The following is a 144,179-nucleotide window of genomic DNA, read 5'->3' as shown; positions in this document are numbered from 1 at the left end:
CTGCATTTATGCCCGTGGTTCTGGCTAAGAAGAAAAAACACATTCACAGCACCAAATGCCCTCTCAGCATTATGTGTTTACCACTGTTAAGAAAATGTTATTTCTTTCTCTTCAGTTAATTTGCTTGAGATGCTAAACAAAGATGCACACTGGCAATCAAGAAAGCTATAGTAGTAATTCAAAGAGAAACAAAAAGTTAGGCTGAGAGTAAGACCAGTACCATGGGGATAGTTGCATTTGGAGAATTATTAGCAGAGAAAGTGAGTCAAAGATGTTCCTCCTGCTTTTTCCTCTGATATTTACATGATGGTCTTAGAAATGCTCATCAGATTTTAGTCACTAAAACACCTTTTTTTATTTGTATACACCCGAGAGAATGCATGTCTCTTCATTTAGAATAAAATGGTCTTTCTGCTCATTTGTGTAGCATTTTTGACTTTTAACCTTTAAATCTTTTTTGGGAAAAAATGCTTGTGGTAATAAAGTGCTTCCAATTATTTTACAATTAATAAAGAAATGCATATAGTGATTTCAGTGTAGATACTATTCAGAAACTAACCCAAAAAAGTTCTCATTACAAAGTAGTTGAAAGCATTTATTCCTTGCTAATTTGGAGGTTTATTTATTTCTTTTCTTTATGTCCACTTGAATATATAGAATAGATGGCTGTGTACTTCTGCAGAATCTTTCTGTCTTTACAGTGTTCTAATTACAAAAAAACCCAAACCAACCAAAAAACCAAACCAAAACAACAACAAAAAACCCTCAAAAAAACAACAAAAAAACCCCAAGCCAAACAAGTTTGAAATTTTAATAAAATAGAAAAGATATAAAGTATTATCTTGGTGATATGAACCAAAAATACAATAATGAATATCCATGGGATGTGAGATTATTCCCACTTGTAAAAAACACCTCCATAACTCATTTGTGACTAAGGCAGTTTTGAATTATGGGATTTGCAGTTCACTCATGGGATAAATTACATACTCCTCAGATAACCATTATGTATCTGGCAATGTCTGTATCATTCACAGCTCTGGGTAACAGCAAGAGACTGTGCTTCCCTATTGCTTTAGTGAGTGTACTCTTCAAACATTTATTGTACAACGGTTATTGCAGGGGATAAATAATGCATACGAGAGAAGAAAATTTACATTATAAGTTGATTAAACTGCTTAACAGTTTTTAGCCACTCTCTAAATAAGGATTTTTAACCAGATTTAATATATGCAGTGTTTCATGTCCAAAGAACTAGCATTTAATCTCTGTTTAACTGAAATTTAGTTAGCAATGTTGACACCTCTGCATTTTAACACTGGGATTTCTTTGTGAGACACAATCCCTTTCACTCAACTTAATATCCCATCTTGGTCTCTAAGGGAAAATAATTGAGTTTAGGCTAGTTCTAAATAGCGATAAGGACAGGGAACACAGATGGGTATTTCATTGATTAACACTAACACTGGCCTAAGGCCTTGGTGTCAGGCATTAGATTAGGACATTACTAAGAGAATGACAGAGTTTTGGCACTTTATTCCTTCTCAATAACATTCTTTCACATATTAAGTTTATCCCACCCTAGGTAGCTACTTTATCATGCAGAAGGCCTTAATCCACTGATGTGACTCTATCTGCTTTCACTTTGATGCTGCCTCTGTTTACAAGAGTAATGCAGCCTGTGTAAGACAAAGTACTCGTGACAAGAACAACTGAATAAGGCTTTTAGATGCACAGAGCTCTGACCTAAAAAAAAAAGGAAAAAAAACTTCAATAAACTTCAAAATACTCCAAAGCAAAAGAAAAGGGAAAAAATCAACAAAAAACAGAGGTTTTTTGAAATGAAGTTATGTTGTTTGCATCATGAAGAAGCAGACATGAGTTTTCCATCAAGAAGATTCAACTTTACTGATCTTCTTGTACTGCACTTTATCTTTTCTTCACCTTTGACCTTCCTTTCAGTGTCTCCTCAAGGCATCATGAACGTAAGCCTTGTGGTGTTCTTTTAGAAGTAGGATTGCTGCTATCCCCTCTGGTGAATTTAAGCAGCTGTTGGAGTCAGTGACAAGGTTGGCTACAGATTTGGTGTACTGGCTGGGAAAGAGATTATGGGTCAGTCCCCAGTGCTGGGAGACAAAAGATTCAAGTAGTTCAGGATTTTTTGGATATCCGAAAAAGATTTCATGAAATTTGTAAAGATCTAACAATGTATTGCAGGTTTCATGTGGTCTAAACAGCTTATAGCAAGTAAAACTCTAGGTAGCCAGTAAGTGGTGTTTTCACAGCAATGCTGTTTTGCAGAGGTGTATGAGGTCTCGTGTAATATAATTCCATAAAATTGCATTGCTGAAGACAGAAACTACTGATTCTTAGCACTTTCAGGAACCGTGACTTTTTTATTAGGTGGACTGCCAATTTTATGAAACTCAAACTAGATTACTGATGTATTTATTACAGGAAAATGAGTTGCTGCTGAGGCTTTTTCTCTCTAGTTAATAGAAGATTTAATGTACTGGCTACTGAGGCTGGCATTTTGGATTTTTTAAAAGCTCATTTAAAGAGATGCTAGCAAATTTATCTCCTTTTTCTTCTAAATAATGGGAAAATTTTTGAAACTCCTGGAAGACAATAGAGTTATGGGCAGTGAGACAAAGGGGTTTTGACCATATTGGTCTGAATCTAATGACCATTTTCCTCCTACAAACACAGACTTATTTAATTTTTTTGGAGTGTCACTGTACCTGGATTCTGACTGAAGGTAGGAAAGGAAATTGCCTTCTTTCAGTTTCAGATGGCTTACAAGAATTGTTATTTTATAAGCACTGTAAGTCTGCTGTAAATGTTGTCAACAAGGAAATGTTACATTGCATTTTTATATTTGCATATGAAATAGTCTATTTTAACAATCTGTTAAGATTATCCACATGACACGGGGGCTACCTTAAATTGTTCTTGTTTACATAGAGTGAAAACCTGGCCTTCAGTGTTCAGACAGAAACATGTGTTTTCTTTTCTTTTCACTTAAACTGGTGCAGAATAGAAATAACTCCATGTAAGTCAGTCGAGCTGAATAAGAACCAGAGAAAAAAAATCCTATCTGATGGGTGGCATTTTTTTGCATGCATTGAGATATCACACTGGGATATTTTCCCTTTAGAAGGAAGAGTGAAAGCTTATCACGTGACTTTTCCAGACCTTTACTTTTACATGGTTACTCTCTCCTATTTTATAGTTTATAGTACACTGTATGGATGGTTTGTTGTTCATTTTTCTCCACAAATTATATTGATTTTTCCTGAATTCCCCAGCTACAATTCTTTCTGGAATTATCTCTTTAGAATACTATGATTATTTTTATAACAAAAAATACTCTTAAGTGACCTGTGTTACACAGAATGCAAAAGTGGCTTCCAATTCTACTTTTCAAATCATTAGTTAATTTTTGCACAGCAGCTTCAAAATATAAAAAATTAGTTTGTTCTCCTACTTTTTTCAGTGACAGCTTCATGGCAGCTGAGTCTGTGGTAACAGTTTTCAGTGCAGTTCCTTTTTCCTAAATTTCTTTGTAAATGAGATGTTATTGGTAGAGCTTATGAAAAAGAAGGGGCTCATAGGACTAAGCTGGGGCCTGACCAAGTGTGACTAGATGCTGGAAAACTTCTTCACCTTTGCTTTCTCCTGGTAGCCTTGGCCTGGTTTTCTAAAGGCTCTTTCTTGGCAGGCTCTCTAAGCAAAAGAAGATATAATAGCAAATTATAGTTTGACTTTTTAGGTATGGACAGGGCTTGCCACGTAGTGCAGGATTTTGGCTCAGGTTTCCCAAGAAGAAAGGTGAGTACAAACATCCTATGACCTGTACTCTTCATCAAGAATTTGCATTGATTTTGACAACTCTTGAAAACATAAAAGTTCCTAACAGTTTGAAGGGTGGTATTTTGCGAAAATAATAAGCTGTATTTGTTAGTTCTGAACACCAAAGTGATGTGAATGTAACTGCTTCTGCCCACCTGTAAGATTTTAAAAATGCTCTCTTTCAAGCACTGCTTTGCATTCTTTTTCTTGGTATGGTAGATAGAAACTTTGGATTGTTTGGAAGAGAGCTGGGTGCAGTTGTGAGGCTTTTGAGTTCTTTATGTGCAGCAATGAACAGGCTAGTTTCAGATTTAAGAACATGATGTTACTTAGGATCAGGAACACGAGATTCTCTATTTACCCTTTGGTGCAGGACATCCTGACAGCTAGGGTTTAAAATCTCCATGGTTTTTTTGTTTGTTTATTTGTTTGGGGTTTTTTGCTTGAAAAGGGATTATGCCTGTGCAGAAAAATGTAGAACATTTCCTTGAGACTTCCTGTCAGTGTATGAGTTTAATGCACATCTGAGACATTGGCAGCACTATAATAAGCCACAGTGGTAGTTACCATCTGTCATGTTGCCAAACTATCTCAAGGCACATTTGTCTTTCTCAGGGAGGGGAGAATATGTCAATGCACTTGGAAATGGAAAGAAAAGCTGTGCTTTTAGCCCACCCCTACAACATTATCACATCTGGTGCTTCTGCACATACATAGAGGAGATTAGCTCCATCTACCCAGTGCCATGCCCAGAAAGGCGAGGCAGAAACCTTCTCACTCTCTACAGCTTAGTCCACTTCCAAGGCAGCTTCAACTGCAATATCATGCCACCAAAAATATCACTGTTGTTTGTTGTTCATTGGATCACTGGTAGCCTTCCTGCAAAGCCAAAAGTGGCAGGAGATAAAGATGAGGTAATGGAGCCTCAGTGGGTCTGGGAATTGCAGGGGTGGGCAAAAGCCCCTGCAGATCTTTGCCCTGCTTGTAGGTGTAGCTGCTGTGCCACTATTAAGGCTCCTGGGCAGGGGCAGAGCAGGTGGGGAGCATTGCAATCATGTGCTGCTCTTGCTCTTTCTGCCTTCAGAAGAAATGGGGTGTCTGTGTCCAGAAGCCAGGGCACCAGCATGACAAGGTCTGGTGGGAAAACAGACAAGGGAAAAAAATGTATCTGGGAAAAAAAAAACAACTTGAAAACCCCACTCTTAATTAGATAAAATATGCTTAAGGGAAAGTTGGTGAAAGTAAGTACTAATGCTGAAACACCACAATAATTTGTTGTTTTTACTTTTTAAGTGTTCCACTGTTTCAGGAAATAAGGAAGAAAAGTGTCTGATTGCAAGTGTCAGATTGAGTCTGTATTTTCAGGGGCAATTCCTGTGTCACTGATGGGATGAAATTCCCACTGTCACTGGTATGAAATACACTCTCAAGCACCTGATTTTACTGTCAAAAGTGGGATGATTCCTGAGGGGCAAAATTGCAGCTTCAGTGTTAATTGTGTTCACATCAACCAAAAATCTAACATGTCACACTTCTTTGATAAAATTGGACTATATTAGAATGAATTTTACCTTAAATGCAGACTTTGATCTAATTCCAGCCACCTCCTAAGCTGACTGTACATATGAACATAATCTAGACAATAATGCAATGGCAGTTTAAATAAAACTGAAAGTCTTTAGGCCCCAACTCAGAATTAAAACTCTTAGAAATCTTGTCTAATGTGTTGTTTATGCTGCCTGCCCCCATTCTTTGAAAAATGCAGGCTAGCCAAAAGTTTTTGATCCTTCTGCTATTAACAGATGGTATATGTAGCTAAGGATAAGCTGAGACTATCACTTAGGCCGCAAGCAAAGGGGTGAGGGATGCTCCCCTGTGGGTGCCCTTAAAAGGCCATAAGCTTGAGTAGCAAAAATGAAAAGGTCTAGTGCTGGTGTTAATTACGCAGAAACCACACAGAAAGTGCTCGCTGTCACAGAGTTGAGAGGTTGTGCATCCCTTCCAAAGATAAAAGGCATGGTATGAAAACATTTTGCAGAGGACAATGAAGTGAAGATTAGCATAATCTTTTGCAGTATCCTCAGTAAGCTATCCATGAGTGAGCTGCTTTTTTTCTCATTCCTTTTGCTCTAATGTCTGGATTTAAGGAATGGCAATGTAAGAATAGGCTTTGTCCTTGAAGCCTGACAGTTGTGTTTTCCCGCCTTCATGTGATCATCCTGGTTGCTAGTGTACTGCTCTTCTGGTAATCAGACAATGGAAGGAAAAATGAAGTGTCAGTTCATTGACAGAACCTTATCCTGGCTATGTTTTTGTCTTAATCCAAACTCATCAATGCACTCACACTCTTTCATATTTTCTCATTTCTTCTGAATCAAAAAAGTAAAATCTCATCTATAATGTTTGGGATTAAAGTGAAAGCAAATAATGCTGGAAAAATCCTGAAAATAGCTCCATGAAGCCTAAAAGCAATGTCATAGTATAATTCCTCTTTGCTTGGGAGGAGAGTGTCTGTGGTGGATGACTGTTTAGCATGTTAAATTGAGCATGTTTTCTTACCTACCTCAGTGAAAATGGCTCTTTAGATGCACGTCCTCTGGAGCAAAATGTTTAGTTTTAGCATGGAGACTTAGCCATATACATGTTTTGGTTTTACATGACTGTCTCTAGGGCTGACACAGTGGCTAATACTCAAGTTTGTTAGCCACTTTGATCCTGAGTGCCCTGTTTTAAGTCTTGCTACTACTGGTTAAGCTAGCACTTTGTTACCGCAGGGATAACTGGAGGATTCTGAGTGTTGGGAGGCACTATCCCCAAGATCAAAATATAAAAATAGGTCTGAGGTCAGGGAACTGTACAGACCCCCAGAAGCTTTTCAGTTTTACAGCTGGAGATAGTCTCTTAAGTATATATAAATCGTCATTAGGATTCTGACAAAGAAGTGCACGATGGGATTGCTGCAGGGCAGGCTCTTTGAATCTTATTCCTGATAAAAACCACTTCTGGCTGGCTGACAGGAGACAAGGCAAGTTCAAGGAAGGCATTAAAAACATCTTAAATCTATTGATGGCAGCAGAATTGTTGGGATGAATTGTTTGGGATTAGGATGAAAATTTCTGAGTGTAGTCAGGGCAGAGAATTTGGCTCCAGCTGGCAATTCTGGGGAGAAATATGTTTCTGAATATGGTCAGATTCAAATAATAATGCACAGGATCACTGTGAAACTTTCTGAGAGGGAATAGTTGATTTCCCCCCTTCCTTTCCCTCCCCCACCCCCCCATTTTCCCCAAGGAAAACCTCTGTCTGATTGAAATATCATTCTAGCAGAAAGCAGGCTCCCTATCAAAGAGCTCCCTAGCAAAGGCACCAGTGAAGCAGCAGGAGTGGATTTCAGGGCATGGATGGGCACCTCTGCCCTGCTAGGAGCAGCTGCAGTGAGACATGGCACCAGGAGTCCCCATGGCTGCTTCTCTTTAGCAGAGCAGAGGAGCAGTGTCTTTCGACTGCTTCACATGCCCTAGGCAGCCTGGGATGACAGAGGGCAAGGCACCTTTGGCTACCTGGGGCCAAAATTCCCTTGCTGAACAAGGAAAGCATCACTACTCATCTCTGCAAATCAACAAGAAATGCAGCTCCTTCCACACAAAGGTTGAGGCAGACATGGTGTTTTTAGCCTTTTCCAGGCTGTGGCTCTAACACAAAGGCTTTGGGTGGCATGTGTTTTTGTCACCATATTAGTGGCTGCCCAGTCGGCAATGACATTCAGTTTCCCAAATTCTTCATCCCCCACAATAATGTGAATGTTAAGGATCTTTGCACCAGAAGACCAGTAATGTCTAGTCCCTGAGCAAGTATTTTCAGTGTACCTATAGACCTGCTGCTCTCAGTCAAGCAAGCATCTGTTGCTCATTTTCATTTGGATTTTGCATTGATGTAGGAGCACTGCATTGATTAGAGTATCATGGTTGCCCCAGGTCTTCATGTGTAAAGCTCTATTGCCTTTGGCCCTCCTGGAATTACCTCTGTGAAACTGAAGGGAGCATCCATGTCTGCCCACAGATGCATGCACTGTAACTGTGGAGACTATAGGCTGTGGTAGCCCCTTCTGCAGGCACAAGAAAATTCTAGTGGGAAGACTTTCCCTAATAGTGCAATAGAAATTGTGTTAATTTTCTTCCTAACTGATGGTCAGTGGAGCAATGACTGAAAGACACATGCTTTGTTTGAAATATTAGAGAAACTGGTAACTGAGCATACGTGCAATGGACCATCAGCTTGCACGCCCCAGCACTGTCCAGAGCCATGTGATTTGAAACTCCAGTAGGTTATTCCTTCTTGAGACCTTAGAGGTAATATTTTTTTCCTACGATACATGGACAGTGCATCAATGAGATTGAAATCTAGCCTGGCATTTGCTGAGCACAAATGAGAGTGTCTCTGTTAAAAGAGCAGTTCAGTGAGAGGGTAACAAAAGGACCTGGTGGTCAGAGTTATCCTAAGTTCTGTACTAGCAGTGAGAGTGGTTATCAGCGTTTTGTTAAAGAAAAAAAATAAATTGCAGCTTTTCTATCCAACCTAGAAATCTGCCCCAACCTAATGCAAGCAGACAGGTTCAGTGCTACCTAAAATTATTTTGCCTCGTCAGTGAACTGTGGTGTTTGCCTGTTCATAAATACTGTGGACACCTTATGGTCTGCTCCACTGCCATCTGACACACAAAATTTAATCAAATACTCACAATATCCAACTTGTTGTCAGATATCAGATACTAAAATAAGCCTGCTTCCTTTTGTGTTTTAGCTATCATATTTTGTTATGTCAGACTCTGGGATCATGTTATGTTTGACTGGGTCCCCCTGAAAAAGAACCAAAGTGATCTGTGATTCACGCTGATTTGAGTGAGACAGTAGCTGGTGTGCAGCAGATAATTGAAAGTTTGCAAGGCATTATACCTAGCTGTTAGCACAGCTCTGGATTTGCATAGTTGTTCAAAACATCAATGAGAATTGTTACGTTTAATTACATCTTATTTACAGGGGACTTGCTCCAATATTTGATTTATTGTCAAGCAATAGAACAGACTGCCCAGGGAAATAGTTGAGTTGCTATCACTGGAGGTATTTTAAAAATATGTAGGTGTGGCACTTATGGACATTGTTTAGTGGTGTGCTTATCAGTGTTGTGTTAATGGTCGGACTCAAAGATATTAAAGGTCTTTTCAAACCTAAACAGATTCTGTGTTTGAAAGAATGTTAACTGAGGTACAAAACCCCTGAACCTATAGCTAAACAGGAAGCAGCACATGAGAAAGCTCATTATAAATTTGCTAATAGTTATTTTCTTATTTCAGAAGTATTTCATAATAAGATATCCTTAAAGCACTAGCTGTGATAACCATTTAAGTTTCCCGCAAGTGCATGGCAGCAGGAGTCACGAATTATGAAGAGAACATAGGCATGGCAGCAAATATCTTGCAGCTTTCTTCACTACAGAAGAAGCCAGGTGAGATTTTATTTCTGTTGAAGTTCCCTGGAAGTGTGAGGGCTTCTGTGCAGAGCTAGCACAAGGACTTGTATATTTAGGATGGCAAAATTTAAAATATACACATAGGCCAGGAAGCTAAATTACACAACAGATTTCTTATAATGACTATCATCTTTAAAAATGCAGTCCACAGTGCTTTCCAATCCATGGCATTTGTACTATCACATTTTTTGGGAACATTATTCTTCATAAAGTATTATAGCCAAACACAGAACCCTTCATTCCCGTGGTCTGTATTCATATAGGGTATATCCTGATTTATTCACTATTATGAATATTCACATCAGTATTTGGATTTGTTCACACAAATGTTTGTGAAAGTGCTGCTTTATTCACATAAAACCTCTTTGTGTGAAAAAAAAATAAAAGGACTTTAACAAGAACATTAATCTTTTGCTATTCAGCATTCAGTTTTCTCTTGGGGAGCTGTCATTCATTAGGTGCAGACATAATATTGTGTGACTCAAGCAAATGATTATTGCTTAAAAAACTACCCAGAGAAGCAAGCTGTTCACCAACTCTCCATAGGCTCACCTGCAGCTCACTGAGAAAACTGGCGGAGTTCAATGGGATTATGGAGAATATGAAAAGCTAAATGTGTGTCTAAGTGTTGTCAGGATCAGGGCTGATGCACACATCCACCAGTATCAGGAGCAGTTTTTGAATTATTAATGATAAGAAAAATTGCCTAAATTAATTGGATATTTATTTGTAATGAATAATTCGAGTAGCTCTATTCCTGAATGTCTTCCTGCCCTTGAATAAAGCAGTTTGGAGGTGCTGCCTGCCTCTTGTTTCGAATGTAGTTAAAGCTTCAATTAGGCTTGCCTACATTGAAACTTGACATACCAGTTTCTTTCACGTATTTGTACAGACAGAGAAGCAAGTCTGTGTTTGGGTTGTATTTTTTCAGGGTTTGAAGTCTTGTTCAAAGATCTTGAAAGATTGAATGACTGAGGACATAGACTGGAATTCTGCCCTTCAGTTTATGTGCAAAATCAAAAACATGCAAAGTTTGGTAGTATCTGAGTTTCATCTGATAAGGCATACATTAAAGTATAAAAAGAAAGCCCAGAAATAGGAGACTTGTCAGTTTGAATGTTAGTTAAATAAGTACATAAGATAAACAGTTCAGTGAGGGTTATGTAGCTGAATTTTCAATCAGGATGCACAAAAGGCTGTTGCAACAGCATCTTCCATTACCAAAAACATGTAGAATTTGTTGCACAAAGTAGTAGACATAATTTACAAAGGAAAATCTACCGGTTTTAACAAATCTTTCTTTTCAAATTAAATATTATTAACCAACTCAGAGCACCAAAAATGCCCTTAACCATGAGCTCTTTTAAAAATCCAATATGCAGCAGGTTTTGATTGTTCATTTATCACTTAATTAGCAATGAAAACTCTTTCTTTCAAAACTGTTTATTTCATACCTGCAAAGAGGTAGTGCATGCTACTAAATTTAGTAAAATGCATCCCTCTTTTTAGTTTTAATCTTAAAATAAATTACTGTTGCCATTCTGTTGAATATAATTGGATGAATAGCTGCAAGTTTGTGATACTACCACTTAATTTCAACATGGTACAATACGCTGTTAAACTATCTTGCTTCATTATAGTATTAAATTTGAAATAATTGGCCCAGAAATTCCAGGCAAACTAAGCTTTTGAAAAAAGGAAATAAACAATTGATGTTTAGGTGGACCAAAGTGCTCAGTGCCTGTATCTCTACTGAAGAGAGCTGCTCCCACTGCTGGGAACAGGTGTATCAGGGACACAGGAGACAGACAATAGGGCAGGAGCCAAATGCAGTAGCTTCTAGTGCCACTGTCTGAGGACAAACCAGTCACTGCCTGGAAAAATTATTCTGGAGAGCGAGACAGGGTAAAGGTGGAGTTCTGACCAAATCAGGGAATAGGTTTCAAAGGTATCTGGGAGGGAAGAGTTGCAAGAGAGAAGCAGAAAAGAAGGAATAGCTTTTAATGTCACTTGGGGGGTGTGTGTGTGTATGCATGTGTATACATATTATACATACAGGTATGTGTATGTATACATATCAGTATATATGTATGGCAGTGAATTTGAACATTCTGGTGTTTGTAAGGCACAGCACTGCAAGGCATAGACATTTTGTCCTTTCCTTGCACAATCTTTGCTTTTGTTTCTTGAGTGTGGCGTTAGAAAGAGCTGACAAAGCAGGACAAGTGATCCAGACAGTGTGGTACCTACATGCAGTTTGAGAGCTGTGTGTAAATCCTGGCTTAGCCACCTGCTAAAGCTCTGTTCCTTTCTATGGTGACATGGACAGGCTGCTTTGCTCACTATATTGTCACACAAAATGAAAAGGGAGGACATGGCATACATGCTTTCTCTTCCAAAAAATGGCATGTTTTACAAATCAGTGACCAGGAACAACAGTGAACTCAAGAGATGTGGAGCTCTGAGAGGCCACAACTTAGAGGTGGGTGCACGTGCACCTCCATGGAGAGCATCAGTGAAGAAACCTCTGTGGTTATAGCCCTATTCTGTGGAACTTTAAGAGCTCTTTAAAATGTGGTGCATAATCTTACCTACAAACAAATTGTCACAAATTAAAGTTTCCTCTTAAGGTTTTCAAGGCCTTCCCCAGAATTCAGGTTTTGGTCATGAGAGAAGAGTCTCCTTTCATATCTACAGATATTGTATATGAAATTTAAGCACTACTGTTTATTGTGTTTTTTCACATGTGTAGTTTATCTGGATTCTGCAGGTATACGGTTTTTTTTACATTTGTCCTTTGGTGTTAATGTATTTTTTTTAGAATATGTGTAAATAGATATGAGCAAACTGTGTAAAAGTTATTCAGCTACCCAGTGAACCATGTAATCTGTTGATTCATAGAGACAACAGATAATAGAGTGAGATATTTGCTTTACACTGTCTGTATAGTATCTAGGCACAGAGTCAATTTGTGTCCTGTCGGGGCATGTTGTACCACACTATATTATCACTTTGAGGATAGGCAATTTGGGTAATGAATATGTGAGCTGGTGGGGGTGGAGAAGGATCTCTGATATTATCTATAAAGTGGAAATGTTGAACCAAGGTTTTGGCTTCCTCCTGGTTAATACAAAGCACTAACATCACAGACAAGCTCTTTTGCTATCTTGGAAACAGTATTGTTAATTAGCTTCTACCTTCACCTCTATCATATCATAAAAATGAAAACAATGCACCAAATACTGACATTTTCTTTGTATAGTAGGTATGAGTAAAAATACCATCCCTGTGGGAAAACACAAAAATTAAATGGAAGTAAATTAACATCTTGGGAGCAGTTGAAAGAAAATAGTTACTATTTGTTATGCTTGATCCAAGGATCTGTTTGACCAAGTTGCAGTAGCTGAGCATAACCACAACTGCCCATCACTGTACCTCTGTTCCACCCACTCCCAACAGCCCTGGGGTAGACAGCTGTGCAAATGAGCAGGAGGGGCAGAGTAATGACAAATAGGCCACCCTCTGTCCACTGTCCGGAATATGTGTCACAACATCAGATTTTTGTTTTCTGGTTAATCCTTCTCTTAATATGTTAATATGTTGATCTTGCAAGCTGTTGACATTTGCATGACTTTTCCAGGAAAGTATCCCCATATTCCTGATAGGTATTTACAAAAGAGAATTTGTGAAAGAGAGATGTTCCAGGGCTGAACTTCTTCCTCTTCTTCAAACATCTTCCCTGATATGCTGACAGTATGTTGTGCAATGTGGCAAATCCATACCTAGGTTCTATGTCAAGTGTCAGAATCGGTTTAACTGTGTTACTCCAGACCTCTGCCCTGAATAATTTGCCCTTTTAGTATAGAAATATGGGTTTATAGACTTAAATTGCTTCTCTCTGGTACCAGTACAACTGAGCTGGGTTGAAGATGGCTCCAGTATTGCTATGCAGTCAGGGTAACAGGTGAGTCTCACAGTCAAATATAAAGGTGATCCAAAAAAACCCACTAAACTGTATCCTATGTAATGGGAGTAGCTAGACTCTATCAAGCTGAAATTAGCTCCATCCACTTAGCTTTTCCCCATTTTCTGATCCTGCCATCATTGCTGAGGTTTGAAGCCTGTAGAGGGGAGTGGGAACGAGCTATCCACCCACACTGTGGGTGACTGTCACATCAAGGAAATCTCCATACATCAGATATGAAGCCAAACAGCAAAAAAACCTTAAAAATGGAAAAGCTGAGTGAATCATATTAAAATCTTTTTTCTTTCCTCAGTAATGGTTGGTGATTTGTCCATAAGCAATCATTTCTCTCACATCTCACTCAGGCTTCCTGATAAGGTCTGCTTCTGACAACTTAGTAGGCTTCAATTTGACAAAATTCGTCTAGACTTAAATACAAATTTTACTTGGATAAATAAAGACTGCAGGTAGTCCTAGAACCTCTCCTTCCTTCATCCCCACACCTACCACATGCACCCAGGCTACTTTAGCACCTTACTTTTCAGGTAAGGCTGGCCAGCCTGCCCCTGTGTGCCATCCAGAGAGCTACCCCACTGAAGGTAGCTGGGCTGACCCAAGCAAGGGTCTCCTTGCTTGACTCCTTTCCTTCTACATATCTGCCAAGTGCCACAGCCACCTGAACCACCATGGGCAGTCACAGAAAAAAGAACCCATGTGGTAAAAGCAATGCTTAGTCATGATTCCTGCAGAGGTACAGAAGTGGGGTTTTTTCCTCTACGTAATGCCATTTATTGTCTGTGCTGAGAAGCTCTGGTGAAGGAAAAGGTCAGCATTTTGATATGCATTGTACAAACACAACAAAAAACCAGGCTGTATCTGTGTAGGGGCCAGTTAGTGTTTGTGACACTCAGTAGGAATTTTTCCCAAGACATCTCTCAGCAACGGTGCCAGGTGAGTTCAGCTTCTTTTGTGCCTTAGAGTAGAATACACCTTGGAATAGAGCGTGCAAGAAGGAAGCTTTTGATTGCATTAGAAATGTTAATTCTCAATTTTTAGCTGCTTATAAAGCACATTTCTTCAGCAATACCTCATACTGTTAGTTATTGCTAAAACATCTCTGGGAATGGCTTGGAGATATGCTTATTTTCAGATCCTGGTAATCTGTTGCAATTTGATAATGTACCTCCAGCTCCAATCACAATGAGGCAATTTGATTCTCATTCATCAGCCACACGGCTTAATGCAAGTAGGGTCAAGGTGAGCTTTTAACAAGACTGGATCACTTCCTTGGTGGGAACCAGTCTTTTGCTACTCAACTGCTGCTCCCTGCCTCCAACAATCTCAGCATCCACCATCCAGTGGATGCTTTGAGCCAAATTGGAGTAGTTCTGTCAAGGCTTTAATTTAGGCCAGGAAACACCCCCTACGTTTTGCTTGGATTGAGGCCAACATGTTCAAGCATTGTGCATGGAATAAATAAAATGTACTAGAGAAAATTTATTCCTCTTACTTAGGCTCATCCCTCTTTCTTGAAAGCAAAAGATGAAGGAGATGAAGAACTGTGTATCTCATTTTTAATTGCACAAATTTTACTATTGGGGTGACTGCCCTGACTATGGAATACCTTCTCCTGATGGGGATTGGAACAGAACCCACTATACTCTCTGTTTCCTATCTGGGAAGTTGGTGCTGCTTTACTTGGCTTAGCTATTCCAGAAAAACCTAACAGAATGGTGAATTCCCCTGCCATCCCAGTACACAGATCTTGTGTGTATGGTATACATAAGAACACTCTGAAAGAGAAGTTACAAAATGTCATGTGTACTGTGTACTATAAAAATTTCAGTTTATCTTGCATGTATTTTTAATGGCAGCCACTTTCCAGCTTTCTTTTGTTCGATACAAACAGCAGACTTGTTCTTGAAGTAAACACTGTTTTAGTCTTCTGTTTTTTTCCTTTTATTTCATTTCAGTTTAGTTTAGTTTAGAGCTTCTGCCTGAGCAGCCAGGGAATATATATAATAGGGCATGAATACATTCTTATAAGTATTAGAACAAGTATGGAAACACAGAGCCCTTAGTGACCTTGCTAGTCCTCTGCTGATCACTTGTGTTTGTTGTTGTAGGAAGGCAAACATAAGTATAGAAGTGTTATTGAACAGAAAACCCTTCAAAAATTTCACCAGTCTTTTGTATTCAAGTCGCAGAGCAATAGGGGGCCGCCCTGCTCAGAAAGCATACTTATGTGAGTATTAAGAACTGGCTGAGATAAGAAGTAAAGCTTAAGAGACCTTCATCATTAGCTGCTAGTGGTGGAGATTAGTGATCCTACTACAGGATTACAGATGGAAAGAGTGCTAGTGTTGGTTAATTGTTCATTAATGCTTGTAAAATAAGATAGCACTAGTAAAACTTGCTATTGTCTGCTCTCTTAAAGTAAAGCAAAATTGGATCTGCTTGTCAATAGCTGTATTGATGTTAACAGGAACATATTCAACAGATCATTTTACAGTGTAAACTACTATCTAGCTCTTTCAACATTTAATTAAACACTATTATCTTAATAAGAAATAATATTTTAAATAATCTGTTCTCTATGCATGCACATTTTATCCTTTTAATTAGCAATGCCTTCACCAGGGTGCTTTTAATATTTCAGAGTTTGCATATGAATCTCAGGTGGAACATCACCTCCCTCTAGCCTCATGGATTTATTTTATTTACAGTATCTTTAGACTTGCCACACTTTCCCACCTGTGCTTCTCTGTACTATTAGGGAATGGCAGCCACAGTCCAGGTAGCAGAATCCCTCTCTCAGGTGCAGCCCAGGATTATGCAAACTTCTACCAGCAAAAACCTGTGAGCAGGATGAGCATGAAGGAGGATGAACCACGGCTTTGATTCTGTGTCTCCTTAGGGGCCTGCCCTGCCACGTGCAGCAAGGCTGTGTTTGCTGCTAAGGGCTTACACTTGTCCTCTGTCTTGGCGGGATGCTTAGTCCAGGCTGCAAACTGGAGCTCCTTAGGCTTGTACCCGAGGTGAAGCAGTGCTGTGGTTGCTGTGTCTCATTGCAGACATGCCTGGACTGCTGCCAGCCAGCCAGTGCTGGGCCCTGACACTTCCAGCAGGGAAGGAGTGCAGGCAGCCCCTCTGTCCCAGCAGCTCCCTCCTGCTCCTCCCACGCTGCCCCAAGCACTGCTCCTGTGCAGAAGCACAGCCACCTGCAGGACACACGTGTGTGCTGGACTGGCCAGAGTGGGACTGCTGCTCCTGGGAGCCAGGATATCTTCCTCCCACAGACAAGTGAGTCCACAAAGTTTCTGTACAGTGCACTGTGACAAGAAATGGTCTTTTGGCAGGGATGTGCTTGAAAAGAAAAATGAAGCCCTCCCTTTCTATTAATACAAAATAAGCTTCAAATTAAATACTAATCCTGGAAACAAGGTAAAATATTTTCTATGAGATGCATGTGAAGCATTTGTATTTTCACAAAAAAAAAAATTCACAGGAAGAAATCTCAGTTGTTCAGGAAATAAAAATGTATGTTTTGAAGGCATGTCTTTTAAAGGTAGAAGAAAACTCCTCACCTTACAGGTTACTTTCCTGTAGTTGCTTGAGCAACTACAATGAAAATAGAAGTGTCTGCATCTTCACAGCAGACACACCCTGGGGTATTCATCACACCCTCACCAGATTTTCCTGTGTATCTTTAGTTGAAGATAATGGTTAAAACCATTGTTGAAGATGATTTGCTCTGCCCTGATCTTGGCTGCTTTATTGGTCCTTTGGCAGCAGTCAGAGGAGCCTGAAGGGTGGCTTTAGCCTGTGCCAGATGCCACTGGCCCCGAGGGACTGATGCAGCACTGACAGGGCGCTGAGAAGTCCTGGCTGGGTCCCTTGCATACAGCAGGAGAGGTACTTAGCGGTGTGAAAAGCTGCCATGCTCTGATAACTGGTCTGAGAGGGGCTGCATGTGTGGCAGAACAAATGCAAACACTTCTGCTGAGTGCCAGTAACCTATCTGCCCCAAAATGTCATCAGCTGATGTCAGAGAGCACATAAACCATCATAGCAGGGCTCCGTGCAGGGGTCACTCATGGCTTCTCATTGCCGGTCCCCTGCAAGCCCCAAACAGGGGCTGAACTCCAGGCCGGTGTCCTGCCCCCTGGAGAAATTTGAATGCAACAATGTCTCTGTCGGTGGATAAGAAGTGATGCCTCTGGTTAATTGCCTCTAAAGTGTTAACCAACAGCTCATTAGTCTAAAAGAGACAAACTTGATAACCCTTTTTATGTGGCATGTGGAATGAGACGTGCATAAATAATTGCATGCTGAGACCTGCCACTGAGAGACATAAGATGTTGGTTTAAGACAAAGAAAAACAAAACCTGACTGAAATATTTGGGAAGATGAGAAAGATAGAAGTCACAACCTCAGTTTGTAACATAAACCCAAGTCCAGCCTTTCTGTAACGACTGTTTTCGTAGGAGTAACAAATAATAGCTACCTGGTCTGTGCGGAGACTTAACCCAGTACAGAAAACCACCCTGCTCCGAATTTAGTGCCTGAAGAGAGTGATTGTAACAAATGCTGGAGCTTTCCTTGCTGTTCATTGAGTGTTCCTCTAGTACAGTTTTAGGGTGCTTCTTCAATCACTGCAGCTGTTAATTACCTTCTTAGCAAACTGCCTTAGATAAGATTTGGGCAGAACCTCTGGGTCTGACAGTAAATTCAGTTCAGACCATTCAGCAGGCAAAGAAAATTAAACAAATCATTACTGTGGCTTTGTTGTATTAATGGAAAGTTATGGATTTGGAGCACATCCCTCCTGCTGTATTAAGGGATGGACAAATAGGATACACGACTGCATGGTAGCTATGGCTTAAAATCAAAGCATAAACAGCAGGACAAATGTTCATTGTAGCCAGATAATCTAAGGAGAGGAGAGTGCTACCTGAACATGTCCAACTTGGTAACATGGCAAGGTACTTCTATTTGAATTTCATTATATGCAAGCACTGGGACCACAGCCCTTATATGGAAGCACTGGGATTGCAAATTATTAGAAGGGGGGGGGGAAATTAATTCCTGGTAGAAATTTTCCAAACAGCTGTAGCTAACATAAAAAATAGATGCTAGAGTAACTGTGTGATGCTGCTAGAGACCTTTAGGAAGAAACTCTTTGTCTGTACCAAAAATAAGTGAACAACGAAGCCCCTCTGTGGCTAGATGAGAGAAAGCGTCTGAAGAGGGGTCTTGCCATTCATTCTACCTCATTACAGGTATCTGACTGATAGCAAAGCTGCATCTCAGTGCAGCAGCTCATTAGTAAGAGAAGACTGTGACATTAGTTCAGATGTTGATCGATGTGACTGGTAGTGTGAAGTCAGGATTTTGTTGTCAGATGGAGCTTCATCATCTGCATTGCAGCCTGGTGGTTTTTAGTGGAGAATCAGTACAGGAAGACTGTGTTAAACTGTTTGGGGGTTTAATACCCGCCCAGCCATTTTCTTATGTTGCAGCTTCTTTCACCTACTATGTCATAAGAGGCCAGGTGAAAAGATCATGAAAGAGCAAGGCACATTTTCAGAGCTGCCTCCTAGAGCCCAGGGTCTGCTCAGTGCCCTGTGTTGTGTGACATGAGAGAGACAAAAAGTTAGATCATGGCGCTGCCTGAGGTGCCAAAAATGTGCCCACGTGTCCATGCAGCCTGTGCCAGCCCAGCTCGCTGATGGGACTAATATTGCTGTTATTATCCAGTCTTTTGACCTAATGCCTCATGACAGAAGGGAAAAGTCTTGTGTATTTTTGTTCTATTGAAGCATTAATGGCAATTTGCAATTGTTTAACACTAAAAGCCTATCAAGCATGATGTAGCCTTCCGGAGGGCTTTGTCCTTAGTGCTCTGGATCTCCCTGCCCCGAGCAGCTCTGCTCCCCCCTACTCACAGTGCTCTCCATGGCTGCCCTGGGGGAGCATTCCAGCTGACTTCATGCAAGGTTTTCCTTGGCAAGACTTTTTGCCAGCTCGCCATTCTAAAGACTTGATGGTTTCTGCAACCTTTTGGACCTACACTTCAGTGTCCTGTACACTACGATCGAGCTCCCTCTTTACTTGTTATGAGCCAGGACACGATGGGTGAGCCCCCAGCATGCCTTGAGGTATATCAAGAGCAGTGGAGAAGTGAAGACAGCACATCTACTTCAGCAAATTAGCAGCAAAAGCAGGTTGTGTTGAGGAAGTTCTTCTGAATGCCATCATTTTAACTCTTCTTAAATTTATATTTAAATCACTTCATAATCTTACTCCAGCCATGTGAAGAGATACTACGAGTTTATCAGCTCAGGCACAAAATCTGTTCACTCATCCTTTTCCAAGGTGATGATAATGGACCCCCTCCCTTTTCCTCCTTCTTCCTTCAAATTATTATATTTTACCTGCCTATCAAAACAGGTCGGGTAAATAAAATTTTGTAAGGTTGCAGTAGGCAGAATGACACAGTTATTGTTTTGGGATTTTTATACATTTTCTTGCCATTATTATCTGCAGAAGATTTCATGCTCCTTGCTTAATTTTTGTATGGTAACTATTTTACTGAATTTTGACACATTGACACTTTCATGCAACTCTGTCAATGCAACATTGCTTTTCTTCAATGGAGAATTTTAACATTATTTTCTGATTTTTTTTTAAATGAAATAAAAAAGGGAAACAAAAGGTATGCTTCAGATCAAAGTTTTATTTTTGTGCCCCTAGTTTCAAGGCTCTTCCTCAGGTTTCTGCACTCTGGAAATTTTAAGCAAATAAAACTGCTCCAAATAGCATTTCATGATGGTGTACACAGACCAGCATGTCGGTACTGATGGGGGCGTGGGTTAAAAGGACCAAACTCTGTCTGAGAGAAAAGACCAATGGCAGCTAGACAGGATACATCCTGTTCCTGGCCTCATCAGACCTTTAGGTACCTCAGGATGAACAAGAAGTATTTAACCATTTAACCATTTTCCACTTGTGCTGCAGCATGTGGAGGGCTCTCTTTCACTGATATGTTGCAAAGGGAGCAGAATGAAATTTTATTTACTGCCAGCATTGCTGGGTGTCCTATGAGCCACCCACCTTTCAGCTTTTCCTGCAGGAGGAATTTTTCTCCCCTTTGAGAAAGAGCTTACTGCAATAGACCTTATTCCAGCATTTGCCCCAAAGCAAGGACTCAGTTGTGCATTTTGCAAATGTGTTATTTTGGGCATCTTACCTGTTTCTTTTCTATTAAAAAATCAATATGACCCTTGCAAAGGAGCCCCTTTCCCCACCTCCTTGCCACCTGTGTTATCAAAGATGCTGAAAATCAAAAATAAAGTAATCAGTTATTTTAAGCCAAAGCTTAAAAGGGTATTAATTCAATGGGATAAACAGCAGTTAAGTAACTTTTATCAAGCAAGCTGGGTTAGGTGGTTAAAAGAAAGAAAAAACCTCTAGAAAACATACAGTAGGTAGCAGTTTATGTGTCAAGAAAACTGAGAGAAATTTTGACACTCTGATGTCTAGCAGATAGCACTTAAATCATTTTTCTCCAAACTTCAGTCATAAAACTTCAAAGAGTTTTAGCCATAATACAAATTTTTAGACTAAGAAGCGGTGTTTGAAGTTATTTTATAGGATTTTGCTGTAAGGGCTCCAATTGATTTGTAGTAAGATAAAAGAAGAAAACTTTATTTTCGAAGCTTTGTCGGAAAAAGCTTAGCTTCCATTGGCCGTTTTGCCAATATGCCTTGAGGGGATGATGATGTCGACACGGATATTATATGCCTATACGAACTGAACTGAGTTTACACCTCCTGCTGTTTGTGTTATGGTTAAAATCTGTCACAAAACTGGCAGTGATTTATTAAATGTTTAATGAAGTAAGACAAAAACTTCAAGAACTACAAACAGAAAAGTAGAACATCACATTAAAGTATAATAATATAGGTTACACTTCTGATTTTTTCATATTTCTTTTGCTAAAAATGTGAAAAACACAATTAGAAATCAAGGCAGTATCAAAAGATTATGGGGTGTCACAGATCAGTCTACCAAAGGTTGTGCTTCGCTTGTTCACTTTTTTCTTTCTAAACAGAGGAATGAAAAAAAAGAATATGAAATAACAGTATGCTCACAAAAAAAAAAAAAAAAAACCACAAAAAAAAAACAACAAACCAACACAAAGCAAAACTCAAGCTGGCATTATAGAGTATCAAGTCTCAGCCACAGAAAATTTTCACTGTTTTCAGAAGAGCAATAATAAATGTGATTCAGTGCTATTTCACTATTGCTTCATGTCCCAGTTAGAAGAATATTCTGTGCTACACCACATATTTTAATGATGTTTTTCTCATAAACGACTTTTAGTTCTAACTAATGAGCTTAATTAAAATTATAATTTATAATTTCAATTATATTAAAATTAAATTAAAATTAAATTTTTAAAAGTAATTGTTGAATTCAGGAATTTATGTTATTTTCCAGTAGCTTTCAGAAATTATAATTATGCCAAATACAGCTGTCTGTAGGTTTTCCACATTATAATAAAAGATATACCATAATAAAAAAATACAATATTTGTATAAGCCTCCTGTCCATCAGTGTGTATGACAGTTAAAGCTTTCTAAGTGTACTCCTGCACTTTTTGGCAGAGGTTATTTACATTTCTTTGTATAACAGAAACTAAGTCTATACTTTAGGTTTAATTATTTTTCATTGTAAAATGTAATTCCTGTTATTTGACTTGCCTGATTATTTATGTACATCCTGAACTAAAAATTCATTAAACACAGCAGGAGGGGGTTTAAGAGTACAAATTCATGTTTATTCTGTTACTTAACTCAAAGAACATCAGCCATCAATGCATCTATACCAACATGGTAATTCACGGAGAGATTTATGGTGAACCTTGTGGGGCTGTTACACCCCAGGAGCCCCTCTAGCCCAGGGGGTTTGAGTAGCTCCATAGGCTTCTTCCTCCTGGTTCTCCCTATTCCTCAGCAACATTTTCAAATCCAGCATTTTCTGTCTCTAGGAAAGCCAGCAGAGCAGCAGAAAGCAGAGCTGCTTCTTTCCAAGCCCACTTTGGTTGGCTTTCCAGAAGGGTTTGTCCTGGTCTGTTCCAGTTTCACGCTTTTGGGGTATGAGGGTGACCCCTGGCCCTGACAGCCAAGCAGCTCTCAGCCACTTTCTTTACATTGCTGTGCACCACAGAGAGGAACATTAATTTCTTAAATAAAGAAGGTTTTCACACAGTGTAGATAAGCACAACAACCAATGTCATTGGCAGACCCCTCCTATCATGAATGACTTGAGATTTTTCCCCTTCTCACCCTTTGCAGCAGCCGAGGATTCAGTTCTGTTTGCAGGAGTTTTGGCTCTGCTGCTGTATTGAAGGCCCCACGTTTTAAACGGAATTTTTGGTCTCCTTTGGGATATTGGTAAACCAAATTAATAGCAACAAACCCACAAATTTCAACAACAACAACAATAACAATAATAATAATAATAATAGTAGTAGTAGTAGTAGTAATAATAATAATAATAATAATAATAATAATAATAATAATAATGATATAAATATAATAATAATAATAATAATCCTCCCCCAAAATAAATTTCAGTAGGCAATCCTTTAATTCTTCTACTGCTGCTGCTTGTTCTCTGCTTGTTGGGTGAAGGGCTGGGTGGCATTTTGCCTACAAGTGCTCAGCAGCCTGAGGGTGGTCACAGAGGAGAACCATGTTTTGAGCTACTTATCAGGTAAATTTAGACGTGGGGGAAAAAAAAGGTTGTGGTTGTTAATTTTTGCCCTCGCTACTGGATGTCACTGCCCAAAGCTAGGGCAGAAACATTCAAGGTTGTCATAATGCAGCACACCAAAAAAAGGTGAATGACATTGGAGATATCCTTAATCCCTTATATAAATTCATATAGACCTTATATAAACTAATCTGCTTGGATTTTTTAACAGGTATATTCTTCCAGCTAGTTTTTAATCAAGTGAGTCTCATATTCTCTGTAATAGATAAATGATCACAAAATAACTCATACTTCATTTTTTTATCAACTTTTGCTTAAGGAGCAGGACATAAATACTAGCTGCATATTTTTTGGTATCAAGTCTGATTTTTTTCAGCCAGCTATGTATTGTCAGAGGTTTGTCAGCATATGAAATAGGTCCATGGCAATTTGCTCTAGGTGACTATTCTTTCTATTTTTTTTCCCCCACATGTGTTTGTGTTATATCAACTTGCTAATTTCCCCAATTCCAGTCCCATATTTCTGGCAAGCAAGCTACATCTGTCTCTCTGGGACTCTCCTTAAGGGGCCCTGGAAAGAAATGCACTGTTTCAGATTTTATTTCCATAATTTAAATGGATTTTTAAAAATATTCTTAAATGCTTCCTTTGCTTCCCCTGGTCTAAACATTTGAAAAAATACATGTGTTTGTGGAAGCTAAGGAACATCACTATGAAAGAGGATTTCTGGACCCCTCATGGGCAGCAGGGATTAGCAGAAGGTAGCGCCAGCTTCATGTTTCTGAGCTTTTGGGCTGTCCATTTTATAACCCTGCAACAGAAAATAAAAATTATCTTCAATTTGTCTTCAGAAAAAAAAATCAACATAGAGAGTCTTATATTCCACTTGTAAAAGAAAAATGTGACACCTGCTTCTATTACAAATGTATATTAAAAAAAAATAAATTAAAGGACATGCTTGAGCCCGGGGCAGGCAGATCTATGTGCTGAGAGGTGGTGGAAACCTTAACCTCAGCCTCGTGTGACAGCAGGATGGCTGTGTGTATGGCCATGCCTTAAAATATGGGTTTGAAATCAGACCGGGCAGGCTGCTTAGAGCTGTTATTTGCGAAACGAAGGGAGCGGTGAGTTCTGTGCTGCCGGCACAGCTCGGTGATGCTCCAGCCGCTCCCAGCCCAGCCCCGCCGCCCTCGGCGCTGGACGCAAACCCTCCCGGCCGGGCTGGCCCAGCGCAGCGCTGCCTCCGCTCCATCCCTGGGATATCTGGCGGGGATTGATCTCCGAACAGCGCTCCCGGGGTGTGCGGGATGGCCCCGGGATGCGGCACGGCTCGGGCACGGCTCCGGCCACGGGAATCAAACCTCAGCATCTGCCCGGCTGCACTCCTCGGCACTGCTCTCCTCCTCCTCGCACACAAGTGCGGTGCGAGCTGGGATGCACAGGTGAGCCACCAAAAATGCAAACAAGCGTCTCTTCTGCCCGGGCACTCATACAGCCTCCAAAATTATGGGGGTGAAGGCACGAGATATGTTGGGGATCTCGCAAGGTGAAAAATAACATCAGGAACACTTGAAAGAATATTTAAAATATATGTGATGTTTAAAAAAAAGAAAAATTAGGAGATTTGGACTTTAACCTGAGCATTTTCTTTAGGAGGATTTGTTTGGAGAGCAGTTATTTTACTAGGCTCTTTATGGAAAGCAAGTTCCACACTAATGTACGTGGGGAGTCACAGACACTTTGATAGTATCCTACCTGGCCTATTAATAACTTCAGTCCTCCTTTTATAGTCTATACTTCAGGTATTCATTTTTAAGGAACATAAAATTATAATGGGACAGGAAATATCATAGCTTTCCTATCCTTGTAACCCTGTAGAAATTTCAAATAGGAGTACTTACCTAATCAAGGGGGACCTCCACTGCTCTAGCCTACATTTCTTGTGTATCTCCAGCTCCTAGTCACTCTGAGGTTTAGATGTTCAAGGTCCTCAGTCCCAGCCTATATTTATAAAATAACAGCAAACTTATCCCTTGGCATTCAGCTTTGCTCAAAATTCAGTTCCTGAAAAGAGCTCCTGTTTCTTAGAAATGGATTTACAAAATCTACAGAATCACACTTCTTCCCTTGATTTTTGTGTAACTATGGACAGAAGAGCCCTCTTGGTGCCAATAATGCCAAGGGCACAGGTTTCATACCCATATGGGCCGTTCACAAGGGTTGGACTTGATGGTCCTTCTGAGTTCCTTCCAACTCAGATTATTCCGTGATTCCATGTCCATTAGCAGGTTAATGAGGTAGCAACAATTAAAATTCCAAAGGTTGTAATAAATTTGTTTCAGCATGAAATGAAACTGAGTGTTAAAATCTCGTCTCATCTCATCTCTCTATGCCAGGATACCCGAGTGCACCATGCTAATTATTGCTAAAAGAGCTGGCCTGTGTCTCCTGATTAACAAACAGACAATTCCTCCAACAGAACAGCTTTCCTCTGAGAGTTGTTGGGGCATGTTGGTCACATGCAGCCCCAAAAACTGAGCTCAGCAGAGGCAGACCCAGAAGTAAAAAGATTCAGAGTATTCTTTCCTTCAGGAAAACTGTAGGACATTTGCTGCCATGCCTGGTAAGGAGTGTAGCTACATTATTTTACTTTTTAAGAGATTTTCATAGAAATTGCCCTTTTGGCCTGGTAAAGAGTTATACCTCTGTGTGGTATTATGCCACTACCTCAAGAGGGAACTACTGAAGAGCGTTACTGACAAGAAGAAGAGGATGGGCTTGGAAAAGACACAATGTGACTTCCCACGCACTAGCACTCCTGTGCAGAGGCTGTCATCTGCAGGATTTGCTTGTGTACCTCTGTCTGTTGCTCCCAGGCTGTCACTGCACCCTGCTCTTCACTTCTGCACAGGTACCTGCACCTCCTGTGCTGGCATCACCCTCGAGGACCTTCACTGATGGCTATGGGTTGAAGGGCTTCATAGTGCTCTTTGCCTGAGCCACAGGTTGAAAGCTGCACCCTTTTTCCCCACATCAGTACTGGCAAGCTGTTTGCACCCAGAAAGACTTAGACTGGCACAAGAAAATAGGATTTTTATAAAAATTAGCATCCTCTATGAAAAAGATTTGCCCCACACCAAATGTTTTTACTGTGTATGTATACCATAAATTACTGTTATACTGTGAATATAAATACTTACATTCATATCCTTCTTTCCACCCCTGCTGAAAAAATCCCTAAACCTTCCATGAGCTAAGGGAGCACTGACAAAGGCAGAAACCAGTTCCAAAACTATGCAAAAACGCTTTGTGATCCTCCTACCATCACCCAGCTGGCACTCAGAGCCTACTCAGCACATGCTGGACCACAGCACTGCTCCACTTCTGGCAAGGCACATACATCCAGCCCAAAATGTGTAAGCACATCTCCATCAGTTTCATTAAACTTCAGTTAATGCAATTAACACAGAAGGGGTCATTCCTCTGCAGTTACAGATATTGATAACAAATTCTGAAACGTCAAATGCTTTCACAGTACATAACTGTCCATTTCCAGCCAGCTGTAGTTACAATCCTGGTAACAATGTCAGACCCACAGGCATAAAACATTGACTGATGATTTAAGCCAATATACATGACATTAATGAAGGTATTGGATAGATTTTCTAAGGGAAGCACTGAGTTTTTCACTTTTTTTTCTGGGTTCTGGTTAATCTTATATTTACCCTGAATTCAGGGGCATCAGTTTGAAATGCCATAACTTGTAATAAACATATTCTACAGTGCCTCAAAAACTTACACAAGATGCATGTTTCTATGAGAAGTATTTTGTTCCTCCTGTAGGCTTTTATCTGGTCAAATCTGTTCAATATATTAATTAAATATAAACTTCAAAGCTGATCTTGCAGTGTTCATCGACCAACAATAGCTGATGCTCAAGCATCCTCTCTTAAATGCATTGTTCTTGTTCCTTTGTAGCACAATACACAACCAAAAGGGATTCGCAACTAATCTTCTTAATATTATCTCTAATATATTTGTGTTTAATTAATTTATCTAGTTACCATTTGTCTATTTTAAACAATTCCTGTTTAAAGTCACAACTTGTGCACAACTTTCCTCTAGCTGGAAACATTGTCCTTTGGGGAGTTACAGAGTCCAAGACTCCATTCTCCCTTTTTATTGGGTAGATCACTGCTCACTGTCTCCATAAGCTGTTGGACCTGCACTGTTTCAGAGGTAAAGTTAATCTCCTATCCACAGCTCGTTCAAATCAGCCCAGAGCACCCATGCAGCCAGCCTTTGTTCCCACCTTTGTGATGGAGCTGCCTCATCCAGTCATGATTGTCTCAATAGGAAGAGAGAACTGCCTGAAGGCAGTTCCTTCAGGAACTGGACACGGGTTGCTGGGAAGAGGACAGCAGTGCACAGCAGGTTCAGTGCTGCATCTCCCAGGTAGGCTGCAGGTTAACCACAGAGCTGGGTACTGCACAGCCACCTCTGTGAAGGACTGGGCATGTGATGGAGCATGGCAGCAACTTCCTAAAGACCTGTGATCAGAAGGGATGAAAATTCCATCAGGACAGGTGGGAGGAACTTGACAGGATCTCTCGGTCTCCATTGACTACTAAAAGGAACTTTAATTACCATTTTAGACCAAGTGGTGCAAGTGAGATGATTTCCCCCCATGCCATGAGCATGTGAACTCATTACAAGGGTGGGAGCTAGCAGAGAGCCAGCTCTGCTGCAGTAATTGCCTGCACCCATGCTCAAACCCTCAGTATATGCAAAGTAAATGCAAACCTTACTCCTCAGAGGAATTTCACCTTGCATGTACCATAGTAAGAACTTGTACACACGCAATTACTGCCACTGCACTGTAAAATTATCCCCTAGCTGTCTCTTGGTATCTTATTCAAGTGCCCAAAACTTTAATCTTGGTGTCTCCTGGCTCCCAGTTTTGCTAATACACCGCTTCTTTTGCCTGCCACAGTTCACTGAGGCTGTGTACAGGTGTTAGATCCACCTTCATGAACAGCCTGAGGCTTGAGTCTTATCAAGTACAGAAAAACCTGATCCCTGCCTGTGCAATCCTCCACTCTAAATTCCTGCTGACAGTCACCTGGTCTCTTAACTTCCAGTTACAGGTTGGAACTAAAGCCTTCTGATGCTGTGGGAGTCCTTCCATTGATTTCCACGAGCTCTGGATCACTGTTTCCTGCCAGCCACATATGTAGACAAATATCTGAACACCTTTCACCTAAGTAGTTCAGACAATCAGGGTACTATTGTATTTATAGATGCATTAAAAAGAGGGACATTTGGAGAGATTATTTGTTCTAATTCATGATTAAAAACAAATCAATGTCTTGTATGCAATTGGAGAGGGCTCACAAGACATCTGTTTACCAATTTTCTCCTGGTAACATCACCTCCACAGAAATAACTAAATCACCTTCACATTCCTCTCGGTGAAGCCATTAAGCCTAGAAACATGCTGGTTTGGGCAATACAGAAATCAAAGTGGTAGCACAGCAGAGAAGATCTGTGTTAAAGAACAAAAATCCACAGGCTGCTTCAAATATCAACAAGGAACCCTGAAATTTTCTATCAATTTCTTTTCATGGCCTTGTGACATTTTCAACTAAAAACTATATTGCTTAACATCAAGGCACTTTGAGAGAGCTTCAGTTGGAAAAGGTAATTTTTGAGTGAGACTCAGCAGAAAAAGGTAATTTTTCAGAGAGGTTCACTGGAAAAAGGTAATTTCAGAACCAATTGCTGCATTCTTTTGCTGTTATTTTGTCTCTTTTCTAAGTAGCCCTAATGTCATTCATGGGCACACTATGTCAATACATCAGTACTGGCTAAGTCGTTTGTGCAAAGTAAGTTTACAGAAACTGTAGCTTTAGGCTATGTTATTCCAGGACTGTGAAGATCAAACAATGCAATTTCACTTGGAAGTTTCATCAATTTTGCATCAATGTTGATGCCAGAGCAGGAGACCTGCTCACAGAATCATAATTTCATCCTGCTAAAACTTTTGTTTTTGATAGAGAATCTAATTTCATATGATGGGTTATGCAGTAATACCATGTATTCATAATACCAGTCTACCAAAGCCATATTGCTTTGCTATAAATTGAGGCAAAGGTAGAGAGGAATTTTTAATAGCTGATCTGAACCACATCAATTTATACTGTTTTGGGATATGAAGGGCAAACCCCCCAGTTTTTGATTGCAGGTGTTATTATGTGTTATTTGTACAAGTGGAAGAACAAGAACAACAGAAAGCCCAGAGCTTTCATCTGCTTATTTTCTGAAAGCTTTGGAAAGGGAGTAATGTATTTCAGCTTTAATGGCTTGAAATAAAAATCTCTGAAAATTATTAGGCCCCTCATACATGTATCCTTTGATTGTAGCTCTACAGAGAAATGAAGCAAGTCTTGCAGTGAAAGACACAAAAGTTGATGTGCACATGAAGAAATAATAAAAAGCCTCACATTTTAAGTAAAATAGCAAGAAAGACAGTCAAAGAGTTAATTTCACCCTATCTGTTATGCCTGCATATATGCCGAATATCAGATTTTCTTTAATTTCCTCTTTGGTACCTACTCAGAAGAGAGTATCCAGTGTTCAGCACGTGGACTGGGCATCGTGCTGGGATCCTGCACACAGCATCCACCTTTGGGACCTCTGTGGGGAGATTTGGTGTGGCAGGAACATGCTACCCCAAAGGACAGGAACTTTCTTCAGCTTTAGACTGATACCTTTCCAAACCTCTGTGTTGGCTTTCTACAGAAACAGCCTCAGGTACATCCCTCAGCTCAGCAGCCCCACACAAGGCAGTAAACCACTCACTCCTTGGTGAGGAGCCTTTCAGAACCAGGCTGAGAGGGATAAATCCACTCCAAAGCCTCACCCTTCATTTAGAAATTATTGGTTCTATATCTGCTGCTATTAGGTTCATATACAGTTGTGACAGTGGTTTCCTAGAAGCACACAAACACACAGGCTTCATCACACAGGAAGCTATCAGGATACAGTATTGTAGTAGTTCAAACCCATTTTTGGAAGGTCAGCCTAGCTAAAGGCTATATTCATTAAAAAGTTATGCAGCATTTATAGATTTCCTTTTTTTTCTTTTTTTTTTTTTTTTTTAACTACCCAGAAACATGTGGATGAACTTTTCAAAGTAAAGTATACACTTTTCCAATCCATTACACTTCTTTTTTTCCCCTGAGCACCAGCAGCTACCTTTCTGCCACACTCCCAAGGATACACAGGGCAAAAAGGGGGCAGGAGTAATCTCAAAATCTATTCCCTCCTTCAAACACATGAGCTGTTGTACAATTATTAAAAGCAAACCTGAAAAGACAAGCCCGTAGTGTAGCTGGCACAGGTGCCCTGCAGGTCATGCTCTCCAGTACCTGAGCATGGAGCCACTCTTCCCCTCTGCTGTTCTGGGAAAAGAAACATCCACCAGCGTGCCCTGTATTGTCCTGCCAGCAAACACACGGCAAAACTCGGCCAGAAAGGGAAACAAGGGCCTGAAACTCTGGCTGCTTCTTAGGCAGAGGCCTCTTCCATGAACATGAATATAGGCTGTAGCTAAACAGTTTTGGGCAGCATTTTCTGTCATAGGGCTTGTTCCTTTCTGTACAAACATCCAGCTGTGACGCTGGGGTTCTCAGCACACACTCTCTTCCTTCTACCCTCACTTCTACTGCCCTTGCATCAGAGTTCTGAGGGAAAGATTGGGATTGCTTACCTCTTCCCAGACTGTTGATATGTCAAAATAAGCTGCACTCCAAGCTGTTGGCTGATTTAGATTCCATACCTTTCTAAATTTATTTGTAATCTGAAGGATGAACATTTCTAACAGATCAGAGGGAAAAAATGAAAACAAAAAAATCATTCCAAGGTAGAATTGAAAAATTCCTATTTTCAAGAGAGGTGGTAATTTCACTTAAAATTTTCACTTATGACACAGTTTATGGGATAGAATATTTGACCTTAAAATGTAAGAATGTCCTGTGACTTGTTGCTGTAATACTGATGAGCATGGTGGGTGACAACCCCGCCCAAGGTCCACTCTGAATAAATCCCTCAGTGATATGGGTTAATCAACAGAGCCCAATGCAGCAGTGCCACCAAAGATGTGAAGCACCCCCATGGCTCCTGCTGCTCCGCATCTACACTCCCCTTGCTAAGGACAGCTTTCGCAGAGTAACATTTAACTGTAAAACAAAAATTATATTGAGTGAAAGGGAACAAGGTTCTCGAGGTTTCTCAGAGCTAAGGAAGATGAGTCCTGTGCTCTGTGGAAGCAGCACTTATTTGGTCTTTGCATGGCAGAGCTGCAGGGTGCCTCAGTGCTGCTCCCACCCACACGGGTCAGGGCTGTGCTGTGTGTTTGGGTGATTGCTGGTCTGTGCACAGCCCACCCCACATGCCACTCACTTGGTGCACAGAACCAGCACCAGGACGACAATTGATTACTGAGGGAGGGCAAAAGTCTGCTGCACAGACTTAAGGCATTTTATTTTTGCTTTCTGGTTTCTTTTTATCTCCTCTTTCTCATGTGGCTGGCTGGGCTCCCTTTATTCTGCAGCTGTGGTGCTGAATGCTGATGACAGTATGGCATTCATTTTAGGGGCAGTACATGCAGGCTGCGAATGTCTGACCTTTAGGAGGGAAAATGAGTGGAGACTGTGGTTTTATGGCTGAGAGATAATAATGCTTTACCTCTTGACACTTATTTGGGTGAGGGATGTCGATATACACCCAGTCCTTATGTGTATATTCCAGCAGCACAAAGCAAGTGTCCAAAGGAGCAGTAGCACATGTAATTGATAGCTCCTTTGTGTTTTAATGTTGTCCTATTTTTATGGGTTTTTCTTCAAATACTGTTGCTAGTTCTAGGCTGCTGATGACTTTGATACTACTCAGTCTCAGATGTGATATTATAAATATGATCCAAAGATGGAGTTGATCACGGGACCAAACTTAAGATATTAGTAGAAAATACCTACCAAGAGTCTGTGCTGAAAGGTCCCCCAAAGTGCCCAGCACTGGAGAGCCTCATCTCTTGGGTCCCAGGCTTGGTTTCTCCCACAGACATGCCATGTTGAATGACACAACAGGTTCCATTTCCTCTCAGCATAAAAGCAGCCTCCAGGGATGCCAGCTAGTGATTCCTAATCAACATGCATGCAAAAATGCAGAGCAAGACTTTCCAGAGTGGCAGTGCTAGGCCTGCCTAGGTCACTATCCAGTATTTGAGAGCCATTAACAGAGAGAATTTAAAGGAAGCCAACATGCCAATGCAGCCAAAAAGGCTGATTTTGCAGAAGTGGTAAGCATGGAGATGTGGAACACCCAAACGTGCCACTTGCTTTTGAAACCTTAAAGAGCAAAAGGTTGTGGTTTAGATCAAATTTGGAAGAAAATAACCACTTAATGGTATTTGAAATCTTATGGTATTATATGCAAGTACCTTTACTATAAATAATAGACAAGTGCGTATATCTGTATACATGTGTACCCACAGATTTACATGTGTGTGTGTATGAATGTGTGTACATATACACATGTACATACATATACACATGTGCTTACATATTACATATATATTCATATATACAAACACCATTTCAATAAGTCACACCAATTGCAGGGGTTTATTAATAGAGCTTAAAGCAAAGCAGGGAAGATGCCTACAATATGCATCTATAACATATGTATGTAAGGTGCCTATAATTTTAAGATATATATTTTTTTATATGCATATAAAAACCATATATATATATATATAGTGAGCGTGGGAGCAGGAGAGAGAGAAAGAATGAAAGAGAGTGATATTGGAAATGCAAACAGACCACCAGCCCAGGGGGTGAGAGATGTTCCCATTACTTACCCGGAATATGCTGATGGCCTCAGTCCAAGTCCTGACAGACATGTCTGCCACGTCACTTCAGTGGCAAGGCTTGTCACAAATTGAGGGCACATTTGATTGCAGACAGCAAATAAAGCCAAAGATTGAATGGCTATGGAAGCATTCTTATCCTGGCTATTAATTTAGGGTTTCTGGTATGTCCCAAGTCTACTGGCAGCGAGGACTATCGAACTAGCATCTGTCAAACCACACACACTAATTGCACTGAGACAAATGGAAAAATATAATTTGCAGGTTTTGACACGTGGCAAAGTACAGTACGACGACCTGGCTGAGAAATACTTGCCTTTGGTCTCTGCTTCCCATGGAAAGCACATTCTATTAACATTTATGTTTATAATTATCCTGCAATTTTATTTAGGTTCAGTTGAACAGAGGCAAAACATGGCACTTTTCTCACAGATCCAAGCAGCTGATGGGCAAAGGTTAATTTGTCAGTACATGGACACATTAGCTTGTCACATCTGTTATTAATTGCAAACAGATATATTAGTCTAATTAAACATTGCAAAGGACTGACCTAAATTGTTCAATGGTCTGTAGCTACATATATTCTGCTATTAACACACTTCATGTTTCATGTTTAGCTTTTGCATACTGATGAGAAGTAGCACTCTTAATTGTAAAGCTAGTTATGTGTCTCGCAGTCACCACTTACTGCTGGTACAGTTAATGTGCTCCAAATGTAAAAATAAAACACATGTGACACAGCCATGTGAATTTTCTGTCAAATAGCAGCCATTCCTCCTCTGCCGTCTCCATTGCTCGCTTTCCTAAATGATTATTTTCCTTGGCAGCTGTCTAAGTGGCTTGTCGCAGTCTAATTTCAAACCTCATTATTAGGACAAACAGTTGGGGCGCATCAATAGCCCATCAGGATTAATTAAACTGGGAATCAGCAGCTGACTGTTAATCAGATCATTTGCAGTTGATCAGTGTGGGGACTATCATCAAGATATTACTGTAGTCATTTTTTATTATGTGTCCACAGCTCGTAACAAACCCAGTGATGGCTTGATACAAAATATTTGCCTTGCAAACAGCAGCTTCTTAGCAAGTGTTGGGTAGTGCAATTACTGCTTCAAACATGATAACCTCCAAACTGTACATTTATGACCTGATTCACTTTGTCCTGCTGGCTTTAGATGCTCCACTGCATGGGAATAAGCTAACCTCTCCTTTGGAGGAGTCTCATCTGTCTTAAGGCACAGGATGCCCAGCACATCACATCCTCTACTCATCCTCACCTTTCTAAAGCACGATTTCTTTAAAATACACACAAATACTCCTCTTTCTATGGTAATTCTCTAGAAGAAAATATATTTAAATTGCTAAATGACTGTATCTGCACATATCATTTGTGGTCAATACAATCTGTTACAATGACATGCAAGGGATGTCCTAGGGAGTCTGAAAATCACTACTGAAAAAAAAGGAAACAGAGAGAAAGATAGTTCAATTCATAGCACAGAATCTTGCCTCAAAAATTAAATTAGAAGATATGTTCCTAAGGACATACCTTGCCTAAACACTTCCCAGACAAGTAACTTATTTTTAACTACCTATGGCAACAAATAAAAAAAGTTAATTGTTATATAAAAATACTACAATCTGGCACAATTCAAAAACTACCTTTAGCTTGTAGAGAAGATTTCACAAAGAGAGCTTGTGCTTCTGGGAACGGCTCCCTATTTACTCTTTGAAGCAAACTCAACACAAGTGGGAAGTTAGAAAAGGGCAGGCATACAGGGAAGTTTATTCCTGATGGAAATGTCAAAGTAGAAGGTTTCTGTATTGTACTTTTCTGTTGTGTGGACAGACAGAGAGGTGACCACAGCAGCTGTTGAAAGATCATCTGAAGGAGTAAAGAAAGAAAGAACATAATTCAAAGCATGTCCCTATCTCAGAGAGTATAAAACAGAAGGATAGAAACTCTCCACTTCATTATCACATAAACAGAGTCAGAGTGGAAGTGATATATTCACTCCTCTTTGCACTCAGGGAAGGCAAAAAACAACTATATATTTATCTAATATACGTATGGTGATGTATAGCAAACAGTAACAAAATGGTAGTCTATGGGATGGGTGTGAGCCCATAGCAAAAGAAACCCAATCAAGCTGAATTTCCTGAGAAAAGACAGTACCCAAGATATGGCAGGAGGAGGTATCATTTTTGATGCATGTCTACATGAAGACAGACAAGGAGGTAGGAAAAGCTGCACATCTGTGCACTATTCTCAAATGATTTTCAAATAAGCTGTGTATCAACCAGTAAGTTTTCTCGTTCTTATCTCTGCAGTCCTCGTGGAATTGATGAGATATGAAAATTCCCCTGCATATTATTTTCAGTGATCAGTGGCTACTTTGAGGTGAGGCCCTTCTGCCCTATAAATTCTTGAGGGCTCTAAAAAGTGACCTAGACTTTGCTTTGAGCCATGCTCACACTAAGGTTGGTTGCCCAAGAATAAGAACAAAGCTCTGCCAGTAGCAAGCTTGCTAAAACTGAACACAGTGTGATAGGACCCTCAGACCTCTTCTTCCTGCCAGCTGGTGGCTCACTATGTTTCCAGGGTTCCAGTGGTCCTTCCCAGTCTGTGCCTCATTGAGGTGGCCATGGGCAGCACCTCATTGCATTTCATTCCTTGTAGTAGCCAAGATGAGAGAACAGCTAAAAAACAACAGTCAAGGTTTCCCCCAAGGCCTTGAGGAGAAAGGCAATGTGTGCTTTCCCTAGAAAATGGTACAATGTGAGCATGCTGTAATGGCCATTTCCCATAATCTGCATTTCTGCACTTTAATGAGCATTTGTCCAAACAAAGCCAAGGGAGAAGGCTACCCAGAACCCTGTCTACTTGGGGTAGTAACGCTAATTTTAATATGTGCCTGGTGGCTTCATTATCTGAGATTACAAAGATGGTTAAGTAAAATGACATACTCTGTGTTGTTTAGCCAACAGAAAATACCCCTTGGTGTGAGGAGTGTAAGGAATGTGTCATTCCTCAGTACATTATGGCAGAAAAAAGAAGCTGGTATTAGAAGAGGAAAAATCCGAGTTCTGCTGTTTCTTGCCACCCTATCAGGCTCGCTGCCCTAGGCAGGAGCTGTGTTTGCTCGCACTGGAGGGCTGCCCCCAGACAAAGTACACACACGTGGCTGATAACACATATGCCCCAGGCACTTCGGTTTAGGTGACAATGAGGTCAACTCTTTACACTACAGATTTATATAAGGCTCAATTTCTGACTTATCCTGTCATCCTAGAGGTGTTTGCTATGAGGAAATACACTGGGAAATGTGTATCTGCCTTTAAAGTATTCAACATGCCTCTTCTCCTTGATGATAATTGCTGGAAGAGCTGTGGAGGCTATGGTGACTAATGCTATGCCCATATGTTCTGGATGCAGCCAGTAGCACAATAACTTTTTTGTGAGCAATCTTTGATCAGCTTCTGACACTGATGAGATGGAAATTAAATTTTACATGCTCTAATGGCACTGTCTGGAGAGAGCATAGTGAAATTACAAAAACAGACCCAGTGCAAGGAAACATACAGAATCTGCCTTTCTGCAGCCAGTTAGAGCTCACTGGCTGGTAAAATGCTTGTAGGGTGGAAAGGACAAACTTATGCCCCTATTTTAGTCAAGTACTCCAAATGCATTCTAGACACTGACATATGAGAGAAATTCACAATAAAAAAGATGGCCATATGGTTTACCTTTAATGATTGGCCATGTAAGTAATGTCCATCTGGATATAGAATGCCATCAAATGCATGATGGTTTATGTTGTTTTAGAAATAGCTATGCATTTTAGACTACTTCTGGATCTGGGGGTATGCTTCAGCAATCTGTGTGCCTCATACTGCTGCTAGACAAACATCCACATACAGCAACTCTTTTCCATGGAAAATTGCTTGGCACTGCCTTTCTTTGAGACAGAGTAAGGTATCTGTAAGGTGTCTCATGGTCTACAGACAGCCAATTGTGGTCTGCTCTGAAAAGAATATTCTCATCTACACTCAGGCTACAAGACTATTTGCACTGTTTCTTCTGGATCTTACAGGTCCTTTTCCACTTGAGGCCTCAAGGGGACAGGAGTCAGAAGACAGTACCTTCATATTGCCATTGTAGTGGTGCTGCTGCTGACAAAACACCTGGCTAGCAGCTACCAGAAACCCATCTGCTCATCAGCTGTATGGCAGCCCTCCTTCTCACTCAGAAACAGCCTGACTTGGTTTTGTGATGAAGAGAAAATTATACTGAATCCTAAAAAATGTAAGGAAAACAAAAATAGTAAAGAAATGTTAGATAAGAAAATATAAAGGAAAGAAAAGTAGACCATATTCTCTGACTTCTTGCATTAAGACAATATCTGGTATAGTTGATGATGTCTCAAGGATATCTTTTTGTTTGATGGCTCTATTTAAGATATGGTTTGCCTTTAGTGAACAACTTCATTTTGGGGAACAGTCAAGGACAGCCAGACCATCTTCACCCCCAAAACAGAAAGCAAAACCTGCCACACTCTGCTGTCAGGTCTCATCATGATGGAGAATCCTTTTAGCCAAGTAATTAAATTGGTGGGTCTGAAAAATGGAGTTGGCTCCATGGCTACAAAATCTTTTATCAGCTTTAGGAATAAAATCTACTTGTCTAAGACAGGCACACCAGTATTAACAATGACACCTTGCTGAAATCCAAAAGGGAGCTACCCAGCCGAATCTGAGGGAGATTATCAGTGAGCTTATCACCTACCTCCCAGCCCAGCAGAACTAACCCACCATTGGCAGTGTCCTGTGGAACAGAGCATCCTGCTTGGAGTGTGGGACACCTGGACCTGGTCTTCTCTGTGCTGGAAGCAGATCAACTTGCCACCCTGCAAATGCTCCTCCACGCCACCCCCTCTCCCTTTCACCCCCTTTTCCCAGAGGAGATCCTTGTTCCTACTGTGCAGAACAAGATTTTTGTAATCCCACTGAATTATATAGTATAGGGAAACCTTTCTCCCTACTCATCCAGCTTATCTCCAACAAGCAGCTATTAAAGATACTTTAATTATGTTTACTTGTAAGAAATATAAGCTCTATAATTGTGATCATTTCTGAAAAGCGCTTTCTGAGAACTTCACTAAAGAGATGCAGGTTTTTAGGAGAAAATGCTTATGAGCAAATAGTTGCAACCCAACAGGCTCTTGAGTAAAATCTCCTCTCTGGGGACTGGCAGCACCTTGCCAATATCCTGCAATTACCTGGTTTTCATGCTCCTTGGGAGTCTCCACCTGATATCACACTCATAAGGCCTTGTGCAGTTACAGGACCCTAGCTGGATCCTCAGCAGTAACACGCCACAGCAAAACCTTGAAAGCCACGCCAGATGTCCTGGGTGAAGACTTTCACACAATGCCTAGCATCAAATGAAAGCTTTAGGTGTCTCTAACACAGAAAAAATAAATTTAGTAAAAGTAATCAAACTGCAAAATGATGGCACTGGCCAAGGGAAAGCTCAGGGAGGTGATGCCAACCCAGATAAATGTTTTGCCTTGCCTGGGTGGAGGTAATTGAAGTAAAAGTGTAAAACCTGGTCTATTACTGACCTTTTAAAATGTCTTCTTTCTTCCACCACAGCAGGCTGGTACCCCTCATTGCAGAAGCCATATTTTTGTGACAGCATTATGGTGTGGCTATGATCAGGCAAACGACCGGAAATTTTGAAAAAAGCAGTACCTATTTACCTGTTCATGTCCAACTCCTATGTACCTGAAATTCATTGTTAATTGCAAGTGCTTAAGGAGAGGTGATGGAGGGTTTAATGCTAAGATGTGTACTGTGAGCCTATACAGCAAAGCAGCACAGTTGTGTTTTGCCTCATGCAGTGTTGATACAGGACTGGGATGTTTCTGATTCTGAATATTCATAGCTGTTAACGAATAGTGTGCAAAGCTGAAAGAGCAGAGCGTGATTTGCAGTTAACAGGGTGAGTTAGGTGTTGCTGGCACTCAGAAAAAACAAAGGTGAGACTTGCACACTGGACCAACATCCTAGGGAAGGCAGAGATGAGCACCAATTAGAGGAGCAGATAAAGCCATTTCTACAGAGGGTCTTCCCTAATTACACCTATGCATTATGCCTCAATAGCCCTGCCGAAATGCAAATACGGTCATCACATTGTCCTGACAGAGTTTTGGACTAGGTCACATTTTTAAAGAGGGAGAGAAATCTTTCTGTCATCACACATAAGGGACTTATATTTGTGAACAGATTAAACTCTTGACTGTGAGTCCAAAAATACGCAAGATACAGTCCCTCTTTTATGCCCTCTCAAATGAAACGTGCTAATAACAGACATTAACAACTGAAGCCTTTTAAGATGAAAAGGACTCTGTATTTGTTCTCTTCATGCTTGTTAAATGTTTTATGGTGACGCTTATTTACTGTCAAGAAAATATTTCCAGTGGAGGCAACGTACATAATGATAAAAATAAGCAAGCACTAAAACTACTTTTTTACTCACCAGAGCACCTTCCAGCACTTCCCCCTGGATTCTTTCACACAAAGAACATATTGTCATTGGGGCCATTATAGGGCTGTGCTGCTTTGCCAGACTCGGCAGGACTCAGGGGAAACGGCTATAGATTGCAGCAAAAAAGTCCATCAGACAGATCGCATCTGACCCCACTGTTTCTAGGGAAGAATGCACCAGAACACTCTGGCTGAATAGACAGATTTTCCAAATGTTTTAAATCAGTTTTGAGACAAAAAGGGAAGATGCTAAGGAATGGATTTGGCCTATAAACATTAAGTGATGTGATGCCCATTTCTCTAGGAAGCTGACATTAGGGGCTTTCTTGTTGATGGTGGACCTGAAGGAAAAAACCCACAACAATTAAGCAGCAATTGAAGAAAAGCAGGCAAGAAAAGATGGTTATGTATTAGTACAATAGCTCAGAGGCTTTTCATTTTAGGATACAAAGAGGGAGTAGAGAATGCTGTTTTCTTTTTAAAAACCTTTTAAAAATGGTAACTGCATCCTGCTCTTGTAGATGTATTACTTATGACATCCCAGTTTTCATCCGTTCATGATTTTACATTAGAGTTAAATCTCTGCAGCTTGAATCTCACGGCTGAGTTAGCCAGAGCCCATAAAATATTGAAACCTTTAGAGCAGCAGCCAGCCAGGTTGAGAGAAGTTCATGTCCAAAGCTGAGCTTTAGATTCTGAGACATCCCAATTGGAGTGTAGTACAGAAAAAAGCACTGATAAAATTTTCATAAAAATGAGCTAAGGATATTGCTAGCATGCTTCCCAGCATCTATATGAAAACTTAATCTGAGCTAATGGAAAGGATATGAAAGCCTTTCTCAATTCAAACACAGTCAGTGCATAATTCATAAATTATTGTCAGAGAAGTGATTCTGCTCTGAGATTTATTCTCTTTTGGATAGAAGCAACTGGAGGAAAAACTGGGTCTTTTTGACCTTTAATGCCAGCAAATTTTACAGTAGAGCTGTCAATATAACCAAGTAAACCAGTCATTTCTCCAAACAGCAACAAAGTGCCAGTATGTGCTCACTGCAGGCTAATATTAACACAGCCCTTTAGGTTACTTGCAAACCATTCAAAGCAACTGAACCTAAAACATTTAAGTGAAGATAGTTACAGAGAAGAGAATGAAATTTCCATGTTTTCCATGACAGACACAAAAAGGTTCATTATGTTAAGAAGAAAAATCATGCAAAAATATGCTTCACTTCCTAACTCTAGTCTTCAGCTATGATTACCTTTAAAAGCCTATTTTCCAATTAAAAACCTATGCAACAATCCAATAGAAAATGCATACTGACAGATTTTTTGTTCCTTATATATGCCTCACTTCTAAACAAGATAGCATAAAGTATGAAAACATTTATCCACGGCTAGTGATTAAATATTTCAGCTCTGAGTGAGGTTGTTGCACAGTCAATGCACACAGTTTGTAGTGAGTTAAAAGCAAATCTGACAGAAATAGTTGGAAATCTGAGGAAATTGTAAATGCAATTAAGTGCTATCAGTAGAAAAGGCAGCAGCTGGCTGATAACATGGCAAGATTTCTCTTTCCTTCAGTTCTGGAATTGCTATTACCTTTTCTCCAATGTAGCAGGCACTTGAAAGACATCAAGAATCAGAGACATTTACAAGTTATGAATCCTGGAGTGTTTTGAAGCTGTAAAAATGCATTACTGATTGGAGGCAAAAGCACCTCTAAAAATTACCAGCATAATCCCCCCCAAGAAAAACAAAAGCAACAATCCAATAAATCAGTCTGAGGAACATTTCACCAGAACAAAGTGCATTGGAGTCTGAAAATAATATTCGAGAAAACAGCCTGATACAATGTCATGATCTGTTTCTTTTAAATTCTGTTTAAAAGTTATTACCTTGTATATGGATGGGGGGAATTAATTGCTTACAAGTGGGATTTAAACATAGAGGTGCCAACAAAGACTGACAGAAAAAAGAGTTGATTTGGGGCATTTATTTTGTGAGATAATGGCATCAGAAAGCAAAAAGGCAGAGAGATATATGCAAAAGTTGCTATCTGTACAGGGTAAAAGGTAAAAAAAGAGAAGAGAGCTGTGAGTCCTTTAAGACAAATTCCTAGGACATCTACCATGAATTCTCCCCATGATTGATGCCATTCCCATGTGCAGTATCAGGTAAGATGTGATCATACCCCTCTCACTTCTTCCTCCTTAGAGTCTCCAGACAGGCTCATTAATTAATCAATAGTCATTAATCAATAGTCATCAATCAATAATCATTAATCTAATGCAAGAGCACTAATAAACCCAAACCCTACTGTAACAGGGAGGTGCTCAGATTAAGGGGCTGATCTCGTTTCCTTTCTCAAGCAAAGCTCATACAGGGACATGGACTCACCAGCAGAGCTCATCCTGCACCTGTGGAGTGATAGATTGTATTGCCCTGCACCCAGAGTTACTCTGTCCCTTGCATTCCTCCTTTACCTGTTGGGGAAGGACGCTTCTGTGCCTGTTGCCAAAGAATTTAGCTGCAGTTACATGTCTTGCCTTCAGCCTAAGTGAACACTGAATTCCCGTCCTTCAGCAGCTTCCTCCAACCCCTCACACTGCAGTGCTGCACATTGGTAATAAAGCCTATTTTTAAAACACCTGTCTTGTCCTTCCCCAGCCAAATTTTACTGAAATGTGGAAGGTATGATGCTGGTACATGAACCTTGCAACTGATTTCCAGGCCACAATATTAGGTTTATAGCACTAATAATTTTGAGCAAGTCATCTTCTTTGAGTGCTTTAGCTCACACTTGCAAGAAGATTCAATGATCCACAATGCTGGAGAACATGGAAACAGAAAATGTTTCCTTTTCTCGTATCTGACTGGTATTATTTATGGTAGTCGAGTAAAAATGTGACTGACTGTAAAGAACATTTTCCATGGGCCCATCCACACCAGAGAAGAAAGTCAGAATAACACCTTCCAAACAGAGTAGTCTACAGATGCTGCTCCTGTATACCTATTATCAGAATACTACCTTCTGCAATACTCACCACCATCTTTACCAATATCCCTCTTTTCACTCTATAGAAGGCTTTTTTATTTCTGAAAGAGAGATAAATGCTACATATGTGTTGTACATAAAAAATATAAAAGGTAATAATTATAGTTTCTTCAAAGTGATTTTGGAACTCAAGAACCACTGTTAATCAAAATGATTACCGATAGATTGCAGACAAATAGGAGGAAAGAGGTCACATTTTTAAATGGACTTTTTTTTAGTAAGAATGAACATCCAGAAGAGTCCAAAGTAATTAAGTACCATAACGCAGCAATTCCTCCAGTGTTTCAGCATAAACCTCAGGTATGATGTGAGCAGGCTGATAACACCCACACAGACACTGGTGGCTGTTTTGACAGATTTAGGTCCTGTTAATTCCCCAGCATAACACAGTGTATTGGGTCCTTCATGCTGAGCAAAGCCTCTGGAGCAGGGCTGATTCCTCAGTGCACAAACCCCCTTCCCACTCAAATATATACAGCACATGTGTTTGTTCATACACTAAAATATTTTCATTACTAAGACATGAGATTGACACTGTAATTTTGCCTGTAAACCCTATATTCAAATTCTATTTGATTGATGAATACACATTACATGATCTCATAAATTGAATAAACAAATGAAACTGCCTAAAAATAGAGCTTTCTTTTCTTCCAGAGGGTTTGACAGTGTTCAGCCCCAGCCTGTATTAGTCACTGAGAATTACAAAGCACAGCTGTAGTCAGATATCTTTGGAAGGCAAACTGATTTTCTTCTTTCCCCTACCAGTTTATAGAAACAGACATATCTAAAGAACATATATTGGGTAACAGAGCTTTTTTAAGCTTCTTGCTCTTGCCTGTTGTTATTTAGCTTTCGTGCAGCTGTAGCCCTGAGAACAATTCAAGTTTGATTTTATAAAACCTGATCTTCACCTCTTTCTTTGACTGCATTTAACTGTTGTGGAAATAAGGAGAGAAGGATTCCTATTGCAGCTGGAGAAGTTAACATACCTAAATGGCACTTCTTTTATAGAAGGAAGGTTGTAATAAGTCATGTGATTTAGAGTAAAGGCAGCAGTGTGCAATGGGAGCAATTTTCTGCCCCTCAAACAGCACTTCAGGTGATGTTGTTCATCTTTCTGTGACTCGCTGTGTCAAAGCATGCCCAGAGCAGAGGTGTTCAGGGACCCGACAAGCTGTAAGTGTCCAGCTGAAAAACCTGGGAGATATCCCAGGGCTCAAAGAATTCACTTTTTCAGTTGCTCTGATTTACTTCAGAATGCACCTTTAGGGAATTTATGTCTTCCATGCCTTTAGTTTCCCATTTCCTTTCTTGTCATCTTTAAAAATCCATTAAAGATCACAGAGACAGTTTCTCTGAGCTTCCATTTCTGAGGGGCTGTGGAGCTCCACAAAGCGTGCACTTCCAGAGGTGAACTGACTCTTTTACTCTCTGCACCTTGATGTTGTTAGGACGACATTTTAATTATAGGTGATGGTTACAGGCTGAGAAAACATGCTGAAATCTACAGGGGAACAGTTTTCACTCTTAAGGTCTTAATGACAACTAGCTAACCAGTCTCCTTCTGTCTGACTAGAACAACATTAAAATGCAAGATAAAATGGGGAGGTTGATTTCTCAAGGTGCTGGTTTGAGAGATTTAAAATTATAGTAGTCCTATGTTTGCCAAAAGCAATCACTAAGCTTTTCAGGTGTTGCTAAACTAAAAATTTTTAAAAGTTAGCTCTCTTAAAAATAGGCAGCAGCAGTAGTCCAGCTTGCATTTGTATTTTCTAGAAAAAACATTTTGTAAGCCACATACCATGACTGGTATTTCACCTATTTTACAATATTATTACAAGTTCCTGTACAGTAGAGTAAGTTTACATTAAAATGCCACACCACCTTTGCTATGATTAATTTAGATTTGTCTATCACTGTACGTGCTTGCTGATTTGCCCTGGGTATTATAATAACTATAGCCTGCTTGTCATTTCCCGCTAACATTGCCTCACCTGTGAAACTGCAGTAGATCTATTTCAGCTTCCCCAGTTTCTGCCATCACCTTACCTATTACAGTAGAATAAAAGGACATTTCTCGGGTGCATGCATAGATATTTTCATCATATTTCAAATGCATTCGGAAAATTGCTGCATATTGGCACCAAAACAAATGAAATAATTCCCCATATCTCTTCACGTATGAAATGTTTCCTACTCTGTTTGAACGATGGCCAGCCTCTATTTATCCAGAGCTGGAAGGCAATGTTGCCACATACATGCAGAGCTATTTGGTTTGTTGATTTATGCATCAAATCATATGCCTATGCCTTAATATGTCTGTGTTCATACATGTTAGTCTTTTTGTCTTTTTAAAAATATGAAACACCTAATGAGAAAACCTATAGTTTAAAGTGCAAAATTTAAAAATAAATTACAGGTCATTCGGATATTTTATGATTATTTTAACGTAGGTGAAAAAGCATGTCATTAACACAAGACCTTAACTAAACACTGCGACTGCACCAATTAACTGGGCAAGAGTAGCCAGACAATGTGACCACCAGTGAAAGCAGCTGCATGAAGGGACCTGCTGTGGGGCACCATCTCTGCATGTTTTGGGGCTGTCAAACTCTGCTGTTCTGTTGTTTTGGAAGGAAGAAAATCCTTCTGAAACATTCTTCTCTTTCTAGAAACCTGCAAGAACAGATGCTGCAGTCAGAGCAATTTTACTCCCATAAAACATGCCTGCTCCTAATAAATGTATCAGGGCTCTGAGAGGGTTCACATCCTTCCCTGGCACTGAGCAGAGCCTCGCCAGTGGCTGTCATGACTGCTCCTACCAGAGAGACTTTGGCTCCCCTACTGCACTTGCAATCCAATCTAGAAGAAGATGCAATAAGTGAATTTATTAACCCACAGGGGGTGGGGAACCAGCAATGCAAACAATAAAAAGACTATGTGTTAACCTGTGTGCATACCTCGATGGCTCCAGGTTTAGTCATATGTGCTAAATTAGACCATTAAACACTGTAAAGCCAACGGTGTACTGAAATGCTCCCACAGCCTTGTAATCTATACTATGTTACACAGGCTAGAGTGAGTCGCTCATAGTAAATAGGGTCTCATTGGATGACTTGTCTCTAACAGTACATTTTCACATAATTAAAATGGACACAGCTTAGAAAAATTAAAAGGCTAGAATATAAAGCTCAGCTGCAAACAATATTAAATGGCATTATCAATAACAGAGATCCCAGGGTTTGCATATTAATTGTAAGAAGGTGCTAATTTGAGTGTTTTAAGCTTGCATTCACAAGCTTGTTTACATGCTTTGTTCCACCTGGACCTGTTTGGAGGTTTGTCAAAAACCTAACAAGCAGAAAAAGATTGCATTTGAAAATACACATACATGTTTAATTAAGCCAGGGCCACCGAACATTCCTCAATATATTTAGCTGTTGAGATTTAAGCACCACCAGAGCATCAGGCATTATCACCTTTTGAAGTACTGCAGAATCTTTAATATTTAAAGCACAAAGCAGACTTTAATATAAAATTCTAGCAGACCACAGAAGATTAAAGACGCATTATAAATGTGACAGTTTGTAAATGGAACACCAGTATTAAAGGGAACCCCCCTGATATTTTATAGCATATTTTTCAGGTGTATACTAAATTATAAATACAATTAAATAGCAGTAATTATTCTCTGGAAGGGGATGGCAGTTTAACTGTTCTAGAAAATAGTGATTAACAATAATGTAGGAAAGTGGTAATATGTGTTTTACCACACTGTTCTTGCAGTCAAACTTCATGCAGGCATCTTCAGCTAATTTAAAACCACCCTGGGGCCCTACATCCATGGGCACAATGTCTTTCCTTCCATGAGGCAGGGAGTGGGAAGGGCTGTTTTCTTGGTGTCCAAAACTCCTGGCTTTTGCTTAGACTACAAAGCTGATCTCCATTCCTGCAGATTCTGCTGCTTTGAGTTGCAAGGCAGGGAGGGCAGCAGGGACACCCCAAAAGAGTTAAACCAGTACCTCTTGAAGGATTTTAATCCTGAATTAAGATGGGCCAATGCTGTCTCTTCATGGTCATGCAGGGAATTTGAAAGAAGCTAACCTTATTGTATACTAAATTAATTTGGCAATCACGTGTCTGTAGACCAACAAGACTAGTTTAATAGATTGTACCAATCCTTTAATTTAGTAAATAAAACCCATGGGACCAGCATTTCTCCACTCCTTTTACTCAGCTCCGTTTCTCTAGAGGGGTAAATACCTGTGAAAGCAATAGCAACTATTAGAAGAGGGGAGGGTCTCTGAAGGAAAAGATTTGGGACAGACTTTCTGCTTGCCCTCTCTTGTGGGGAATTGAGACTGGCCCCCCAAAATCAGAGCAAATCTCTCCTGAAGGATGCAGGCTGATGGCAGTGGGCAGCACAGGGACCTGTCTCCTCCATGGCAGCCAGGATTTTAGCACAGGCTGGCAGGAGGAATACATCTGTCACAACTGAGACTTGGGTGACATTTTTCTGTCCTTGTCTTTCTGCCTTAACCCTTGACCTCCTGCCCTTTAAGAAAGGAAACTGACGAAGGCAGGTCTTCTTATTTTTTCCCCAAAATACGCTGGGGTTTTTTTAGGAGACTCTCGGACTATGATTAATAATAATTAGCAATTTGCATCTTTGAAGAGGAGTTTTTGGTATGAAGGCCATACACATCCAGACTCTTTCAACCTCACTGCGGAGAAAATCCCTGAACATTGAACATTTTGGGAAGCTCTCCACAGCTTGAGAGAGAGGCTCAACACTATGAAGGAACACTCCTGCAGAAGCCATGGTTTCTGGATCACATTTCTCTGGCCAGAAAAATCTTACTCACCACTTCCCTACATGGGATTTTGCCTACTCCAGGTTGCAGCATTAAGGCCCATGCCCAGTCCTCATTTAAACTGTTGGCAAAAAAGTGATTTTGATGTTGACAACAACAGTTTTAAGGGAGGTAAAATCTGAGTGGGATCGAAGAGGAGAAGAAATTTAAAGCAAGATTTTAAAAGCAGAAAAATCCAACAATTTAGCATGAATATTCAGGTCGTTGGTGCTGGGCCACACAACTCCAAGTTCTCAGTGCACAGATAAAGCAGTTCTCAAATCTCTGGAGTGCCAGGCACATCACTGCATTAAGGGCATTTTAATATGCATTGCAGTACAAAAGCTTAGCATATTATTTTCAGTTTTATTATCAAAAAAAGGAAAATATAGTGAATGTTATCCAACAGAGTGCTTTAAAACAGAATTTTCAAATAAAAAGTATAAAGAGATCTTAGTTATATTATTCATTGCAGAAATAAAAAATAAATTATACATATTCTCCTAATAGAGATTAAAATGGATAAATAATGAAAAGATTACAATAGCTATATTTCTCAGGGTCTAGTTTATATTGTTAACCTAAGTACTGTATACTGTACATGATTAGGCACACTGCTCATATGAAAAATGCAGTGCATCTGCTATTCACAAAAGCAATACCCAGGCCATGTTTTCCACAAGACTTTGTAGGAGCTGGATTGCTCACATTCTGTGTTGGCATAGGCACACCAGACTGTGCCTCATATCTGCATATAGGATTTTTTTTAGTGCAAGAATAGCAAAGAAATTTTGGTTTTGCTAAATTACTTGTTTTTCCATCTACCATACACTCTAAATACATCTCCCTTTCACTGCAGGTTGCAGCTTCTCTGAAAACAAGGATGCCTCTACCTGCTTCCAGATTTTAAAAATTAAAATAAACTAAATATTTTCACTTGGAATAAATACAACATTTTATAAACTTAACAAAATAAAGAAACCCACAAGGCAAAAACCCAACTGCACAACAACCAGCAGCTCACAGGCACACTGTCTACCAGGGATGCTGAGGATCCCAGCGGAATTCTCTCCCCTGGCATTTCTGCCATCTTTCACTTCTGCTCAGGAACTGCAACCTGGAAAAAAAGGCAGCTTCCCTCAAACCTGACATTCATTCCAAAGAGCAATTAGCTTAAGAAAATGGCTGTTTTGTAAAGCAAACTGGCTTAGTTTTAGATCATATTAAAATTCTCCATGTGTCCGGCTTTGCCTCCTGTTGTGCCAGGGCTAGGTGGGTGAGGAGCAGCCCTGTACCCCAAGCCAGGGCAAGATTCCTGACTAGACCAGCTGAGGGGCTCCCCTATCTGTCTCCAGACCCTCAAATCTGTGGAATCCCAGGGCAATTTTGCTTATCTGAGCAACCAGCCCAGCCTTCCACTGACCTCACGTACCAACCTCACTGTGCCCCTCCACAAGCTTGTGCAGGGTTTTGAAACCACTGAACAAAACCAGCATCAGAGTAGATGCTACTGAGCGTGCTCATAAAGAAAAGATTTTCCCAGTGAACATTTTAGTGATGGAAATGATGATCTTAATCTGCTTGCTAAACCTGTGTTTAAATGGCTCAAAAGTGTTTCATATTCTCCAGTGCAAGGGCCCAAATCTGTTGATATTACAAGTGTCGTCAACATTCAGCAGCATGGCAGCTGTCACCAGGCAGTTCAGAAAGGCTGATTTAATTGATACTTTCCATTTCAAATACAATTTGCAGTCGGCATGTGGTGAGAAATGCATCTCACCACGCAGATTTTCATGATGCTGGCACACACACACACAAAAAAAGGGTGCTGCTTTTCTTTTGAGAAGCTTGAAATGTAGTCTAGGAAGGAAATATTAAACTCTATATGTAAAATTTGCTTTCATTTAAATGAACTAAATCATAGTAAATCCCAGATTATTTATTTCTGTATATGAAACAGCATACGTGGCAAAATGTAGAAAGTAGCATACTATTTTTGGGAATGAGAAAGGAGGCCCTGTTTAGCTATGGGGTTTAAACTAAGGTCTGCAATTCAAGCTTGAGCCAGGAATCTAATTCAGGTTAGATGGCTTCAAAATTCTCCAAGCCTTTCTAAGGAGTTTTTTTCTTTTTTTTTTTCTAAAATAACACAAATCTCACAAGAATAGCTGATCTTACCATTGAAGGTCAAGACATTTTAGCAAACTCAACTCCTATGACTTTTTCTATGTAGTTTAATTAATAGAACCTAAGGGTAGGCAGAACCATTTGACCATCTGAACTGACATCTGCATCTCAGCCCATTGCACTGTACCCAACTGGCCTGCACCAAGCCAAACAACTGGTGTCTGGCTAAGCCACAACACTTATTTTCTTTCCTTCAAGAGACCTTTTCTCTGAACTGCACCTTTTTGTTTCTAAGGACCGTGGCTGCCTGCAGGGGTAAGTGCCACAGTGCAAGACAGGGCTTTGAATACAAACACGGAGGCACAAACACACACTGCTCATCTTACTGCTGTGACTTTTTGTTGTTTTGCTCTCCTTTGTAATTTATGCTAAAGGAAAAAAGCCTTTCAGATTTTAAAATATGAAGCTATTTTTTTGCCTGAGGAAGCATTATAGCCAGAGTTGGACCTTCTCAGGACTATTTCCCACAAGAAAGGCTCAGGGATGCCAGCAGTGCAGCCTTAGCTGTGGAGATCCCAAGCTGCACACAGCCTCCTCAGCCTCTGCTCAGATCTGCTCCGAGAGGGAACTCCTCTCCAGCCTGGCTCCAGCCTGCTCAGCCCACCAAGGGCACGATCCACCATGGTCTGTGCCCATGGCACAGGGCTGTGCTCCCCAGGGGAGTCAGTGGGACTGCACACCCTTGAGCCTGGCTGTGAATCCATCCCTGCTTTACATCTCCTTTTCAGGGAGGAGATTAGAACAGGAGCTTAGACTGGAAACTCCTTTGACATCTTTTAATGCATCTCATACAGAACCCCTCCATCCAGCTGTTCCCATCCCTGTTTTAGCAGACAAAGCAGTGGCTGAAATCCTTTTAAATTCAAACATTGCTGAATGTTCTTCTCAAGACACGACAGAGTGCTCCTGGCCCCCTCCCCCTTCCCTGTATCTTGGGTGAGCACATACTTAGATCCCCCAAGCACAGTGATAATTTCTCCTTACCAGCAGAGCCAGTCATTATTTATTATATCACTCTCTCACTTCTTCAGTCTCTCCTAGTGGGAACATTGCAGTGGCTGCTGGCTAGAAAATTAGCCAAGGGAACTTCTTCTGTTGGTCTCTTTCCTCATTATACTAGTAAAAAAAATTTAACTGTGACATTCTCCCTCTCTCTGTATATATATATCAACGCAGGTTGGAAGCACACTGTAGGGGCTAATAGTGAGTAATTTAACTGTGGCTCTCTCACACGTTTTACTCTCATTCTTTCTCCAGAGTAGCAGCAGAAGAACAGTATGTTCATGTATTGTTGCTCCATATTACAAGCAGAGCTTGCAAGTTTATGTCTAATCTCACTCTTTCCACTAGGTTTTTTTTTTTTCATGGGGACGTGATGCAATTTCTTCCAGTGTCAAAGTGCTGCCATAAATTAGACAGATTCCGGCAGCCCTTAAAGAAGAGTTTACATTTTTCCACCTTAAAAAGTACCTTTAAAAACAAAACAAAACAAAACAGAACAACAGGAACATCTGACTGGAACAAAGTCCTGCATATGCACATATGCTGTGCAGGGCCATCACATTGATATGTGCCCAGAGAGGTTGTTCTCTTAAGACAGGAACAGACTCATCTACAGAGTCTGGACAGACCTGATGTTGTTCTCTGGTCAAGCAGGAGCCACATGAAAAATAAAGCAGAGGAACACTTTTCCTGGCTCCACTCAGGTGTTGCACAGCACGGCTTAGGCCAGTGATGGGATCTGGTTTCAGTTCAAGAAATTAGTAGGTGTGCTCAGCTGTTCCAAAGAGCTCTGTGCAGGCCCAGGTCACTGTTTTTATGTGCTGGGATATGTCTGTGCCAAGTGCACGCATGCAGCTCCGTGGGGAGAACATCCACACTATCTGGTGAATAAAGAAAAAGTCCTGAGTAATTTTGAGGAACAATTATATATTTGGGAATGGTCACAATATATCATATGACTCACTTCAGAATCCCTTCTTGAAAGAAACACAAAGGAGAGCAATTAATGACAGCATCACAAATGCCCAAATGTCTTGAAGACTCAGGATTTTGATGTTCCTGATTTTGACCCAGATCCATTACACAAAAATATACGTCCTACTAGGTATATAGATAAACTACAATTTTGTGACTTGTGGTAAGATTTATAAAAAGACAATCCTGCTTAAATATTTTGTAGAAAGTGCAAAACCTGAGGTTGGGGGTGAAAAAGTCATGGAAACACTTTCACATTCTCCTTTCACCCCACTAGCTTTTGGTAGCTGAGCACTGCTGATCACAGGTATGCAACTCTTTGTCTAGAACAGGTGTCTTCAAATCTTTATTTCTTAAATCAGCCCACAGATACAGAGGAGAGCCCACCAGCAGAAGAAAGCAGTCCCTGCACCCTGGCCAGTGATGCTGTGTGTCCCCAGACAGCAGCTGGGGCCCCCGTTCTGCCTGGCCCTGTCCTGTGTGTCCCCCTGCTCGTCCCCAGCACAGCAGTGTGTGTAATTGGCTGTAACTCCATGTACCTAGCAACGCAGATGTCACACGCTGGCTCTTGCCCAAAGGGAAGGAGGACGAGGACAGTAAACAAAGACCTCGGTGTCCTCCATTTTGGAGCGCCTGCTGCAAGTTTGACTCTCTTCACTTTGAATTATAGTGGCAGTGCTTTGAGCAACTACATCTGAAGTACTCCAGAAGCATCACACTCTTGTTCCACCACCACTCTGATGACCACCAGTATAATTCAAAGAGAAAGAGTAAAAACTCACCTCTAGGTATAAAAATGAGAGAGAGTTTATTCCCTGCCAGAAGAAACAATACGACCAGAATTATAGCAGTTTCTACCCTGAACTGTAAAAGTAATGCTTTCTGTTAGCCAATGAATAAAACTGTCCTTTCTCAGGAAAACTGTCTTTCACACTTATAATATTATCTTTCCAATAGATGTGAATACACTGGTTTATTATATCTGGCTTGCCTTTTTTTTTTTTTTTATGATGGAAAAGGTACCAGAGAACAAAAAGTAATTTTTTTTCCCCTGCTGATGAAAAAGGAGGAAAGGAGAAGAAATCTTTCTATATTTGCATTGCTAATTAGCAGAACGCACACAGATAATACAGTGATCAGTACTGTACACACGTTTTGAGAGATGAACAAACATTGCACTGTATTTGAATATGCAAGCATATCATTTGTGTAGTTTATGTTGCATCCAGGCTTTTCCACAGGGCTCCACAAAGGACACACTGGAAACTCCCGATGGCAGACTGGGGAGGATGTTGGGGTATGATTTGTTTACCCTGGAAAGGGCAATGCAGGGGCACAGCTTGCTTTTCAATGTCATTTTGGTGTTTCTTCACCCCCAAACAAATTCGCCAGCTGGGTTGACTGAGGAAAAGGATTTTAAGAGACTTGTCCAAGGTCACCCTAAGGAATGAGCAAGTCAAGCCACTTACTCAAGGGCACTGAGTGCTTCTGTGACCCAACCTACCTCCCTCTTGCTTCAGGTTGTTTGTGCCAACCTCTGCCCCCCTCACCACACAGCCTTCCCCACACAAGCACCACAGTGTAAAGTTCACAGCAAATCCAGTGAAGTGCCCTGCACCATCCATCATCTTCTTCATGAGATAAGAATAGCTCCTTAAACCTTTGTTCATGGCAGATGTTTTCCTGATTTGATGGTGTTTTTCCAAGTGTCAGTGTCTATCCACAAACTATATCCTGATGTACATCCCCGTGCCTAGATACATGAATAGCTTTACAAGATGAACACAGCTTGAAAAACTGAGGTCAAACCTGAAGAAGGTTGAAAAAACTGGGGTAGTGCAAGACATTATATAGCTTGAAATAAACACTGCCTCATCTCATAGAGGTCATTTCATTAGGAGAATGCAGTAACTCTTGGAAAACACCAGCCACATTATCAGGCTTGACATAAGCTTTAGCTTCTGCTCATTCACATATGTGGTCTCAACAAAAGCAAATACCTCAGATGCAGGTATTCCTTCCCTAAGGCTCAGTCCATAAAATAAACTGAACAGTCATCCAGTTTCTCTCTAATTCGCTTAGTTTCTCTTACCTGAACACAAAGAGTACACAATCAGCAGTATTTTTTTTAGAATTTAAACTAACAAACCCATTGTTTTTGCCTTAAACACCACTTCATTTGCCTGGCAAGTGATATATTGAGTATCTACATGAGAATAGAGTATCCATTAACATGGCATCATCTACAGGGGTTTGATCTCCAGACTGACAAGTTAGGGGCTCCCTCTCCACTCCTCCTTTCCCTGGCTAGGCAGGATGTTATTCTGTAGGTCAAACCAACCCAAAATAATTTTCATGCAGGCAAAGCTCTTTGAGTACATGACACCAGCTCTGCTGCCATCCAGGTTTAGCTTGATCTTTCACTGAGCTGGCTCTGGTCTTCTGCTCAGCTGGACTCACTCATCAGCATGGCAAGAGCTACACACATACATGGGAGAAAGCTCCCCAGCCCTTGCCTGGATCCATTTGGAAAGTCGTGTCCCTAAGCATCCCCCTCAATCCTCAGCTACCGACTTCAGGGAGAATAACTTGTACATGATTTACCCATCAGAAGATGATTTTTATCTACTGCTCTTCTTCTCCCTGAGTGTGGCTGTAGAGCTGTCTTTAAATCTGGACTTTGACACTTCACTGCATAAAAGTTACTGACACTGGAGAGAAAACAACTGAGCTCTGCTGCTGACAGGTCTGCTCTGACCCACACGTGCAGTGTTTGAGGGCAGCTCACTGTACTCTGTAAGGTCCCAGCCACCTCTGTGCAAGCAAAGCACACAGTGACAAAACTCCTGCAGCAACTCCTGCACCTGTGTGCAGATCTTACCTGTATCCCAAGAGTTCAGTTTACAGCCCTGAGCCCTCTGCTGAGAGCTGGGGATGCTGCACATGTCCTTGCAGGTCTAGTGGTCAGCTTCAGTCAGCTATCATACTCTCCTCCCAGTTACATTAATGGCAGGTGATGAGAAAGCTATTTATGAGCAGTAGAGTAATTTACAGACCTAAATAATGTATTTTTAGAAAAGTGAGGGTATTATTAAATACTGTCAGATCGCAGTATGAAAAGACAGTTTCAATATTTTCTTTTATAAATCTATTTTCTAATTCTAATCAGATTCTTCTCACCAAGGCTCCCTCAGCTATCTGCTGAGGACAACAGAGGACAACCTGTCATCTGAAACCATTTCAAATACAGTCACAAACAAATACTTGTATTAATATTAAACATGTAGCAGTTTCAAGAGCATGGGTTTTTTTTGTATAGAGATCACACTATTCTTTTGAAGAGCCAATAGGGCTTTTGTTCCTAGCTCCTTTTAAACAATCTGGATATTAACTTTTCTACTACTGCAAGCCTCTGAGCAACTTCCCACAATATTCTCCAGACAGGTGTTTGCATAAACTGTGTCTTACAAAGACCTTGGGCAGACAGCTAAGGAGTTTTACCTTGTGCATATTAGCAGCCCAAGTGCTTGAAAGCCACACAGGGCCCTAGAGATCCTATGACCAGCTCCCTGGTGCTGCAGAGCCTGTTACTTTATTGGTAGTATGAAGCAGAGGAATGTTATGTGTTGTTCAGAGAAAGAGTTATGTGCTTTGTGTGAGTGAACGTGAGAGGAATGGGGAACAGCAAACCAGCCCATCCCAGCTCCCCGCTTTCCTCTTGGTGGCTCTGGTTGCAGGCCCCCCTCTTGTACAAGTTTCTTCTGGTCCCCATGAGAATGGAGAGACAGTCTTTAGCAATTAGCCCAGGGAGGGAGAGGCTAATTGTACCAATTAGCACTGGAGCACCAGGTGGGGAAACTTAGAGGCCAGTCGAGAGGGGACTAATAAAATGACTGTCAGGGTCAGGGAGGCAGCACCATTTGGGGAGAGGAAGGAGACAAGGCGCTGCTGATTGCATCTAATTAGGCCTTTTGTTTCCACTTTGAAACAGTCTTTTCAATGCACTTGGAGGATGGGAGCATCAGTCAGTTGTGTGGCTTGTGCTGTCCCAGCAGGGGAAGGAAAAGCCCAGGTACAGCCATCAACACCAGCCTCACCATCTTCCCTCACAGCTCCTGCGGCTCAGAGCAGCCTTGTTCCCCCCCAGTCCCCAGTGAAGCCTCTGTAGAGAGGCCCAGAGTTGCTGTGAAGCCACACTTGCAATGTTCTCCCACATTTTAAGCACTACAAGGTCCTCACGGGGTCTTGCTCAGAGTATAATACCCTGCCTAGCTCAGGTTTTGCTCCCTGTAGCTCAAGGTTCCTACATGGAAACAACTGTAAATGGAGGGCGCCTCAATCCCCTCGTGCCCTGGATTCAAACTGAATTACAGTGACACGTGCTCAAGTGACAGAATAACACACCTGATCACAGTAGATCACATTTTAACAAGGTTGTTGCAAAACACTCATCAACCTCTTTTTTTGCAACAGTCATTGGTCTCTCTGGGTTTCAGTGCAGTGCTTAAACCAGACTCCAGGACATTTTGAAGTGAGGTACACAGCTCCATGGTTCAGGACAAAGCCTGGCCCTCTCCATGAGCTACTCTTTCACTACTCTGCATCCACGATCTGAATTTTTACTCCAAAAGCACACTGTAACTACCTGCAGTGCTCCAACAACAGCCCAAAGCAACCATACAGAAACTGAACGATTGAAACAGTAAAAGCATTGAGTCATACAAACTACAAATACCCAAAATTGCACAGCTACTCACTAAGACTTGTTGGGTGGTGCCTTGTACCACATATTCTTGCTGAGTGCTGACCTGTGAGCCTGTCCCCTCTTCTGCTGCCATAACTTGCAGGCAGACCTCTTCCCTTCTGCAAACCACAAGCTGTCCAGAGCAGGGCTTCACTGAAGGCACATCTGATTCTTTCCACCAAAGCCACTCCATTTTCTAGAAAGGAAGACAAAGTTTGATTTACCACATGCTGGGACTGTGCACACTGCAGCTGCTGTTTTTCCCACTTACCTAAAGGGAGGACATGTCCTAGAGTCCCAGCTCCATGGCTGTCACATGAATGGCACAGACAGTGCCTGCAGCAGGAAGCAGAACTGAAGGGTGATGCTTCAGCTTCCCCCAAAAGGCAAGAGTTAGAGTAGCCCGAATTTTCCAGCTTCCTCTGCTGGTGAGTGTTTGCACTGTTCAAAGGTGCTGCTTCTTGCATGGGGAGCACCAGTAGGAGCCTCAGGGCTTTGGACTGCCAGGGTGATGAAGGCACTGCAATGGCAAGACACTTGTACCTGAGAGGTTGTTTCTGCATGATACTGAGCCTTGTCCCTGAAATCAGTGGGCTCAGGCAGTCTGAGCCACCTTTTCTCATGGAAACAGAAGGTGATTTCTTGGCCAAACACTCACTTTCTGAAGCATAAAGTTTTTAAAAACAAACGAACAAACCAAAACCCCCTTGAGGCTCAGAAAAGACCAGTGAACCATAAAGACCTAGTCAGACAGTCCAGGTCCAAATTAGTGGCACTGAATTGTGGGTCAACAGTGCAAAACCTTTCAGCTTTTTGCTACTGGTATCAGAAGAAAACCAGGGTGCATTTAAACTCCAGCACCTTTCCACAGTTTAACAGTAAATGGCCTATACTGAATAGCTGGCAACACATGCACTCTCCTTGTTTTCCTTCCTTGTTAAATGTTTCCTGGCATGGTGACAGGTAAAGCATAATACAGCTTGGCAATATGGCTTTTACATGGTGAAACAGCTCCTCCATGCTACGCTAGAATACATATTACTGTGACAAGGGGCTTTATTCTGAATTATCTGCACATACTAAAAGCCAGTGGGAAATTGGAGGAGAGTTTAGTGAAAACTACATAAGATTTTGTTACCGCTGAGCGGAAAATTTTGGATGGAAATCACGGAGTGTGGGGCTTAATCACAGCTCCTTCTGCTCAGCACACTGTGTAAGGCAGCCCCAGCCATTAAAAATTCACTTGGGAAAGGTGGATGGTTATCCAGCATTAAGCATGTTTCTGTGGCACTGAATTCTTCAGATCGCTTGGGGAGGTAAGTCAGCCACTTTTTAACCTGACAGTGCTTGTTGATAAACACAGTACCAAGAAGTGGATGGAGCACTTACACAAAGCTGAGAGGTGAGATAGAAGGAAAGGATTTATCCTGTGGCAGGGGATCTGGTTAGGAATAAAGCTGTGCTGACTTCTAAGCATGGAGATGATCAGGTTATACAATTATTTCTTAGCATATATGTGAGTGATGGAGAGCAGAAACCCACCCAAGCCTGGCTCGCTCCTGCACTTCCTTGGAGACAATCTTCCCCAGAGCCACTGTTGTGTCCCACAGAGGCACCTTCACGTGGCAGCTCTCTGAAATGTAGGAGCCATTTTTCATTTTAAATTTGTGAGGCATTTTGTATCAAGAAGCTGCTGTTTAACAAAAGTCTTACTTTCTCTGTGAACTGGAGATAAAATGCTAAAGACATTCTGACTGATAGAAGTTGTTGAGAGCTTGAGCTGAAGAAAATGACCAAGAGGAGAACAGAGAATTTTCTGAGCCAGCAGGTTGTTCTGTTTCTCTCTCATGAACTTATTTTCATACTCAAAATTTTCTTGTTGCTGCTTTGCCCACTCTGAGGTTCCATGCAACAGTCATCACTGGGGTATTGGATGGGTTGGTTTTTTTTCCCTTGAAGTTTGTTTCCATTTAATATCAAAACAATGTTCTCACTTCATATTCTCAGATTTTTTAAACTGATTTCAAAAAATTCAGTCTCAGATTATTTTCACCATCCCACACCCACTGGAGGCCTCAGACAATGACCCGATAGAGAGCTTGAAGACCAAGAGAATGTAGGTGTCTGAATGAATAGGGTCTAAGGTAAAAAAAGAGGTCTGTGCTGGTGTACACCACTTCATTAAATGAGAAAATGGTTGTCTTTACTGTCTTGGTTATCTCAGTCACCATGAAATCTCACAGGAAGACAGAAACCATCTCTCTGGTGTCCTCTGTAGAACAGTGTTGAAAGCATGATCAGAAATATTGAGGAAACAAATTATTATATTCTTCAAATATTGTCTAACACTGGCCACACAGGGCATCCACCATGCAGGGCAGCCAGCTGAGCTGGATAAACAGAAGTTCGTATTGGGAACCAAGGATGAATAAAGGCAAGAAATGTTCTTTGCTATTATTGTTACATGAATCCCAGAGATTTGCATTAATGGAGACATTCCAGAATAAATGTAGCTGTGCCAAAAAAATACAAGGGGAAATTAGAGACCTGTGGTTACTTCAGCCATTTCTGTTGGATGCTTCTTCAGACCTCCAAGTGACTAACACTGTTCTTACCAGTTGAATCGCAGCCCTGCAGCCTTCATTCGTGCTCCATGCTGTATGACAGGGAGCTGACCATACTTTGAAGTCAGGAGACATATTTCATAAGTAGTCTGTCAGCAGAATTATTTCTGAGGCCTTTGATTAATAATGTAGGACATCAGTGATCTCGGAAAACTTTAACATCAGCACTGTACTTGGCTGAACAGAACAGCTGTTGACATCTTTGTTGTTGTTTCTTGGCTGAAGACAGATGTTTGTGAGGTTAGATGGAAGAGGCTAGAGTGTATGAACATACTGGAGTCAGTGGAAAGCACTCACCGCTCCCTTATACTTATGTGGTGACTCAATCTGTATTCCAGGAACTCTGTTAGATTATAATTGCTCCATGGGTGGAGCCAGTGGCATCTCTTAGGAGCTGAGACACTCCTGACACTGGTATGATGATGTCTGAATAGTCCTCACATGGCAGAGAAAATACAAGTGCATTAAGGAAGAGCAATAAATACCATCAATTGTTGTATTGGATTAAATTTTTGAAGGATGTTCTGGTCTCAGATATTAATGGAGTGGCTTAATTTTCCTTGAAAGGGTCATCATAAACTCGGGAAAATATAATTCAGGGATGAGGCATAGTATCTGGTGTTGAAGACAGGCTGGGTGTTCTTAATGGATGAAAAAGACTGTGCAGCAGCAGATAAGGTGTGTAAAAATATGACCTTTCTAATGCTCCCAAGTTCAAAAATATTTGCTGGGTAAGTGTCGTTTGAACAACTTAAAGCTAGCCAGTTTACTAAAGAATGTGTTTTGTATTCTGGTCCAAGTATGACTATACCAGAAAATGCTTTCTCTGCCTCATCTGAAATACCAATGTGAGGCAAAATTTTGCTTCAAACTTCCATGAAGAACTAAAGCCTCTCCATCCACAATAATATACAAACTACATAGTAAATCATCCTTCTGAAAACATTTCACCCACTTTGAATTTTCAGTCCAACGATTAAGGGCTTCTGTAAGTAAATCTCTTATTTCTTTCAGGGAACAAAACTGCCCTGAGCTCATAGACACTTTCACCTTGAGGATCCCATAAGAAAACAATTCTGGGGATGGAGAAGTAAGAACACATGTCAGGAGGTCCTGGGGCCCTGCTGTTCTCAGAGCTGTCCCCTTAGACAGTCCCACAGAGAGAAACATCAAAGCAGGAAGCAAGTTTCATCCTGTAGAGGGAAGCACCTGTACCAGAGGCATGCTCAGGAATTATCAGGCTATACAGGTATAGAAAATTTGCTGTGGTCAGTCTTCATTCACCTTTCTTCTTTCCAGCTTTATTTCTCAGGCTGTGAACTTCTCTGTCTGCACAGGAGCTGCTTCCATAGCCCCTAAAGTCACTGGAGCTTTCTCTGTTCATGCTGTGGGAGTGGAGACTTTTAACACACTGCCCAGTTACATGGACAGGTGAACTCAAGATTTTGAGCATTAATGTGATAAAGTGGAGAAGTGGGGCTAGCAAGAAATTTGGTGAGGGTGGGTGGTCATAATTTGCTGAAGATCTTGAGGTGAATGATGCCATGAACTTGGAGAGAAGCCAGAACAAGTAAGCTCACCATGGCTCTTGTGTTGAGAAATAACCCTGAGCAGAAAACAGATCACTGTCCCCAGACTCCTGTGGCTCTTATATTGAAAGCAGCACCATTACAGCACGGAAGGAGGTTAACAACCAACTCACTTCTCTGAGCCCATAGACACCAGGCAGAAACCAGCTGGAGGGTGCCCAGAGCTGCTCCTAGGCTACAGCCACAAGGGAAAAACATCAACTTGTTTTGCTGCTGCAAATATGAGGCAGGTTTGAAGGGGTTCACTGCTGTAGGACTAACAGTTCTTAAGCACTGATTAGCTGATGTAGAATTAAGTATGCATTATCCAGTCCATGTGCCATCTGATGGATTTTCAGAAAAAAGCTCCCCACCACCAGGTGTAGGTGATGTTTGTTATTATGCAGGTGTTACTCAATGATTTAGGAATTAAAGCATTTTTAAATTTAAATGCTATGAATTATTAGGTAGAATTAATAGGTTTTTTCAAAGTTCAGTAATTTCTATTATTAAATTTGCTTTTGTGTTTTGCAGCGTTAAACCAATAATTGTCTTCCAGATACACAACAAAACACAACCAACAAAATAGGGTCCATCAGACTGTATCATCTACCATTATTTATCTATGTTTGTGCCACAATTTCATCACTTGATCAAATAATAGCAGATTCCACAATATGTCATCCACGTATCCCCAGTTTATCTATAATGATTTTCCTCTTGTCAGCTCATTTCTTGAACCTTTGCAGAATCTGGTTTCAATAGTACTATAAACAATCATCATTGCATTGTAAAACTGGAAACTCTCCACTAAAATAGTGTTTTGATCTGGGTTGCCATAGTAATAAGTCTGTGCTCCCCTCTTTGGAGGCCTTGTTATATGAAGTATCTGTGATTTGCTCAGAATGGCCCCAGTTCATCTGTCAAAGTAGGTTTTTCCTTTTTTAAAATAATGATCTAGAAAATCCCACAGTGGCAACAAATATTTTACAACCATAACGAGAAACATTGTATCACTCAAGCTTTGTAAATCTATGCCATTATTGCATTAGAATAAATCACTTTCCTTAGGTATATTACTTAGAAATATGCAATTCTAATTTTAGAGCGTGTATTCAATAGGGGGTATTTATTTTTATGTAAAGAGAATTATTAACTTTGACTTCAAAAATACATCACATGTCAGATTGTGTTTAGAGGCCCTGCAGCAAAAAGAAAAAAAAAACCCTGAAATTCTTTCTTATTTCTATCAAAATATCACAAATATCCAGTCAGCTTCAGATTTAGTTACTCTAGTCCATTCTTAGGTGCTGATTTTTATAATGAGATCAGATATTACCACAGATTTTACAACTGCACACTTAGATAAATGATATTCAGATTATATACTTGTAAAAATTGGAAGTCCTGAAAATACATCAACGGTACTATAAAAATATATCATGATACATTATTTTAAATAGAAATGCTCCAGTTGGTTACAGTAATTTGATACATGAACTATGATATTTCCTCCTGCAGGAATGAGAGTAAACAAACACTACATCAACACGCCAGTGACAGACTCCATGGAAAAAAGTGAGGACAGGGACCATATTTTACCTAAGACAAATGGTTAAGTTGGTGACTTTATGCAAGTCGCTACCAGCTACAGGATTACTTCATGTAACTCACTGTCAGCTACTGCCTCCTAATACCTGACAGAGGAATATTAAAATCATCACTAGGAGAAAGTATGGAACGTATCTATCTCTTATCCAGTGAATTCTAATTAAAAAGTAATTACCTTTCAGTGAGGACTCTGCAGCCTCAGGCCCCTCCTCACATGTAATGTTAGTTGGCTCCTTGGTAAACAGAGGGAGATGAGCTGAGTTGCATATTCATATTTCTTTACATTTTTGCCAGCCACTTAGTTCTAAGTAGTACCAGATCATGGGAAGTCTTCGAAAATAGTTTTATATCATTTTGCCAAGTGGATCCCCAGAAGACGCTGTGGGGGCAGAGGTGCTACACATCTTCTGTTATAATTGACCTGGGCTTTGAGATTTCTCTGTCATGATGTATCCCAGAAAGGTGCATGATGGGAAGAAACTTGTTATTCCTCCAGCAGTGCCAAATGGACAAGATCAAGTAGGCCTGGGACTTGAAAAAAAGCAAGAAATATTGACAGATAAGTAACCACTCCAGCAAATGACAGGCAGGCACAGGAAATCAAGAAGCTTGATTTCCTTGGGGTTCAGAGGTAATCTATTAACCTTAAAACATTTCAGTGAAAATTTGATAGATATAGTTTTTTTAAATACAAAAATATAAGATGTTTAATTGAAATCATTAGGTCTTTTTTTGATTTCTTTTACTCCTTGCAAGTTAGCAGAGTGAGGCCAAAAATCTACTCATGACTAAAAAAGCTAAAGCCAGAGTTAATTCAAGTCAAAATATTTATTTATTAGATTACCAAAACTGTATCTGTAATACAGTTCAAGAACATTAAAGGTGTCCTCTGAGAAGGTGTCATTTTTTATGGCACTGTGACTGGCACTGAAACATTTGTTTTGCCATTCTTTGGATAGTAGCTCATCAACAGCATGGGAAATGCTAGGAGAAATTAAGGTCAGTAAGGTGGGCCAAACTAATTAAAAGCAGAATTTGTCTCTTGAGACCACTGTCTCCTTTAGTGAAGTCAGTGCCAGCCCAGCCCATCCTGATGCACGTCCTGGGGCCCAGGAGCAGCAGAATTCTCGTGGGTGCTGTGTACAGGCACACCTGGTCACACAGCCCAGACTCAGGATGAAGCATTAGCTCTCCATGCTGGCAGGATCCAGATCAGAAGGAATACAATACTCTGGATTTAGGCTCCATTATAGAGGATTTCTGTAACTTTTACTTTGAGATGTTCTCATCTTCCCTCTGTTTGCAGCTGGGAATTCTCTTGCACTGAGAGGTATCCTCTTGGCCAGAAGCAGCTTTGCTGCCTTGCCCGAAATTCTGTTGACATTTGGCTGAGGTTCCAGTTTAAAGAAGCATTCCTGCTCTCCCCTGTGTGTCTCCCTGCTGAATTCTTGTATCCTGCAAGGCTCTCTGGGTCAGCCACATCCAGGCTCGTGGCACAGCAAGAGCAGTGTTGTACATTGCCTCAGGCCCTGCTAAAGTGGTTGCTGGAACAGAGAGGGAAGTGGATGAAGAGGCCAAGTTCCCTCCACCTTGCAACTCTCTAGACAGCTTATATTCCTCCTACAACCCATTCTCATCTTCTGTTGCAGGACCAGCATGAAGAAAAAGCTTTAAAACAGTGGAACACAAAAGGAAAGAGAGGATGAATCATCTCGGCCTCACCATGCAGCCTACCTCCAAGCATTCTTAATTGACATCTTCCTTGCTACAGTTTAAATGGATTACACTTTGATCTATCCACCCTTGAGAACAGATTATTTATATGGATTGAGCACACAGCACAATAATTTCCTCCTTTCTTCTCATAAATTTTTGCATATTTGTTGAACTCTGTTACACCTTCTTAGTTACTTTCTCTGGGTGAAATTACGCCACTCATTCCATCTTCCCAAGTAGATTACATTTTCCAGACCAATGGCTATTTCTGTTCTTATCCTCTGAGCTGTGTCTTATTGATCAGCTGCTTCTGGAGATTATCCTCTTGTTCTGCTATCACAACAAGCCAAAGAAGGTAACAGTTGGTCCTGGAAATGAGTTCTGCTGATGAAAGGGAGAGGTTTGGTGCTCACTGAGATTGGTGGAGGCTCACAGGAAAGATGACACAGGTTTGGTTCCACAGATCCATTTTTTCAAAGATGGAGTTTAATTCTGGATGGATCAATACTTTCTGGCAAGACCCCAACATATGCTCACCATGAAGTACATGAGTAATTCATTAAAGTTAAGGAAACAAAATGTGTAGATTCAAACTTAAGCCTGCATTTTACAGAAACAGGAGCTGCCTACAACATACCTACAGAAAATCCCCAAAATACTGTTTAATATTTCCAATATTTTAGTTTTAAATTTTTTCCTGGTTCTACTTATACATTAATAAAATTAAATTATATTCCCTTTTGATATCTTCTCTTTTTAAATTACGTGACACCCAATTCTCATTCATACCAGGACTGCTTTTGGCTTGCTCTTGATAATAGCATGTAAATTAGATACAATAAAATATACTCCCACCTGAATGTCCTTCTGCTCTGTCATAGTGATATAACATAGCATTGGTGTAAATGAATCATGGACCTCAGCTTTGTAGATCCATTTTGATTTTTTAAGCTTGATGTCTTAGCATGATGCAAGAGCAGGAACAGTTGTATTTCCAGTAAACTGTTATTATACTCATAATGCCATAACACACATTTTCAGAATATAGTAATGTAGGTTTTTCAGTGCATAATTTGGTGGCTTTGGGAATATTTGAAGAGGGAATATGTTGGATCTGGATTCTGAAATATACCTTAATACCTACGTGCTAATTACTGTTGGGCCATCCAGAATGCTCTGCAGTCACTTTATGAGAGTTCTCTCTTGACCCATCCCACACTTTCCATTAGCACAGTATGGACACAGCATTATTCAGTTTTCTCATGCTGTGAGGGGTTAGGTGAGGCAAAGGCTCACACACCAGAGTCTTATCCTATCTCCTAAATCTTCTTTTGTCCACCTGAAATTTCCTAATTGTAACACTGAAGAACATAATGGGAAAAGAATATCGACTTGTTTAATTTCAAACAGGCTATGTGAACTATCTTTACAATAACTACATGTTTCAATAATTTATAACTATGATGCTATACCTGACAAAATGAGTCACATAACTAGAGCAATGTGCACTTTAAGTTTAAAGTCAAGGTCTTCCTTGCTCATTTTAATGACTTCTCTTGTGCACAAGATATTAATATTCCTGTGAGCAAACATAGCACTGACTCATTAATCAATAGAGGCTGGCTCCTCTACATAATAACAATAGCCGTACTAGATAATTAACTTTTGTTCCATTTGCTTTAGTTTATACATAATTTCCAGTGGCTGACACTGGATAATAAAAATCTTTGCAGATGACAGACACCTTTTAAAATCCTTTTTACTAGTTTTGGGAAATGATCCACACCTACTGATATAAGTAAAATACAATGTAGGTGTCTGTGTGTGTCCATGCCATATTTAAAAGGAGGCAACTGACAATAAATAAAAGATCTAATAAATATTGTAAGGCTTCAGTGAGTCCTGCTGTTAAATTGTAGCATAGTGAAGGATTTGCATTTTCCTGTCATGTAGTTAGAAGGCAGACTAGAGATAAAGGTATGTCTACAATTAAATGGGTATTCTAGGCAAGTGGCAGATTTCCTGAGTCCAGACTGGGATAAGAAACACAGATGTTTCTACACCAGCCTTTTTTCCTCGAACACAATTTAAATATTAGGGCAAGTTCAGTAAAGGTGGCAACAGCAGAAACTCTACTGCGGCCTTGAGAGACTTACCAAGGTGTGAGGTACAGCACTGTGCCAGAACACAAAGGAAAAGGTAACTTTAAAGGCAGTCCTTTGGGTTACTCATTTTGCAGGGTAGCTCCACAGACAGCTGCAGCAGCTGCTTCCAGGAGCCCACGGGCTGTGGCACAGGGCAGGCACAGGCGGCAGGGAAAGCTGAACCCCCAGAGCACGGGCACTCACACGGTGCCACTGTGAGGCACCAGGGAGGGATGGCTCTCCGCACAGATCATCCTTTTCTTTGCTTCCATTGTTAGGGATTTTTAGTAATTGGAGATGTTACTCACGCCTTCTTCCTTAAAACAAACAAACAACCCAAAACACACAGAGAGACAACTTGGTGTCATTAGCAGAGTAGGTTGAAGAGGGAGAAATCTGCTGTATGAAGGACTTGGAGGGTTCATAATCCACTTTTCTTCCAAAGTGAAAGTAAATTTTTCTTTGTAAATAAAAGCTTAAAATCGCTTAATGCTTTCTTTTGACATCTTACATGTTTAAATTGTTTTCTCATCTGGAATATAACATAGCATTAAATAAACCACACATGAGTGCTTTGAAAAGCAAAAATTGAAATACTGTATTTCATAGATATCAATCTGCCTGACAAATGATTAGTTTCTGCCACCTCTATATTTCTGTCTGACTGATATGGGTTGTTGGGGAAGTTAGCTTGGCATTCTGCATTTCAGAGATCATGGAAGTGCATTTTCTGATGAAAATAATGTCCCACTGATTTTTCTTTAACTAAATACTTAGCTGTAGACATTAGCTCTGAAATCAAATGTGCTTATAATCCACTGTAGAAGAAGACAGTTCAGTATAACACACATATCACTGTTCTCATCTGTAGCTGTTTCCTTTGTGACACTGAGCGTTGCAGGGCCAGGTACTCGACTGTGTAAATCACTGCATCTCATTGGCACTAACTGAGCTGCCATGATTTGCCCAGATGAAGATCATCCCTTAGATCTGATGTTGATAAAGCACCTTCACCGACGTGAGCATGAACCATTTGTGAAATGTTTCTGCTTTCAGGTTCAAAGATGAAGATAGCTATCACCCTTATTCATACAAAACACCCCATGCAGAGACTGCCTTGATTAAGCCTTAAATCAAAAGCTAAAGCATGTGAAACAAAGGAGCCTCATACACCTGTTAGGTGAAAAATGTAGGCTTCTAAGTGAGCACCTTTTTGCATTATACAGTATGTTCTCTAGCAGGAATAGAATATGCTGCAAGTCAATGGTCCGTCAGCTTCTATATAGAAAGGAAAACATTCTTGTGTTCAAAACTGTGGAAATATCAATATTTCAAAAGGTAGTTTTACGGTTCATTCAAGCACTGATAAGAAATCATTACACTTTTTAAGAATATTGATGATTACGGAGAGGCATTTAATGGAGGGAAAGCCTTTTTTTGCAGTTCGTTAGTTTGTGCATGTCTAATTGACTCTTCAAGACTCTTTTGCATGAAATACTAAACACAGTTTAACCAGGTAATTTTTATACCAGTTATAAGCAAATATCTCCACCTTATAGCAATTTCCTTTCTATGTCTCCCCAATGAGTACTGTCAAGTTCTAGACAGAGTTCAATGCATGAAATACAAGGAAAATCAGCACTTAAATCTAGGCTACCCAAGGAGCTGATTTAGTAGATTAGACATTAGATTTAGAATATCTCTTTGTCTATCAAGATAGGTTATGAGGATTGTTTCTGTGGCAGCTGTTAGATCCTGCTTGAGTTATCTGGGCACTAGGAGTGGAGAAAAAAAGGGTGAAAAACAACGTGTAAAAACTCTACTAACTCCAGTGGCACAAAGCAATGCAAAAGTACCCACTGATCCCTGTCCCCAGTGGGGTTGTGTGGACACTCCCTCTTGAGTCTCTTCCCACTTAGCATGGGCTATCTAGGGCAAGAAGAGGATTATGGCACAGCTGAAAGCACATGGGTAGCTGTGCACCTCCGAGGCTATTGCAAACTTCTGTGGTATACAATCAACTATTAAGTCAATGAAATCATTTGTATCAAAGACATTGTGACACTGTCTGAACATGGGAATGGAAAATAAAAAGACAGCCCTGCATGTACATATGGTCATGGTCCAGTGCAGTGAGTGTTACTGCTTGGTTTGCTGAAGCATACTGGACAAGCTTTATAGCTTGTTATTTTTGCAAGAAGTACAGTGGAGGAAATATCTGATGTATATTTCAGTAGAAAATACAATCAGAACCAAGGCAAATGTAAGGCAAATATTTTGCAGTTTCAACATCGAAAATTACATTCTATGCAAAACTCCTGTGATTACAGATATATATCTCCCCTGTGAATATTTCTCTTGGTTCTTGCCCCAGAAGATTGGAAGCAGAATTAGGGGCCTCTGTGGAGAGACATTTCTAGGTCCCATTTTGCTGAACCAACAGATATGGATGATTGGGATGACTCTGACAAGCACTAGAACTTTTAGTTGCTTAGTGGCATCCAGAGCCTTTGGGGATTTACTCAACATTAGTGAGAAAAGTTGTGCCAGCCTTATCAGCTGGTGTGCACTGGTCCTCTTTGCTCCCAATTGGATCTGGAAGGAATCATTCAGCCCTGCTCCTGCTGGGGCAATGTGGCACGGCCAGGCAGAGGCACAGGGCACAGCCCCCAGCAGCTGGCTCTGCCTCCCTGCCAGCTTCCATGGGGACAGGAATGCACGGAGATTCCTCTGCAGAGTCCCTGGGGCTTAGTGCCACCTGGGGTAAACCACATGGGACCCTGCAGGCCATCAGGTATTTTTCAAAAAGATGCTGGAGTCCAAAATAACATGACCCCATAGCCTGCCTATGCTGAGCTTTTGTCATATTTGTTTCTTTTTCAGTTCCTTATTTTAACAATGTTATGTGAGATTGGATGATAGCACCAGGCGTTTGTCCCCATACTTAGTTGGAAGGAGTGCCTTAATATATTCTTATAGGAGCTGTTGTGGGATATTGAGGCTATGTAAATCCATCAAGGGCTTTTCTTAACCTGCAGATATTCATGGTAAGCAAATGCAGGCCACGCTCTGCTGGGTGTGGGAAAAGCCCTTTTAGGGACATTCATCGGGGAAGTGAGGCAGGTAAATAAAATTTTACTGCCTTATTCTGACTCAGTTAATCCTTGAGACAATGTTGTATATTAGGAACATGCCACTAGCACTATGCTGTGAATTTTGGAAGAAATGTTTGTCTGATTGTCTGTCTTTACCTCCTTTGTCCCAGAAGAGTTGTCCGTGTAAAAATAGGTTAAATATATTTACTCCCTCTTCCCAATTCTTCTTGTGCTGTGAGGCTCCTCTGCAGGCTTCAGACATCTCCTGCAAGGAGGGAACACACCCCCACATTTGCACAGTGGCAATATGCCCAGGAGCCTGTGTCAAAATGAGGCATTCTGGAGGACACAAAGTGGGGTGGGCACAATATCTCCTATTGCTCTCTGCAACAGCTTGGAAGTGACCATTCCCTATGCTGAAGTGAGGCATTATTTCATTTTTGATACCTTAAAGCCTGTACGAAGTACAAGTTTTAGGCAGAATATGCTGAAACTGAAAAAAACAAGACACATTCAAATTTTACTCTGGCTAGTTCAGCTAATCCCTGCAAAACAGGAGTACTGCCAACATTAATTTTTCATCCAGCTAACTCATATTGAACATATCATCACTAGTTACTTAAAATTGAATCTATTTTTAATAGAAAAATTGATATTGGAATATGAAACATGAAGTAACACATCATTGTTCTGCAAAAGACTAAGCTTTTAAAGATAGCATTGTAGACTGGAAACAGAAAAAGGTAAAAGGTTATTTCCAACATTAAAAGTAATCTACATGTTCACCAAAGCCTAGATCATCTCAAAGCAGTAATTATTCATTGACTGTAGATAGCCTTATTTTGATATTTGCTGTATGTTTATTATTCATCACAGCAGATTATCACAGGATTACTGCAACATATTTTTCCTTTCAGTAAAATCTTATTTTCAGGTAATCTGGATTTTTTTGTTCCCCCTTCACAAAATCTGCTTTCATCAGCCTCCAATCCTGACTAATAGCTAGTTACTTCAGTTTCTACATGATTATCCCTTCTTTCATTTTATACAAAGATATCTAAATTATTTTTTGTTCTGTAGTGCAAAGCATACTTTTAAAATTCATAGCCAAATGTGTGTGCACGATAGCAAGAATGGCTGCTTCTCTTTCATACTACAGGGCAAACAGCCAGACTTTAAAGGCTTCATAATTAGGAACTTCACCAGATTGTAACAGAAGATGTATTTGCCTATTTTTGCTGTAAAGTCAATTATAAATATGCAAAATTCAAAGTGTGAGTGACCAGGCCACACTTAGCAGACATAATAAGACTGTAGCCAATTAAAACAGAAAAAGGTTGAGTTCTCAGTTTTCTGCCCAGTGTGTTTCTGACGATGACACAACAACAGCTGTGAACTGCCAAAGTCATCCCAGAGAGGGGGCTCAGTATAGTCCCTGCCAAAATGAAGGATTTGCCCTAAAAGCCAGATGTTCTTGCCACAATTTCCCACATAGAACTGACAAAATGGTTGCTCAGCATACATGAATCCTTATACCACTCGATCATTTCTGTATGAGAATATCAGTCCCTTGAAGATGCAGCATAAGCAGGCAGGAGGGCAAACAACTTTACAGCATTAAAATCCTGAAATTTGTGCTTTTAATCTTTCTAACTATATGGGTATATTTTTGTTAATTGAGCACTTGAGAACTGTAACTGAAACAGTATATAAATACTGTTTTTATTCTTCTTCTCATAATATAATCATTACGTGAGAAACACTAAACTAGACATTTGACTTTATTGATCTTTTCATGGACTAACAGTACAGGGAGTCATTTTCTGCCTAGGCTAATTAATTGATAGACTAATTCATTGATCAGGTTCTCCATAGCATAGTTGGTATTGACAAACACTGAATCTTTTTCCATCAGTTGTATTAGTTTGCACCAATTACTTTGTCTGTTTCACTTAAGCAATTACGATAGCTCAAATGCGACAATCAGATTCTCAGCTGGTGTAAATCAGGCTGAAGTCAGAGAGCTGAGCAGTTTCACTCCATTCATTTTTTTGACTTTTAAGATTTAACAGTGATCTTTAGAACATCCAAAACAACATCAAGGATATCTGAGGCAAAAACCCATCATGTAGCTGAGACATGTTCATCACAGCAATGAATAGTAAACATGTTAAAGGCCTGTGTACAGATGCATGACTTTGCTCAAAAGTTATACACAGCCTTAGAATGCTATCATCAGGTGCTAAGTAAGGTACCTGTAGACACAAATAAGCATTTGGAGTCACATAGAAGTTAGATGCTCAATAGATTCATGTTCCCATACCTCAGTTATCTGTAAATCAGGTCCTGAGAATATCATGCTTCCAAGCAGCCACTGCCTTCCAAGTGCATGGAACATTGCCATTTCATTATAAGTGAAATCTCTGTTTAGACACCTGTGAATTTTAAAAAATATTCAACTTGCTGAAGGATTTTAGGAGAATGTAGTGGTTTGTGCAGAGCTTTCTCACCTCTGGATCACTGCTGAAAGAATGTCTGGATATGGGCAGTGCTGCTCCATCTATTGAGCACAGCCAAAAAAGACACAGGATTACCAACATACTGCCAGTGAAAGGAAAAAAAACATATGGGAATTTAGTAACTTCTGCTAATTTTCAAAATAAAGACTAAGTAAAAATTAGTACATTTAACTGATTGATCTCTGCATAGATTTTTCCTTTAAAAATTATTTTTCAGGTAACCCATGTACTCACCAGAGTACATGGTTTTTACACAAGAAGGAGACACTGTGGTGATTTTTCAGCTAATGATGAAGAAATGAGTTTCCTTTCAGAAACAGGCCATCTCTGTCAAGTTGGCCATTGTTGATAAATGTGAGTCAGTTTAAACTTTTCATTAATCTCTGGTCTGCTTCTCCTAGAGTATTATGGAAAAAATGGGCCCATGCAGGATGTAGTCTTTGTGCTTTGGATCTACCTCCCAGCTCTAATAACAGAGAATTCATTAAATACAGGCATTAACAGTTAGTCTCTTCTTTTAAAGTCTCCAATCACTTTTTCTCATCTTTGCATGCAAAAATAAAAAATTATATACTCTCCAGAGACACCAGCAATAGCAAGATGAAGTCATCAAGACTAAGAAAATTTTGCTGAGGCAGTTTCCACACACCGCTCTAAACCCAATTACTTCCCGTGCTTGACATGCTCATGGAGGCTTCCTCTTTGATGCATGGTATAGGGTAAAATAAAGTGCATGTTCTTCATTAAAATGAGTACTATTTCCTGACATGATTAAAAAGAAACTCCTATGTGTGCCCTGCCAATGATATTTCCATTTGCCTCAAACCCATCTAGATGCCAACATACAGGTAACATTTGTAATGTTTCTGCTTCACAAAGGGTGACCAGAGTATCACATCACACAGTGTATGAACTCCACGGGGAAAAGAGGCATGTGCAGGCAAAAGTGGATATGGAGAATAGTCACAGTAGAGTACAATCCTCCTAAAAGATGCTTTGTGCCCTTCACGCAGCCAGAGAGAGCGATTGGCAACATACAATTCAATGACATGTAATTAAAATCAATAGAAAATTGACATTGCAAACCCAAAACAAATTAAAGCATAAATTTAATCTCTGTTTCTCACTCTGGCATTTGAAATGGAGAATCTGCTATGAAAATATGCTGTAAATAGGCTGATACACACACACACACATATATATATATGTATATACTGGGCATGTCTCAAACAATCCTTCTTTATGTTTTACAATTATGATTCCTTCCCTGTGAAAAGAGATGATCTACCATCTTCTTGGCTGATTTCCAGTATAGAGTAACCTGGCCTGACTCTGATCTGTTTTAAACAGATACCTTTATCCTAGTGGGATTTTTTTATGTGTCCTAACACTTGAACAACAGCATAATTTCGTGCAAGATCAGGTCACAGGGATCTGATGCCTCAGAACTTTGCAATTTTCCATTTTGAATGTTCTTTTTTTCACAAAGACTTGTAGAATATGCAAAAGCAGAATAAATCTATCTATTCCCATATTTTTCTATTTTTGATATGCTATTATCTGTAGTAGTTACATATGCTGCAGGGCAAACAAATTATTTGAAATGTTATTAAGCTACATTTTTCTTACCTAAATTCATGTTGTCATGCATCTGAATGCAATACTGTCAAACGTCTAAAACTGCAGAACATCCTGGGAAAAGCCATGCCAATGGTGGTGCTTTTATTCTGCTGGAAACATCCTCAGCTCACAACTTCATTGGACCTAGTTTATTTTTGCAGAATAGAGGACCTAAAACACATGAGACTGATGTGGCCTTTAGTTACCAGTGGCTGGGCTCTGCAGTGACTGATGGGTCAGGATAGATCCACTGACCTTGGCACTGTCAGCATCAATAGAACTGATCTCCAGTTCATCTCCCTAAATTCTTCCACACCAATGTTCCATTGCTGATCATCCTGAATGCAGTGAAGTCTTGCAGAACCTCCAGCATTTTCAAACTGGTCCATCTCACCTTGAGAGATACTGAAAACAATACCTTCACAGACAGACTGTAAAGTCTGGCTTAAGTCAGATACAACATTTTGCAAGTGTGGCATTATTACCAATAAGCATGTCTGTGCATTTTGAGTCAATCAACTGTGGTCTTTCATACAGTGCTTTTTTTTTTTTTTAAATTAAACAGAACCAAAACTGATTTTTTTGGACACTGAAATCTTTCCACAACTGACAGCTGATGGGGTCCTGAGCAACTTGATCTAGTGGGGCAGGGTGTTTGGAACTAGTTGATCTTTTAGGTTCATTCCAACCTAAACCATGCTATGGCTTAATATCTGCAAATTAAAGATTGTTATTTCCCACTCCAATCACAATGGGCAGACTTTTCTGTATTGTTCATGCTATGATCTCTTAGCTCCTTTGAAATCTCTGCTGTTGGCCCAGGCCAGAGTAGTTAAGACATGGTGATGCAGGATGATTGTCTCTGTATTTCTAAGGCTTTGGCCACAGGGTCACCTCCTGGCATGGACAGAAATGGCAACCACCTGTGGCACCACACTTGCAAACCCATGGTCATTGAAACTGATCCTTGCCAGTACCTGGATTACCCAGAGCAGGTGTTTGGATATGCAGGATTGTGCTGCTGCTGGGCTCGCACCTTGTCCCAAACCCTCATTTTTGAGGTGACAACATTCAAGTGTGCCAGCCTTGCTGAAGAGCTTTGAGCCAGCTTTAGCTGTCACCCACAATGTCTGCAACTCATCATTTAGCCCATGGCTGAGAAGTGCAACAGTCTAAGATTTAGAAAGTGTCCTACAGAGAACTGGCTATATCTAGTTATTCTGCTATATCTTTGTTCAGAATCTCTACAGAATGGCCTCATTTTCATTCACAGCAGGAATGAAATCCTTTCCCTTTACCCCAAGCAAGTCTTAGGGTCCAGCTTCATTTCATGCTCCTCAGTTACAATCATAGGCAACAGAAACATTTTTCCCTCCTTTTATTATTCTCTGCATAATTTCAAAATACTAAATTTTCCTACAAACCAATAAATTACCAGCAGAATCTGACATGAAATTCCAAACTTTTTAATTTCTAATTTCTGATTATAAAGATTTACGATCAGTTGTTTCAGCAGAAATCACAGGCCACCAAATGTTTAAATGAATTATATCTCAATATATTACCATCCTCACGCTTCAAAACTACGCTCAGAAGCTGCCAGAAAAGCAAAATGATTTGAATGTTTTATTTACTATTGTGGTTTTGACCAGAAAAGTTCATTCTGTCTTCAGAACGACAGTAAGAAACTATTATTGAAAAAGGTACACAGTTCTCTAATTTAGTTTTCAATAGTTGATGAATGAAATGGGAAGTGTTGACCACACTAGGTCACAGAAAAGTCATTTTGGTAGACTTCTGCTCCCCTCTGACAAGTAATACAGTGAACAAGGATGGTTCTACACAATGTCTGTTCATGCAAAACTTGGTTTCTTATAATCGTTGAACACAGCAGAAATCTGCTTCCTGAGTCTGAGCAACTGTTTCTCAATCAATAATTAAGTAACTTTAAGGTCTAGATCTATACAAGGATATTGATATTTTCACTGAAAATGAATCAATATGAACAGGGTAAAGCATCTGAGTAAGCCTTTTTAATGGCAGTGTTTTGGCTGTGAGAAGTAAATTAATTGATTAAATGAATGACAAATATTGGACAACCAAAGTAAATCTTTTCGCACTTCCACAAACCTTTTAAGTAACTAATTTAAATTCTTTTCTTTGTTTCCGTCTTTTTTTTCCAAATTTGTGTTGTTTTAACAGGACTTACAGGCCTTCCTGTGAGTATGTAATGCAAGTTATGTCTTTTTTAATTGTACATTAATAAGTAGAGGTCAGATGAGTTGTAGCAAAGGAGAAGACCAAGCTGAGACTTATGCAAGGAAGGGCACTTTGTGGGTGATAGACTCTAAGGGATCCTGCTGAAAAGCCATAGTGAGAGAAAAAAGATCTACTGGAAGACTGTAATGAAAAAATCTAGTCAGAGATGGGAAGTGATAAGGGACAGGAAAATACATTCTCCTTGTCTACCATCTTCTTAGAAAACATATTTGCAGGAAGTCCATAGTAGAACTGGACACAAGACAAAACTTTCTATCAGCTCCCACGGAGATGCTCTATTGACAAATCTGTCAGCTTGCTCCCACAGACACCCTGATGGGAGACTTGTGCAAAGACTGTGCTCTAGTGAGAAACCAGAGGTGCCCCATTTTCTGTGAATTTGCAGCAATTTGCTGCAGGTTTGGCCTCAAGGCTCAGGCCATGAAAAGCTGATTCTCACCCAAACTATGATGCCTTTACTTCCCTCTCTAGAAGCAGCAGCAGAAGCTGCTGGCCAGCAAACCCACCCCAGTGATTCACATGGCACAGATTTCTCCAGAAATCACTGGGCCTCCAGGGTTGGTTCTGCCTCTGGAGCTTGATGAGAGTGAGCATTCTGCAGCTTCCTGAAGTAGGGCTGTGTCTAGTGGCACTGAGAGTCTTTCATGCCACTGGGAACAGAAAGACAGCAAAGGGCAACAGTGAAGAGACCAGCAGAGACAAAAGTGACTCATTTCGTCCACTCACAGCTCTATCTCATCTTCTGAGATAACAAATTCAGTTCAAGGCAATGCTACTTTAATTGCTGGAAATAGGTACAGTATAGCCTCATCCAGGGCCATCCCAAGAACAAGAAGGGAATAGAAACCACAGTGAGGGAGCCATTCCTCAGGTATGTTTGCTGTGCAAAGAGAGAGGAGAAACGCAAATGGGTAAGTGGGACAGCAGTGATGTCTTTATCTCTCCACCCATCTTTCTAGTGACTGTGGAGTGAGCTTCCCTCACTTCCCTAGCCTTTCTTTTTCCATCTTTGTTCCATTTTACCCTTTTCTGTTTTGAGTTCATAGGTTTTACCATTAAACAATGATTTCTTTAATTGTAAAGAAGCAGGTCAAATGAACCTTAGCCTTGCACTGGCCCTTTGTCTGTATGCAGCTATCAAGTGGCAGCTTGATTCTTGGGCCATTACTTTTATTGCTGGCCATAGAATAGTTCTTCACTGCCCCATAGGTCCTGCAAGCTATTGTTGGGACATCAGTTTTCTGAAAGTATTTTTGAGCTGGGTGTCTTTTTCATTATTATTATTAAATGGACAAACATTCTCATTTGTAGAGGTTAAAACTCCACTTTTTCCATGTGTCTCTGCCCTTTTTGAAATTGTGTGTCTCCTGTGGTGTGCAGCTCAGAAGTGTTCATTTATATACTGGTAAGGAAAAAAACCCCAAGAAATGTAAAGAATGAACATGTGGCAGAATGGAAAATATTGAATTACAATAATTATCTCTAAACCACACAAAGAAGTTGCATGATACAGGCAGACCCCACTCATAAATAAATATTAATCTGCCTCGCATTTAAAATTGAAAATTAATGTTGGAGAGGGTACACAATCCACTTCTTGGTGTAAAAATGTTTTCCCCTTTCTTTTTTTAATCAACACTCAGCACTTTGAAATCGCATGTCCCATTTTAAGCACTTAAGATGTGACTGGTTTGGTTATTTTTAAGAAAATCCTATTTAATATTTATGCAACAAAATCTGATGATTCCTGATGTGTTTCCATTTTAATCAGACTCCATGTATCATGTATCATGATTCTAGTGAAAATGTGTGCCTCTGTAGCTGTTGAATATGGCACAAAAAATATTTAGCAGAGCAGATAGATATGAATTTCCTGTCCCCAAAATGGTAAAAGTCACATTACCTGATACTGACAAAACTTTGTTATTCTTAGACCACAACCTATGAACTAATTAGCCAACATTTACAGCTCCCCAGACTGGCTGGAATATTATTTCACAGACATCCAAATCTACACGAGCATCAGGAAAGAAAATAAAAATCAAAGCAGAAAGCAATGGGAGAAAATCTAGATGAAAAATGAGATGTTACCTCTTAATCTGGGGTGGGGAAATTTTGTCTTGCACAAGGTCTGTTCCCACCTGTCCTGGGCTGCAATGCAAAAATGTGTATTCTATCACCATCTGTGGAAAGGGGGAAGGGTGGTGATCCTTATCTCTGTGGGAGATATCCTCTGCTGATGTGCCATCTGATAAGATCGGGGATGATCATCGTTATCTATTCACAACCCATCCTTCCTCCAGAAGATATCTTCTGTTAATGGGCCATTCAGTCCTATTGTGTGACTGATAAGATTACATCATCCCATTGGGAGATGCCCCAGCCAGGGGCAGGAGCCAAGCCTTTCCTACCTAGATAAAAAACTGGGGTTTGGAACACCAAGGCAGTTCCTTTCCACTGGATCCCAGAGGGAAGTTGGACCTTTTCCACATCATCACTGGACCTTCGGAGGAAAACTGCACCTTCTACAGGAGCACTGCTTCAACTGAACCACATCTGTCATCCAGGAGGACTGCAGCCTCCATTTAATGGGACTGCTACCAACACCCTGACTGACTGACAGGGTGTCAGGTTGTATTTCTGACTCTGTCATTGTTTTTCTTTTGTATTATTGCATATATTTTATTTTTTCTCTTTTTTCTTATTAAATTGTATTACTGACTTGGAGTCTCTCACTGTTTTTGCTTTCAAACTGGTACACCACCCTATGCCTGCATCTAGATAGGGCAAGTGTGAGACCCTTCCTGGCCACTTCCTAACAGAGCCTCAGCCTCCAGCTGCAATGATGAATTTGGAAAGGTGTGCTGAGTGCAGTTTAGGTCCCCTTGCATTTTGACTTTCCTACATCTGTTTATGCTCACACAGTAATATATGACAGTAAGGGATTCTCCACTGTGCTTGAGAGCAAGACCCTGTGCTGCACCTTTGCTCTGCCACCTGGCAGTCCCCATCTCCTTTTGGCTGCTGCTCAAGGCCAATGCACAATTGCAAATCTCTGCACTGCCAGTTGTCTGGAAACACAGAGATCACTCCCTCTTGTTCTCCACAGCTGGGCCAAGCAGCTGAAGTTGCTGGGGCAGCCAAAAGCATAGAGGCAGTTTGCTGAGTACCTACAACAGTAGTTGTTATCACCAGTAGAAATTGTACTGGTGACACATCTTGGTGTCTTGGTATGAGCAAAATGTGACACTCCTCCAAGCTCAGCAGGACATACATGTTGCAATTCCCTTCTAATGAGCTCCACTCTGGGGGACAGCCCTGGTATCCCTGCTGAACCCTAAGGGCAGCCAGAGCCCAGCCTGAGCTCAGGGTTTTAACATCCCATCTCCTCTCTGAAGCAGGAAACAACTGCACCCTCCTAGGGAGCATCTCTGGCCTTCTTTGTGTTTGACCCTGGCACTGCAATGGCAGCTAAAATGCTGGCTAGAGCCTGCACAGGAAAATGGGCGGGATGGTGCTCCAAGAAGTTTGCTTCTGAGCAGGGAGATCTGTGGCATGACATGATAGGGGGTGAAGGGCAGCTGGATCCCCTTGCTGTCAAAAATCAGCAAGAAAGAATGAGCAGGAGCAGGTGTAAAAAACACAGTGAGGGGCATGAAAGGAAAAGTATTGCCCTGGATTCTATCTATATGTTCAGAGACTTGCCTGCATGGGAGTTTTCTGATCATCTCAGTTATGTCCTTCTCAGCTATATGCAGATCTTTCTTACCACCTGTCTCCCATCCTGTGTGTGAACTGTATCAGTGAAGACAAATTAATTATCTTGTCATTTTCCCTAGGATTTTTTTGTGGAGAACAGAAAATAGTACAGTATGAATAAAACCCCCAATTTTTATAGTTGCTGTAAAATTCATTAAAACAATGCTTTTTCATTGTACTTCAAATATGATTCTCAGAGTCTATAAACAGCTTTTGTTTTTAGTCAAATGAAATACTGTGCAGCATTATTTTAACTCTCTATTTCCAGATTATCAATTATTTCAAGAAAGTGTTAAAATCTCCATCACTGGCAAAATGAATTATGCTTTGTTTGTCAAATTTGCATACATTTGCAAACATGCCCATCAAGCTGAGCTGGAAAAGACTCTTTAACAGTGCAGCACAGGTGCTACTGTTTGTGACTGTAAATGCACCTGTATCTATATTTTGCAACCATAGGGATCTCTTGCTCTGCAAGAGGTTTATATTTTCAGACAGAGTTTCAAAATAGTTTGCCACATTACAGTATATATTTAATCTTTTCTTCAAAGTTCTGTTAAACAGTAAGCCTGCTTCTCCCAGACATTACTTCTATTTCATTTGATAAATGTGAATAATCAAAATTTTTTGTCTACTCTCATTTATGTGGCTTTCAAAATAATCAATTACAGCTATATAATAAAGGCTGGAATACAATAAGCAGAGTTCATCCTGTTTGGGGAAAATAAGGTGGTTTAGTTTACCCCTTCAGATTGCTTTGGGCCTCATTCTGTGATGAGAACAAGTTTCCTCCATCATTTGTCAATAAGATGAGACACTGACACAAAGTCCTGACGTATTAATAATTTCACAAAATACTTAGGAGAACTACAGTGACCAATCACAAACATTTTCCTCTTTGTAAGCAATGCAGGTTTTTTCCTTTATAGGCTGTAGCTGCTGCTTCACATGTGAGAAGAATATTCTAGAAAGACAGTTCTGCCTATAAATGAGAAAGAGCAAATTTCAGTAAGATCACTTACACAGATTGGTGTTAATACTTGCTGTAAGAATGTACTTACTTTCAGTAGTCTGTAATGGAGGAAAGAAAGGTAACATTAAGATGTCATATAGAGAGAGACACATCAAAATCTGCCTGGTTCATTTCTGTCTAACCTAAAGAAATGGACAAGATAATATACCACATAAATTTTACTGATGAATGTCAAGACCTTGATACAATACAAACCCATAGAAAGCACTGTAAACAACATCAATCGCCCTAAAGGCAACACTGAGACAAAAACAGTATTACCATATCCAAGGATGGAGAAAGTATATGTGCTTAATAACATAGAAAAGCCATCCCAACACAATTTTAGTGGGGAATCAAAACTTTCTTAAACATCTTTTTTTTTTTTTCCCCCAGGGTCTCTAAAGGACATAAATTCATCATTTATACACCCAAATAGTATTTGGTGAGAGAGAGTGTGCTGGCAATCTGGAGAAAGAGGAAGACCATTTGGGATGGCAGCTGACCTGAGAGGGAGCTGCACATGCCCAGTGCTTCTCAGGGCAAAAACACCTCAGCCATACCCAGGGCAAAGTCTCCACTGACCACCAGTGGCAAATTTCATATTCTTCATCCTCTTTTATCTCATGGGTTTTATATATCTCAATAAAAACCCATCAGCTCAGAATTCCTAGCAATGCCTCATTTTTGCTTGCAGTAGTAACCAACAAATCCAGGCAGAGACAGGGTTCCTGAAATCACAGGTGACTCTTCCAAGTGTCAAATCTAAACCTACTCTCAGCTTAAAACCATTCCTCCTGGTCCTGTCACTACATGCTCTTGCAAGAAGTCCCTCTCCATCTTTGATGTCCTCCCTGTGCTGGGGACCCCAGAGATGCACGTGGTGCTCCAGGTGGGTCTCACCAGAGCAGGGGGCAGAATCTCCTCCCTGCCCTCTGCCCACGGTGCTCTGGATACAGCCCAGGACACGGATGGTTTCTGGGCTGCCAGTGCCCATGGCTGGGTCATGTCCAGCCTGCCATCCACCAGCACCCTTGAGTCCTCCTCAGCAGGGCTGCTCTGCCCATGCCCCACCCTGTGCTGCCACCCGGGGCTGGTGCAGCACTCACACTCACTCTTGTTGAGCCATGTGAGATTCCCATCTCTCAAGCTTGTCCAGGTCCTTCTGAATGTCATCTTGTCCTTCAGCTGTGTCACCAGCACCACTCAGCTTGGTGTCATGTTGGAATTCCTGGATGGTACACTCAATCCCACTGTCTGTCATTAATGAAGATATTCAATATCACTGGTCCCAGTCCTGACTCCTGAGGGACACCACTTGTCACTGATGTCCATCTCACAGGGACTCTGAGCTGTTGACCATGACCCTCCAGGTGTGACCATACTACTCTCTGGAAATTTGCTTACAAAGAATTGTTGAAGAGTCTTGGACTTAAATGTAACCTTTTAAAAAGTAACCTGTGGAATGTAAAGAAATAAAACATTAAAGTCAGGGAAGAAATGTTATGCTGCCCATGAGAAAAGAGTGAAGTGGGAGTACCAGTCTGCCCTCCAATTTTTTCTGTAATAATCTCTGAGCTCATTTGTAAACATAGCATGGTCCAGACATAAAAACATTTCCCCTTTTCAAGTAAATGAAGGACATACCCTACTGTGGTAGACCTTGACAGGGGCTTTATTTCATCTAGCTTACATTGTACCTCCTTGCTTCTTTTGTGAGTGAAACTCCCACTAATGTGGAATATGGAATGACAAAGTCATTTACTTGGGAAAGCATAAGACAAGAATTTACCAGAAGTTTTGAAATCAACCAAGCTCTTCCTTAGAAGATAGAACACAGAAGAGAGCTGAGTATTTGTATCAGGAGCATAAAAAACTTTTACCTTATTTTAAGATTGCTGGCCGTTTTGTGTTTATAGGGTGTACATAGTCTCCAGATGTTCTCAGAGACTTTGTTTTGCTTTCCCCATCTGTGTGGGCTCCAGCCTTGATGTCTTTTGGAGAGAAGGGCAAAACTTTTTCTGTATTTTAGCAGAGCAGAATTAGTGCACAGCTTTTACACCAACCTTTCTGAGATAAAACCTCTACACCTGCAAACAAGAAATTCTGCTTTTCAAACCTATTAAATCCAGCTCTGAGTTTGTGGCACAGATTTGAGACTAACATGCTGTTTGATTTCTCTTTACATGACTAGACCCATGAAGTGTGCATGTGTGTCTGTGTGTCCCCTCTTGTACCCATTTCAATTGCATTTCACATTTCTGTCAATATAGCCTCCAATATTTGAATCCACTGATAGAACAGATGCAGTAATTGCAAACAGCTGTAAAGTATTACTCATCTTGCTAATCAAAATGACTTCCTGTTAAATAAACCATGAAAAAAGCTTTTCCACCATCAGTGAAGTGGAGTGGAAATGATACAGACTGTAAAGAGTCCACCATGGAAGTAAAATCAACAGATCAAGTGTTCCTACAACAATGATTCTACGTGTTAATGCACATTTCCAAAATTGTTATAGAAATTTCTCTATGTTTAGGAAAATGAATTTGTGTAGCAACACAAATGTTCCTCCAGGTATTTTACATTATACCACCAGATACACAGAGCCTTGAAGAACTGCTTTATGCTCTCTCAAGATTCATAATCCAAGGGGAGATAATTGCCCCATATGGTTTTGCTAGATGTTGATTACATGCTATACTATCTTATTCAAAAAAACCTCAAAACTGGTACTATACTATACTATAGTACTCTGGTAGTATATGTCCACATCAAACATTACAAAGGGACTGTTTCTGAGCTTATGGGAAGAATGGAAGAGAAAAAAAGTTTGAGAAAAAAAGTCATTCCTAAGTAAAACTCATGACTGAGAACTTTAGTCTTTCATTAGTCTGTCCCCTAATGAAAAAGCTCCTTTTCTAGCTCATTGTGCTTCAGTTATCCTATTTTCTAAGTCATATTCTTTAATTCTTAAAAATGCTATTAGAAAAGATATCATCTCTGGTTATATACTCTTCCTCTATTCCCTTATGCCACTTAAGCACTTATTGCTGTGGGCCACTCCAGTATAAAACACTCCAGAGGAAACAACTTAGCCCTGAGTTATTTCTCTCACTTCTTTGGGTCACACTGAATTAAGAAGTAAGCAATCTTCTCCCACAGCTTTCTGGTACCATAAATGATTTGCTGGGAACCTCAGCTCTTCTATTATGAAATGTAACTAGAAGTTAAAAGGCATATAAATTACAGATGTGCTAATTTTGTGAAGCATGATGAAGTTCCTACTACCAAGTTTATATATCTGCAGAGAGGGGAAGAAGAGGGAAGATTAAATGAGATACAAATCTGATTATAACACAGGAACAAAAAGATTAAATCTACTTCCTCTCTGAAATACTTTATGTTCATCACTGGATGTAGTCTCCTGCAAAGGAACTCAGCAAATTCTCTAGATCAGTTGCATTTCTGCCCCAGTTTTTCCTGGTTTTCCTTCCTTGCATAATTTTTCTTTGCTTTCAATTTTTTTCTACACTCACAGTCATCTATGGACATTCAGTGCCATGGCTGCACAGCATGACCGGGTCACATCCAAGAAACCCCAGAAGAAGATCTGCACAGCTACAAACCACAGCATCTCTGCCACCGAGGCAGAGATGGCAACAAGGGAGCCAAGTCCACTGTCTAGGCTAACATAATCTACAAAGTGACATAATCCTCACTATTAAAAGGGTCATTGTAAGACTATGATAAAATAAAATGATTTCTCCCATGATAATCCATTTCTTGAAGACGAGAGAAAGCATCAGAAGAACTGCTTTGTCTTGACCAAATCAGTCTGATATATAAATTTATCCCTCTGCCCACTTTCCATACAGCTGTTGGATTTTTGAGCAAGGAATGAAAATGAAAAGCTGCATCCTTCTGATACAGAGGACATTAAGGTGTGTCAGAAGCAGTGGACAAAGCCCAGACACCTTCACACTTTCAGCTCCTCTCCAGCCCTTGGCAGAAGCATGCAGAGTTTTCACTTACCCGTTGACATATCCATCCTGCTTGTGGTTGCACCCGTTGCAGTTTTCACAGCTGATGACTGCATCTTCCCACAGCTACTGGTAGGAGCTGTATGCCTGCTTTGCAAATGAACAGAAGGCTACAAAGCCCTTTCTGGGTGAAGGAACTGCATAGCAGTCTTCATACAATCCCTCTCAAAGAACTGAAGCTGCACCTAAATGCATTAACTGTGCTTGCCCTTGGTACCCCAGCTGGAGGCTGTCCCAGAGACTTTACTGCTTCTTTCCCATTCCAAGCCTACAATTATCCATCCTTTCTTTGGTCTAAAGCCACAAAACTTCCAATCACATGGCTTATTTTTGCAGGCAGTAATGCAGCAGAGCCGAGCCAGAATCTGTCTCTCAAGAAGCAGCAGGTGTCAGAGCTTTTTATCATCTGCCCTCACACAGGTTTTCAAAAAGCCATGCACAGCTCTCAAATGTCAGCACACAGTTTCTAAGTCAATGTGCAGCAGTGTGGGGTAGATAACTTCTTTTTACCAGTTTCCCTCCATCTACAACTCTCAGAATAGGCACAATGGTCCTTTTCTCTGCCCATTAAATTATACATCTTTCACTCTACAGCCTATAAGCTGACTCCCATTATTTTGAAAAAAATTGGAAATTCCATTTCTTACTCTTTACAGCTCTTTTCATGGTTACATGCCCATCATAGGCCAAATCCAGCAATTTCCTCCCTCAGAGTTTGAGTCCTCCTACTAGAAGTTTTCAAGATGTAACACACACCTTAAAGAGTGAGAACTGAATGAATGAACTCTGACCATGGAGAAGTGTGAGATGATACTTCTAAGGCAGGCTAAAAAGCAGGAGCAGAGTTGGCTCCTGAGACAGACATGGGGAGCAGGAAAAGGAAAAGAATTTCTGGGGAAATATTTCCTTTGGGAAAAAAGCCCCCAAAAGCTATAACAGATTGCAAAGCCCTTTTGTCTCTTCTTACCGACCTACTCTTTGTCTCTTTCTTATTGAGAGCCCAAAATGGATTGTAAGAAATAGAGGGACAGTCAGAGTCAGACTGTGGTGGTCTTCATTTAGGAAGAGCCTCCCTCCTGTGGAAAAAAAACCAACCTGAGACCTTCCCTGAACTGAAGAAGCAGCAAACCATTGCCAGTGTGGCACCCAGAAAACAAGATTACACAATATGCCCTTGACAGTCCATTAGCAATATTTGTGCTCATTACCAGTGAGATGTATTTCACGTGAAAGAGCCACTTGGGCAGAAGGGGCACTTGAGGTAATTAAGAATCTATTTACATTTTATAGAGCCATTGATGCCCTTATGTCCAAGGAACCCATATTAAAAGTGTGCTCAGGGTATTTTCCTATCAATAAATATTAAAATGGTTAATCTGCACTTGGTCTGCTAGCTGCCTACCTTGGCTGCAAGCTGTTAGCAAGCAGTAAAAAGCAGACAAAAGAATGTGTCAGACCAGAAACCAATCTTTCAATCTCTTTCTTTTTTCTGGGTAAGTTTCCATGTTTTATGTGGTACACTATCTTACTTTCATGAATGAAATATAGAATAAAAAAAAATGAAAAAGTCTCAAAACTGAAAGAAATAAAATGAGCTCTTGATTTAAATGTGCTCTTAACTAAAAAAAAATTAGCTTGGAGTGATCTTTTATTCATTTGGTTCTCAAACATTTCCCTATCTTTCTGAAATAATCTTTAAGTGCAAAATAGATCCAATCTTACATGTCCATTTAAGTTCTGCTGGTGCCTCTTCTAACTCTGGGGTGTCTCAGTGTTCTTGCTAGACACAAGCCCAGGAACAATAAACAGCAATCTAAACTCATCACAAAATCACTTTAAGAAATGCAGAAAGTAACAGGAATTAATCAGCTGAACAGGCAGTCTTCCATTGCAACCCTTGTTATTTAGACAAGTGCAGCTAATATACATAATGTAGCCATAAATAATTAAGTAAAATAAATTACAGCCCAACAAAGTCCACATTGAACAAGACAGGCCTCTCTGAAAGTCATGTGGGACTTACTATGTGAAGATCAGAGTAAAAAATGAAAGAGCATGGCTCACATGATCTGTCTGTAGCCCTAATTTTTAAAGATGATACCTAATCATTGTAGAAACTCTTGCCTAAGAGAGCTGGACCATGCTAGAGATGATCTGAGTCATAAAAGAGCCAGAAAATGAAAAATGATAAAGAAATGAGCATGTACATTTTGTATCGTGCTCTTATTGTCATGACTCACAAACCCAACAGAAAGAAGAAACTCCACCTAGAGCTGTAAATTCTGGTCAGCTCAATTACTTCACATGTTGCAGCCTGAGTTAAGTTATTCAGAGCACAGAAAGGCAGATCCCTGATGCACCCTTCCATAGTGCTGGACAGGGTGAAAATAATAAATTGGTCATTGGGAAACACTGGATGTTTCCTGGATGAGAAACAGCATATTTCATATTCTTCTCTCACAGCTGCCTCTTGATGGCAGTAAATGGTTTTGCCATAGCTGTCACAGCTCAGCAGAGAAGTCCTGCAAGCAAAGGAGAGTCAGTTTCCACTCCCTGTAACATCACCTTCCTTCCATGGCAGCTGATGTCCCACACCCTCATAGCTCACAAACCATAACCAACAGCTCTATAATTTGCCAGGTTTTAAAGACTACTGGGAGTCTTTTGCTGAAAAGCATTAGGCCACATTGACCTAGACCTACAGGAAGTCAATAGTTTAGAAAATCACTCTGTTTTCCCCAGATAATTACACTGTGTCCCAGGAGTGGAGATGTGGCATTTCCAGTACATCAGAGTGCCTTTCAGGAGAATCACACCAGGTTTTGATGTTGCTGACTGTCTGCTTCTCCCCTAAGCACTTGATAATCTTCAAAAAAAAAAAAAAAATAGAAAAAAAAAAGTGTCTTTTGATGCTCCCACTTATATTAAAAGAACTCAGCAACATCTCCATTTCCCTATCCAGAACAGGCTTTGTGGCCAGTGGAGTTGAGAGTCAATGTTAGAGGTCTTCTCTTTTTCCTAGAAAGATCTGGTTCTCACATCCTACACGTTTGGGCTTTTTCATTTTGATTAGTCTGTCGTAAAGAGTCTGTGGCTTGATTGGCAGAAGTGCAGCACTTACTGATGTCAGGGCCTCTGAACATGTGAGCCTTGATATCTCAGTCTTGAAAAGGACCTGCATGCAGGGAGAAAAGGAATAATGAATAATCAGCTGCCTTCTAAATGTAGAAGCTATTGCCCAAAAGTGGAGTTATGGTGCCTGCTTGGACTGCTGCCCAGCTTGTTTCCTGGCTGGTTGGAGGGAACAACACAATTTGCACAATGAGCATGGTGTTTTGGGAAGATTTTCAGTCCAAGTAAGTGTTCTTGCCCAAGTAACAAATGTCTGCCTGAAGATAATTCAGGACTGCACTGGGCCTCGTAGCTGCAGCTGACAGTGAGAGGCAATGTGGAGCTAACTCACCCCTAGCAAGAGGATGGAACAACATTTCTGAACACACATTCGGTTATTCCATTTTGGACACATGCTGAGACAAATTTCTTTATGTATCTACCAGTTCTGCTGGTTAGCAAGGTTGCATGGATGCACGGGAACCTGCCGTTCTCTAGTAAAAATCCTGGCCCCTTCCAAAGCCCCTGAAGTGCTGCCCACTCTGTGGCAACGGGCAGTAGGAAAATATTCCATATTATACACATACACTACGTGCATCACGAGTCCTGCACTTGGGATTGAATGAGGAGTTTCCCCAAGGTTTAACTGAAGGACCACTCCAGCACTCTGGACCCACTGTTTGCACGAAGCATGGTTAGATCAATACCCTGTCCAGAGCTTTACAGGTCATGACAGTGGATACTGAAAATTACTAACAAAAGAACAGTTCTTCTGATGGCTGGAGACTAATTATTTGTCAAAGGGTAGTGATGAACACGAGCTGGAGGTATGAAATAAAATTAATCAGATTGGGAGAGGACTATTGGGTGAGGGAGATATTTTTAGTAGGGGTATCTGGATACAGGAATAACTATTGCTCTGGATTCTGAAACTTGTTGTTATTCTATCTAATAATTCATATAATGGCAAGAGTGAAGATTCTTACAGAATGTATTTTTTCTAAGTACAGTAAAACTGCCAGGCTATCTGCCAGAATTTATTTCTGATTTGTTTTGAGGTTCAAGAAAACCTACCAACCAGAGATTCAAGACATAGCTCTGTCAAAAGAGATTTACATTACCCATAAGCATTTCAATTATACACATCAGGCAGAGCTGTAAATTGTAAGATATGCATAGATAAATCAGATAATGTGTTTCAAACAAGGTGTACAGCAGCAACATAAGCTTGCATATCAGAATCTTAAAAAGCAGATGAAATTAAGAGACAAGATAAAGAAATAAATATATTGTGAACCTTTCAAAAGGCCAACCACATTATTTTAATATTGTTTAACAGTAACACTTAATAAAGGGAACATCATGATTGTGTGAACTAAATTTTCAGTCATAATGAATGCTACAAACTTAACCTCCCAAGTTTAAATAGGGTACAATGCCTTGGGAGAGATGCAAGAAAAATTATTTGATAAAGGTGACGGTTTTTCACACCTGAAAATAATGTTTTTCTACCAGGCTCTCTTGATCAACAGTCTGTAGCCACACATTAAAGATAAAATCTCAAGACTTACAGTGTATACTTGTCACTACTTGCATAACTTAGTAGGGAGAGAGGATCACAGAGATTTTGAACATAATTTCCTACACTACAGGAGATTAAATAGACTACATTTGAAGAAGGCAAGAAGCAACTCTGGCCCCTGGATAGCAGAATGTAAACTTCAACCAGTTTCTCCATCATTTATTCAGGACGTATAGTCTTGAATCCTACAAAATTTAGGCATAAGCATCCTGTGCAACAAGGATATGTATTTGATTTAAACAATTAATTGCACAGTAGTGGATTTCTGTTATGGCTTTCCGGGCACACACTAAAATCATTACATAAATCAGCAGGAGAGTGGCAATTTTACCTATATAAAGATTGATCGAATATTCACAGCTAGAGTTTGTTCTGTTCCCTATACTCATCAATATAGAAGCATCTGGGATCTGAAAGCTTTTCTGGGGTAAAGGCAACACTAAAGAGCATGCTGGAAGAAAACAATCACCACATCAGAGATATTCCCCAGATCATTGTTCTGTGCTACAGCTCCTTCATCTATCATGCTTTCTCTGATTGCTATTCATTTCCTTATTTAATGAATATTGTAATGAATACAACACACTTAAAGATGCATTGAGGTGAGGGGTTTTTTTAAATGTATATTTACCACTATATATCCTGAGAGGGAATATTAGCAGCTCTATTAAGAGATGATCTCTTGTTACCATGATAAATGTGTATTCAGTGATAGACTTAATGTGAAACCCAGTGTACATAACTCACCAACAAACCTAAATCATGCATCATCTATCTGAAAACTGTCACCTTTTTCTAACAGATAGGAAGTATTTTCCCAGTGTCTGTTGCTTATTACACTCTGCTCGTCAGAGGGAATGTGACATGCCAGCATTTCCTATAACAAAAGAAAAATATACAGTCATATCCAAAATTTACCCAAAGAGGGAATATATTTGTCAGTTTCAGTGATCATTAATGAAGACCCTCACACTGAATAAAGCCAAACTATCTGTCACCTTTTAATAATTTTACTGATTTCTTTTCTTATTAGATACATATATTCTCATATTAAAGCCCTGAATCCCATGCTGGTAAGTACAGTGTCAAGGGCACTGGTCCTACTGTAAGTGGCATGTAAAGACTTGTTTTGAATAGTCACTGGTATCTAGAGATTGTCTGGTTTCTATTCTGAAAAAAGCTCCCTATAATATTGAAGGAATGGACAAGAAATTTTATCCAGACCAAGAAATTTTCTGTTTGGATTACATAGAACAGTTATTTCTGATATGGTTCTAGTGTTTTCTTTTGTTTTCACTTGGTTTGGTTTTTTAAGTTTAGTTTTAAAGATTATACTTCAAAATTTGTTTTAAAAAAGCTTTCCAACACAGGAATACTAAAATGCAGAAATCCAAGAATACTGAAACAAATATATTTTATTATTACCCTTACCCAAATTGAATACTCATTCACTTTTTTTCTCCCTTATAAGATTTTGATTTGGCTGCTGTTTTCCAAAGAAATAGCAAGGGGAAAAACCGTGCCCTGATTTAGCATAGACCTCATCATGCCATTGGACCCTTTTCCAAAGAGGCTGTCTTCCCTAAAGGAGCACAAACTGGGACACTGGGGATTCTCCTGCCTGTTTCCCTGATAAAGCATAGGTGATATACTTACTTGGAGATCTGGATCTCTCTCAAAAGATCATGTAAGCCCCCTGACAAGATTGTTCACTGAAGGTACAAAAAGCATGACCTGTCTGAAGCTGACCCAGAGTACAGGTTGGTACAGGTGTCTCTGTTCATAAACACCATACAGCTCCCACAGCCACACTGCGACTTGGAGCATGGGGAATTCCAGGGAGTTACAAACTATGGAGTTGTATTGCATTACCTATAGCTGCCATCCCAGTCCTACACCCTACACCCTGCTCTTTGTCTCCCTCTGCACTGTAGGAAAGAGTGTTGAACACTCACTGCCTCTCTGGTCTAGCAACAAAGTGGAAGAAGGGCTGAAAATGGATCTCTACAAGTTAGGGATTTAACCCCTTCTGTCCACTGAATTGCTGGAGTCATACTGTCCTCTGCATGGAGGGTCTGGGGATCTTTGGAGAGGTGTTTTTGAGGAAGGTAATTGGGCTGGTTGGGGCTTCTGTTCCCAGACAGAAGATGAAAGGCAGATATTTCCTTCCCCAAAAAACCAGCATTAGGAAGAAGCTCCTTGGCATGCACAAAGGAAAACCCCTGACTCTCTTAGGCTTACTCCTAGTGGACTAAAAAAGAGAGAAAATAATGACAGAGATTACAGCATTGTGCTTTTAAATTCAGTTGTCAGTACTTCCTCTCCCAGTGCCTCTATGTGTCAGATCCACACAGCCCTGCCCAATAAATGTGTTAATAGTACCTGTCCAAGACAGTCAGTGCTGGATATGCTCCTGATTTAGTCCAAGACTTAGATTACCAGGACATTTAATTTCCTTCTATAAACGATAGTTAGTTCTTTCAGTCACTTTTAGCTCTTCAAGTGAAAGAAATAATGAGCCTAAAAGTAGGTTCTATGTCTAGTCCTGCAGGCTTGACTCCAGCAGAGCTCCTGCTGTCCTCAATGACTGGAGGCTTGCTGTGCATGTTAGACCTTCAGAATCAGGATCAGTACACTCAGGAATGTGCAAAACTGGTACAATGTGGCAGTTGATCACAAGAGGTGGATGAGAGCTATTTTCATCATTAAGGAACAGGAGCTGCCCTATTTTAATGCTTGTTACAAGCACTATTTTTACATCTCAGTGTCTGGATAAGACATGCCTGAAAAATAAAATTTTGAATCAGTGCAAAAATACCTCCTTAAAATTCTTTATGTTAGTGATGCACACCCTCTAGGCACCTTTGAAAATGTTGGGGAGAAATTTGCCTCTACTGAAGTCAGTGAGAGTTTTACTACTAAGCTCAGTGGCACTGCATCTTGCAGCTATCCACTGACTTCAGTCATTCCGAGCTCTCTGGTTGGCTGGGTTATTTAAAAGGTGTGGGAGGAAAAAACTGTCTATAACCAATTTTTCCACCAACAGGATCACTACAGACTTATTCTCCATTTAAGCCATACAAAGGTGTCAAAACTTCATAAAGGGTGTTTGTTCATACATGATGCCTAACAGTCTTCATAGTATATATAATATACCATATATAATATATTATTCATGATGTATGTTATATATGTCATATATGTTATATATGTTATCTATAACAGAGCTTGTTTTTAATTTGCCTTTTCTATGTTCATCTAATTATTGTATTTAATTAAGGGGAAATTATAAATAAAAGAAAATATCCTTTTTATAGGAAGGTATCTGTTACAGTCTACCCTAACAGTCAAAATCACCACACCTTGTAATGGTAGAACTACTGTGTCTAGGTTATCTGTACTGTACATGTGGTTTACATTTTCTTCTGTCTTCACTGAACATTTCTACAGGATTCATTTTAATACATGGAGAAATGGTTGTTCTGTAAATGTTTATCATCAATGTACCAAATGCACTAACTATAAAATGATTAAGCTAAACAGTATTTTGTAGGATGACAGTCAGTCAAGCCCTGAAATGCTGCCAAAGAAGAGACCTGGTGACTGTAAGTCTTTTTGACTCTGTCACACAAAATAATTGGTAAGTGCTATGCCTTCATGCTTGTAGAGGAAATAGTATGAGGGGGGGGAAAACCCAACAGGTACAGGGTCAGTAATAGCAACCTCACAGAAATACTGTAACACTGCTGGCATTAATAATTAAATGTACAAGAAATCTCAATAAATATTAAGTTATTTGCTAAAGAAATCTATTCCAATGTCTTTTTGCATGTCTGTGAAGACAAACTGATTTGTACCAGAGAAATGGGGAATCTCTTTTAACCAATCTTGCTTTTTTCCTACTCAGAGCTGTAGAATTATAAAGCACAAATCTGCTTAAGTTGGGATTTTTTACATTTATAAAGGGCCACACTTGATTTAGCAATACTATTTTTATGTGTAATGACATGGGATCATTTATTATACATTCTGCTAATCTTCAGACTTACATTTTGACAGGATTAGGAATTTATACAATATGTAGACTTTAGGATGCATGTTAAGACCAAGGTACTTCAATATATTCGGGTTTTTGCAAGCTGAGACCGAGTATGTGAAAAAATCATCTTGTGTTTCCTGCTCTCTGAACAACAAACCACAGTAATCCTGCTGATGGTAATCATATTATTTTCTGTTTAGGATTACATTTTGTTTGTACATTTATAGTGTCACTTAAAACAAAATCCAGCAGGGTTTTTTTAGGTATCTTTTAAAAGAAGTGAATATTTTAAGAAAATGACATAGAAACAGAGTTTTCTAAAAGGTACATCCTTCCCAGTATGTATTTTATAAATATTTAAATGAAAGATGATCAGAAATGTATAAACAATTGTGTTAACACTTTAGGAATTGTTACTGTGTTCTACAGCTCAGTAATAAGTAGATTTCCATACTGAAGGGATTAAAGGACCTAGATTTGGTGAATGCAGAAACTGATTGTTTTCTTCTTTTTCCTATACGGCAAGCTGCATCACTGTTTTTTGATACACAGACTACTTAAATATTATATTCCCATCCATGGAAAGTATATAATGATAATGGGCAAAATTATTTACTTTAAAAATTAATGCAGAAATTTACAACAGATTATTTTCAGTCCTAGAGAAAGTTGCTATTCATTTGCATGAGAATGGCAATTCCGTGTGGCAATAGAAAGCTTCAACTGCATCCCTGCACTTTATTGCCTTAGGTTTGCAAACTGCTTTAACAGCCATCAGCCAAGAAATGTACATGTCATCTGCAAATCACAAATCACAGATCTTGACTCGAGTGATTGCACAGGGAGAAGTGCTGAAGGGTTCATAGTGGCCAGAACAAGACTTAAAAGTGATGTGAAATAGGGAGCAAAAAGGGCTGCAATTGCCTTGGAGCCTAAAATAGACTGAGCTTCAATGCCATGGAAAAAATCACCAGCTTCTCCATCATTTCTTTAAAGGTCAGAATTTTTGTAGGTGGATTGGGAGCGCAGTGGATTGCAGATGCGTTTAACAGCAGGGTATTTTCCGCTGCCATGACCAGTTAAGGAAGATTTTAAAAAACACATCTGCTGGTAAACAGTTTGGCCCTACTCTGGGTCAGCTGCCTTATCTGTGCTCATTGCTGCATGAATTCTTACCTGGATGAAGTCCCAAACCTCACATCAGTCAAAGTTAGGCTTTCAGTACAGTCCATTACATTTTTTAGAGAGGTAACTCCGTGGCTCTCGGTTGGTTTTATGATGCAGGTCTGCCTCTTCACAAACGTATGAAGCACACTGGCAGCAGAGACAAAGCCTGCTCCTTCCCACTTCCTGTTCACATTTCACTCCTCAGCAGGCAGAGCACATCATGAAAGAATAAAGGAAGGGAAAACAGATGACTTCAAGAGTAACAAGGACGAAGAGAGAGAATTTCTCTGTGCTGCAAAACGAGGCTGAATTCCAATATAATTTTGCATCATTTCAGACAACTATATTATTCAGAAATTGATTTAAGAGGAATTCAAACGCAAATTGCCTACAAATTGATGTGGAAGGCAGCAAATCTATTTTCCTTTTCAATCTCTCCCACTCTGCAGGTGACTAAATGCCCTTGGTTTAAGATTTCTCTTTCTCCAGTTTGTTGTAACAGAATCTGAAATTCAGTTTGGAACTGGAGAGGTTAAAAATAATCCTCTTTATTAAAGGGATGAACCAAAATGCAATTAAACAGACAAAGATCTTAGCAGGTTGGGTTTTATGCTGGAGAGTGTCTACACTTTACACATATTTGTATGATACTTAAAATATCTCTAAGTAATTTAACTTTTCTAAATGTTTATTAGTCCATGGTGAGCACACTGGATCCTCTTCTGGGATCAAGATATGAATTTATAAGAAGTGTAAAGTATTTAGATAGTTTCAAACATATTTCAGAGCATTTGTAACATCTGGGGAATGATTTCTACTTGGCTATTCTACTGTTAACTTCAGAGAGAAATGTAGGCAGTTTAACTAGCCATGATTCTGTGCACCAGTGATAGCTGAGCCTGTTGCCTAATGGTTATTGTGAAGAGGGTGCTGTTTCCTTGGAGTGCCTTCTCTCCCAACTTGACCTTGCCACCCTAATAACACTAGACAGAAATGAGCTTCCAAATTTCTGCAAAATAAAAAGAAAATCTCCACCAGAAGTACATGCCATGGGAAGAACTGAAAATTCTTCCTGACATACTTTCCTGTGAACTGAAACATTGGAAGAGCCTCAGAAAGCAAAATTAACTAGGCAGTGAAAACATAATAGCACTCTTAAAGAAATCCTCTGCCTTGGTCATGAAAAGACATTTTGCTAGGACAACCTAGATCTATGCAATATTACATCGAACTCAAGAGGCTTGCAGTTACGTCTTCCAAAATAGCTCTCATAGTGCATCTGAAAGATTTGTCTGCACATTTATTATTTGAAGGTTATGCTGTTCACACCTTGGACTTGAATTTTCAGTTTAAAAAGAACAATGCCATATTTTTGTTCAGTTTTTATCTCACCTTGTGTTCACCTCCAGTGGCAACTGCTTTTTCTACTGCAGCCCATCCCGAGGTGGCTTGTAACACCAATCAAAGCCAACAGGTATCTCAGAGGACCGAGCATTAGTTTTTAACATAACCAGGAAGCATTGGAGAAACAGTAAAGGAAAGGGAGAAGGTGAAGAAAACAGAGTCCACAGCCACTGGTACTTCAGCATTTCATAGGAAACTCTTGCAACTGCCTGAAGCCCTGGTCTCTATGATACAGCCCAGTTCTGCAGCTAAACCAGACTTTCCAAGTTCCCTGCCAGTTTTAAGTGTCCTGCATTTTTTAACAGATGCTGCTGCCACACTGAGGAAGAGCTGTGATTGTACATTATGTTTCCTCTTTTGTTTTCACTTACCCAACCTAAACAGATTTTATTCCTCTTTTTTAAACTCATCTGATTTTCTGTCCTCTTAACAGAAAAAATACAAAATTGTGTTGCTTTTGTACTAAAGCTATTTCTGAGGGTCATAAACCCATAAGCCAAGGATGACTTTCTCACCTCACTCCTACTAAGGCAAATCTCCTTTGCTTTATCTGGCCATACTCAACAGTTCCTCTCCACTGAGCTGTCATGAGTCCTGAGGGGAGCAGACAGGATGTTTTGTGAGGAGGAAAAAGAACTAAAATTCTCCTTATAGAGGCAGTTATGCTCACATTCTCTGGTTGTGATAGGGGCCTCTGCTGCACAGAAAGTTCTCTGCACCTGTACAGGGAAGCAGGAACAGAGAACTGCATGAGCTGAAAACACTGAAAAAGAGCATCAAAAGAGTCACAGACATGGCATAAGAAATAGAGGTAGGGATGACCACATCCCAAATAATTAATGGGACAGATAACCCTCAATGACATAGGAAGATGGGAACACTATGATTTCAACCAACAGCCAGTGACTGACCATAGCCTGGTCACTGTGAAGACTTCCTGAAACTTTAAGGGCTCATAGTACTTTTACATGTATTTTCCAATTCAATTAAATGGCTTTTTGAGGAGAGAATAATATAATGTGAAATCAGTCCCACTGCAAATCAGATTTGGTGGCATTTCTGAACCTTTGTTTTTCTTGTCCCTTTCATTCTCAACATCCTCCTGGCCCAGTCAGACAATTTCTCCGTAATATTTGCTAACAAGGGAAGGCAGTTAATTTAATTATTTCTTGTTCCTGATTTAATCTAGATGGTTTGAAGGGGATAATATTATCAATTGGTGGCTCCTCTGTGCTTGAAGAAGGACAGAAGTGAGAGGGCAACCCATAGGAAAGTCTGTCATTACTGGGAAAAATGAATGAATGAAATGTCGACGTTTGCTGCTCTTTACTTCTTTCCCTTCCAACAATTATCTAAGGCAGCTACTGAGACCTAACTACTAAGGATCCATGCAAATATCTACAGTGCTTGTCTGATCAATGATTCAATAGGCAAAGAGGGGCCTTTTTTCCATGCTCATCTTTGATTTCTGCACAGAACTATGCTAAGCTTGTGTTTCTCAGATGAAAGCAAGTGGTACAGTTTATGCTAAAATGACAAAACAATTTGAAAGCGAATGTGTATAACGGAGAAAAGAACTTAAGCGCATGGTTGACATTATTACGTTTATTTATCAGTGAGACCTGTCTTTTCATGACACTAATCAAAAAACTGGGTCACCTCACAATGGTAATTTCCTAGGAATCTTGAAATTCATGAGTCAATTTGATCCCTTTTTAGCTGAACATTCACTAAGCACAGTGAGGCTGGTGGAGCTCAGCTAGCTCATCAGACTTGTCATCGACTATATGTGAAGAGTTTATATCCTTAATGGGATCAAAGGTTTTATCAGTGATCCTTCGTAAATGTAAACAGATGAAATATTTTTCTATCAGCATTGATTCCACACCTGACATTTCTTCTGTTGATCAGTTAATGGTGATTGTCCGTTATAAAATCAGAGACAAGGAAGGTTTATTACTTTCTTAATAACCAAGAACCATGCAAAAGAACAGCCCTACCTTCCCCCTGTTTGAATCCATCTTGCTACAACTGAATATTAATAACATCATTTGCCATTGCCAAGGACGGATTTAATGCGATGCTAGTCTGGACATCATGAGGAACTTTTCAAAATATTGTATGGTGTTTTAAAATGCAGATCTCCCTTTAAAGTCAAATAGAAGTCAGTCAGCTAAAATCCTAGGGATCCTTCAGAAATTCAGAAGTAGAAAGGTCTCCAGACAAGGATTTGTGAAATTAAAGCATCAGCAGGGAGTGCCATGCATTTAGCCTTTTTTTTGTCAACACAAAATTATGCTCTTCTTTAGTGTCTTTTAGTGTTACCTCTGAATATCCCCTGCAGATCTTTGCAACTGAGAATATTCCTGGGAATATGACACAATTCTGAAACATGCTACAGCTATCAATGAATTAAGGCTCATCAGATTTTTCAGCTGTGCAATATTACCCTTGTTTAGCTTAAGGAGGAACAAAGTGATGAAAGTGACTTGTCTATAGTATTACAAAATTACAGCGATGCAGAAAAACAATCCCATTACAGTGAATTATTTTTAGGGGACAGAACGAAGCTTAAAAAAAGAAAGAAATCATACTGTAATAGTATACAGTTAAATTGCAATAAAAAAGAAAAAATTATGTTTCAAACCTATAAAAACAAAGGAAAAATATATGTTTTAAGTCAGACAGAATTTTTCATTCGACCACAAGTAGAGGGTTTTCTTAGGAAATTTGATTCATCAAAAATAAAAAATACACCACTCTGAAGTGCATAAATTACCTGCTGCAAGAGTGATCAAACCTGGAAACACAGCAAACAATATAAATTGAAAAGAAAAAGGACATTTCAACCCAGATAGATTCAGACCTGTTTCTCCGGGCACAGCATGAGTAACTCAGTCATGTTCATGTGAGTCAGTCATAGCCACAAATGCAGAAGTGAGCCTCTGGGCTTAATATGCAATATGGAGTTGATCCCTTGTCCCTAGATCAGCATCAGCATTGACAGCTGGATTACCAGGAGTGTGTCTGCACAGCACAGTGCAGGCTGTAGAGACACAGTGCAAGAGCTCTGGTGCAGCACTGGGACAGTGCTGGGTAAATCTCTCAGCTGACCAAGGCAGCCTCATTGGGCTGGGCAGAGCAAGAACCTCCCAGAGACACTGGACCTGCAGTGACAGCCACCCAGAGACACTGGACCTGCAGCAAGAGCTATTCAGAGCTAGCTGGTGTCTCTCTGCACAGGGGGATGTTTCACTGTCTGGACCTTTCCTGAAGAAATTACCAGCAATCCTTCGGGTTGTATTCTACAATTTGTGAGTCTTGTCATGGCAGGGCTGATGTACAGGCGAGAAAAATAGAACATAAACCCCAATGAGGCAGAGATCAACGTATTATTAGAGATCAAACTATCATTGTTAAATTTGAATTTGGAGGAAGTTAACAGTCACCTGCAGAGCCAATGTAAAGAAAGCAGCTCTCCCTGAAATCTCCAGTAAAGATCCTCTACTGACGATCTGACTGTACAAACACTTACTGCGTGTACTGATGACTAATACCTCTGACACAGGGAGCATGTCCCCATTTGATGAATAAACATGGACTATTGAAGGAATAGGTCTCAGCACTGAAAACCCCTCAGAGCAGACTCTGCCTTCTTCCTGAGGCACAGTGAGTCCGGATGGTTTCATGCATTAATGTGAATAAACAAGGAGAAAGGTTTTATGCATTAATATGAATAACAAGCAGAAAGCATGCTTCACCTTACCAGGTTGTTAACTGAACATATGTATCAACATTTCATCATTAACAAGTGTCCTCCTGATTCAACACTTTGGAACTAAAAACTATAACCCAAAAAGCCTAAATGAACTATGTTTTTCTCACTTCTGCCTTGCAGATAATGATATAAAATAATATAAATAAATAATAATATAAATATAAAACTGCCTTGCAATGCTCATGCTGCACAACTCCAGCATGTGACCTGAAACCAAGACTCAGTTCCACTGAAATTATTGTGTCCTTGATTACAAGATGGGAATTATTATTTTGGGCACATTTTCAAAACAGCATAACTTAATTCAGTTTTACAGGGGAATCATTTTACTGAGAAATTACTGGACATCAAAACCTGTCCTGTTTTCTTTCCCCTCCCATTAAGTTCACTAACTTGTGAGGCAGAGACACTCCTTTGCTTGCTTTCATTCTCAGTCCACATCTGTCTATTCCAGCAAACTCACATCTGAGGCGATGGCCACTGCCATCTCCCCTGACTGCCATAGAAGAAGTATTTGCCACCTTTGGTCCCTCCTGAATCCATCTGCTGAGAAGCCATGCTGATCCATCACCTACACACAGAGGACTCCAGGCTGTACACACTAAGACACTGATGGGAACACAGTCATGAAAGTGCTCCAGCCCATTTCTCTATGAGGTTCAATACACTGCCATATTTCAGAGCTGTGTTTCACAGTTTTTTCTGATTGTAAAAGTCTTAAGTGAAAAGGAATTATTTAATTATGCTCAAAAGTGGCTCTGGCTTTGATGAAGTCACTGCTTATATGCACTGCCTAGCTCTGACAACTACTTTTCAAAAAGAGCATCAAAATGTTTGAAATTTTTCTCCTTCCTTAAAGGAGGAGACTATAACTTCTATTGACACATGGATCACACTGTATTTATGTGTAGTTACTAAAAACTTATCAGGTGCTAGCAATGATCTAGAAGAAAATGGTATTCAATCCATCTCTAATACAGATGTCTAATGACAGAATTTATAACAAGATCTAGTACCCAGGGAAAAGTAGATTCATTCTGTTTTGGAAGAAGGTGCATATTCAAACATTAAAGGACAATAGTTTTGTGTTCTATGTTATGATGTCTTCGTCACTGAGCCATTTTTTTGGTTGAAACAGAATATTTTTCTTTTTATTTCTTTGCAAAACTGTGCTAACAGAGGGGTAGCTCAGCAGATACTTTGTTAGAACAACTCATCCAACCCACAACTCATTTTGGTAGCCTTCTTTTTCCAAGCATAGACTTACTTGTGTATAGGGAATAAAACAGAATAAAATGGAACTGATAATGGGGCCTGATATCTTAGGCCTGATGAAGGAAAAACCACGGCAGAGACAGACACAAGATAAATGTTCCCTGGGCAAGAAGCGACCAAGAAACAGGTTGTGAAGCTTTGTGATAAGATAATGTTGTAACCAATGGAAAATTTTACCAAAAATAGAACCCTATATAAGTGCCATACAAGTAAAACCCTATATAAACACCTTGTATACTCAATTAAATTTGCTTCTGATCCAAACACGGATGTCTCCATCTCTCCATCACTGATACTTGTGCATTTGTGCTGTGCACAGATAAACCAGGTCTGATAAAAACTCCCTTCACTGTGCATTCAGCCTGCAGATGATCTTTGCACAGATTGGCTGTAATGGCTGTTTTTCTGGGAAAGGGACAGACCACATTGTCACCCTTTGTGCCTGGACTGATTGGTCATTATAGCTCTGTCTCGGGATCAGTTGCTCTCTCAGGAACAGTGAGTCAAGACTTTTTTGAGCAGAAAGCCTCAGCACCAGAGCATGAGATGAGGGTCATACCATTTATTCACCTCACAGAGATGTCTGAAAATAAATCAGTGTTTGTGATTTCTCAGACACTAACATATTCAGGGATTCATTTTCCTGATTTAAGTTGCTATGAGACACAATAAATTACAGAATACAAGAAAAACAGGCAGAATTCTACACTGAGTAATGAAGAACTGAAGTTTCACCTGCAGAAGACTATGTTTAACTTTATAGCAAAGATGTTTAACATATCTTTTTTCCAGTCCTGCCTTTTCCATGACATTATTCTTCTACTTCAACCCTTTCCCAATCTAGGATGAAGCTCTCCTTACGAGAGTCAGAAGCCATGGAGAGCACTCATGTTTATGCAGCTGTGGAATTCCCACCCAAACACAGGGCAGAAATTAATAGGAAAGGCAGAACCAACCACCACTGGCAGGCATGGCTTTACCAACCTTCACATCAGAAGAGCTAATGGTCATAACCACTGCTCTGAGTGACAGCAAGCACCATGTGCTTTCCATCTCACATGTCTTATTCCATATAGACACCTCCCAGAGAGCTGGGCTTTGGGATGCAGCAGCACAGAGCAGGAAGAAGGGTTCCCCTGGATGGTCTGCTCAGCTGCTAACAGTGAGGGTCGCCTCTTGCAATGGCCAACGTCCATGAAAATGCAGCTGATTTCACAAGAGCATTGCAGAGATCACTGCCTCGCTATGGGAATGAACATTTTTGTGGTGCTCTTTGTAATGCTCTGGGGAGCCCCCAAATTGTTGCTCGGTCTGTGTCCCTGTGGTGGCTGGGGAGCTGTGAGCTCTGAAGCATCAGTTCCCTCAAGTGGCAAAGCTGCACGGGGCAGCTGAGAGAAAAGCAGTGCAAGGCTGCACACACAGTGCTCACAGACACAGCAGAGCTGTTCCCAGCACCGAGGAGAAAGGACAGAAAGACTGACACGGGCTCGAGAAATGCAGAAACTTCACAGTACCCAATAACGAGACTTGCAGCTCTTGGCACTGTGAAGGGAGTGGGAGGGAAGTTGTCTGCAAGGCTAAGACTGCTGCAAATGAAAGAAAGAGCACCATAAGCAAAGTGATACCAGAACATCTGAGTTTTCTAATGTAAGTTTTGAGTTTTAGGGGCTTTCTGTGTTAATTTCACTTACTTGTAGTGTCCATGTACAAAAAACTATCAATCTTGGGGGAAAAGTTAGGGAACAGAACTCCTGTTATTCAGGGTTTTTTTCTCTGTCAGCTTGGTTTCCTCAATTTTTAAATTTTGTAATACCCAGTGAGATCAGGAGGTATATGTGCACATCAATAAAAGGATGTGTCAAGGGCAAAAAATCTGGTTAATTGCCTGGTTACATACACTGAAACCTGATAAATGAAGGAAGAAGTCAGATTAACAGAGTTCTAATGAAAAAAAAAGAGAGCACATATTCAGAAAAGAGTGACAGTAATTTCATTAGTGCACTGGAAAAATATACTGAAAAAATCAGTTAACTATTCAATCTACTCTATCAATTTCACATCACCTCAATAAATTCTTGCAACTCACCATGGTGAAGAATAGTCACCACCTCCAGGTCTTTTACTTAAGGAACTTATTCTTGAAATATAGAGAAAAAGTATAAAATATGTTTTCAAAAAGGACAAATAAACACATTGCCAAATTGAGCACTGGAGACTTGATTGCTTCCTAGCTTAGTGCAAGGAAAGAATGTGATTTACCAGGAAGTCAATAGCTCCAGAAATAAACTCCCAGAGAAAACGCTTTTTAAAAATGAAAAAAACTTATGCAAATAGACATAGCTATATTGGCAGAATTCCACAGCATTCCACTTCAGTTCAAACATCTGACAATGAGCAAAATAGTTTCATCTATAGCTCTCTGCTTTGAATATTGAGCTACAAATCACTGAAGAACATTTTCCTTCCATCTTTCTGTCATAAAATTTCCAACTCTTTGACTGAGCTGGGCAAAACATATTGCCAGAGAGAGCTCCTCACTCACACTTTTTCTGTTTTTCCTTATTTTATCTTTCTTTTTTCAGTGAAAATACATGGTGAGGCTATCACAAAAACAAAAAAAAACAAAAAAACAAAAAAAACCAAACTAAATCAAAAAAACAACAAACAAGCAAACCACACAATACCCCTGCCATCAAATAAAACCAAAAAAACCCAAACCACAAACAAGTAGGAATAATTAACAATTTCTTAAAAACTAAACTTTCGTTTCTCCAATCAGCAACTGGACTGGAATTTCGTTTATATTTTGAGTGTAAGCCCTATGTTATGCAACTAAATCTGTCCTTATTAAACTAAAGTTTTAGAAAACTTTCCATGACTAAATATGCCACTTCAGCAAACACACAGGTGCTTGATATTGCCTAAGAAGCTGACAGGTAAGGGTGACACTGGAGCTGGTTTTGGCCTCAAAATGATACTGATTTTTTTCTGAATTAATTTATGTCTCACATCAGTATTTGGCTCACTATTCTATAGTGTGGACAAAGAATCTCAGAATTGCTACAGAAACACAAAACTGGGACATTTTGGTTATTTTACCACACAGTCCAATGGAAAACACCTATGCAATTAGCAGACAACATATAACACTTCGAGACGTGTGTTTTCTGTCAGCTCTGCAGACTTAGAAAGGTCAGAAGTCAGCTCACTTTCCATAGCTCAGTCATGGCTGCACCTGCAAGATAAAACTCACACTTTCACACAAGGCATGTGGCAGCTCTGAGTGCTTTGGCCACCACTGGTGCAGCACACAGAGCAGATGGGCCCAGAAGAAGCATTTACTTCACAGAACTTTAGAGACATAAAGATGTTTGGAAGGCAACTGTCAGATCTTGCATGTGTGTGGGGTGTCAGGAAAAACTGGGTTGGTGTCAGTCAAATTATCTTGTTCATCAGTCTTTTAGGAAATACACTGAGAAGCCTAAAACAAGATGTTGAAAGAGATGGTGTTATTTCTTCTGTGAAATGAGGGGTTGTTTTATGTAGCAAATCTGACAATGAATTTCCAACATGAAAGAATCTGCTTACTATATCTTAGTTTCTTTACTTGATCCAAGGTTTTAGAATAACCTGAGAGTGTCAGTCAGGAAGGAAACAATATGAAAAGACCTGATAAAAACTCAGAAGTTCCATCAGGCAAAGTCAAAAGAAAACAACCAGAAGGATCAACACATCAAGTTGGCTTTTCCTTTCTTCTCCCATTGCCTGGTGCAGCTTTTCCTCAAAATTGGTGGCTCTAATTTGAGAAGAGAACAAGATAATTCATTGTTGGCTTTCCACTCAGATTTGCAGTAACACTCCAGTCCAGGTGTGTCCACCACTTCTTTACATACAGAGTAGAGGGACCTAGAAGAAGCAGAAACTAATTAAGTAAAAAAATAACTTTAGAAGAGTAACTGCCTTCTCTTGGACAAAGTAGGAAGGAGGTAGGGATGGGTGTTTACACCTTTCAGCATCAAGCATCATACTTGTCAAGCCAACTTCTACTGCTCTCTATTGAGCCTGTTCCTAAAAAGTCATCAAGCCAAGGTATCAACATGTAGGATGTGCATCATTCCTCTGCAATAAGCAGTTTCATTGGCAGCAATGTTTAAATCTTCTCTTAGTGTCAGCTAGCATGATAATTGCAGTGCAGGTACAAATGATGCTTACAGCCAATGAGAGACCCTAAATACGGACAATGGAAAATAACTGACAGATAAAATAGAAAACTTTCACCCAGAATATGATGAAGCTCCTGGAGATACTGATATAGTGGATTAAAATAATGATGGCAGTCCCAGTAAGAAGCTAAAAAGTCTAATGAAATATAAGCACTAATCTCAAGATGTCCTACTCTTGTTTAAATGCCCTATTTTGCAGCATGTCAGATGACAGAATAAAAGGTTGGCCACAGCAAGCATATTACCCAGTAGTCCTATCAAGCTCCTTAACCACCAGGAGCAATCTCTCCATTTCCCACTTAAAAAGAGGAAGTGATAAGCAACATGGAGGCTATTTCTCATTTCACAAAAAAACTCGAGTTTATAAATATTTCCCACTACGACCAAATTAGATTTTGTGCTCAAAAAGCTAGCTTCATCCATATCAGTATAGAAAGATCATTTTAAGAAAGCTTTGTTGCTGTGTATTTTCTCCTGGGCTGGGGAAAGAAGGAAACTTTATTTGTCATCACATACTGATCTTACTGTTCCAAAAAATATTTTCAGATGAGGACAGAGAGGTACCTGGGGAAACTTGGTGAAATGAGACAACTTTTCAATTCTTGTAGTGTTCTTCACCCACCAGTACAAGGGAAACAGTAATAAATACTCATCAAAGAATGCTCATCCGTGTTCACATCAACAAATAAAAAATAGCAGTTCCTTTTAACTACTACAGATCCCCGGATGACTCTTCATTTTATTTACAATCTCTCATGACTGCACTTTCCCTGTATGTCTTGCATCCCAAACTTCAAGCATGACATGAAAAAATAAAGACAAATGTGCTCTTCTTGCTGGTTTAGTGTCCCCCTCTTCACACCAAACCTCACTAACAATTGCCAAGCAGCTTTCAGAGCAAGGTGCTGCTCAGCACAAGTGGAGGGTGCTGGACTTGGGGAGGGGTGGGAGCTCTCATCAATCACTGCTGGCAGCAAGCAGGAAAGAGGCAAGACTTTACTGGTGAGTTCAAACAGCTGGGATTCAGGTATGTTGTCATAGGATCCTGAGAGGCTCCCTGGCCAGTTTCCTTGTAAAGAATACAGCTGAAAACAATGTTTGGAGTTTTTTCCAAATACAGTCATTCTACTACTGTTACAAAACAAACTTTGTCTCTTGAGGCCAAAGATTAATCTTACTTCCAAGCTTTTCTTTATATTTGTTTTATTTAGGAAAGTAAAGCAAATGGCAATAAAGAGCACTTGCTCAATTCAGTGCTTCAGCCAGCAGGCTTTGGTCAATCTGAGTAAAGCCTTAACTAAGTTAACAGCAAAATCTTGGATCAGGGGCTTATACACCTGCTCTTGTTCTTAAACTGTGTGTTTAATTTGCAAATTTCCTGTAATCTTCAGCATTATCTTAAATTGCCTATTAGAAAGGTTAATGTTTAAAAATTAAAATAACTATTAAATTCAAAAATCCACCCAAAAAATCCTTCATCTTTCATTGGATAATAATTTTAACAAGTAATTAACCCACCATAATGCCACCAGTTATTCCATAAGTCTTCTCTTGTATTACTCAGCCTACACTCATATTTCTGTCCTTTTGTGCTAGTTAATGGTAATACAATCTGGCATTCTCCTCATCAAATCGTTTTTTAATCTTTTTTTCCCCCACATATATCTTAATGTTGAAATTAAAGTATTATAAGAAAGACCTACTTAGTATACTAACACCAGCACAGCCTTTTTCCTTTGAAAATTGCACCATTTGTACCTGCATATCTTGCAGAAAACCTGAAGTATAAAGTTTGAGAAAACAGGTTTCCAAAGACCACAACATACCATTGGTTTAAAAAAACCATAAAAATTCCTCTGAGTACTCTAACAGCTCTGCCCACTTGCCAATGCATTTGAGGTTATACACAAAGAGAAACAAAACCATGCTCTTTCACTTTATCACAACCTTAGAGTTTAGCTTTAAATGATTTCTGAGGAAGGGCTTCCTGCAGACTTTTCACTTAAGTAGTTGTAACTACAACTGCAAAACACTGTTGACTGGTGGACTCCAGAGACTTGTTCATTACCTGTCATTAAATGTTTTAAAGTTTGCATAATTGATCCAGCCAATAAGTCATCATTGATTTATAGGGGTCTGTGCTGAAGAGTTGCTCATTAAAAATTCATAACACTGGTATGTGTCTTTACAATCCATTAGCTGTTTACGTACCCACAGTCCTAAGATTGATTGACCTTGGACTGAGATTCTCATGGACTCTGCTCTTTTTTTCAGAAAACCCCTTTTTTTCCCCATAATTTTACACAAGTCCACAGTATAGAAAAGCAATACTTCAGTCTTCTCCCTTGACAGCTATACTTTGATTTTTTTCCTCTCCATCAAAACTGAAACTTTACTTGAAATAATGAATAAATAAAGCATACTCCATAAACAGCTTTCCACTATTATTTAAGCTTGCGAGCTGTGCTCTGTTAGTCTCCTTTCCCCACCATCAGATTCAAGTGTGTAAATGTTCTAAAAGGCTTTGAATGTTTTATGATGATTTCAGGGAATGATGGAGTAATAGCTGAAGAGCGAAGCTATTAGTTTTAATATTTATATTGAGTGCTCTGAAACATTAATGTGACAGGATGTAAGATCAGAGCAGCGGGACATATTTACTTCACAACCACTGCCACGTGGCAAAAATATTTATTTTCTGAAGCTCTGAGGCCAAGTGTTTTTTTCAAAAAAATATAAAGTTCAGATTATATTTGCTTTTCCTGAACTTTGTACTTATTTTTTAGGAACTAAAAAAATTGATTACTGATTTGGATACAACTTCCTTCATTTAGGTAGAGCCCAAGCATAAAGATGTTGGTGTTGGCAGTGCACCTCAGTCCCTGTACAGAAGTTTTCTAAAGCTGATAGCAGCTTACAAATTCCTTTCTTCCTGTCTGCTGTGACTGCTTCCAGTAGAGCACCATAGAAAAAAGGAAAAAAGGAAAAGTCATTTGTTAATAAAGAAATGGGATGGGCTCAAGAGCAGAATCATGGTTAAAAGGATATTGTCTTCCAATATTTCATGCATGAAGCAAACCAACCCTGTAAATGTCCTAAGTCATTGTGCTTGGTTCTTCTGTTCAAACTAGCAAACATATTAAGGTAAGTGATCTTAATTACCAAGGGTCAAACAGTGCTCACCCCACTTGTGTGGTTCTCATGGTCTTCAGTGAACAAGTAAGGGAAGCAGGATGAGATCCCTAGGGAGAAATCTTCCTATCAGACTTGCAGAGTGGATCCGATATAAGTGGAACAAATGATGACTTATTGCTGCTACATTATGAAAATGTGATTTCTCCAGATGCTTCCATGCTCTGTGCAAGGACTTCATAGGCTGACAACAGTGCCAGGAAGCAGCACACAGACCTCCAGCAGGAGAAACACTTGGGTCTTCTGGGTCCATTTTAGCCAGATATAAGGAATGCTGTCTTGAGCTACATCAAGCAGCCTTACAGGAACAGCAGTGCTGGGCTTGCCCCTCAGTGAGGCATAAAAAGGGGATTACTTGAGAAAGTGAGGTTACCAGTACACTTCTGCATTGCTCACCAGAGTCCTCTCTATGCACCCTTCTGTACAGTCATGGTGCATGGGTGGCAGGAGAGCTGGGGCAGAAACTCATTGAACACCCTACTGCAAAGCTGGCTAGAATGGTCTGCCACGTGCTTTCCCAATCCTGCCTTTCCAGGAAGGCCATAAAGGTCTTATGTGGGAGTTCTCTCTCACACATTTCATTAGCCTTAATAACTTCTGACTAAGTCCTTGTTGACCTCCTTTCCCAGCTACCTTCCAAATCATCCCCACAATACAAGCAGCTAACAGAAATGTTTATGAGAGCATTCTTCATGCACTTCCAACAGGGCAGAAAATTCAGCATTTTTTTCTGGATATATATTTCACTGACCTTCATGTCTAATAAGTGTCAGTTTATCCTCCACCATTATTTTGAATATTCTACTAATAGTATCGATCCCCTATGTTTTACACATGTCTATAGCTGCAAGTTAGCATTGTCTTTCCCACATCTCCTCTGTTCTTGTTTATGTTGTTTAGGTAGCATTTCTAAATACAATTCTTTTAATAATTAACTGAATCATACAATGCACAAATTAATATATTAGAATTTTAAATACACTTAAGGGGAAAGACAAACATGCTCCCTGCACCTGTGTACACATCTACTTTTAAGTTCCTTGTATCCTCTCTGCATCCGTCAGAGAAAATAATTTACAAGTATCTGTTTCCACTTCTCTGCTCAGAAACAGTTTTCCTTGAGTGTTAGGCAAGACTTTCTGTAAGGAAAAAAAGTAGAAATGAGCGTAGCAAGCGCAGGGAGAATGATTTACATCACTGACTATGTGGGAGTCACATTCATGTAACAGACTCATGGCTGCTACAGCTTTTTAGAAAGGTGGGAGGAAAATGATGAAGTCAAGGTTTTTGCTGCCTATCAGGACCTCCCCTTTGCAGAGCTCCATTAAACACATTGCCCATCAAGGCAATTCTCCACCTTGTAACAGAGCAGATATCACCACACTGTACAAAAGGGTATAGAAAAGAGCAGGAGCTGCTATTTTAGCACTGAGATCAAAGCAGAAGGCAAGAGAAAGGAAGGCTGTGATGAAATCAGCACCCTGTCTTCTGCTGGTGATGTCCTCAGGACCAGAGTTTGGTAGTGCACAGTCTGTAGCAGCAGCACCCACGGACTCTGTCCTCTCAAAATATGACATTTTCAGCAGAAAAGGATGTGACAGTCTTCCTTAGCGAGGGGTTCCCACCCAACTTCTGGAATTACAAATGATGCTGTTTTGTCCACAGGATGTTCACTGACAGCTACTGAGAAAAATGATAATTTTAATTTATAAACTTTACATTCAGCAATATTTCGCACTTGGAACATGGTGAAAATTGTTCATTGCCATATGATGTTTCTGCCTGGGGTATTGGGGGAAATGAGCACAATTTTAGCTAAAAAGATCAAATTCATCTGTTACTAGTCCACTGGTATTGTCCGAGTTACACCAGTGATAAATTTTGTCCAGTGTGGTTAATGGGGTCATTGTTAAAAATTCTGTTTGAAGAATTTGGTAATTTGCTATTTTTTATACAGATGAGCATTACACAGCCCAAATCACAAGTAATTTTGTTGTTATTTACTACAAGTTGGATAGCAGTGATGTACACAACAGAGTACTGGGCTATCCCTAATTATCAGGAACGTGATTTAGTATATAGTTTGCATGATATACAAATGGTGATAAGTTTGCCTTCAGAGTGTAAACTTTTAAAAACCACCATAAAGACCCCATAAAAATACGACTTCAACTAGAAAAAGACGTAAGCTGCATAATGCCTACATGGGTATTTTTCCTTAGAGATCAGGAGAAATATGACAAGTATGACTGCTATTATAGTTATATAGCCTATTCCATTTAGCAGTGATATAGCAGAACTGTGAAAGCATATCCTAAGGTATTTTCACTTCATGCATTTGACATTGATATTAGTTATTACATTTAAGATACATTGGGCTGTTTATTGCTGACTGTTCCCTCTCACTGAGAATGTTAACCACAGCGAAGGAATATTTGATGTTACAAATTATTTAGCTTGCTACTCTTCATTTTCCTTTTAGTATGCAATTATTTGTTTGGTTTCACTGAGCAAATGAAATTTCAAGGGCATTTCAAGGAAAATAAATAAAGTACAACCCAAAAGGGTTTTTTTTGTTTGTATTCAGGAAGAGCACTGAATCATGCATATGTATGAATCAACAAAATCAGGTTAGCTAAGAAATTGGAAATTGTACTCCACACTAGAGCATTTTTCTTGCTCTAGAGATCTTTGCTATGGATTTGAAGGACTAATAAAAAATCAGCAGCATGACTGGAACAGATGTTTTTTTATGGACTCTGCTTGTTAATAGTCTTTTTAGCTTCTCCTAAGGACTTAAAGCAAGTTCCTCCCTTGTCCTGAATATCTGAGATGATGTTAACATTGTCCAAAATGTACACTAACAAGCAGCGGTGAAGAGCTAAGGTCTTACACATGGTTAGGAATAAAAATTCAAAACATTTCTGTGAATTGGATGAAATCCCAAAATGGGCAATGCTACAAAAGAAAAAACCAAACTTATTGACCATATCAAACCTACACAGTGTCATTCTCTTGAAAGGGAGATAGGCTGATAAAATACTTCAGTGCACTGAACTACATGTATTCAGAAATGAGAGTCATTACAACTGAAGAAATTCCCTTTTATTTAAGCAGTGGTTCACTTCTGCATACAATGAGAACTGAGACAAAATGAGCCAGATCCTCAAGCAATGTAAGGCATCCAGGTTTTATTGGCTCCAGTGGCACTGTGTCAATTTATATTTGCCATACAAGCTTTGCATTCTCATTGCAGTTAGGGAATGTCTGCAGGTAGAAAAAAGAAATTAGAGTACTTGGGAAAATTAAAAATCCAAGTCTCTGTCACAGATATTTCACTGGTCAAGTAGTATTTTGTTTACTCTGTTGTTTCATTCATTCATTTTTCTACAATTTCCTATGTTCCTCCAAGAATTCATATCTGCCAGATATGATATTATTATATTATGTTTTGTTCATTATGCCTGGCTCTGAGAAGGCAGGGATCATCCTATAACTTGCCATTTTATCTAAGACTCCAGCACAACAGCACTAAAGAGTAACACCCAGAATTAGAACTGGTCTCTCCAAAACCCAATCACTGGATTAAGAGAGTGCAGAGGTATAATTTAATTTTGCATCTTATGGCTTTTTTTTCCTTTTATTTTTCTTCTTTTTAAAAAATAAATACAGAAGCACCAAACCATTACTGGCATTGAGCATCCTAATGTCATTACTCTGTCAGGTGAAGCAATACACCTTCATTCAGTTCGGCCAAGACATGTTTCAGTTCAAATACATGGGATTTCTTTCAGTATAGAAGTACTGCTTTTCCTCTACATGTGAAGCACTCTTTGAGAAATCTAAGGGACAGAGAAAAATAGCTTCTCACTTAATAAGTGACGCACTCAGGTACAAAAAGGGACAACTGTGTCTACTCTAGTTTATTGTGAATACTGTTCATACTCATCTCTTGGAAGAATTTTTGACACTCCTGGGACTATTCCCACAGGAAAGATTGGGTACTGACCTTGTTCCTTTCTCACTGAATTATCCTAAAACTTGTGGTAGACAGGTGCTCTCAGTAGGCTCTACTGAGGCAGGCCTTTTATCCCACTTATAGGAGTAGCCGAGGTGAAACTCAAATGTGGAGAGCTTTCTATTTTCCATACATATTGTACATTGTTGCTTGTTGCCACTTTCATCTATATATTTAGGACATCTGGCTTTGGTATGTGAGAGCTTTGACTTATAAATAGCTTGAATTTGGAATATTTTATGAAAGACTTCCCAAAAATGGCTGCATAAAATCTAAAAAAATACCAATTACTGGCAAAACCTTCAAATCTGATTCAATAAACCCAAAGTAACCTCATGGACTATAGTGACATTCTCCCAAATATATGCAATCTGACACAAAACTTTGAGCTCACTCATTCCAGACTATGGACTCTTGCCATAGAAAAAGCAATGAAAAAAAGATGCACAGATTCAAATTCTACACTGTAATTGTCTCCTTGCAGGCTCTTTGACACATAATAACCTGCTACTCCTACTATCTCCTGACTGAACTGCTAAAGTCAGCAGGCTTAATGTTCTAGCATATAAGTAATTTTTAAAAATCAATCCAGACAAGACAAAAAGCAATGAAGAAACAGGTATGACAAATAAACACACAATTCCTGAGTCCCTCCACAATTTCAGATTCCTCAGACCAGTGAAAACATTTACAAGAAAGAGTGGGGGCTGAATTTTCACAGGTAACACACACAGACACTCACTGAAGAGAATCAAAATGCAGAAGGTTTTAGGGAAGCTATTCTGTAACTTATCCTGCACCATAACATCCGTGCTGCCTTTGGACTCCCAGCCTTTGGGTTTTGGAGAGAAGTAAGCATCATTAGTTCTGGTTGTTTAATGAAAAGGAAACTGTCCTACAAAACAGAATCCTTCTCACTTAACTGAATGAAAGTGTAAACTATTTTTCTAGTTAGTGGGTCAAAATATTATTTTCTTGGTAGTATCTTCTGTACCCCATCATTACCCTTAGGCTGCCTCACTTTTCTCAGATTGCTGTTGGAACCAACAATCTTTGGCTTATTTCTGCTCTACCCTGGTGTTCTTCCTGATGCTATAGGAAATCTAGACACCTGCAACATTGTTAATGTGGTACTTGGAAAAACAGCCTTGACCGTTCCAGAATAATTTGCTAAGATTTTAGACCAGACAAAACTGATATTTTGTTTTATTTAAATAGTAATAAAACACTCTGTTTCCTTACCGTTGACCACAAGAGACCCAAGCACATATTCCTCCTCAATAACACTGAAAGCAAGTGTTAGCAAGATCTGCTGATTATCTGGTAAGAACACAATTAATTTGTGCCCAGACTCATTAATCTTTCTTAATACATGTCAGCCCATTACATTTGATCCATGACCTCTGTCCCTAGACTTGCATAAAAATCTCTCAGGATCAGAAGCACATCATGGTTTGGCGTGGAGCCACCAGCTCTGGCAGTTGCCTGCAGAAGGCTCCGAAGCCATCAGCAATGGCAGCTGCTGCATTTATGTGCACATGCCCGAATGATGAGCTCACAGCTCCTCCAAGGCAGGCTGAAAGAAGCTGGCTGCTCAAAGCCTGAATCCTGTTAGAAATACAGCTGTGTCCCTATTTAGATCAAATGATTACTCATCTTTACTCTCACTTCTGTTCCTCACAGACACAAGTGTTATGTGGCGTGCTGGGGTAGTCCATGCAAATTCTTTCCCCACAGTTTTTGCAAATAATGTTTAATGGCAAAAAATGTGCAGCAGTATTTGAAACCAATTGCCCTGTCACATATGGACATTCATGGATGGAGGATTTAGTAAAAAATCACTTATTACATCCATACCTGGTTCCTTTCTGCTTTAACAATTACCTCAAGACAGAGAGGTGCAAATTTTTGTGAAAATTCAGGCATTTAGATCAATGAAATCATCTGGCTTGCTAGTGGACATGAACGCAGGCCTTAGAGTGCTTTTTGGCAGACATAAGTTACTTCTTAAGTTACTCATAATAAACAAGGTAAGTCCAAAGGCTCATATTATTATTGCTCCTAGAAAATAGGGTGTGCCTAAGAACAAGCACCAAGTCTGTGATGGCACATCTACAATCTCCTCCTCCTCATCTATGTAATATTTTTAATTGAAGCAAGCATTTCTAAGCTGAATTCCCCATGAATTTACAGCCTAGACCCTTTCTTGTCATCAGCCAACACTCACTGGTGGGACAGAAGTGACAAATTGGAAAATAGCGGAAGTTGAATGACAGCAAAAACAATGCTATGCTATATTTGAAATGCCTTTTTTAAAGCCAAACAGCAAAGCTTTAGTTAATGTGAATTTAATTAAAGTGATTTTCCCAGCTACATTTAACTAATTTTTGCCACCAGTATATTCTGTGAAAAATATGTAATCCTCCACTATATGACAATGACCTAAATTCATCACTCCAAAGGAATAGTATTCCTTCTCCTGGTTAGCTGTGGGTGTTGGGTTTGGTGCTTGTCACGTGAAAGTCACAATGCTGCCACAGCAACAACATACGCAGCCCATGGCTTTAGTGGGGGTTCTTTGGAGGGGTTTTCTGTGACTCTCAGCTCTATGCATGGCTTTTACCTTCTCCTATCTTCCTTCAACCCAAGATAAGAGCCTTTCAATATAACTGCTAGAGACAGTTCACAGACAAAGTATGCAGTACTTCAATTACAAGTAACATCTTCTAAAGTTTCTAAGGAGCAACTTATACTATGCATTGTTTTATCTGCAACCACATTATTTGCTGATCATGTTCTAGCAAGCAAATGCTTATTTTATTCTTATTAAAATGTCAAACAGGATCTTAATCTTATCAAAGTGATTATACTACAGCTTTGAATTACTCTGCAAAACAACCCAAAAGCAGCAAACAAACCATTAATTCACTAATTGCTCGCTCATGCAATCCCTAAGAAGGTGAGATTGTCAGGAACTTACCATGCCTGATGGGCCAATTGTGAAGGGACACAGCTCAGCTGCTTGCCAGATGCCCAGAATGGTAACTCTCAAGGGGAAGGGAGGGAAGAAAAGTTCTCATCTCTGCTCTCCCCAGCAGTGGCCTTTTCTCATCTTCCACAGCCATGTGATCTGTGGAGATGCAGACTAAGCTGGCACTTTCCACCTCCCCAGCACGAGGATGATCAGAGATCTCTCCCTTCCCTCTCTGCAGACATCAGGTTGTGGTCCATCATCTTTAGATGCTTCTTTCTAGGGAAAAAAATAAAGCCTGAGGAAATACATGTGGTTATCTTTCCAAGCTTTCCAGGCACTGCAGAAAAATTACCCACTCCTCTTTTGTGAGCTTTCTCCAGCTTTAAACAGATTCCTACCATACACACTGCCATGAGGAAATCTGGTTTTTAAAAGAGCAGAACTGATGCAGCAATTGTCACAAATGCCACAGAATAAGCAAATTTGGTCTCAACTGTCAACCTTATTGCCAGACTGTCAGAAGATCTGAATCCAGAGAATAATTTAAATGTCAAATCAAGACACTGCAAGCGCAAATTCCTGTGATTTGCTGCACTGCTGAGAGATAACATGACCTCGGGGTAAGAGAAGAGCTGGCTGAAAAAAAATATCTGTTTTTCAGGGGGTTAGGGAAATTTTTGTTGTTAATTCACCAAAGAAATTGGAACATGTGCATTTTTCAGGCAAAACAAAAATGGAGTTCTCCAAAGAGGCTTTGCATCTTGTCCGGATACTTGCCTTGACAGATGTTGCTACTGCAGGAATTAGTAAACTAACTTTTGGGAAGTGCTCTGAAATCCTTGGGAAGGAGAAGGTCAAAATGCCAATTACTGCTATTTTAAAATTAAATCTTTTACATGGAACTACAGAGCTCATAATGCTACTGGTTTTAGTGTGGACTATCACAGTATTTTTGATAAAATTTGCACTGGAAGTATAGAAACTAGAAAATAAACATATATTTTAAATGGTAAGCCTTTCTCAATGGCTATCATTGTGTTGTTATTCACAGCTTTAGGGAGGATTGTGCCTGAGTAAGGACTGCAGAATAATGTCCATATTGAGAAAACCATATGAATTGAACTGGAAAGAAGAAAAGAAAAAAACAGGTTACAAGCTGTCATTCTGAAACTCATTTTCCCCACCATGAAGATGAACTCTTATTACCTGTGAATATGGAATTCAAATACTATTTTCAAGTTTTAAATATAGGTAACACTTTACATTATGTGTCATTCTGGTACCAATTATAGCATAACTCTAATATTATAAATCTATTGAGAGAGGGCTGAGCCAAGAAGTTTTGTAGTTGCCCAAAATTCAAGCAAAGTTCAAAAATATTTCCATTTTCTCTTCTCCTACAAGCCCATATTCAGTATCCTGGGACACATAACGCCTTGGAAACAAGTGCATTACGTTTTTAATGTAACAAACTGAAACATCTTGTACTTCTTTTATCTTCCTCATTTGTTTTATGGGTGAAAATGAGATCAACATCTACCCACTTTCCCACCTTAGTAGCTATTGCAAAGGTTTCTTTATCCTTAATTAGGAAAGCCTGCATCCCCTGTTATTGTGTTTGTAGCCTGGGCAAAGGGAAGTTGAATGTTGCCCTGGATCTAAATCTGAACTGTCTTCTGTTGCTGTGTTTGAAGCCAGCCCTTTCCCTGGCTGACCTGCAGTGCTGCAGTGACAGCTCTTCAGCCAGCCCCCTCTTTTGACTAGGATATTATCTAGCCCTCAAAAAGAGGAAAAAATAAATATGAAGGTTTCAGGGAAGCTGCTTTAAAGGAAAAAAACAAGGCTGTGTCTTAATCCCTGCGAGAAAATCTTCAAGGATTTAATAGAGATGTACAGCATTGCTGTAGGAATCTAACTGGTGTTTAGTGGCAATTTAGAAGCTGATGGAAGTAAGAGGAGTTTCCATGGAAAACAGGCAGATTTTTATGACCTTCAGAATATTGATTAGGACATAAAACCATTTCTAATGCTCAGTGAGGGCAATGGAGAAATTCCAACACTGGACCATCACTCCTTCCTGCTTACTGAAAGCCCAGATGTGGATCCTGGACCTTCTCTGAAGAGCAACAGGGCACCATGTCTGAGCTACTGCTTTGCTGTGAAAATTTAACAGACAAATAGATCTAAGCTATTGAACCATACAAGACATACTGTATTCAAAGGAAGGAAACAAGCAATCTGCATTTAAACAATAAAATAAAGTTCATTTTCACATGTAATCTTTTAGATAGATGTGTAATCTTGGAGTCTTTTTGCTAGACTGTGCTTTTAACCAGAATATACTAAATCCCAGTGTGCAAGAAATACCATCTATGCAAGTGATTCACTATTAGTTAATTAGGTGTGCTAGACTATTTTCCTCCCAGTGAATGGAGCTTATATACTGGTATCTGCCATCAACACTAAATGTGACTTACACATGCAAAATCCCTCTGGCATTGTGAGGGGAAAAAATCCTTTCAGTTTCATAAATAATGGATCTGTAGCAAAATTAGCATTTCATGCAAAATTTTAAAAACTAGAATGAAACTGTAATATCATTTCTGTTTCATGTGTCCCAATTTGCCAGTGCATTGTATGATCCAACACATAGGTCACCTCCTGTACATCTACTGCATAATCACATCAACAATTCTCTCTGCAGACTCACCTATGACCAATGTCCTCTGTGGCATTATGAAGGTAAAAGTGCCCTTCTTCTACCAGACCACTGTGGCACTTGGTTAATTTTCTGGTGTATGAATAGTCCTGTGATATTTTAAAATTGAATTGTGATAAACACCATTACTCTTCTACTATGAAGTGTTTGTTTTTCTGTACCTGTTATGTGATATGCTTACACACAAACAAATAATGATTTCTCTGCAGGTACAAATACAAAAAACTCTTCCTATTGTATTCCAATAAACATTCACGTGGAAAAAATATATGCCCAGTGCACACTGTGTACAGTATACTCGGTAAATATGCACCTACTACGACACCAAACATTTTTACTCCTCTTCAGCTCATTTCATTCCACTCCTTCCAGGGTGACCAAGACATGCAGCAACCACCACCCATTTCAGGTGTACTCTACCCTAAACCTGGCTGGTTTTGAATCACTCAGAGTTCTGCCACAAACCTTGGTGGGACACAGATTGCAGCCTGTTTCTTTTAGAACAAGACGCTGAAGATTTCACCTAAGCCAAAACCTCTCTATGAATTTGCCCATTGGAATTAGGAATAGAAAAGAAACAGCCCTGCAAACTCTCCTGAAAATCTCCAGACATGGCCTATGCTTGGTGGTGTGATATAAAAGGGCAAGAAATCATTCACATGTGAAGACAAGTGGGAAATTATTTTAGCAAACTCACACACCAAGACACTGCCTTTCCCTTCTTTTCAGGATTCAGTCTCAATCCCATGGCTTTAAAATCTTAAAGCAAAACCTACTAGTATGAGTTTTGTGTTTTCAGTGGAATAGAAATCACAGTACCAGTGGGAAAACAAATTTTGAGAGTCTTGTTTTGGGGTTGTTCAATATTCTGAGCCCAAATTTTGCAATTATGCCTCTTTTTATTTCCTCGTGAGTAAATACACATTTAGAGCAGCTAGATGCAAATTCTGCAGCCAGGCATACTTACAAAACACAATTTCTGATCAAAAAGAAAACAAGTGACTTATTAATTTATAAGCATAAACTCATCAAAAACACAGAGACAGATGGAAAAAGTTACAAATACATGAACCCACGCTCTTATTCCATAACTCCTACCATTAGAAATTCTGTAACTTCTGTTCAACTGTTCTTTTGGAGGACACATTCAAAGATTTTTTCTTTAATTCTACCTTTAAAATTGTACTTTATTCTATGTTTTTGGTGTTTGTAAGCTTCAAAATTTGATATCAAACAGGGGTCATGATTTTATTTTTTGATTCTTGATGTCATTGTTTGGCTTATATTTAAAATGAAAAAAATTATTACTATTTTCCCAATGGATCTAACAAACATGTTGACTTCAAAGGAGAAAAATAACATCCTTTCTGTGGTTGAGCAATGTGATTTCCTCCTTCCAGCTTTCTGCCTGTGGGAGCATCTGTCAAGGCTGAGTCAGCACCTTCCCAGGAAAACCTCACAAACATGTTAGAAGACATTTCATTTTGTCATCTACCTAGGCACATTGGACTAGTATGCAAATAAGAACAGGACCACAGCAGCAGTGCTAATGCTCTAAGTGATCTTTCAGTGTAATTAGAATTTGTTTCATCACACTAATTTGACATGGCAAATTAGTGAAGCTAAGATAAGGGGGTTTAGTAGAGCCAGGGCGCTGGTATGTACACAGAAACTTGTCACTAAGTCCATTTGCACATGGGAGTTGTGTAACATTGCAGTGAAGTGACAATTAGTAAAAGCTCTGGAAAATATCAGTTTGTTTTATTTTTAATCTGGAAACTTGATAGGTTATATTTTCTTCGGCTGCTCACTTGAAATAGTGGTTTAGGGATCTTACCCTCTGCGCTGTTGAAAAATCTTTCAAGACTTAGGATAAGCTAACATGGTACTACAATTATACAAGTTTAGTCAAGTCTGGCCCAGTGGTACACAGCAACATGCTGTGTTAACACATGGGAATTCAAGGGGCAACTCTGTGATTTCTGTTTCACAGAATGAGCTAGCTGTAAGCCATGCCACGGTGACAGCAGAACTGAGGATAGTGGCTGGTTTCTTTTCTGCACCCTCCTGCCCCAGATCCTGCAAGCTCAAGTAGGACCATCAACATGAAATGAAAACTGCTCCCAACTGCTGCAAAGTCCTAAAACTCAGATTTTAAGGATGGATAGAACAGGCAGGAGTCTGGCAAAGATCTGATGGAAGTTAAGGAAGAGGACTTTTCCAGTTTACGGCATTAATTAATCTTTAATCTTTAATCTCCTGACTAAAATGAAGATTTGGGATTGTTCTTAGTTTCCTAAATAATTTATCCCTAGTATTAGTGTAATTAGGATACCTGACCTTTGATGCCACACACTGTTCTTTTGGACCTGCTGAGATCAGATGGCTGAAGATGTGATGGCTCTCTCCCAGATGAATCACAAACATGCAAACCATCTCCAAAAGATGCAGCTTCTTTTTGCATCTCACACTCATGGAGAAAATAGAGCCAAAGTGGGTTTGCCCTGAAAAGCAGTCTACAGATCTGAGACTGAATTCATATCCTGTGCCCCATTGTGTTTTAACTGATTCAGAATAATGTCTCTGGATATAATAATACCAGTTGCATATAAAATTTGCATCATATTATGAGATGCTAAGACAGAGCTTATTACTTGGAACTTCTAAGAATAATGTAGTAGAGAAAGATGTATCTAGATAGGCATATTTAATCTGATTATACTTTCACTGATAGAATAGTGACCTATGCTTTCGATTACATACTTTGGATTGCTTCTGTAATTTGACACAGTTCTGAGGATAATTTATGTTTTCTTTAGGAAATGCTGAAGAAGCCAGTCTATTCCACAGTTAAAAGGAAAAGGAAATTTGCTGGAAACCAAAGCAAGTTTGGAGCCAGTGTGGAAATCCTCACCATGGAGCCTAAAGAGAATTCAGAAGGGGAAGAGCAGAATAGCCAAGAATGTAAGTTGCCCTTTAAATGAGGAGACATGCATTGGTATTTGCAAGTTTCACACATCTCAAAGTGGTAACATTCAAAGCACTGAAACAGAATAGACACCAGGCAAAGTCAACCAAGGCAATACCATAGACTCTGGATATCAACTTTCTCTTTCCTTTTCAGATTAGAAGTGGTGTCTTTGGCATAATAAGAACACCAAATCTTTACAAACCCTTGGGGATTTTTGGGTATAGTTAAAAGATTGCCTATAAGTACACTCCAGGAAGAAGGAAAAGGAAATTCCCTACAGAGAAAACCTATTTCTCTCCTTGGAATGACCTTTTGGACCTTTTTTTGGCCAAGAAATGGGTCTCATGCTCTGCAAATCTGAAAACTGTGGAATGGGGAATCTCCAAAAACCTGAACAGTAGAATTGCAGTCCTGAGGTACAGACACATGGATCAGCACTGAGAAAGAAAGCTGCTTTTCTGTTCACTCACATTCCAAGAAACTTTTGGGCTATTATTTTATGAGGATTTTCAAGACCTATTTTTTTGGTGTGTGTTTTGTTTTGTTTTTAATAGTTTCTTCTTATTATAGGAATCACTTGGTAAAGACACAAAATAGCATTTTGATTCTTCACTCCCAGAGAAGCTTGGCCAAACAGGTATTAACATATGGAGACAGACAGAATCTCTATGATAAAACTAAGCTAGCATCACCTGCTTCTGAAGGCAATCAGCTATTGCTCATATTTCAAAGCTCAAAAAAGCTAATATTGTTTCAGAGATTTTTAAAAGAAATGCAATTACAATTAGAAGTCGAGATTAAGGCAGAAAATATTCATCACAATACAAGCCATAAAAATGCTTTTTTTAAAGACCAAGGAAAGGCCATTCTGTAGGGAATATTTCATGGCTAGTGGGAGGGTTAAATAAACAAATGATAATAACACCAATCAGACCTCTTTCCTTAAAGCCTGCGGAGTCAATCTGCTTCTGACTGTGGAGATACCAACCAGCAAAGGCAAACTAATTAGACACAGTCAAACACTTAGGCAATCACACCTTGTGAATGTAAGCGTCTTCCTGTCATTTGGCAAGTCTCTCAGCTGCCTCTGAGCGTGAGACAACAAATCCCCTGCAAACAAGTTCTTCACTCTCCCTGTTAGTGAGATCTAACAGAGCACAATGGCTGGAGGTGAAAGGTGGCAGTCTAGTCAGGTAATGACATCGTCTTGAACAGCCCACATTAAAATAGTGGCACTTGTTTAGACTAGCCTATTTTCACCTACCTGCAGAGGGCCTTTTTAATGTAATTATTAGGCTCTGCAGCCCTGCTTAGGATTTGAAAATACCATTCATTTTCATCTTGCTTCAGCTACCGCTGCTATCTCCTATTCAATCTCAGTCACCTCATCTCCTCACAAGTAAGTGTAGAAACAGAAGCAGATGAGAAGAGTTGAATTAACAAGAAACAAGTTGGCAGGTGAGCTGTGTGACATAACAGTAAAAAAAAAGTTAAAAGATTTGACAATATATTCTAATCACTACCTGACTGTAGCAGAGCTGCAGGCACTGAAATAGCTTCCTGGGGAAAACAGAAAAGACAGCAGGAGAATGGTCTAAAACCCAAGGGCAGGAACCAATCCTTATGAGCATTAGAACAAATATGTAATGACTGTCTTTCAAAGCAGTCTTATTTTCTCAGGAGTTAACTATTCACTATTGACAAAATATGACAAGACATACAGCCTAAGGAGTGTAGTAAGTAACCACCACCCAGTTCCAGCCTGAGATACCCACACACAGCTGACTGCAGGAGCCCATAGGAAGGAACAGCATTGCCACAGGCCAAAGCTTTCATCCAGTTTTCCAGTGAGAACCCATGTTGCACTGGAGAGGTGAAGTGAGTTACCTCACCTTCCTGCGTCTTCGTTCACAAAAGGTCCAGCAGAAGCTTTCTCAGGGTATCTCAGAATGCAAACCTAGCACCTGACACATGAGTGAGGCAGGATGCATTTGGAGAGTACTTCCAGCAACATGTGGCCAGTGGCAAAAAAAAAGCTGAGGAAAAGAGGGAGTAGCACAAGAAGGGAAGCTGTAATAATAATCCATTTCTTCTTGCCAGGGAAGCACACACCTTTCAAGCATGGGATCATTGCTCTGAGAAGTTCTACAAAAACAAAAATTGGATGAAAGATACATGGAGGAAGAAAAAGAAAACTCTGTTTCCTTTGTAAAGAGGAATTTCAACCTATTTTAAGGTGACATCAACAAGGAATAAATTATTTAGTTGTTGCCTTGTGTAGCAACAGTCTCCTCACAGAAAGGACATCTTGTTTACAAGATCAGCACTAATTTCTGATAGAGAGAAGGCTCTCAAACAGCCTGTATGGAAGGTTTTCTTAGTGTGATACTTTGCTTTTTGCTACAAGTACTTTGGGTTCTACTCTTTACCTTGCAAATATATCGCAGGTTGTACCAGGGAAGAAAATGTCGTGCAGCCAAGGTGTTCAGGTTAATTTCTGCAGCACACAGTGGTTTCATAGAAGATTGTTGCAGTGCAGTTTACCATGTTAATCAGTGCCACTGCCCAGGTTCCTGTGCTGAAGGAGTGCCAGAGTCATAGCATGTCCCAGGCATTCCTGATACCTACTTTGTTTGTTTGTAGTTTTTTCCTCCATCTGGCTATGACGGATGAGGGTCCTTTAGCTACACTTGTTCTGTAAACTGATATTATGCATCTGACCTAAAATGACAGCTGGAATCAGGGCCACACTTAGAGATAATCATGCCCAACACAAAAATATAAGCAAGTTCTGGAGGGTGCCAGCCCTGGGTCAGTCTCAGCTTATTTGTCAATCTGCCAGTTCACTGCTCCTCAGTGCTGTCTTCCCTGAGTAGCAGAAGGCAGTGCTTTCAGGGGCAGTGAACGCTGCATGTTGGGAGACAAGCAGTTGGCAGGAATCCTTGTGACAGGGGTGGGAAAAGCAAGACAGGTAGCCAGATGGATCTGGTGCGGCCCAAGGCAAGCACTGAAGAAAAGAGGTGAATCAGATTCAAAAGGTTACCACACCATGATGGGAGTCTCTGATCACAGTGACACTGCAGAGGCGAACACTGCATCCTGCAAGCTCTTATCAGTGCTCTGGTCCTACTGCAGTATCTTGGGCAAGCCCTGATCTGCAGTGGCATTCTAAGGCATTTTATATTTTAAATTGCTACTTCTATTGCTACTTACATCAGTTTGTCTCTGATCAGTCCATCCTCCCTTTTCCACTTGGTCTCACTTTGATACTTGGGGGGGCTTCAGTATTCACTGATTCTCTGGGCTCTGTATTAACTTGCTCTCAAACATTTATATCACTTCCATAGAAACTAGGGCTTATACAAACTAAATTTATTGATTAGTAAAGCAGCACATTTTGCAGACAGAAGTATAATCTCTCATCAGACTATCTGATAGGATATCTCCAGCCATCATATCCTTAAGCTATTTAGGATATCCTGACACATCACAGCTACTCTATACCACAACATGACTATTGAAAAAATGAAAGTTTTAAATGAACTTAGGGAATTCACTTTGAAATTTTCAAGACTAAGAGGCTTAAAATAATTCATTTGGTCTGGATAAATTATTCAGTGCTATTGCACCGTTAATACTTGTTTATTTATACTTATTTATACCACATGTACACAAACACACCCGCTCCAACACACTGTTACTTAGCTTAATATTTTAATTGTATAAAATATTAAGTGATGAATACAGTATTATCTTGCATATAATATGATCTTATTTTTCACACAAAAGTGGCAGGGTATTGAAGCATCAGTCTGCGTGTGAATCTCTGTAATGACACACCACATCATGAGAAGCAGCTGCCTCACAGTATTGTAACAGCCTTTGCTAGCACAAGCCTGTCAAAATTAGGATGTGACTGATTCCTGTACCTGGGTCCATATTCCTCATGATGCTGCATCTCATTTTCCAGCAGATTTCATACTGCACCTCGAGGGTCCTCACTTGCAGGCTTAGGATTTAGAGGACAGGCTAAGGGACAACTGCCCTTTTGGAAGGCCAGGGATAAAAGCATTAAAACCACTATTATCTGAATAATGGAAGAGACACTGTTTTTTATTCCTTTTGGCCACAAGACTGAAGCAGGGGTACTGGAGAAAATCAAGGAACCGGAATTTTGTCACAGCTGTTCATCCATACTCTTCCCATACTGCTTCCCTTCAGCCATCAGACCTGAATAAAGACAGAAAGGAAGTTCATAGAGCAATTAACTCCCTCAGACAACACACATCTCCTAGACCTGGCACCAGCTGTAGAAATGCCCAAACAACTTTTTTTTCCTCTTTCCTTTTCTTTCAAATAGTATTTTAAAGAAAACCATTTTCAAAGAGGGAAACATTTCCACAAAAAGGAGCAAGCAAGGAGATGGCTCAAAAGGCACCTGAGGCAAATTAAAGCCCAATTTAACTTTTGCTCAATAACTTCACTTTATTTGGATGAATCATTTATGTGGTGAAAAACTTCAGCTTACTACACTAGAAAACTCAATTAATTGCCAAAGTGCTGAGAGAATAGGGAAGGGGAAGCATGGAGGCAGAACTCCAGCTACCAAGTTAAGTAGCAGAAATAAAAGCCTTTTGACATAGAGCATTAGAAACATTGAAGAGGAAAGGGGACGATGCTCCTGTCCATAGCAGAAAGAATGCTTGCATGGGGGGGGAGTTGATGAATGATAACAGAGAATAAATCCAGGTGCAGGAGTCAGGGATGGCTTGTACCACACTGTGCCATTGTAGCTGGGCCCCAAAAGAGCAGCCAAAGGCCACAGGGGAAGCTTGGAGTGGAGCAGGGACAGACCATCAGTACCTGAGCTGCTCCACAAGCACAGTCATCATCCTCACTGCCTCCACAGGCAGGTCAAAAAGAGGGTTTCCCTGGCTGTTCCTTGGATTATGGAAAGGATATTTTATCTTGGCTTGGAGACACATTTTCCCAGTTACTTAGTGCCATTAGCATAAGGACTGGATGTTCATTAGGGGCTGCTCTGTCTCTGCTCTCTAGGCAGAAGGTGCCCAGAGTATTCAGAACAAAGGGAAATTACAGCCTTGCATTTACTACCAAGAGATGAGAAGACAGAAACAATCTCCAGCCTTTTTCACATTACCCACTGCTTTCCTTATGGACCTGTAACTACACGAATTCCTCTTAAACACACAGAAAAGTAAGTTCCACTTACCACAGTATCAGACAACTTCTCAGTTGTGAAGAATGCATCCCTTCAGAGTGTGAGAAGCCAGCTGTGGGGCAGGAACTGTTTGTGAATTACAGCTTTTTTTTTTTTTTCAAAGGGAACAGTGATAATGAGCACTTTTGTTGTCCAGTAAACTTAAACTTAGCAGCAGATACCAAATTCTTGACTAAATTTTTCTGCTGGCTCCCTTGTTTGCTTATTAAATGTAGAGGAAGGAATATTAGGTTCAAATGCTAGCAACAGAAAAAGGGAAATTGAATGATAGCTTGATTCCTGGGGTCTCTCAGGTTTTACCACATTGGAATATGTTTAACCCTTCAGAATCTGGTCACTTCTCATCTGTGCTAGGAAAACTGCATTGTTAGAAAGAGAAAAATGCACTGGTGCATATGGTATGCCATTAGTAAGTCTCACACCCCATAATAGGAACATTTGTACACAAATGTGGTTTTTGGGATCTAGCCAAGAGCAGAGCACCCTGTGAATTATAATGCACAGCTAATGAGTTATTTTTGGTAAATTTGGCACTCAGAGTTAATAGAACCAATTTGTCCCCAAAAAGCTAAATCACTTATCGCTTCTTTGGAGGTGCTAAGTGGATCTAGAACTTCAGGATGCTGTCAATAAAAATGAAAGAAGCACAAAGATGCCTGTTAATTTGTGCTCTTCTCTACTTCTGTTTAGAACAAAGATAAGATGTATGAGATGCTCTGACAGGCTGGGAAATTCATTACAGGAAGCAACAGTGCAATTTAACTGTGCTCCAGGGCTGATGCTGTTTGCCTGAGGTAGGTGACCACAAAGAAAATAGACTATTATTTTTGGGAAACAGCCAATTAAACAGCTAGATCCAAAGTGCAAAGCCCTGAAAAGATGTTGAACTGCCCATATCCTAGGCATGGGAGATGTGGAGCTTTGGTTCCACCTGCTACAGACTGCTTATAAATTCAGATCTGAAATAATATTTCACATCCTTGTGAAACAGAAAGGTATTCAATTCAAATTGAAATTGAAGGGGAGGTTGGGAGGTTAATATGAAGTTTTGGTTTGGGAATGTCTCTGGTGGCAGAAAAAAGTCTAATTATTTTCCATTTAGAGAGTATGTCTCCAACCCAGAAAGTCACTGCCACAGCTGTATTTCCTATGGGAAATTCCCCTTAACTCCTCCCTTTCAGGTGTAAGTTGTCATTAATGCCCTTGCTATGTTGAGCAAAGGAGCTGCATATGGATGTGCAAAAGATATCCACTGAAGTTTCCACTTTAATATCCAATGAAAAATGTATTTGGGTAGGGAACTCTAGTTTTGAGTGTATAGCAATTGTCTGCATTAACCAACCAGCCTAAGTGGAGTGCACTGAATAGGAAATGAGAGTAAAGCAAAAGTTAGAGCTATGCCAAACTACCTGAGTGTAATGTGGATAGCAGTGAACTGTGACTCATGTCATGTTGTGTTATGTAGCATCAAATCACTGCACAGTGTGACACAACGTAAGCAACATGAGTGGCGTGAATGTGACACAGCACAGCCTTTTTTCCCCTCTCCTTCCTCTTTTCCCTTTTTTTTTTTTAAGAGCATTTTACTTTTAATCAGATAGCTGCTGTCAATTCAAATAACAGCTGCCTGACCCAAATTTTCAGCTGACTGAAGTGGACGAATACTGAAGTATGGACTTTCTATTACAGAAAGTTAACATTCCAGACTAGCCTGGCATCTAAAAATACTCCTGCCTCATTCTCTGCCCCCCACCTGCTTCTTCCTCCCCTAACACCGGTTATGCTTCCTTACTGATACCAAATCAATAATTTCATTTCTATATTACAAATCTTAAAACAATACTGGCAAAAAAAGTATACTGGAATTTTACTTACTGATGTTTAATTATTAATATAGGCTTCTTTAAACATATTTGGCTCTCTGAAACAGCTCTTTAGAGCTGTGTTCCATTTCTTATTGCTTACCTATTCTGTTTGTTCTCTGCCTCCCTGATCCTTTTCGATTTTCTGCAGGTTAGCAAGTGCTGCATTGTCTGCTTTTGAAATGTGTCTTTAGGCATGCTTTTGTTTGACAAGGAATGCCAAGGCTGAGCTGACAAAGTCTGTTTGAAAATCTTTTTCCAGGTATACAAGATCAGTAAGTCTGTTCAATGTATTCTGTGATTAGTATTTTTCTTCAGATATTTATATCAACATTTCAGGTTTAGTGAAAGATGTTTTCTGAGCATACCTGTCAGTGGGAAACCTACTAAAGGTAAGTAACACTATCATTTATATATTCAAATGTATAAATATATTTATGGTAAATAGTTGACATCTCTCTCCATATAACTTAAAAGAAAATATACCTTTAACAAGCACTCAGCCACTGTTCTTTTCACAGGTTGAAACAAATATCAGGGTACAAAAGCTGTCTTTTAGATATTTTGGCTCTAGCTCTTTACAACCAGGATCATTTTAAACATAATATTTAGATTTCTGCACCCTTTCCCCTGCAGGGGCCAGGGCACTGGGGATAATATTTGTCCTATAAGGCAAACTTGCGGGTGAAAAAAGCATTTATATATTCAGAAACTACACACTTACGAATTACAGATAGGATTTGTTGCTGATTGTTTTGGGTTTTTTTTTTTTTAATTGAAGACACATGTTTTGCCTTTTACCTCCCCAGTTGCAACAGAGATCAAATCCTTGACAAAACAATTTGGTGGGAGCTGTACCCAAAGCCTACCTAGAAAAGGCAAATTGAACAAAGGTGGCAGAATGAAAATATGTAGCTCCCTCTTTTAGCAACACATCTCCTATTTGCCATGGGATGCAATGGCCTCAAGAGCCAACACTGCATGCTAATGACTAGAGAATTTCGTGAATCCTTGGAGAGGAAGTACAACAACCCCAAAATCTTACTTTTTATTCCTATCCTCCACAGAGCTGCCATCACATAATTCTACTGTCACTCTGATGGAGGCTGGAGCCTGACACACACTGTGTGTTCATGAGGGCATAGGAGTAAATGACTCCCACACACCAGGTAGTGCTGGGATTTTCCAGGTGGGGCTGGGATTCCAGGCACTTCCCTCTGAGCTGGAAATGAAAGTCTGTGTAGAACATTTGGCACTACATGCCAGTGAGTTAGCAAGAATAAGAATTGAAGGCAGATCATGGACCTAGCTGAAGAACAGAAGTTTAAATGTGGAACTGAATTTTCCTTCTGATCACCACGGCAAATGCTTGTTGGAAAGCAGAAGGCAAATAAGAGATTTATGAATCACTCCCACGGTGAGATTAGCTCCTCTCTTTCAACAAGAAAAACCTCTCATTTTCTTGTGATTGAAACTCTAAGTGCTGGAAGTGTTAAACTCTTAACCATAATATAAGCTCCACCTTGTTTTATTTTATTACTTTTTTTTTTGTTTGTATCTTTGTTTTTCATAGAGGACTAAAGCAAAAACGTAAATTTTAACATGACAATCAAAATGCAGACTCCAAATCTGTAACCTTAGCCTAAAGTTGCTTTACTGTAATTGCATTTTAAGATTCTCTTCTCCGTTAATAAAGTTCACATTTACACTCCCTATATCTCCATGAGGCAATAAGCAAAGAGATTCCTACATCAACTGGGTGTATTAAATTTCCACTGTTCTCTCTCCTTTTTTACCATATACCACTAAATTTTAAAACATCAAGATAATAATAGGCAGCCCAATCCTACCAAGGCATGACCTTGTCAAATCATGATCAAAAGAGATGAGCATGCACACTCTGTGTTTTTTCCCAAAGGGCATGGTACAGAGCTGAGAAAGACCATCAGAGCCAAGATTGGAAGCTATAAAATATATGTCACTTTAAAAATGCATTTTACTTTCACTTAATTTCAACTATATTAATGCTAATAGCAAGAAAAAGCTATGGATCTAATAATCCACTGCACATTCCTTGCCCAAAGAAAGAAATAATAGAAAATATTTGGATTTTATATTAAAAAAACCTGTAAATATTCTAACAGTTTTCTGATACAGCAAAAGTACTAAGCCAGTGCATTTGAAACTAGAAAAGGAGAACAATTGATCTTAACTTTGAAACACACAGAACTATTCGCCTCATGATCTTTTGCCACAGAAAATGAAACTAGTCAATTCAAGTGTAAGAAGTTGATCTTGTTTAAAAGGTGCTTGGCTCTCTAATTACATGAGAAGTACCTTTCTTTAATTATTCATTAGAAATACGGGGGGGCAAGATTATGTCTAAAAATACCCACCATGTAAACTACTGAACTGTTCTCTTAAAATTAAAAGCTGAAATTCTTTGACTGTCTCATTTTCTAGCAGAACACTAGAAAGGAATATTTTAGTTGGTTCTCACCCTCCAGGCAAAGTAGTATAAAACCTCTGGCCTGATTCCAACCCCATTATCAAAGGACCACTCACCTAATCTAAAAAAGCAGCTCTTCATCAATTTATCATTAACAAGAGCATTACAATATAATGTAGGAAAACGGCTTTTCACCAGGGATTCAGTTAATGGGAGTCTAGAGCCACATAACAAGCATGGCAGAAGATATTCCACAGTAGGTGAGGATAATATACATATATTCTACACAAAGAATATTGCAAATAACTTCTCTGTTGCTGATGAGCTCTCTCAAATACTTTGTTTAAAAAATTTAATTTTAGAAGTTGAAGTCTACCTGAATTCTACAGCAACATATATGAATGCAAAGTAATTAGCTGCTGACTCCCTATGAAAATATTTTATACAATATATATGGTATTAGTGAAAGTGTGACTCTGGTAGATTTTTGTGGAATTTCACTAGTGTTGATTCCTGTTCACTATCCCACCACCTCTAACCTCAGGAATTCAAAAAACACAAACCAAATATCCAAATTTCAGACTAGTCAAGATGTCACAAGAAAACCATGCAAGAGATCTTTTTCTTCTCCTCAATCTTTATTCTTCTCAATCTAAATCCATAGTACATGGGGTGAATACACTATTTTATAATGTAAACATTATAAACATTAAACACAAGTTGAATTTGGACATACTTCTATGAGTTCTGTAGCTGAAACTTTCAGGCCAATGTTGGTACTGTCAGGCAAGCCCCAACACCACAACTGAGGAGTCTCATGCCAGCAGCCAGCCTGTACCACCCTTGGTCATTAATGTCACATCACTGCTCTGCTGCATCCCACAGGAGGAAAAATTCACACCAGACTAGCCCAGATAAATAACTCTTTTTATGCAGCTCACCAAAGCCTCCAACACAGAGCTGGTGACATATTTCTGAGCTGAGATCAGCTTGGAGACAAAAGATGACATCCTTCCAGCCTAAAACCTGCCATGTAAAGTTAACCCATCAATGATGCTGGAAGGAAGAGGAGCAGCACAATGAGCTTGTACCAGGTCAGCACTTTGCATCATGAGGCTGCAGGTTTTTGGGGACCTTTGGCAGTGTCCATGAGACTAACTATATCCTATGCCTGATCTGAACTCAAAACAATAAAGAATATGGAGAGAGCACACTAGAGTTTACAACAAAACCAGAAAAAAATTCTCACACTATCTGTATTTCTAAAATAACTTCATCTTAACAGAGACAGATATTGGTATACTCCTAATATGATGTTTCCCTAGCATACAGGTTTACTAAACTGTAATACTCTGAGAGACTTTAAAATAGTATTTTAGATTTACTTGGTGTAAATGAACTATTTTCCACCAGCTGTAAGAAATTAATCTGTTATAGGCCATACAAAAAGTGCCTGTGCTTAGTTGAAGGTAAAATAAACTAGGAGGAAAAAAAAAGCCACAACATTAATTTACCTTCAGTAGATTATTAGGTCTGATGAAATAGTGAACCACGTTATACTTCCACCACTTCAAATCAGATCCAGGAGTGAAGTTATGGATCTTGCTATCCATAACAGCTCATCTGATCAGCAACGCAGGTCACAGCAAACACTTCGCCCCAGTGCTCTGGCTTACTGGCCAGGGCTCCCTGCAGAGTGGAGACGAGTTCAACGTCACTACCCTGAAATTTGAAGTGCTCTGCAGGACTGTCCCCATCCACCTGAGAGAGCTCCTTCCCCTTCTCTGATCACAACCTCCCATGGCAGCTGCATTTCTCCAAACAGTGGATCTACCAGCCAGACAGGCAAGATGCTCCTGAGAGGAGGAGATGACTTTTGGAGGAGCTGGATATGGACTTCCCTGAGGAGAGAAAAATAAACTCACTTGCAAACTTCAGTGTAAACCTCATCTTTCCAGCTGAACAGCCCTCAATAACATCTTCAAACAAAGTGAAATTCTATAAAATAATCAAATTCTTTCCCTGACAGGCTGAGAAGAGACAGAGGGAAGTGCTTCATACAAAAAGAGGCATTCACACACACACACACACACTGCTCTTAGTAACAGAAAATGTTTTGATATTACAGTGCATGAAGGTACGTACACAAGAGCATACTGAGACCAAACAACACAGCTACAGTGATATTTCAGGAACAGGATTAGGAGATGTACTACACTGCATCAAATATATAATGAAGTGCTCACACAGATATTTGATGTTCTTGCCTGTTGGCCTCCATGTGTTGCCAAAGGAGCTGGTATCCTGATGCAGAGCTTAAACAAAAAAGTGACATTCTTTCTTAAAATATTTTGAGTATCATTGGACTGGGGATATTCCCTTCCAAAGCGGCTGGTGGTCTCTGCTAACAAGTTTTTTTTGACAATAGCTTTTTATAACATGGCAGATTCTTTCCTTTTGCCTATATGCCTTCAAATAAGGAAAAACAAGACCAGAATGGCTGTGCATACCCAAAACCAAGTCCTGCCAGTATTCTCAAGATTTCCCCCCTCACCTACGCTGACTCAAAACAAAGTGGTGAAACTGAAAAAGGGCACAAGGGTCATGCGCACCAGAATGAATTATACCAGTAGAAACACTCCACTTTGATACTTCCAAAATATTTAATTTTTATTTCAGTTTTTGAAAGACATATTTTGTAGTCCTATTCATGAGATATTTGATAGTAGACAAGTGATTGTGTCCTGCTTAAAATATATCAAATCAGAATGCTTAAACCTCATAAAGGAGCATCCGAGTATTTATTGGCATTTATTCATTCCTATTAAATGCTTTAATTTCAAGGAACTTAATCCTCCAGGGAAAAATCCACTTTGCCAGAAAATTCCCAGCCAAAGCCAACCGAGAGCATCCTTCTGAAAGGTCCCAAGAAAAAGTTCTGAGTATTTCTCCCTGAGGGATTGTTCTGTTAATGGTGAACATTAATTTCCACATGTGACAAAGTCAGGTCAAACCCATCGAGAAGATACACCAAGGACTTTTCTCTGCACACCACCGTGGAGCCCCCTGACTGCATCCCACTCCAGGCAGGTGTGGGGAAATGCACAGGTTGCAGCACCTTTACAGGAAAAGGCTGATGTCAGAAAACTCAGTGTCTCTACCAGTCAGATGAGGTATCTGACCAGGAAAACCACAACAGCGAAGGAGGAGAAGCAGGCTGAGAAGCTGTAGGAGCAGCAGTAGGAGACGGGGATAAAGGTTACTGAAGGTCAAGTGCAGCTGGCGCATCGCTGCTGGCACGAAATTGCTGCTGCATTCCAGGAAATCATTTCCTCTCATCTTCCTGAGCCTGTCACATCCTATTTCACTTACTGGTTCCTTTTCAAGGTGTTCGTCTTATTTGTCTCCTTGGGTTTGCTGTTTATCTCCATTTATTCTCAGCATAATTTGAGGCTCGTTGTTTGAATTCTGTGACTGGTGGGCAGGTGGGGGAGAGTTAACCTGTGTAATGATTTGGAGAATCTACGTGGGAAGGAGAGAGAACAAGATTAGTAGAAGTGATTACAGCAGGAGTTGTGATGGGAATATCATTTCAGCAGAGCGAGCAGTGGGGGACCAGCTGGCCTGTGTCTCGTCATTTTTGCAGAGAAAACTGAAGGAGCTGCGTTACTCTGTGTGAGCTGTGTCCGGGAGCTATGAAATTGCCTACTGATGAATAAGCTGGAAAGTTGTCTGAAATAAAGTTTAACATACCTCACTCAATTCCAGCTTTATGGTAATGTATGTTGGATAATTAGCACCAATGGGTAAGAGGCATGAATACTCATACATCGAAAGCAAAAGCATTAGCATATATTTAGGAGATTACAGTTAAATTTATCATGAGCTACCTACCTCTGCTGGAACAGTTCTTACAGCAGGAATCTTAGTCCTCTTTGGAAAAGAAAAATATATTAGGACTTCACATTTGGCTTGCAGGGGGTTCTTCTGAAGAAACCAAAACTCACTATTCACAAATGAGCTGTGGAACCACCCCATCCCCAGCCTGGGACAGTGGAATGCTGGCACAGGGCTGCAGGGTGGCCACTGGGGAGAACAGCTGGGGCTGCCCCATGCCAGACACAGATGGTCCCAGCCAGCTCAAACCAACCCTCTGCAGAGCAGGCTGAGCCCCCAGCCATGCATAGGGCACCTCTGGGAAAACAGGTAAAAAGGAAGGGCAGAAAATGTCAGGTGGGGAAAAGAGGAGGGAACACCAAGGTCAGGGGAAGAGATGCTCCACAGCAAAGCAGGCACTCCCTGCAGCCCATGGCAAACCCCATCCTGGAGCAGAAGAACACTCCTGACAGGAGTGCAGCCCCTAGAGCCCACTCTGGAGCAGAAAAAAGGGGCAAGGAGGAAGGAAAACCAGAGATCTACTGTGATGGACTGAGTGCAAGCCCAACTGCATCATTCAGGCAGGGCAGAGGAACGTGGAGTGAAGTTGAACCTGAGAAAGGGGACAAAAGGTGTTTTAGTGTTTGTTTCTCTGTTTCTCACTATCCAAGCTAATAATTCAATGTTTATTTTAACTAGTAATAAATTGAATTATTTTTTCCCCAAGCTGAGTCAAATATTTGAGAGTGATTATCTCCTACCTTCTTCTGAACTTGGGAATCTATGTCTAAATCTTCACTTCAGGACAAATGCAGATGGATCTGGGGCAACTTGCCTTCTCCAGAGGCAAGATTTGAAGTCAGCTCATCTGTTGTGCCTTGAATCTGCACCAGGAGCTAAAGTGCCTTTGAACTACACTCAGCCATGTCTTGCATTCATAACACAGCTTCTGTCCCCTCTCAACACCCTGCCCTGGGTGAAGAAGTATCTTCTCTCATAACCCAGTCATGGTTATAATATCTCTTAATTTTAGCATTGCAATATGTCAATGTGTACACTGTGCAGGTTTTTTATCCTGCTGGTAACAAGTTTACCAGACAACTGAGTAAAATATGTTCTGTGCTCTGAATCTCCTGGGTAATGACTTAATTACATTAAACTTGTTTCCTGGATGTCTCATCCATTGTTATGCCTGCAAAACAATTCACATTAAGAATGCTCTGTTTTTACAACCTTGCCCAAGTGAAATTCTTTTAATTTCTTCATCTGTTTCTTCTGGGAAGTTTAAGAAAATATCTTTAAGTTACTGTTGAATTAAGGAGAAAGTAATCCTCTACTTGTTCAAAGAAGAAAGCCCCAGAACCTCAAACCACACTTTTTCATCTATGCAGTCCTAGAAATAATGCTGAGGGTTTATCATTTCATGTATATTGCAAAACCTAAGTAAAAACCACTTGCATCTTCTGAGAACAAAAATGAGAAGGAATAAGATGAATAAGAAATGTTACCAGGAAAAGACAGAAAACTAAGTGTAAATGGAGGTAAGCTACAGCTAAAGTGGCTGTAAGGTTACTCACGGATGGAATACTTGCACATACTCTGATATATAAAATCTGCTATTAAATTTTAAAAGAAATTCCTAAACCAAGGATTTGGTCCATCTAAGAAGGAGAAAGATTTTGAGATTTCCTTGGAATTCCTTTTTTCTTCAGAAGTCATTGAAAATATCTGTCTTTGATACAGGCAGAGCTGTTTTATATACTAACTAATGCTGCTCATGTTGTTACAAGACTATTTGCAGATGATATTTTAAAAAGGACACACAAAGAAAAGCATTTTTGAGGGACAAATCTTATTTCTGTTCACATACCCAGACTCAGAGTGAGCAGTTCTCTTATTCAGAGCGCAGAAGTGGAAGCCTAAATTTAAAGTGTCAGTATTTCTTTGTGACATGGCTGGGATACACCACCAGGAGTTAGGAAATTGAAGAGGTCATGTATCTGACACTGAGAAACACATCTGTGCCTGCTTAAAACCTACATACTGGTCACAACAGGGTCTGACAGAAATAAAATAATCATGGTCACAAGCATAAAGTAGATTCTGGATAAATCCAGACAGAATGGCCTCCCAAGAACACCCTCCTTCCTAGGCACTTGGGAAGCACAAGAATAAAGCTGAGAGTTGTGTTTCCTATAGATATAACTATATAGAACCAAGTGACCCAGTGAGAAAGATGGGCATAGAGATCCATTCCAGAGTAGACTTCAAGTCTCTAATAGATTGGAGATTGAAAAACTAACATGAGACATGGAGGAGGCCCCAGTTTGGATCTGGCAAAACAGCTTCTGTCCTCTTCATTTTTTAAGGTTTGGGGATATCTTAAGACAGACCAGGAAATGCATCTGCCATCCAGCTCTTTACACACCAGGATGAATCTGTGAGAGATGTAGAAACATCTAACTGAGGTGCCTTGGAGGGAAGGAATAAAGGATGCAGGGAGTATGGTAAGAGACAAAGACCAGGATACTTGCATTCATTTTACAGCTTGCACTCCTCCTCTGGCCAGGACCACAAGCAAAACAACAAAGACTAACAACATACTTTCTGTGTTTTTTAAAATACTCTGAATACAGAAATTGAAATGTTCTTTTCTATCTTTGATTCAACCAGTTGTACTTGTTTAGATAGAGAAAAAATAAAAACCCAACATGAGCATTCATTCTTATTTGCATGGTTATAAGTGCGAGTTGAGAAAATTCAGCTTTCCTGAGAGGACACCTGCCCCTTGTTTTCCTGATCACTGTGCATTACCATTGTTACACGTGGAACTGCTGAGGATGCTGCTGAAACAACATTTGCTTCTTTCCAAACAGAGAAGTTTGCTTGAGGTCTGTGTGCATTGACTTCCTGAGCACTGAAATTATATACATAACTTCACTGTTTATATGCAATATTTATCCCATTTTGTTTGCGCTTGTAATTTTTATCACAATAGGAAAGCTTTACAGATCTACAGAATGTTTATTTAAACACCTTTAGTACCTACATGAACTGAATTTTCTTACTTAGAAAGAACACTTCAGGAGCTACAATAGAATTACAAGTAACTCTATATGCAGGAGGTCGTGGGAGCACAGGTTAGGCAAGGCTTGAGTATGAGACATGACACCAAACCAGAAATGGGATTGCAATACAGGCTTTAGTACCAGGAAAATCTAAGCAAGCACGACTTTGCACAAGAACAGAAACTTGGTTGCTTCAGCATAAAGGGTCTTTACAGGAAGCTGCTGGAGAACAACAACCATGGAAAGGATACACCCAGTTTACTCCAGATTTAACAGACTTTCAAAGAATCATTCCTGACATCTGTTTGGTCATGCTTCTTTTGACTGTGAAAGTTTTGCAGAATCTTAAAAAAAAAACCCAAACAAACAAACCACAACATCCTCCCTCCAATCTACATTTTATAATAGAGCATAGTCTTTACAGATTCAATAAATTATTCATGGAGAAGGCAATATTACTATTAGACCCTGGGGTCTTGGGCTCCCTGCATGTAAAAGATCTAACTCTACACAATCAATCCAGTAGGATAACTGTTATACTCTACTTAACCCAGATTGCCTAACAGGGTTTGAAAATGGATTAGTGGATGATGAGCTCGTTTTAAAAGCAATATTATCTCCCTGAAAAGCAGAGGATAATTCCTACTAGCCGTTTTAAGAAATAAAATGATCCTAGGTTTGAAAGAAACTTTTCAGATATTCTCTTAACTAGCCAGACATTGACACATGTAATGACCAGACATGGCAGAAGCTAAGCATCAAAACAGGCATCAATCAAAAAATGAACACTAAGCAAAAGTCATCTTACACTCTTAGAGTAGAAAGAATCTAGATTGACAAGAAGGTATCAAAACTGTCTTGTTATTACAAATTCTCTGAATATCCTCTGTGAAGGGGCAAGCCAGATTTCTGGAGTGGCTACAATTCTTCATCATTACAGCAACTCCTGTAATTAATATTGATATACTGACAATATGTTAACACATTCCTAATTATAGAGAGAGCCATAAAGCTGAAAGCATTCTAGAGACCAAATGGTTCATTGCTCTCTGTTTTTAGTTACTACCAAACATCAAAAATAACCCAGCAAAATTTACTATCTATAGTGATGGTTTCAGTTTTTATTTTTCACAGAAATCTCTGCTTGCTATCAAAGCACTGTGCTGTGGTCATTTTTTATTTTGCACCTGTCAAAATAGCTCTGCTTTCCTTGCATGCATGCATTTTGTTTGTTCATAATATTCCCTTGAAATAGAGAAAATAGCTGGAAGTAGCTCTGGATTGGATTGGACACAGAAAGGAAAAGCACAGAGAGACTTACCTCTACATGAAGATATCAAGATTTCACACAGAGAAAAAAGACATATTCTGAACTTCCTGCAGAATCATAGCATCATTTACGTTAGAAAAGAGCTTTAAGAACATTGAGTCCAACCATTAACCCAGCACTGCCGAGATCACCACTGAATCACGTCCCTAAGTGTCACATCTACACGTCCTTTGAATTCCTTCTGGAATGGTGACTCCACCACTTCCCTGGGCAGCCTGTTCTAATGCTTGACAGCCCTTTCTTTGAAGATTTTTTTCCTAATATGCATCTACTGAAAACAGTTCATATTCTGAATATCAAATCTTCACAGCAAACTGTTCATAGGCAAGCCCTAGGCTGAAAGATGTTCGCATAAAACATTAGCTGAATAAATTCAAACTAACATATTTCTGAATCCAGTAGAGCAATTTGTAAGAACAGAATCTACCACTGGCATACATGGTCACTCTAGGATTCTGTGAAAGCAGACAGAACTCCAGAACCAACAACATTTTCCACTGTTGTAAATATATCTCTCTTGTTAACGAAATGGCAGCATGACAAATGTAACACAGGAGCACTGCTTGGCCCCCTTTGCTTAGCACATTTTCTCTCCTTTTATTCTTCAGTACTTTTTCTCCCAACATGCTTTTTGTTTTCTGTGCTGCTACCTGGCTCTTCCCTTTCAGACAGCCTCTTCCTGACAGTTATCAGGGTTTAACATACTGTACTAGGAGGCTCGTGAATATTGCTCTTTGATTTTTAGTGCTTTATGATGAATGGCTAGAAATCATGGCTGGGGAAAAAAAAAAAAAGAAAAGGGAAAGAAAAATAGTTTCTGAAAACCTTTGTGATATTGAATTCTGCCTGCAAATTCTCTGGCACTGACTTGCTTTGCTATAGGATCACTCTGTCACTCTGCATGTTACATGTAATACACTGTTCTCCCCCACCCCTGAAACAGCAAGGTATAATATGGGAAAAATGAGTACGAACCCTAAGTTTAATTTTCCTTCTTGATTTTTTATTCTTTTGTTTTTTAAAGTCTTTCCAGATGTGTTTAAATTTGAGGTACTGTTTGTTTTGAATCCTTTGTCACTTCATAACAGACCCCCATCTCTTTTTTCATTATTTAAATAAAAGCAGGGAAGAAGAATTAAAATGGTGGACCCTGAACTAACAAAGATTATTCAGCTCAGCAGAAAAATACTTCTACCATATTTAGCAACCTAGAGAAAGGATAGGGTGGAAAAGCCACTGGGAGGAAGGAGAAAAGGAGTACCTCTAAAATAGAAAGAGTCTGTCCAACTGCACATTTCTGCAAGGAGTGTGATGGAAGTACTCTTACCTCCAGGTTTCTTTAGGGGTGTTGTCGTTGACCCACATGCTTTCTGCAGTGAAATTCAAGGCATTTATAAATTTGTCCAGGGTTTCAAGAGCATTCAGGTGAAATATACCCCCAGAGGACTGGATTAAGTCCATTGTGCCCAGACAGAGCAGATACAGCAGGCTCCACACCTTCTAGAAGCCTTGGCAACATTCTTGTATCTGAGAAATTCCAGGCAGGAGCAGGCCCACTCTGTTTGTGTGTGCTGCCATCACATCCACACAGCTGGAAATCCAGCCTGAAATCACTGCTGGTGACCCTTCCACAATGCCCTGTAGAGCAGAAAGGATCCTGGTGGGCAAGACCAGCTCTTGATGCCACTTCTGCAGGTCACAGAAAGGCAGCACAGCCCCCCTCTCACCCTCACATTAGGTAATCCCCAATCCTCAGTCGTGGCTGTGGGATCAAGCCCAGAGCAGCAGAGCACTGGCTGGTCCACAGGGATGAATGGGATAATCTTCCCCTCTCCTCCAGAAAAACAAGCTTCTTGTTTTCATTGTCTGGGGAGAAAATAGCCCAGTGTTGTCAATACAAATATCAGGCAGCAAAGTTTACTTTCTATATTTTTAACTCTCTTTAAGACAATAAGTCAAGGTATACACCATGTCAGGACCTACTGCTAGCTCAGGCATGAAAGTAATTTCCTAAGAGCACATATACATGAGGTCTATCAAGCACTGCTGATTCCAAGAAGGAACCAAATCAATTTCCACCATTTTAAGTCCATCTTCTGGAAGGTGAATCTCAGTCTTCTCTATTGTTCCCACAAACTTAAAAATACATTATTTTCCTTGATTTTTCTCCTTCTGTTTCCAAGCCCCATAGTTTCCCAGTTTGGGCCAATGAAATACACAAAATCTGGAGTCCCCACCACAGAGGGCCAACAGCCTACCAGCAGTAACAAAGAGCACAGTGGCAACTACCAACAAGAGAAGGAAAAGAAGTATTTCTCAGTGAATTCCTCGGAATTAAAAAGTTCAAATTTATCACCTTCACTTTGCTATCTTTTCATGAATGGTAAGCTTCAACTCCAGAATAGTACAGCAGTTCCCCCTTTCATGATTTGTGTGATTAAAGCACATACAACAGTGGCTTTACAGCATTCAAATTTCCCAAACTTCTTCAGTGTGATGGAAAAATACAGAAGAACACATTTCAGAGTATGGCACAAATGACATCCTTCAATTCTCCATCTGGGATTCCAGCATGTTTCTGTACCTTTCTTACTAACTGGTTGCAACACAGAAGAACTTGCATATGAACCAGAAAATTCAACATCTTGAGGCACAAGGAAAGTCTATGTTGACCTTGAAGGTTTACATGCTGAAAAAATTTTAAAAATAAAATAACAGGATTAAAAAGATTCAAACACTTTTTTACTTTATTAACCAGCCACAGCTAATACTGTCAAGAGGACCTAGGTCCAAGATATAGACCAAATGCCTATATGCCAGAGGGAAGAGGAAAGTGATTTTGGAAAAGTAGTCAGCCTGTTTGAGCACCTCATTACAATTATGGGCTATGGCTGTCACCATGAGTCTGTGCACATCTACATTCAGATCAGAGATTGCACAGGAAGGTGGGTATCAGTTCCCCACTGAAACTCACCCATTTCCCAGGGAGGTTTGTAGGAGGCAGACCTGTGAGCCCTACAGCTTGGTCCATGGCTTTACACAGCTCAAGCCCCTCTCCCTGCTCCCTCTCTCTGTGTAGAGAACCAATTGCTGCCACATCAGCTCACATTCCTCACTGCTATTTGCTTCTCTGGGACAGTAGGTCCTTCCAGCTTGGTTTCCAATGCAGCAAAGCTCTCAGTGAAGTGGTTCTTTGTGTTTCACCTGTACTTTCTAACATCACACAGATATCCAGATCCTGTTCTCCCATCTGCTGGCTCACAAGTGGAGAAAACTGTCAAAATCAAACAGAAAACCAGCATTCTGTGTTGCATGCCCACGGAGTGGCACTCACAGCACAGATCACTATAGCACAGTTACATTTGTCTGGATGTCTGATCTATCAGGTGTGTAAATGCTGTCACCAAAGCCAACTGATGAAGAGCAAAAGTTACCTGGAAGACACACAGGTACCCTTTAGTCCTTAGTGACTTGTGTGCTAAAAGGCTGCACACCAGACTGTCATTTCACTAAGGAGCCACTTTGCCCTGTGAAATTAGAGTGCCCAGGCCTCAGCACATGGCTCTTGGCTTAAGGTCATAATTGCTAAGTTTAATTTCTTTTCTCAGTTGTACCAGATCAGTCTGATGGATTTAATTGGATTTGTGGGACTTTCTCTTTCCTGAGAGCCTACTACATTTCTAGGAAAAATACTATTTTGCCTTCTTTTCCCCCAACACTTCTGTAAAATAGCTCCACCTTCTAGGGGTCTGCATTAAATTTTTTAATACTACAGAGAATCGTTGATTTGACACAGAATATTCAGAGTAGAAGAGGCTTCCTTTGCAACTACCCCCCCGCCCCCACCCTTCAACTTTACAAAAGTTTTCTTCACAAAGTTCCAAATCACTCTGGTTTAGGTGCAGAACACTGAGAATGCTTAACACTAAATTAAACTTCTTTTCCTTTGTACTGGAGTGTGCATTTTGGGGCAGGGTTGTTAAGCAAGAAAAATAACAGAAGATCCTTCACAATAAAGGTCATTTTCTGGCAGGAATTTCAGTTCATACCTATCAAATGCTTACAAGGACCTGGGTTTATTGTTTCTTTTAAAACTAGAAACAACCTTCAGTTACACATTCAGAATTTGTATATCACGTTTCTGCCTGGAGCATATTTTTACAGTTAAGTTATAAACCCTTAAATTAAGAATTTATCATAAAAATACACAACACCCTTTGCAATAACATTGAAAACATCACTACTGTAATGATAAAAATGATTAAATGCTATCATTCTGTTCAAGACATTGCCAACAGATTTTGTGTTAACTGCCTGCAATTAAAGGTCTGTCTCTCTTAATAACAACATATTAATATGAATTCTGCCAGTACTTTTTTAGCTTCCAAAATATTATTAAAATAAATAAGCTCAGGATGAGAAAGAATAACACAAACAGGAGAACAGACTGTTTCACAATTATAGATCCTTTGGCAATAGAGAGTTCAGCTTTATAATAAACCTGAATTCCTTAATACGGGTTACCAAGAGCAGGAGACAAGTTCTGTACTAACCTGGTTTTACATGCCTGCCTGGGAGTCCTGAGCATTCAAAACATTGTACTCTGTAACCTCCTGGAGCATCCTAATGAACTGGGGGAGCAAGATTAAACTAAAATAAATAACTAATTTTTTTTTAAGTATTACAGAGGAGCAGCAAGAAGGTTTCTATTGGCAGTAGGATGTATATTTTTTCAGTCTCTTCATTAGTCATTACAAATAAATTAGCTAACTGCTAAACAACAAAAAAAAGACAGGCACTAATTAGAGTAGTGGCTTAGACAACTGTGTGCATTCAAAGTTAAAACTTAATTAGATGTTAAAACTATGTTGTTTTATTGATGTGTACTTAGCATTTTTAGCCCTTTAAACATTAAATGGAGGTTCACTTAGCAAGGGACATTACAATGAAACATTTAAATACACCACTAATTTTCTCCTCCAGTTAGTGATACTTGCCTTTCTCCTGACATAGTCACTAGTAAAAAAAAGAGCAAAATGAGAAACCTGCCAAACATGGGCAAATATTTTTACCTTTTTCCTAGAGTAAATTATTGCCTCTGAATTGCCACTCTTCTCATTCCAGTTTTATTCTTTTCATTTGTTGGCAAGGGAATTCATATGCTCCAGCCTCCCAACAATGATACTGGGCTAATAAATTCTTACTGCTTTTTTCCATCTATCAAAACCACTGCATAAATCGCTGCCTAGGAGTCCTCACCACCAAGCCACACATACTGCTGACCCCCCTTGGGAACTGCAAGCAGAACCCTGTGCCAATCAGCAATTATAAGATAATGGTACTAAAAAGCCTGAACCTGGGAGTTATTCAGTCGCTCTGCCAATGCTTGTAGGACTCTTTTATGTGCCTGGGAATTAAGTAATTAACAGACTAATTTATTGTTCACTATAAAGGATTTCTCTCTCTCTCTAGTCAGGTTTGACATCAT

Source organism: Sturnus vulgaris, chromosome 9 (genome assembly GCF_052056855.1).
Source record: "Sturnus vulgaris isolate bStuVul1 chromosome 9, bStuVul1.hap1, whole genome shotgun sequence".
Classification (NCBI taxonomy): Eukaryota; Metazoa; Chordata; class Aves; order Passeriformes; family Sturnidae; genus Sturnus; species Sturnus vulgaris.
The sequence above is the reverse complement of the archived record's forward strand: the minus strand, read 5'-3'. Positions refer to the sequence as shown.